The 144179-nt window shown below is 40.1% G+C and overlaps 1 protein-coding gene across 3 annotated transcripts; it reads left to right on the top strand.

The window, feature by feature from the left end:
- Window positions 1-28540: 28540 nt before the first annotated feature.
- Window positions 28541-100993, top strand: LPGAT1 (lysophosphatidylglycerol acyltransferase 1). 3 transcript variants are annotated; one of them, XM_063114283.1, is made up of 9 exons: window positions 28541-28675; window positions 28918-29059; window positions 29925-30189; window positions 55771-55889; window positions 59590-59685; window positions 62892-63165; window positions 66355-66481; window positions 94378-94484; window positions 96247-100993. In XM_063114283.1, exons 2-9 carry the CDS (start codon window positions 28994-28996, stop codon window positions 96396-96398), a joined length of 1206 nt encoding a protein of 401 aa, XP_062970353.1. In that variant the 5' UTR covers window positions 28541-28675; window positions 28918-28993; the 3' UTR covers window positions 96399-100993. The 3 variants fall into 3 exon arrangements, with proteins under 3 accessions (XP_062970353.1, XP_062970355.1, XP_062970354.1); XM_063114285.1 differs by lacking the exon at window positions 28918-29059 and having other exon boundaries at window positions 29929-30189; XM_063114284.1 differs by lacking the exon at window positions 28918-29059.
- Window positions 100994-144179: the final 43186 nt, after the last annotated feature.

Genomic DNA, 144179 nt, shown 5'->3' with positions numbered 1-144179 from the left:
TTATGTTAATGTCACTATGAGGCCCTTATCATTCTGTTTTTGCTTGGCTTGTCTGTGATGTCCTCACACATACTATTTCCTTGTTGATGTCTCCACACACCCTTTTTTTCCTTTTGAAACAGCTATGTGTATTAGTCCGTTTCTGTTGCTTATAACAAAATACTTGGGACTGGGTAAATTTATAAAGAAAATGAAATTTATTGCTTACAGTTTCTGAGGCTGGGAAGTCTAAAGTCCATCCAGTGATGGTCACAGCTACCCAGGGATTTCCCACCCTCTTAACAGTCACAGTGGGGGCTAAGTTTCTAATACATGAGACTTGGGGGACACAATTCAAGCTTCACAATTCAAGTTTCAGTGAGTTTTGGAGGAACATAATTCAATCAGGTATACTATGCTTTTGAAATTCTACTTGGAAGAATTCCATTGGATTCTTTTCTTTTTTTTTTTTTTTTTTTGTCATTTTTTCGTGACGGGCACTCAGCCAGTGAGTGCACCAGTCATTCTTATATAGGATCCGAACCCGCGGCGGGAGCGTTGCTGCGCTCCCAGCGCAGCACTCTACCAAGTGCGCCACGGGCTCGGCCCTGGATTCTTTTCTTCTGATCCTCATTAGTCAACTTTGATTACTTTTCATTTTCCGTAAATTCTCTAGGTCCTCTCTCTTTGCTGTTATTATTTTAATTTAGGACACTCAATGCACAGCCCATTATTCAGACCTGGAATATTCTGTGACTTAGAAATTCTTTGTTCAATAATAATCATGCCCTTAATTATAATCAGGATACTCCATTCATGTCTGTAGTTGTTTTCTCCAACCTTCCACTTGCCTGCCCCAAGCCCTTCATTACCATGAGTGAGAATCCACTATTATTTTCCCATTACTTAGCAGTACCTTTTCCTAGGTAAGTAGATGGCCGCCTATCACCCATGGCTCTCCTCCTACTTTTTCTCTATTTGTTGTTGCCTAAGAGTCCTTAAAGTCTGTTTTATTTCTGCTTGTTCTCTTCTTTGCAGTTTCCACTTCTTTTAATTTAGTGAGATTTAAGAAAAGCCATTTAAATGTTTGTGTCATTTATTAAACTCCAGCTTCCAAAATAAAGAACATGCTGGGTGACTTGGCTAGCAGAAAGATTTATGTAGACAATATTATATATAATGATTATGTTCTTATAAGCTATAGATTGTTTTTGTAAATAAACTTTTACTTTAAACATTCTACTGGAGTTGACTATTTCTCACAGTAAATCCCTTAGTAAGCAGATACTTACCCACCAGTTTATGTTTGAACATAAAAATATGAGAGTGTTGATATTGTGTCAGAATCATAATTCATTTGGGATTCTGTATCCAGGAAGGATTTACAAAGATCACAGCTATCAGACCCATTTAAAAGATGAAAGAGACCCAAAAACTTCTAGCTTTTTTGGTTCCTTGATCATAATTAAAAAAAATAATAATACATGAAAAATATATAAACTTCTGGGTAACCCGATGAATTAAACACATTTGTTTGTCTCTGTTCTCTTCCAAAATCTCACTAAAATGTGTGTGTCTGTGTGCATGTGTGTGTGTGAAAGACAGAGAGAGACTGAGAAACAGATGCAGAGACAGAGAGAGAGAGCAAGAAAGGATAAATATGCAAGGGAAAAGAGAATAGGTGAAGAGACCACAGCAAATGAGAGATGTCAACATTTTGGAAGATGGAAAGTAGATAGGAAATGATAACTGACTTAGTAGAGAGGAGAAACCAGAAATGCTAGAGTCTTCTGGGAGGTGACAAGAAGCAGCAAGCCAGTACCCATGCAGAAACCTAGAAAGAAATTAGAGGTAGCTGATTGGGGTGGAATTGAAAACCAAAGGATCAAAAGAAAGCTTGTATAAATAAGAGTTAGATCCCCCTGAGATTGCCCACTATCCCGACCCAGGCACAAGTGGACCCTTCTCCCATCCCAGTGGAAGACTACATGGAGGTTTATTCTCTGGAGAGGCTGAACCAGAGAGGTTTTGAACTTGGGATCCTTGATATGGCTCAGGTCAGGGACTGAAGCACCTTACTACAAGCAGAGGAATTAAGTGGAAGTCTACATACGGAAGAATGGGACTGCAATCACTCTTTCATGCTCAGTTTCCTGTATGCCAGCAGCCATTCCCACTAGGCAGGAGATTAGAGGATTCTTCCCCTGGGAGACTGACTGTACTCTCCAAAAATCTACAAATTCTGATATTTGCAGGTTTCACCTCAAATCAGCTAAATCTTTGCCCAACAATCCTACAGACAAATCAGTCATCAATTACTTTTCTCTGCATACACACAAAGACACCTAGAGCTTCAATTAACTGTATAGTGCCTCACTCTTATATATGCATGGATGGCCAATGGTCACAAAAAAAAAAATTGGGGGAAAGCTTTCAAAATGAAAGTAACAGAAAAGAGGAACTTGGGGGAAAGGATACAATTCAGGAAGCACAAGGAAAGAAAAAATGTATATATAGTTTGTCTATTTTGTTTTTCCCTCAGAAAGATAAAAAGACACCCATAAAATAAGAAGAAGGTACTTAATATAAAAGACCATTAAAAGAACAAATATTCTAGGGCCAGCCCATGGCTCACTCGGGAGAGTGTGGTGCTGATAACACCAAGGCCACGGGTTCGGATCCCTATATAGGGATGGCCAATTAGCTCACTTGGGAGAGCGTCCCCTTACTGGTCATCTTTAAAAAAAAAAAAAAAATGTCAATGTTATAAAAAGCAAAGATAGGCTGAGGCACTGTTCCAGACTGAAGGAGACGAAAGGGATGTCACTCTAATATACTACATGATCCTGGATTGGATCCTGTATGGGACAAAAGTTGCTATAAAAGTCATTATTGAGACAATTGAAAAGATTGGAACATTTATCGTACATTAGATAAAAGTATTTTATCAATGTGAAATTTCCTCAATTTAATAACTGAACAGTGGTATGTAGAGGGAATATTCTTATTCTTAGGAAGTACACACTGAAGTTTTGGGTTTTTTTTCATTTTGTTTTGTTTTTGATGGCTGGCTAGAACCAAACCATTGACCTTGGTGTTACAAGGCACACACTGAAGTTTTAATAGGTATGGAGACATGATATGCAACCTTCTTTCAAATAATTTTTTAAAATTTATATAAAGAGATAGAGAAAAAGATTGATTAAGCAAATGCACCAAGATATTAAAAACTGATGAATCTTGGTAAAGCATATATGAAAGTTCTTTGTGCTACTTTTGCAACTTTTCTGTAAATTTGAAATTATATCAAAATTAAAAGTTAATTTTAAAAAGTGGCCACGGATCACCTGAATAAGAATACTGGAGTACAGTATTTCCTAAAGACGCAGTTCATGGGACCTGCCACTAACTACTGAATCAGAAATTGTGAGGGTAGAGCCTGGGAATTTTCACTTAAAAAAAAAAAATCATTCTTGGTGATTTTTATGCATACTAAAGTTTGAAAACCACTGGTGTGGACTTCAAAGAAAAATAAGTTACAATATTTTCATTGGCTAATGCATTTTCATAGCTTAATTAACTAAATGCCTTAAAGAATACTACTACTAGTAGTTAAAATGTATTACATGCTTATCATGTGGGAGGCACATTGTATATATTTTATTCAGTTCTCTCTTTATTCAATAATTTATATGAATTACTATACTTATACTCCTACAGATTAAGAAATGGGGGTATAGAGAGGTTACAGAGATTGCCAAGGTCACATAGCTATTAAGGGATGGAGCCAGGATTTGAACCCAAGGACAATTTGACTCCAGGGCCACACTCTGGCCACTATGCTAGCGAGCCTACCTAGGAAACCACATATTACGATTACTGGCTTTGGCTATCATAAACCTGACCTGTTGTTTATTTCTTATAAAATCAGCCTTTAATTGTACATTAAGGAAAGAAGCAGTGGTGTAGCTAACGTAGTTTTATGATAAAGCATGGAATTGCCATTTCTAATCTTCCTTCCTGGTGACAAAGCCTTTGCTCGGTGACTAAGATATGGCTACAACATGTTTTTTCCTCCTGAGCACTACTATGATTTTCCTATCACAGATCCTTAGGTTCTCTTCAGCCTGCAGGTACCATGCTGGGCAAAGTCTGGGTATACCTTAACCAAACAAAGATCCACCGTTAGCACGGGACAGTTTCCTTAATGAGGGAGAATGTCATAACAGTTTTAAACTAGGCGAGGAATCATCTCTGATGAAACCAAGGAACTAAACTAAAATGAAATAAAATAAAAAGAGATAGGCATTGCCTAAAGGTATGACTTAACCAATACTGCCACCCCTCTGAGACCCAGTCCTCTGTAGAGGAAACAGCCAGTCCACAAAAGAAAGACTGAAGAAATAGCTCACTGGACCCTCAACAGTATCCATGTGAAGTGAGTTAAGCAGGCATTAATCTCACCGCTAATACGGACAAAGCTGGACTGGAAACCAGCCTTCCAATTCCAGAGAGAGGTCAAGGCTCTTTCCATGCTGCCTCTGGAATGAAAGACATCAATATAGACAGTTATGTACTTATGCAGATTGCTGAGTGAGACCCTTGAGGTAAAAAGTGAAAATGTGTGTTTTCAGCTGTATCTAGTTGAAATGCAATGTCTAAAGAATTAGTGACAATTTTTGTTGAGAGATTCATCTTTTTCAATGACAAAAATGAAAAGCTTTCTGCAAAAAACACATGACTATTTTGAAAGAATTGAAGAACCACCCCCAGCTCACCTCAACCACAGTGCAGTTGTTATAGCCTTCCTTAAGAACTTTCAGGTTGCAGGGGACATACTCTTATATATAGAAAATCCTAAATAATTCACTTAAAGAAAAACTATTAGAACTAATAAATGAGTTCAGTAAAGTTGCAGGATACAATATTAATATACAAAAATCAATTATATTTCTATATACTTGCTATGAAAAATCTGAAAATGAACTCAGGAAACCAATTCGATACAATATTAATATACAAAAATCAATTATATTTCTATATACTTGCTATGAAAAATCTGAAAATGAACTCAGGAAACCAATTCGATTTACAATAGCATCAAGAAGAATAAAATACTTAGGAATAAATTCAATAAAACTGTAAAAGCTCTACTCTGAAAACAACAAAATATTGTTGAAAGAAATTAAAGAAGACCTAAATAAATGAAAAGCCTTAATATTGATAAGATGGCAATAATTCCCAGGGCACTACAGATACAACATAATCATTATCATAATCTCATCTGGCTCTTTGCAGACATCAACAAGCTAATCCTAAAATTCACATGGAAATCAAGGGACCCAGTACAGCCAAAACAATCTTGACAGAGAAGAAGAAAGTCAGCTAACCAGTTAGCTCAGTTGTTTAGAGCCTTGTGTCATAACACCAAGGTCAAGAGTTCAGATGCCAACACTGGCCAGCTGCCAAAGGAAAAAAAAAAAAAAAAAAAAGACAGTATGGTACTGGCATAAGTAAAGACATACAGATCAATGGATGGAATTGAGAGTCCAGAATAAACTTTCACATTTATGGTCAACTGATTCCAACAAGTGTGCTAAGACCATTCAATGGAGAAATAATAGTCTTTTTAACAAGTGGTGCTAGGAAAACTGGATAACCATATGCAAAAGAATAAAGTTGGATCCCTACCCTGTACCACATATAAAAATTAACTAAAATTGTAGGACTAAAACTCAAACTCTTAGAAGAGAACATAGGTATAAATTCTTGTGATCTTGGATTAAACAATAGTTTCTTAGATATGATACCAAAAGCACAACCAACAAGAGTAAAAAAAATAGATAAATTGGACATAATCAAAATTAGAAGTTTTTAGGAGCTGGCTGGTTAGCTCAGTTGATTAGAGCACCACCTTGTAACACCACGGTCAAGGGTTCAGATCCCCGCACCAGCCGGCCACCATAAGAAAAAGAAAAGAAAAGAAAGAAATTAGAAGTTTTTGTACTTCATCATCAAGAAAGTGAAAAGAAAACCTGCAGAATGGGACAAAATATGTGCTATATATATATTTATATATATATATATATCTGATAAAGAACTTGAATCTAGAATATATCACATTACAAACTCAATAATAAACAAGAGCCCAATTAAAAACAGACAAAGCATCCAAATATTTTTCCAAAGAAAGTATACAAATGGCCAGTAGGCACATGAAGAGATACTCAACATCATTAACTATTAGAGAAATGCACATCAAAACCACAATGTACCACTTCACACCCACTAGGATGGCTATAATCAAAAAGAGAGAAAATAACAAGTGTTGGCAAAATGTGGAGAAGTTGGAACCCTCATATGTTGCTGGTGTGTATGTAAAATGGTATAGCTATTTTGGAAAACAGTCTGGCAGTTCCTCAAAAGGTTAAACACAGAGTTACCATATAACCCAGCAATACCACTCAAAAGTATATATACCCAAGAGAACTGAAAGCATATGTCTACACAAAAACTTGTCCATGAATGTTCATAGCAGCATTATTCTAATAGCCAAAAAGTGGAAATAACCCAAATGTCCACCGACTAATGAATTGATAAATAGAGAACATGGTGTATCCAGACAATAGGATATTATTTGGCAATAAAAAGAAATGAAGTTCCAATATATTCTACAACATGGATGAACCTTGAAAACTTTACGCTAAGTGCAAAAAGACAAACACAAAAGGCCACATATTGTGTGATTCCATTTATATGAAATGTCTAGAACAGGCAAATTCATAGAGACAGGAAATAGAATAGCAGTTTCCTAGGGCTAGGGAATTTGGGGGGAAATGGGGAATGACCACTAATGGATATGGGGTTTCTTGTTGAATTGATGAAAATGCTCTAAAATTGATTGGTGATAGTTGCACAACTCTGTGAATATACTGAAAACCACTGCATTGTGTACTTTTTTTTTTTTTGGTGGCTAGTGGGTATGGGGATCCAAACCCTTGACTTTGCATTGTATACTCTCAACAGGTAAATTGTGTGGTCTGTGAATTATATCTCAATAAAGCTGATATATACAGATATATGCTATATATAATACCATATATTTGTATATGTTTATATGTAAGACTGTATTAGTCTGTTTGTGTTGCCATAACAGAAATACCTGAGACTGGGTAATTTATAAAGAACAGAGGTTTATTTGGCTTACAATTCTGGGACAGCTGCATCTGGTGTGGGCCTCAGGCTGCTTCTACTCATGGCAGAAAGTGGCAGGCAGCCGGCAGGTACAAGCAGATCACATAGCAAGAGGAAGCAGGAGAGAAAGAGAGGAGGTGCCAGGGTCTTTTTTAAACAACCAGCTCTCACAGGAACTAATAGAGCGAGAACTACTCGCTACTCCCCCAGGGAGAGCATTAATCCATTCATGAGGGATCTGCCCCCATTACTCAAACAGCTTCCAGCACTGCCACATTGGGGATCAGATTTCCACGAGGTTTTTTTTTTTTTTTTTTTTTTTTTTTTGTCTTTTTTGTGACCAGTAAGGGGATTGCAACCCTTGGCTTGGTGTCAACCGCACCGCACCCAGCCAGTGAGCGCACCGGCCATCCATATATAGGATCCGAACCTGCGGCGGGAGCGTCGCCGCGCTCCCAGCGCTGCACTCTCCTGAGTGCACCACGGGGTTGGCCCTCCACCTGAGTTTTGGTGGGGACAACACATCCAAACTCTATCATTCTGCCCCTAGTCCCCCAAAACTCATGTCATTCTCACATGCAAAATACAATCATTCCGTCCCAACAGTCCCAAAAGTCTTAGCTTGTTCCAGCACCAACTTAAAAGCCCAAGGTCCAAAGTCTCATCTGAGACCAAAAGCAAAAGTCCTTCCAGCTGTGAACCTATAAAAATAAAAAACTAATTTATCTATTTCCAAGATACAACGGTGGAACAGATATTGGGTGTACAATCCCATTCCAAAAGGGAGGAATAGGCCAAAAGAAAGGAGAAACAGGCCCCAAACAGGTTCAAAACCCAGCAGGGCAGACATGTCTTAAAGCTCCAAAATAATCTTGAGTCCAACTTCTGCATCCTGGGCACAATGGGGGCATCTAGGCCCCCAAAGCCTCAGGCAGCCTCACTCCCACAGCTCTGCCAGGCACAGCCCAGTGGGCTGCACTGGTGCCTATGACTTTTCCAGGCTGATGTTGTATGTTGCCAGTGGCCCTACAGTTCTGGGTCCTGGCGGCAGCCCCACTGCCTTGGCTCTACTAGATATTTCCCTGGTGGGGTGTCTCTGTGGGGTCTCCAACCCCACTTTTCTGCTTGGCATTGCTTTAGTAGATGGCCTCTGTGGTGGCTCCGCCCCTGCAGCAGGTCTCTGCCTGGGCCCCCAGGCTTTTCCATACATCCTCTGAAATCTGGGTGGAGGCTGCCATGCCTCCACTGTTCTCATGTTCTGCCAGCCTGCAGACAACATCACCTGGACTCCACCAAGGTTTCAGGTTTCTACTCTCCAGAGCTGCTGCATGAACCACACTTGGGGACACTTGAGGCAGGGCTGCTCCAGCCAGAGCAGCTGGGATGCTGGGAGCTGGTTCCCGAGGGCAGCTGTGCCCCAGTTCTGTCCAGGATGACTCAGTCCTTCTAGGCCACAGAGTCTGTGATGGGAGGGGTGCCCTTCCAGACTTCTGAAATGTCTTCAGGGCCTTTCTCTCACTGTCCTGGTTATTAGCATCTGGCTGCCTCATTGCCAAACTAATGTCTTTAGCAACCAATTTATCGGCTTCACCCTTGTGTTTTTCTCCTGCTCTCTGCTTCTCTACCACATGGCCAGGCTGCAAATTTTCCAAATCTTTATGCTCTGCTTCCCTTTAAAATTCTGGCTTTACATCATGCCTTTGCTTCCATAACTCAGAGTAAGCTGTTAAAAGTAAACATGCAGCTTCTTTAGTGCTTTGCTGCTTAGAAATTTCTTCTGCCAAACATTCTGGTTCACAACTCTTAAGTCCCACCTTCCACAAAGTCCAAGGGCATGGACACAATGCAGCCAAGTTCCTTGCTATGGTGTAGCAGGGGTGATCTTTTGTCCAATTCCCAATAAGTTCCTCATTTCTATCTGAGACCTCATCATCCACAGGGTCTTTACTGTCCATGATTCTATCAACAATCTGATCACAACGATTTAACCATTTAACTCTAAAACGTTCCAAACATTCTCTCATCTTTTTGTCCTCTTCTGAGTCCTCCAAACTCCTCCAACCTTTGCCATTTACCCAGTTTCAAAGCTGCTCCCATATTTTCAGGTATCTGTATAGTGACACCCCACTCCTCAGTACCAATTTCCTGTGTTAGTCCATTTTTGTTGCTTATAATAAAATACATGGAACTAGGTGATTTATAAAGAAAAATGAAATTTATTGTTTACAGTTTCTGAGGCTGGGAAGTCCAAAGTCCATCTGGTGGTGGCGACAGTGACCCAGGGGTCTCACATTACAAGATGATGGAAGCAGAGAGAGCAGAGAGAGAGGGAAAAAGACAGACTCTCCTCTTCTTTTAAAGCTCTCAGAACCATTCCCCTGACCACCATTTTTAATCCACTCATGGTCCTACAACCCAATCACCTCCTCAAGGCTCCACCTTACAATTACTGTAATAGGATTTGCCACCCTCTTTACAGTCACAGTGGGGGCTAAGTTCTTAATACATAAAACTTGGGGGACAACCTAAGCTTCAGGGAGTTTTGGGGGTGACAAAATTCAACACTACAATGACCAGATATATTTATTTATATTACCATATATTTATTTATATATATAACTATATACATAAACAAACACACATGCACATACACACATATATAAAGAACCTTAAGGTCTGTATCTTTTCCTCTCAATTGCTCAATACTCGCTCTTCACTGCTTAGAAGTTTGATGGTTTTTAAACAGTAACACAAACGGAGGAAATTCCTAATAACTCTTTTGCTCAATATGTGTTTTTTTTTATTGAGGTAAAACATGTATAACATAAGGATTGCCACTACAGGCATTTTTAAACAAATAATTGTGTGGAATTAATTATATTCACAGTGCTGTGTGAAGCTTAATGTGTTTTAAGAAACATGAATTAAAACTTCTCTAGTCAATCAAAAGCATGTAAAGATGCTGCAGATAGCTTTTCATGTGGGGGCAGGCAGACGAGTCCTTCTGTTGAGACTGAAGGGAGAGAATTTAGATGGAAGTTTAAAGTAAAGAGGACATTGTATTTGAAATGAGACAAATGGGATGGGAATCTGACTGGGGAGCTATAAAAGGATTTCCAAGTGAGTCAGAGGGCCTGGTTGAGTTTGGAAACTATATTATACTGTGTCACTGTTCTGTACAGAGCTGTGTGATTTTTTTCAGCTGAGCCCAATAGCCCCAGTATGGGTATGACAAAAAATGGATTCAAGGCCCATCCCTGGTTTTGCGGGGCAGGTGTAATACAAAGACGAGAGGAAGGGCAAGCTGAGGGGAATAGTGAGAGCTATTAAAACTACAAGTGAAGTAAGAGAAGCCCAGAGGAGAGGGGGGAGTGGGAGAAAAGAGAAGCAGGGCGGGGCAGTTTTAAAGTACTGGGAGTGAGAGCTGGAAGAATAGGAGGCTGGAATAATGGAGTTTAAGATTTCATAATCCGAGCAGCTCTGGGCGGTAACAAAGTATAAGGCAAATCTGGGAATGAGTTGCTCCTGGGTGGGTGCTACATAATCCCTAAATCTGTTTCCTTGGAGCTCCTAGTTGTTGGGGCAGCCCTTTAGCTTTTTTTGACTAAATTAATTGTCCTCAGGGAGGGAGGCAGGATTTATTGCTACTTTTAAATGGTGGAGAAAAATATGTCTGCCCCTGCCACATACACATTTGACCCTCAAGTCATCTAAACTTACGCTGGTCACAGTCATAAGATTTTCAAGAATTATTTCATTAACATTATTTTTGGTGTAGTTTATAATGAAATCAATGAATTCAAGTTAAAATCATTAAGTGCTGCAGAGTCTAATTGGTATCTTTTAAAGTAAAACAATATTTTTAAGATATACTAATTATTATTTTGCAAAGAAAACATGTATGCACTTTATTGATGTAAAAAAACGCTAATAGAGGTGTTCCTATAGGCTTATTAGAGACTTTAGATTGAATATAAATGGAGAAAAACAAAGCAGGAAAGGTGTTTAAATGCGAATTTTGATTCTATGATATCAAGCTTTTTACATCATTGCTTGCTTGGCTCACAAGCCCGATCTCCTATTTATAAAGCCACCAATTAATTTTATGGTGCAAAAAAAGAGTGCTACAATTAAAAAGTTATGAATACTATTAGCTATACTTACTAAAGACATGGAACATCTTGCAAAGAATGTTAAAATTATCACAAAATCACAATGACAATCATAAGTAAACATCATTTCTTTAACTATGTTCGGCACATGAGTTTAGAAAGATGACAGAAGTAAATGATTATTTGGAAGTACTGCCATAAACAAGTCTCATACCAATAAAACCTAGATAAGTAGCTCATGGACACTATTGGAACACTTTCTAGTAGGAAGAAAACCATTTTAGAGCATATTCAGGTGAAAGATTTTTTGGCTTCATTTATAACTAATCTCTTTGGGGTTAGGTTTGGTTGTTAGGCTATAAAGAAGATTGTTATCTTTGTGGCATACATTGATCTGAAGTGGTTTAAATGGCCCTCATCTAAAGGCAGCTAGTTAAAGAGCCATAATTTTTTTTTTACAGACTTTTATTCTCGAAACTAAGGCCTAGACCAGATAGTTGATACTTTGGTGTATTAGTCTGTTTTTGTTGCTTATCACAAAATACATGGAACTGGGTATTTTATAAAGAAAACAAAATTTATTGCTTACAGTTTCAGAGGCTGAGAAGTCCAAAGTCCAGGGAGCACATCTGGTGAGCATTTTCTTTGGTAGTGGCTTTACAGCAATGCAGGGATCTCACATGGAAGAAAATGGTGGAGCAGAGAGAGCAGAGAGAGAGAGAGCAGAAAGAGAGAGAAAGACTCTCCTCCCTTCTTTTAAAGTCCTCAGAACCACACCCCTGACCACCATTTTTAATCCATTCACTACTGCACTGTCTTAAAATCTAATTGCCTCTTCAAGGCTCCACCTTTCAATTACCATCATAGTACTTCTCATCCTCTTTACACTCACAGTGAGAGCCAAGTTTCTAATACATAAAACTTGGGGAACACAATTCAACCTCCCCTGAGTTTTGGGTGGACATTATTCAATCCACTACATCTGGCGAAGGCTGTATCCTCTTGGATCTACCCTAGTGTTTCAGTGCTGAAAATAATAGAGTAGTCCTATGCGGGATTTGAATCCGGATTTCACTTTTACACTTGAGTTAGTCTGTGTGGTCTTGGAATTAGCATTTCCAACCCTCACTATGTCCCACCAATTTTACCTCCTTTCAAATTTCTTTCAAATCCATCCTCTTCTTCTCAACACCATTGTCACCCCACTAGTCCAAGCTACAATCCGCTCTTGCCTGGATACTCCAGTAATCAACTAATGGTCTTATTAATTGCACTCCTATGTTCTTATAGTTAGTTTTCTACACACTAGCCAGAGTATGATCTTTAGAGAAAAAATTACATCATATAATTACTAAGGTGACCATCCCCTTGGTTTGCCTGAGACTGTCCCATTTTTACCACTGAGAGTCCCACATCCCTCAGTCCGAGGCAAACTGGGTTGTTTGGCTGCCCTAGGATTCTGCTCAAAGCCCGTCAGCAGCTCCCAATCATCCTTGGAATAAAACCCTTCATGGTGGTCTGTGAGGCCCCGCGGGGCGTGCCTCTGGCCTACCTCCCAGCTCCTCTCAGACCAGGCTCCCCTTGGGTACACCACTCTGGGTGCACTCACTGTATCTCAATTTCAAGAACTCACCATGAGGGCTTTGCCCTTCATCTCCCTGCAGAGAACGTACTTTCTGTCTCTCTTAGTTAACTCAGGTTCATCCTTCATATCCCAGCTTAATCCTCCTCATTGCGTTCGTTCTTTCTGATATAAGCTCTCAGAACATTTTGTTCCTTTCCTTCAGGGCATTCACCATAGTTCGTCATTATATAATTACTCTTTAGTAGTTTACTATCTGACTCCTGCACCGGGCTGCAAATTTTATGACTGTAAAAACTGCGTGTGTTTTTGTTTATCACTGTGGATTTAACACTTAGCATGTGCCTGGCACTTAAAGGGTCTCAATAAATATCTATTTCAGTTCCACTGCTAATGCCGTAGGCCAGACTTCATATTTTTGAAGCATTTCCCTGTTTCTAGTCTATCCACCTTCCAAACTATGATGTCCACACTGGCAAGCTAATCTTCTAGATGGGGATGTCCTCTCAATTTCCACAGCCATCACTGTAGTAATGGATTGAATTGTGTTCTCCCAAAACTCACTGAAGCTTAATTGTGTCCCCTAAGCCTTACGTATTAGAACTTTAGCCCCTCTGTGACTGTTAAGAGAGTGAGAAATCCTATCATGGTAATTGAAAGGTGGAGCTTTAAAGAGGTGATTGGATTGCAGGACCATGCAGTAGTGAATGGATTAAAATTGGTGGTCAGTGGCGTGGTTCTGAGAGCTTTAAAAGAAGAGGAGAGTCTTTCTCTCTCTCTCTGCTCTCTCTGCTTCCACCATCTTGCAATGTGAGACCCCTGGGTCACTGTTGCCACCACCAGATGGACTTTGGACTCCTCAGCCTCAGAAACTGTAAGCAATAAATTTTGTTTTTCTTTATAAATTACCCAGTTTCAGGTATTTTGTTATAAGCAACAAAAATGGACTAATACAACTGTTCAATATTGTTCTGCTGATACTCCCCTGCATGTAATTAGAAAGGGTACTTTTTATACTGTGCACCAGCACTGTGATAGATGCTTATATATGTATATATTTAATATAATCTGCTCCTTGCAACTACCCTCGAGCTCCCCATTTTACATGTGAGGAGACAAGGGATTACGTAACTAATCTATTAGGGTCATAGGGCTTGTAAGAGATGAACCAGTATGGTACCTGATTCATAAGCCCTTGCATTTTTACTTTTAATAACATTTTATTAGTTAGAATTGCATAACAGAAAAGTCCAAAGTACAGTGGTAGTGGCTTAAACGAGGTAATTACACCTCTCTCAGGGTCTCTCTCATGTTAAAGAGACCCAGAGGAAAGCAGTCTAGGGTTGGATGGCCTGACCACCAGGGGCCCAGACGTGTGTTGCCATTGACTCACCCTAGCTTGTGACTTCCACCCACAGGTCCAAAAAGGCTACCTGAGCTCCAGTTATCCTCATCTGTATTTAGTTAACAGGAAAGAGGAAGATGTAAAGAAGGATGTGCTCCTATCCTTTAAAGATACTTTAGAGAAGTCACAGCTGACACTTCCGTTTATATCTCATTGGCCAGAATATAGTCATATAATCACACCTCACTGCAAAGGAGGCTGGGAAATGTAGTCTACGTTTTTGTTGACTATGGTCCGAACTTTAAAAAAGTCCTCTTTCAAGGAAAAAAGAAAGAATGGATATCAGGGAAAATAATCAGCATCTACTACATCTACACATGCTATCGCAAGTTCTACTTCTGACTTTCAAAATTATCTACAACTTAGTCTCATCCTATGTAACTTTCTAGTTTTCTTTCTACCCCTTGCTCACTTTAAATCTTTGCCACAATGGGGTCATTCACCTCTCTATCTCCCAAACAAATTAAGCTCATTTTCAGCTTTATTCTCCTTTCTCCCTCTCCTTCTTGGGAAGGCTTCCTGTCAGCCTACATACATCCCACCCACAAACACTGACTTGTTCACCCTTGTCCTCTGGGCAGGCTCCTCTGCTTCCTCCTTTATTGAACTTCCAAACACCAAATGCCCACATAGCATAGTGACCTTTCATTGTCCTCTAAAAGTCTCCTCTATATTTGCTTCTTTCCCCCAAATAGATGGGGAAAGCAAATTTTGGGGTACACAGCAAACTCCTTGCAAATATTGCTGATTAATACATAAGTAAATAAGCCTTATTTATCTACTGTAACACATACCTAGACCTCTGGTTTATTCAGGATTTTGTCAATGTAAGTTAGTTTACACAATGGGACTTCTACAGTTCCTCTCCCATGAAAATATACTTACCTAACAAAGATTTATTGAGTACGTGTTAAAACCCCCATGAAAGAAGACTTGCTCCAGGTTATCTACTTACAGCTCTCCCTTGGTTTCAATTTCTGAACTGATGCAAGGTGGCATGGCTTTCATTACAATAGAGTCTCAGCCAACAGGCTTAGTCCCCCAATGATAAAATACCTTAAACACACAGTTGGAATAGGAGCAGAGTGAAAAGTTCTGCTCAAATCCCTTATAATTTAAGCTGATAAGAGCCATGGAAAGAGCCAAGCTACACTGCGGAAGGCTTGGATAAGAGGGAGAAATTTACCCCAGGTAAGGACAAAGAACATACTTTAGAGGAAACATTGAACATTGGTAACCTCTGATGTATCAGGTCATCAGGGAGAAGTATAGCAGAACAAAAGGGGGGAGGCAGGGAAGCTAGACCTCTGTTACCTTGTTAAGGGACTGCACAGGGACTCAGGAGTCAGGAGACCACATAGGGTCACCAATGATATGCCAGGACTGAGGGGTTTCCTGGGGTGAGGGACTTTCAGTACTAAAACTGTGACAGCCCTGGGTAAACCAGGATGAGCTGGTCATCTTCGGACGATACCAGCTCAATTTCTGATCCACTCTGTGCTGAACAAGCCATATAATTTCTCCACACCTTATTTCCCCCATTCATAAGTGAAATTATCCTGTGTTCCTTTTCTACAGGGGAGTTCCTCTCCCTTGTCAAACATAAATTCCACCATCCCAACACCAGAGCAAAGATGTTCCAATGATTTGGGGTGGGGGAATTTGTCGAAAAACCCAGAAACATAGGGTGCTTGTGAGATAAAAGGTTCCAGAAAAAATTGAGAGCTTGTTGTCAATGCTAGGACTTTGGAGTTATGAAAGAATCCTTGAGATGTGAGATTTAAAGGACTTTGGAGTTATGAAAGAATCCTTGAGATGTGAGACTCAATGGGTCTTCTGGGGATGGAGATGAGGGTAGAGGAAAGAGATTCGAACCTAGTTCAAAGCAGCTAGTCAGGGTACAGTTTCCAGAAAGAAGTCAGTTCTGGGAAGTTCTGTGGACAGAGTCCAGGAACATTGCCAAGCTGAAATTCAGGTGACTGTGAGGAGAGCATTTTAGCCTAGAAACTAAAGGGAACTCAGTACCTTGAGAAGACCTAGCTTTCCCAGCAGGCTAGAGAGGCTGAAGAAAGTAGTTTTGCACCAGTTGGCTCAGTTGGTTAAAGCATGGTGCTAACACCAAGGTCCAGGGTCCAATCCCTGTACCAGCCAGCTGCCAAAAAAAAAAAAAAAAAAAGAATGCTATGACCATATTATCTAGGATAGATTGGAAGTAGGTGATGGCTGGAGAATGGAAGAAAGAAGATTTTTAATAATAAAAGGAGTAATATTATTTTGTGCAGTTAGTGACACAGCTGAGGTACATCTAGCCAGTGAATATTACTAAAACAATCATTTTTAAAAGATTGAAATAAATTTTAAAATGAAGTATTAGCAACACTATATCTTCTGGCCATGGTTTGAATAATGATAAGGTCACCGTTCAAGGTACTCTATTGTTAACTTTAAAAAAATGAAATTAGTCTGAATAAATTAAACAAACATGGCATTCAAAAATTTACTTTCTACCACATATAAAGCAGTAAATTAGGTGCTGGGAAAACAATAATGAAAATAATAAGCAATATAGAACCCCCAATCTCAATAGAGAACCTGAAATATAAAACATCCAGGCTCATTACCATGTAGCGAGCACTGTAACAGAAGCATATACCTGGAGGAAGATGAAATGAATTCTGAAATGTGGGTAGGAGTGGGGACGTGGGTCCTTTATTGTTGTTGTTTTTATTGTAATAAAAGGTATGGATCCTTCGATATCTTAGTTGGACCACAAGGGATGAATATGATCAAATAGACACAGAGAAGGGAAAAGCATGAGCTTGTGTGTGTGAAATTGTACAATATACCCTTTCCAGGCAGTAAGTACCCTCATGTAGCTACTGTTAAATAAAAATTATAGGAGGCCACTGTTTTGCATTAAGTTCCTGCACTAGGCCCCAACAGACCAGACTAAAAACCAAAATGGAGTCACCCCTGCTAAGTTCCACCTCACTTAGGCTGTGGTCTGACCTTCCTAGAAGTCAGAAGAAAGAGACAGCCAATTTCCCAAACAACCCTGGAACACAAAGATCAGAGGTTCGTATCTCCATACCAGCCAGCTGCCACAAAACAAAACAATTTCCTAAACAGGCCAATTTAAATCTTCAATAAATATGATAATGAAGTTCCCTCGGCTTTAATCCTTACACAAAAGAGATAACTTGATGTTAACTAATCAGTTATTTTCTTGTTGTTCTGTATCCCTGTCCCCACCTTACAAGGAAAGTAACTCTGAAATGACCAATCCACTTTTTGTTCTTTTTCTTTGGCCTTTTTCTGTCTATAAAACCAACCTCTTGTCCAGCCCATGGCTCACTCGGGAGAGTGTGGTGTTGATAACACCAAGGCCACGGGTTCGGATCCTATATAAGGATGGCTGGTTCGCTCACTGGCTGAGCATGGTGCTGACAACATCAAGCCAAGGGTTGAGATCCCCTTACCGGTTATCTTTTTAAAGAAAAACAAAAAACCAACCTCCTCTGCTTGGCTCATTAGAATGGTTACTCTAGTTTATGGACTGACATGTGTTGCGCGATTCTAGAATTGCAATAAAGCAGTTGAGATCTTTAACTAAATTTGTTGTAATTTTGTTCTTTGACACTAGTATAATGGGCGGCAAGGGGCATGGGTGGAGCAGGAAGGAGTGATAGAGATGAGGCTGGAAAAGAGTAGCATCCACTGAAATTTCCTTTCTCTCTTGGTGAAGTAGCTTTTCTATCAGTCACTGCTGGAAAGGTACAAGAGTTTGCGGTCCAGGGCACAGGCTCTGAAGCCAGATGGCTGGGAATTGAGTCCCAGCTCCTCCACTTGCTAGCTAAGTGACCCGGGGCAAATTGCTTAGGGTCCCCATTTGTAAAATGTGGGTTGCAAATATTGTCTTTATTAAGTCATCGCGAAGATTAAATGAATTAATGGATGTAAGGCACTTGAGAACACAGCCTGGAATGTGAAAAGTGACCAGCAATTGCCAGCAATTATTATTGTTATTATTTAAACATAATCTGCAACAACATGTCATTATTTTGGTCCTTAGCTCAGGAAAATATAATTTTAAATCCAAACTTGCAGCTTAGCCCTGTCTCTCTTGCTCAAGTCATTCCCCATGTGACACCCTGCAGTGCTGTGAAGAGTCACCACACACCAAGAACAAGAAGGCCCTCATCAGATGTGTTCCCCAGACTTCGGACTTCACAGCCTCTGAAACTAATGATCATTCCATGAATTGGAACCAGAAAAATGACTTGATCATTGTCTAAATTGTTGTACAATTTAGATCAGTCCAACTCTGTCTCTTTGAGAGATGTGCAGGAATATGGAAATGATCATGTTATACAACATCTTGTCTATAATGCCACTGACAGTGACAAGATTTGACATGGGGCTGGAAGAAACTATGTTTTAATTCTTATTCTGGGGACGGGGAGACATCCAGTGGGGGAGGCAGAAGCTCCGCGGAGACCACATGCCCTGCGGGGCCGCCATCATACGATCCAGCAGATAGGCTTCATCCCCACCACCTGGCTCCATTCCCAGCCCGGCCCAGTGTGCACAGAGTGGGGAGATGTCCAGCAGGGGAGGCGGAGGCTCCGCAGAAAACACACACCCTGTGGGGCCACCACTGTGCGATTCAGCAGGTAGGCTTCACCACAGGCACGCAGCTCCATTCCCAGCCCGGTCGGTGTGCACGGAGCAGGGTGATGTCCAGCAGGGGAGGCGAGAACTCCAAGGGGACCACACTGCTGCCACGGGATCCAGCAGCCTGGCCCAGTGCATACAGAGCAGAGAGATGTCCAGCAGGGGAGGCGGAAGCTCCATAGAGACCACACACCCTTTGGGGGGGGCCACTGCCACACGATCCAGCAGCAGGTAGGCATCACTGCTGCCACCTGGCTCCATCCCAAGCCTGGCCCAACGTGCACGGAGCAGGGAGACATCCAGCAGGGGAAGGGGAAGCTCTGCAGAGACCACACGCTTTGCAGTGCCACCGCGCATCCAAGCAGCCTGGCCCAGTGTGCACGGAATAGGGAGACGTCCAGTAGGGGAGGTGGAAACTCAGCAGAGACCACACACACTGCAGTACCACCCCATGACCCAGCAGCCCAGCTGAGTCCAAGCTGACCAGAGAGGTGGCTCCCAGAGAGGCCCAAGACCCAAGGCAACCACACATGCAAGGCACTAGTGGCCAACTGAGCAGTCACTGAGGTAGCCATACCAAATTGGCAACCCCAGCAACATCTTAGTCAGACAATAGTGTCAAACCTGTGGACTGTGAAACCCCCTGCCACAATGAATAAACATCAAAGAAAAGATACCAGAAATACAAAAAATCAAGAAAGTACACCATCAAAGGATAATAACTCTCAAGCTCTAGATCCTATGGAACAAGAAGCCCTTGAAATGACTGACAAGGAATTTCGAATGATAATTCTAAGGAAACTGAATGAGATACAAGAAAACTCAGCTAGACAACATGATGAAATGAGGCAAAGTATACAGGACCTGAAAGAAGAAATGTACAAGGAAATCAATGCCCTGAAAAAAAATGTAGCAGAACTTGCCAAACTGAAGAAGTTACTCAGCAAAATAAAAAACACAATGGAGAGTTTAACCAGCAGGCTTGCAGAAATTGAAGAGAGAACCTCTGAACTTGAAGATGGGCTGTTTGAAATAACACAGGCAGACAAAAAAAAAAAAAAAAAAAAAAAAAAAAAAAAGAAAAGAAAAGAAAGAAAGAAAAAAGAAAAAAAAATCAAAGGCATTGAAGAAAATCTGAGAGAGATATCAGACAACCTTAAGCGTTCAAATATCCAAGTCATCAGTATTCCAGAAGGGGAGGAAAAAGGAGATTGCATTGAAAACATATTCAACAAAATAGTGGCAGAAAACTTCCCAGGTATAGGAAAAATCACAGATCTTCAGATCCAGGAAGCTCAAAGATCTCCAAACATATTCAACCCAAAAAGGTCTTCTCCAAGACATGTTATAGTCAAATTGGCAAAACTCAAAGACAAAGAGAGAATCTTAAAAGCTGCAAGAGAGAAGCGTCAAATCACATATAAAGGAGTCCCAATCAGGCTAACATCAGACTTTTCATCACAAACCCTAAAAGCCAGAAAGGAATGGGATGATATATTAAAAATACTAAAAGACAGAGATTGCCAGCCAAGAATACTCTACCCTGCAAGACTATCCTTCTGAAATGAAGGGCAAATAGTGAAGGGCAATGTTGGAGCAGCCAGAGTTATTAAAAAACTCTATTAGACCTAAAGAAGGAAATAGATACTAATACCATAATAGCAGGGGACCTGAACACCCCACTGTCAATATTGGACAGATCATATAGGCAAAGAATCAGCAGAGAAACACAAGATCTAAACAATACACTAGACCAATTGGACTTGACAGATATCTACAGAGCATTCCGTCCAACAACCTCAGAATATTCATTCTTCTCATCAGCACATGCATCATTCTCTAGGATAGATCACGTATTAGGTCACAAATCAAGTCTCAACAAATTCAAAAAAATTGGAATTATCCCACGTATTTACTCAGACCACAATGGATTAAAATTAGAAATCGATAACAAACGAAATTCTGGAAACTATACAAACACATGGAAATTAAACAGCATTCTACTTAACGACATATGGGTCCAAGAAGAAATCAAGCAGGAAATCAAAAAATTTATTGAAACTAATGAAAATAATGATACATCATACCAAAACCTGTGGGATACTACAAAAGCAGTAGTAAGGGGGAAAATTATTGCATTAAATGCTCACTTCAGAAGAATGGAAAGATGGCAAGTGAACAACCTAACACTTCACCTTAAAGAAATAGAAAAACAAGAACAATCCAAACCTAAAGTTAGCAGATGGAAAGAAATCATTAATATCAGAGCAGAACTGAATGAAATTGAAACCCCCAAAACAATACAAAAGATCAATCAATCAAAAAGTTGGCTTTTTGAAAAGATAAATAAAATTGACAAACCATTAGCATGGCTAACAAGAAAAGAAGAGAGAAGATTCAAATAATAAAAATTAGAAATGAAAAAGGTGATATTACAACTGATTCATCTGAAATACAAGGAATCATTTGAGCCTACTATAAACAACTATACGCCAACAAATTTGAAAATCTGGAGGAAATGGATAAATTTCTGGACACACACAAGCTCCCAAAACTTAGCCATGAAGATGTAGAAAATCTGAACAGACCAATAACAATAAAGGAGATTGAAGCTGTTATCAGAAGGCTCCCAACAAAGAAAAGCCCAGGACCAGATGGATTCACAGCAGAATTTTACCAAACATTCAAAGAGAAATTGACACCGATTCTTTACAAACTATTCCAAAAGATTGAAACAGACGCAAATCTCCCAAACTCATTCTATGAAGCAAACATCATCCTGATACCAAAACCAGGTAAAGATATAACCAAAAAATAAAACTACAGGCCGATATCCTTGATGAATATAGATGCAAAAACCCTCACTAAAATACTAGCAAACAGAATACCGCAACACATACGTAAAATTATTCACCACGATCAAGTGGGATTCATCCCAGGGATGCAAGGTTTGTTCAACATGCGCAAATCAATAAATGTGATACACCATATTAATAAAATCAAACACAAGGACCATATGATCATCTCTATAGATGCTGAAAAAGCATTTGATAAAATTCAACATTCATTCATGACAAAGACCCTCTATAAGTTAGGTATAGATGGAAAGTATCTCAACATAATCAGAGCTGTATATGATAAACCCACTGCCAATATCATCCTGAATGGGAAAAGCTGAAAGCTTTTCCTTTTAGAACAGGAACTAGACAAGGATGCCCACTCTCACCACTCCTATTCAACATAGTGTTGGAAGTACTAGCCAGAGCAATCAGAGAAGAGAAGGAAATAAAGGGCATCCAGATTGGAAAAGATGAAGTCAAACTCTCTGTTTGCAGATGACATGATCCTATATATCGAACAGCCTAAAACCTCTACAAAAAAACTCTTGGAGTTGATAAATGATCTCAGCACAGTAGCAGGATACAAAAATCAACACACAAAAATCAGTAGCATTTCTATTCTCCAGTAGTGAACATTCAGAAATAGAACTCAAGAAAGCTTGCCCATTTACAATAGCCACCAAAAAAATAAAATACTTAGGAATTGAGTTAACCAAGGAGGTCAAAAATCTCTATAATGAGAACTACAAACCACTGCTGAGAGAAATTAGAGAGGATACAAGAAGATGGAAAGATATCCCATGCTCTTGGATTGGAAGAATCAACATAGTGAAAATGTCCATACTACCCAAAGTGATATATTAATTCAATGCAATCCCCATCAAAATTCCAAAGACATTTTTCTCAGAAATGGAAAGAACTATCCAGACATTTATATGGAATAACAAAAGACCATGCATAGCCAAAGCAACGCTGAGAAAAAAAAATAAAGCTGGAGGCATAATACTACCTGACTTTAAACTATACTACAAAGCTGTAATAACCAAAACAGTATGGTACTAGCATAAAAACAGATACACTGATCAATGGAATAGAATAGAGAATCCAGAAATCAACCCACACACCTACAACCATCTGATCTTTGACAAAGGCACCAAGCCTATACACTGTAGAAGAGACTGCCTCTTCTGCAAATGGTGCTGGGAGAACTGGATATCAATATGCAGGAGAATGAAACTAGACCCCTCCCTCTCACCATACACTAAAGTCAACTCAAAATGGATTAAACACCCTGAAACAATAAAACTTCTTAAAGAAAACATAGGAGAAACACTTCAGGAAGTAGGACTGGACACAGACTTCATGAATTTGAACCCCAAAGCATGGGCAACCAAAGGAAAAATAAACAGATGGGATTATATCAAACCAAAGAGCTTCTTCGCAGCAAAAGAAACAATTAGCAGAGTTAAAAGACAACCAACAGAGTGGGAGAAAATATTTGCAAAATATACATCTGACAAAGGATTAATATCCAGAATATACAAGGAACTCAAACAACTTTACAAGAAAAAAACAAGCAACCCAATTAAAAAATGGGCAGAAGAGCTAAGTAGGCATTTCTCTAAGGAAGATATACAAATGGCCAACAGACATATGAAAAAATGTTCAACATCATTCAGCATTCGGGAAATGCAAATCAAAACCACACTGAGATACCATCTAACCCCAGTTAGGATGGCTAAAATCCAGAAGACTCTGAACGATAAATGCTGGCGAGGTTGCAGAGAAAAAGGAACTCTCATACATTGTTGGTGGGACTGCAAAATGGTGCAGCCTCTTTGGAAAACGGTATGGAGGTTCCTCAAACAACTGCAGATAGATCTACCATATGACCCAGCTATTCCACTGCTGGGAATATACCCAGAGGAATGGAAATCATCATGTTGAAGGGATACCTGTTCCCCAATGTTCATCGCAGCACTGTTTACAATAGTCAAAAGTTGGAACCAGCCCAAATGTCCATCATCAGAGGAGTGGATACGGAAAATGTGGTATATCTACACATTGGAATACAACTCTGCTATAAAAAAGAATGAAATACTGCCATTCCCAGCATCATGGACGGACTTAGAGAGAATTATATTAAGTGAAACAAGTCAGGCACAGAAAGAGAAATACCACATGTTCTCACTTATTGGTGGGAGCTAAAAATAAATAAATAAATTCACACACACACACACACAAACTGGGGGGGGGAGAGACATAACAACTATAATTCCTTGAAGTTGATACGACAAGCGAACAGAAAGGACATTGTTGGGGGGGAGGAGGAGATGGAGGAGGGAGGGAGGTTTCGGTAATTGGCCACAATAATCAACCACATTGTATATCAACAAAATAAAATAAAATAAAATAAAAAAATCCAAACTTGCCTTATCTGTAGGTGTACTGTATGATTTTATAGGTTCTGTGAGTGCAGGAACTTGCTGAAATATCCTTCTTCCAAACATCTTGCAACTATACTCATCCACTACAGTACCTGAGAATCTATCAGCAGAAATGCATTAAGGCTTTGGAGGTTTTAGAAGTTCCTTTATAAAAAGTTAATACTTTAGGAAGAGCGAACACTGCTTCATCTGTAAGGCTCTCAGCATGGATTAGTTTACCACACTAGACAGGAGAGATAGGGCTGAGCCAAGGAAATGCAAAGTTGGACTGGTGAGGAGGAAGGTTCTAGCTTAGAGCATTTTCTGCTGAGGGGTGGTGGTGGCGGGGGCAAGGGGGCATTGGAGGGGAGAGAAGGTCTTACCTGGAGTCTTCAGGGCCCTTTGGAAACTAGGGATAATTTTAGTTTTAGGAGGAGAAGGGAAATTAGCTGAACAGGAGAGGGGCACAGAGGAGACAGAATTTTTTACTTCACAATATCATTTAGGGCAACCCTCTTACTGAAGAGTTGCTAAAATGGCTTAAAGAAGATTGCAGTCAAGTCTTGATGATTTGATCCACCTTGTCTAAAAAATGCTAAGGTTATAAGCCTTAGTACATTTTATATAAAACGATTACTGATACTAATATAGGAGAAAACATTCTCCTACAGTTACAGCTGACAGTCAGAATGCATGACTGTCTTGGACTACTGATTTCTAGCTTGCAACTGTTTCCTAGTGATGTGGGGACCTGTGCCAAGTCATTACACATCTACAAAAGTGCTGGTAGGGTTTTCCCTTAGAGAGGAAATAGTTCATTGGAACATTAGTGCACCGGCATGGGCAGGTGAAATGTTTTTATAATTGCCACTAGGAAAAAGAGAGGGCCCATGGGGATTCTTCTGCTCAGGGGAACCCCTCCCTAGTTATAAACTAATTTGTTGCATGTATGTGGACCAGACGGGTGGAATTAAACCTTCTAAGGTGTAGTGCTTAGATTATTTCCAAATGTCTGGAGACTATAGCTAATGTAGGAAGTCCTATTTCTCTTTCAAAAGGACCATCTTCTATGGTTCAACTGTGGGCTTTTGAAACAGAAACTAAAACGCCTGTGACTATAGGGTGGGGTCTATTTGTTTCTCTTTTTTCCCTATTGGGGTGTACATGAAGGCTCTGAAGTTCTGAACTTCATGTTTGTGTTTTGGTAAGATGGCTCTAAGGTTGCAGGATAGAGAACTGGAAGGTAATTAGTCATTGAAGAAGATCCTTGCTTTCTACAAATGGATTCACCCTAAAGAACTGGCCATCTCAACCTTGCCTTTACAGATAGCATTTATACATCTCTCTACCTTTGTTACAGTAAAAATAGACTACAGAAAAATCTCAAGGGCTTGCCTAAATGGTTGAAAGGTGGCAGGACAAAAAAGTTGCAGTATAGGCAAGAGGAAGGTATTATACGTAAGGAGAAAGAATACAAAATGTATAACTAAAATAAACTTTGAAATACAAGAAATAAATATAAGCACGATCTGAAATTGTCCCCTGAAGAATTCAGCCCAAACACAGTTTCTTATCTATTATAGGTGCTGAATTATCTTAAAACTAAATGTGCTGCTGTGGTCAGAAAGTTAAGAAGATAACCCCCCATCCTACATCCTTGGCATAAAACCAGGACATATCTATACCAGGAACAAAATGTGTTGTACTGTTTGCTGAGCTTCACGAAAAGGTCTAATGAGGTTGTAGTTAGTCAACAGGAGAATAACTAAAATGATCAAGATTAGGGCCTCCTTTCCAGGAGGTGCTACTGAAATGGTAGAATTCTGCAGTATAAAAAGTAGATTGATTTTATGGCTGAATTGCATACCCCCAAAATTCATATGTTGAAGGCCTAACCCCCAGTACCTTAGAATGTGACTGTTTTTGGACAGAGAACCTTTAAAGAGGTAATTAAGTTAAAATGGGGTCATTAGGCTAGACCCTCATCCAATCTGACTGGTGTCCTCATAAGAAGAGATTACAACAGAGCGAGAGAATGGAAGAGAGACCAAACACATGCATGTATAGAGAGACGACCATGTGAATACCCAGTGAGAAGGTGGTCACATGCAAGCCAAGGAGACAAGCTTCAGAAGAAACCAAACCTGCCGACAACTTGATCTCTGACTTAGGCTTCCAGAGCTGTGAGAAAATAAGTTTCTGTTGTTTAAGCCACCGAGTCTGTGGTATTTTGTTATGGCAGCCAAAAACAGATATGATCAAATGGCTTAAAATTGTAAAGGGTCTAGAAAAGGATGTGATCATTTCAGGATGCCTCTATGTCCGGGTTTCTTAAAGGAAAATCTGCATACTACATGTGTCTGACTCACCTATAGTACTTCTAAAAAAACAGGTTCCCAGGCCCACTGGACCTAGAGTATTAAAATATTCTGGTATGAGGCCTAAGAATCTGTCCTTTTGGTAGCCACCCCAAGTAATGTTTTTGCACAGCAAGGCTTGAGACACTGTGAAGTTCTGCCCCACCTCTGGCTCTTTTCTGGGCCTGGCTGGTTGATACTAATTACATCTCATTAAGTTCTGGTGTATCTGGTGCTCTGTAGATGTTCCGTTATCAGGAACCAGGTGTAAGTCCCATTGTGGGCTATCTCCCTCCAGATGTCAGCCAATGTTTACCCAAGTATGTGGGAAAAGTGAATGGGTTGGACACACTCTTTAGGGGAATTGATTGGATTCTCGAAAGAAATATGTGCCTCACCTCTTTTACTTACTTAAGAACACAACAATAGGGCTCGCTAGTTTGCACACTTGGGAGAGCATGGTACTTGGTAACACCAAGGTCACAGGTTCGGATCCCCATGCCAGCCAGCTGCCCCCTGAAAAAATATATATATAATGGCATATTTTGAACAATAATCTGCAGTACAGTTATTTTGCTAATGAATTTATTTAAAGATCCTGTTACTTTGGCACCTAAATTAACAAGAAATAGAATGGGCCTATCTAACTTTTCTATCAATATACACCAGTTGAGCTTATATGGAAAGTTTCCTAATATCGTTGTGCCTTTTTATGCTCTTTACAGTTAAAATATACTATTAGTGAAATAGATAAATAACATATATAAATAAAAACAAGCTAATAGTAAATGGAAAGAAATCTAATAAATACTTCAGACAGGTTCTGGGCTTCTATTTATTTCCTCATCACCAATGGGAATAGAAAATATTTTCACATGGCAAAAGGTGAAATTTCTTTTCTTTACCAAAAGTGGACCGAAGAGGAACTGGTCAGAGAGAGAGAAAAAAAAGTTGAGTCCAAAGCAAACACGGTGATGAACATTTTCAAATTAGGCAGAATAGGTAGCATTCTGACTCAAATAGGCCGTTCCCTAGGGACATGTAAAAACTGCCCTATCCCCCATTTATAAATGTGATTAAGGGACAGGTTTAATAGGTTGAGTTCTTAAAAACTGAGATTTAGGCAGGTCATTTGAAAATGTTCGAGTGGGCAAGTCATTGGGCTATTTCTCTATTTTCCTTCGCGTGGTCCAGCCTTTGAACCGGAATGCAGCTACTGTGTCCTAGGAGTGACCAGGCCTATCTAGGAGTTCCTATGGCCACCGTTTTTTTGAGCAGTTATTCAATGCCAGGCACTTGGTGACGTGTTTTTCCCTCCTTGACTAACCAAATTTCAGGCTCTCAGTGTAGACCATCGTTCCCATCGGATTCTTGGCGGGTGGGGATGGGAAATCGGAATTGTCATTAGTGTTTCAGGTGCTTTCCAGAAACAAGAATTCTGGCTCTTTGAAGAACTGATTTAAAACTCTAGACATTAAAACTCTGGAGAGGTTCAGAAGGAAAAGCTCTGAGCGCAATTGGGTTTCATTAGTCATGAAAAAGGACATTCGGTCTTCGAGGAGACAGTTTTCCAGTTGGGGCAGAGAAGAGAGTCCTAACAATGAAGAGCGGCCCTTCTGGCTGAAAGGGGCTCTCCGTTTGGAGCAGCGCACTCCCCGCGTGCTGTCAGGGTGGGTGTTCTTTCCTAGACCTCTCCGAGCGGCCCTTCTCCGCGGTTCTGGGCTCAGCGGGGCCGGCCTAGCGGCCCGGCTGCCCCGAGGGCCCTGACCCGCGGGCGAGCGGGGTCGGGGTCGGGGTCGGGATCGGGGGAGGGGGAGTGGGTCTGGCGGCCGCCGCGCTGTCATTAGAGGGCGCTCTGGGGGCGGCTCCGCCGTAGTCCCGACTCCCGCCTCTTTCTCTCCCCGCCCCTCCCCGCCAGCCCGGGCGAACGCGGCCGGGCCCTGGGGAGCGAGTCTCCGCGCCGCCGGGGACCGGGCGCGGGCCGCGCTGCAGCGCGAGCGGGGCCGGACCCCGCCGCCGCCTCTTCCCGCCGGCCCCGCCGCCGGCCATGCATTCTTCCGGCTCCTCAAGCTCCCGCAGCCCAGGCCGGGGCCCGGCCAGTCCGAGGTAACCCCCGCCTCGGCGGGCGCAGGCGCCGGCAGAGCCGGGCCCGGGGAGGCGTTGGGGGCGGGGAAGGGGTGTCGTCGTCGCGTGGCCCGGAGAGGAGGCGGCGGAGGCGGCGGCCTGAGGGATGAGGGCGCGGTAGGCCCTGGGGAGGAGGCGGGGGCGCGGGGCATCCGCCCGCCTCCCCGGGACCCGCCCGGGTGACAGGTCCGGCCTCTGAGTCTCCGCCGTCTCTCTGTCCGCAGGCAGCCGCGAGGGGAGTAGGGCGCCCGCGCGCCTGCTCGCGCCGCGCCGGGGGCCGCCTGGGCCGCCGCCGCTTCCATGACCGCCACCCCTGGGCGGGGGTCGCCCGCCCCCGCGCTCCGCCGCCGCCCGCCGCCCGCCGAGGTGAGCCCGGAGCGCGGGCCGCGCCGGCCGCCCCAGCCGCCCCAGCCGCCCCGACCCCTTCCACATGTGGGAAACCACCGCCCGAGCCTGCGTCCCCTTCCTGCCTGCCTGCCTCTTTCATCAGCCCTCGCTTCCCTGCTCTCGGGCCGGACCGCTCATTCTCTCCATCCCTGGCCCCTTTCCTTCACCTCCTTCTGGCTTCTGCTCCCCTCCCCCTCCCCCCGTCCTTCCTCTTTTCGTCTCGTGACCCCCTCCCCCCACTTTCTTCCTCTCACCTTTCATGCTCTTTTCTAGGCCCCTCTCCTTTTTTCCCTAAAGAACGCAAAACCCCTATTGCCGCAAAGAGAATTTTTGAGCATAACTCTTTTCGCTAATGCGAGAGACCTTTTAAAGAAATGAATCAGTGTGCAGGAATAGCGGTGGTGAGACCCTGGTGCTCAGTGTCTGGGAAGTCTGACCGAGAGGTCCCTGTTCTGTCGTTTCACTCGGGTCGTCACTTTGGAGATACTGAGGGTTTCTGAAGCAAGTGGGTCTATGTTTCGCCCTTCAAGTCCAAATAGACGACCGCAGTGAGACGCGGTGCGGGGACGGCCACAGATCAGTGAGTGGGAATTGTATTATCATTTGCTAAATATATTGTGACATACCCCATGCCTCCGTGAACAGCTCCCCTGACCTTGTGCGGCTCTTCCTCCCTCGCTCTCTGTCCCCGTCTGAAATTCCCCTGAGACATCACCGAAGTACTACACGCGAAAAGCTTAGACCCCCGCTTTTATTTTTGTGCTGGAGGCGATTTCTATGCTGGTGACTATTTAGATGTGTTTAATCCATTTTCCTTCCTAAATGCATTTATCTTTCACCCCAGAAAGACAGGACGGACTCCAATGTGAGGATGGCTGTTACTTTGGAAGACGCTCGGTGGCTGGGCTGGATCTTGGTGAAAGCACTGATGAGGTTCGCCTTCATGGTCGCAAACAACCTGGTTGCTGTTCCATCCTACATCTGCTATGTAATCATACTTCAGCCCCTTCGAGTGCTGGACAGTAAGCGGTTCTGGCATATTGAAGGAATCATGTATAAGTGGCTTTTAGCAATGGTGGCTTCCTGGGGATGGTATGCTGGATATACAGGTAAGAGAGCACTTTTGTTTGGTGCGTATGAAAGAATTTGTAATGTTTTGCTTAAGTCGGGAGCCATGATTAAATATATATTACAGTTTGAATTGAAGATGCTTTTATGCTTTAACTATTAAAAAAATAAACAGAAAACAGTTCTGTTGGGTTCTCTTCAGAGCCTTAATTAGGAAGCATGATGTTTTCACAAGTATAATTTAATAATTATTTATTGTTAAGTTCCTTAAGTAATATATTTTTAATGTGATTGACATTTATTTTTTAAAACTGGTTTGCAAAAGCTCTTGTAGAGGAATAGGAGTGCGTAATATAGGACTTGAGGGCTTATAAAGTGAAGATGTAAGATATTTAGCCCATAAATATTGGGAATTTAGAGAAACGACAGGGCCATATTGTGCTAAGTTAGTTTAATAAGTTTTTTCATTTAATGTGATGTTGTACTGTGTTACATTTTAAGCCAAGCAAAAAATGACTTTTTTTCTGTTATATGTTTCTTTTGCTTACTAGAATCTACATTTTATCTCATAAATCTGAGCATAGTTAAGCTAATTTATCTTCTGAGTGTTTTTAAATAGATCTCTATTTCTGCTTTTAAATTGCATTTGGGGAAGCAGGAGTAACACTATTCTGAAGTGTGCTTCTGTAGAACTAAATGAGAAGTAGTGCTTATTTTCTGTTTACAAACCTTATGTGCTTTGAGAACTTGTGTCTCTGCTGCAAAAATTCTGTATCGTTCATTATCATTATTTGATCCCAACTCCCCTATCCCACCCCACCCCAAGAATTAGGGTACTGGAAAAAGCATTGAGGTCTCTAGCACTTGTCAGACTTGGGGGCTTTTCTCACAGAAATTTATAACTGGTAGGCCAGCTCCTTAGAGATCCTGCTGCAGATGCTGTGGTTAATAAGAGTCTGTAGTTCATAGCATGAGAGAGTGAGGATGGTACGCTCAGGGTCCAGCAGTGTGGCTGCTCTTCATTTAAAATTCCCTGTCTCCCTCTCTCCTGCCCAGGCTGCATGGGCAAATTTTATTCATGTACGGGAGAAAAGGACTGACGGTACACTGCTTTTATGGAGTCTGACGGACTCTTGCTATGTCTGAGTGCTCTCAGTTGTCCCAGATGAAGCCTTTCTCATTCCAGCCATGCCAGTTCTTATTCTGCAAGAGCTGAAGCCCCTGGGATAGTGTATGCATGGCTTTTTTGTCTTGTGTCTTGTTGAGATTCCAGTGCTTTTTGGATCCAGTAGGTGATCTTCTAGTACTTTTTTAGGACCTGGTGGTAGCAGTAGCAGTGGTAGAGAAAAAGTGAGGTTCTAGTCTATGGTGCTGAATTCTTACCTGAATTGCACTGCTGTCTTAGAACTGCTTTGCCTGGTATAGTTTGAGTGTTCCCAAATATGCTGTGGGGTACTAGTGACTTTATTTTTTGTACAGTGTACTTAAGTTTGCTTTTTTTTTTTTTTAATTCTTTTGACAGCTGGCTGGTATGGGGATAGGAACCCTTCACCTTGGTGTTACAAGGCTGCACGCTAACCAACTGAGCTAACTGGCTGGCCCAGTTTGCTTGTACTAAATGAGCTAATAGTATTTTTAGAAACAGGTTTTAGAAGTTTATTCTACTTAAACACAATGAAATTACTGAAATGTTTGCACTTGTGTGGGGGGCATATTTATATGTGTGTTAGCATGATGGGAAGGTGAAAAAAATTAATTTGGCATTGACCTTGAGATTATAAGGAGTGCAGTGGTGCTGCTTGAAATTAAAGTTAGTTATCTTATGACCATAGCATGGCTGCAATGTATTTTTAAGCATATTTTCTTTTGATATTTCTTCCTTGCTGACTACAGAATTGTATAGTTTCTTTTGCCACCTGCTTGGAAAGTGGTCTTGGCATCATCTGCTTATTTTAGTCTCTCTGAAGCATCTGCTCTTCTCAGGCTCCTGCATTTTGACAATTTGATCAGTTTGTCTCATTTAAATATAGAATATTTTAGTGTGTATATTTTAAATGGTTTTCCTATAGGTAAAATACTTGAGTGTAGATGGTCTGGTTATATAGTCGATTGATCATAACAGAAACACAGCCAAACAAATGTAGGAATGAATTTTGTTGAAAGCCACAACTGGGCACACCTAAGTAGGGGTTGATGAGCAGGTGTACCCATAAAAGAATCTCAAGGGTTATTATACTAGCCTTCCTTTGGATTATGTATTTCATTTCTTCCCTTTGTGTGAAGAGGAAGGTGGCTTAAGATTTTTGTTCTTTCCCTATGCCTGAGTTTCACAGATGGAAAATTAAACGTTGCCAAAGGAATTCTGCTTAGTAGATATAGTATGTTCATGTTTTAGAATAAAAATTGCCAAAACTTCGTTGAAAAACCACTTATGAGGAAATATTAAATATTAATTAGGAAGATGAAAGTTGAATATTGGTATAGAATATAATTTTTTGAAATTATTACATTTGGTGTATGAGTCAATTACTCAGCTGTGCTGCTGAGGACTTATGTTGATTGTTTAACCTACACTGCTCCATATGATAGCCATTAGCTGCATATGACTATTTAAATTTAAATTAATTAGAATGAAACAAAATTTAAGATTTAGTTTCTCATATTTCAGTGCTTAGTGCTGGGTGTCTAGTGGCCACAGTATTGGACAGGACAGATACAGAACTCTTCCATTATCACAAAAAGTTCTATTGGACAGAGGTGGTAGACAGTATAGCTTTCTCTCTTTCTGAGAAAAATTGCATTTTATCTCTCTATATAAACAATCTTTCTCTAGTTCTGAACATTTCTTTTGGGGGAGACAGGAAGATTTATTAAAGTTTTATGAAATTGTCTCTAAATTTGAGGCAAACATCACAAAAATAAGTCCTTTAAACTCAGACATGCTTCTTGGATATGGAGAATGGTGGGGCCAGTAAGCCCAGGACCTTGAATGAATGAACATTCTTGTACTTGGCTTGCGTTCTCGGAGCTGGAAAGCTACCTGTGGACACAGAAGATGGAAAGGAGATTTTCTGATCTTTCTGATTTTACATCTTTTTATTTTTAATGGGTGGTTTTTTGTTTTTTTTTTTTTTTTCATTTTTATTGTGACTTGATGTCTTGTCAGGGGAACACATTTCTTGAAAGAACTCTGAAGACATTGGGGTTTGTTCAGGCCCTAGCTTGATTCTAGGTAGTGATTGTTGTTGTCACATTTCCTTCTATACTGCCTTCACCCTAATATTTCAAGGGCAAACCAAAAGAATGCTAGCTTAACTAATGATCCACTTCTGCATGCTTTATTTGGAACTGGCATAAATCAGTACTACCCACCCTACCAATTTTAGAGAAGATGGGCAAATTCCAGAGAGAGATTTTGTACCAAAATAGTTTAAATAGTTTATTTTGATTTCATTTACTTATTTTTAACAAAGTCATTGTCATCCAAACACATTCAGTTAAACTCTCTATATATGAAATATGTAGTTTAAAGATATTTATTGTAAGTGGAAGCTCCAGAATTTGTATATAGAGTGAGTATCTTATGTGCAGGAGTCTGGCTGGAAGGGAGCTGGGGTGCCAGGGGACTTCCTGCCAAGCTGTTTTTGCTTAGTAAATGCTATTTTCCTTGAATTGGATATTTACTTTGGGAGGCTTTAGGGAAAGCTAATGGAGATTAGGTTAAGCTTCCTGCCACTCTCCAAGTGACACCTGCCATGGCTGTATGTTAGTCTTTGTGGTTGTTTGATTATTTGATGGTTTCCTACTTTTTCCATTGGGATACAAAATCATTGTATGAGAAAAGTCAATTTTTAGGAATTATATCTGACCTTGAAATTCTAGAGAAAGTTTTTAAAAAGTATTTTTCAACCTTTGAGTCATAAAACCAATTTAATGAGTCAAGTTGAATATTTTTAAAAAGTAAAATAAAGTAGAATTAGGTAGAAATGATCAGAGATGTGTGTGTCTATATTGAGTGGTGCTACAGAATGTATTTTTTACTGTGAATGCAAGCAACATTTGAAGACACTGTTCCAGTGTAGAGAACACTGCAATTTAGGAGAACTCTGGGAATCAGTGGTTTTGATGTAGCTTTAACTTTAACAACTCTACTCAGTGGTGGGGGTGATTCTTACCTGCTAGATGCCCACCAGGTCTTCTTTATAACCCTTCAGCCTAATTTGTTACCTGATGCTCGCAGAGTGCTATGCTTAATAGTGTCTATTTCTTGAATGATCCCTTCTTTTTTTCCTGGTGCCAACTGAGGTTCCTTAGCTGCCTGTCTTCCTGAAAGGTCTGATATTAAGGTCATTGCAATCTATGAAATATAAACTCTGAACCAGATCATGTTTGTAGTATATATATATAGTCTCCTACAATACTACATTTGTTAATTTAACACAACTTTATCGAGCTTCTATTCTGTGGGAACAGGTGCCCTGGAGGTGCTGAGATGCACAAGACATCATCGCTGGCTTTACAGAGCTCACAGCAGTCTTGGTGGGAAGACAGTGCACCAACAATGAAAATACACAGATGTGCTGTGGGATGAAAGAGGAGGGGCTCTGATCTAGCATCAGTGGTGGGTGGTGACAGGGAGGGAATAGGAAACATAGGGAAGGAGAGGCTTCAAATTCCTTTTTTTTTTAATTAGAGAAATATTTCTCTGTGGGTATCTCGTCTAATTCTATCATCAGTAATTATAATAGATTTAAAAGACAAATAATATGCCAGTTTGAAATTTGTATTTTTGTGATGATATTGGCTAACATTTATTGAAATACAGGCCAAGTAGTGTTCTAAGTGCTTTGGTTATTTAATTCTCACAACAATTTTGTCAGTTTGGTACTATTATCACCCACCATCCTTACGTTATTAGTGTTGAAATTTAAACAGAGGTTTCACAGTTACTTCCCCTTAAGCATTAACTGAATTGATGTTGCCACATCAGTTTTTGTATTTAAAGAGTCAGTATTGACCTTTAATGTTCCTAGAGTGTTTCTTAATTTTTACTACCCGTATAGGCCCTGTTGTTTTTGAGGCATGAAATCTCTTTCTGAAAATACAACTCTTTAACATCTGAAAGTGGCGAGGTTAAAAAATAGTTGTTTCAATGAACGTATTTGTAGTATATTGGAAATTTCATGAAATCGCACTTTCTTAAGTCTCTACCCATATGGAGAACAATTCCACTGAAATTTTAGTTTTTAAGAAGTTGAGGGTAGATTGTCATCAGTGTGAGGAGTTACTGCATGATGATAGGGTGATGACTGCTCTTGGCATAAATCTGGGAGAAGAGTATTCAGTATAATGTTTTGATTTTTATATGGAAAATATACCATTAAAGGTAAGTAATACTAAATGATTTAAACTCTGCAATGTGGCAAATTTGATATCTGGTCTTATTTCAAAGATAGTTTATAATTGAATAATTTATTTTAGATAGTTATTTTGAAATATATATATATTTATGCATGCACACACACCCCATGTACTATTACAAAAGCACACAAGGCAGTATTGATACAGTTTGTACGGGTTAAGTCCTCAGGTTTTGGAGTCTGAGAGAGCTGGTAAAACAATCCCTGCTTTATTTTTGTTTATTTTTGCCTGGTATATCTTTGCCTATCCTTTTGTTTTTATACTTTAAAAATTACTTTTATTTAGATGTGTCTCCAGTATATAGCGTGGAGTTAGGTTTTGCTTTATTTTAGTCAATTAGAAAGTCTATTTTCTTTTAATATGAGTGGAATCCATTTACATTTATTCATATGTCAGATATGTTTTGTCTTGGCTCTGTCACTGTATTTTATTTTGTGTTATATATAAGTTTTTCACTGTGTAGTCTGCTTTTCTTTGCTTTTCTGTTCTGATATTTAGGAAGGTTTGTATTTTTGTCTTATTAGTTACACTGTATAATATTCTTAGTTTTGTATTGATAGTAACTATTAGTTCTTTTATGTGAACAAAGGTAAAACTCTTTTTAATTCTTCTCTCTTCTCCTTTCTCTTCTGTATCATCCAATTTTAGTCAGTGGTATTTATTCACAATAGTGTGTATACTTGTGCTATTATGTATGCTTAGATAGATGCTCCTCCACTTACAATGGGGTCACGTCCGGATCATTATTGTGTCAAAAATGCAATTAATACACCTAACCTACCAAATATCATAGCTTAGCCTAGCCTACCTTAAACATGTTCAGAACACTTACATTATCCTACAGTTGAGCAAAATCATATAACACAAAGCCTGTTTCATAATAAAATATGAATATCTTACGTAATTTATTGAATACTGTACTGAAAGTGAAAAACAGAATGGTTGTACACGTACTTGAAGTACGATTTCTACTGAATGCGTATCACTTTAGCACCATTGTAAAGTTGAAAAATCCCAAGTTGAGTCATTGTAATTTGGGGTCCATAGGTACTTCCCACTAGTTGATTTGTTATCTTTAAGGCTATCCATTGACTCCTAGCTCTTACACCAACATAATCAGTAAGCTTACTATACTTCCCCTTTGCTTTCTCTTCTCCCAGTTTATGTTATTTGCATTTATACAGTGCTATGGCCTAAAATATTTATGTTCTGTTTTGCTACTATTATCTCTATTTGTTTATTTGTTGATTCTCAGTTAAATACATGTAATGTTCACCCAAGTACTTTTTCAGAGTTTTTCCTAGCCATCCTTTGGCTGGCTGAAGTTTATCCTCTAGTAGTTTCTCAATAAGAACTCATGGGAAACATATGAGGATATTATTTTGACACCATTTTCAGAACTTCTCTTTTGTTGCTTTATACTTGAAGGACAGCTTAGCAGGTTATAAGATTGTTGGCTCATACTTTGTTTCCTTGAGTAACTTCCAGTTGTTGTACAAATGTCTTCTGGCATTAAATGTTACTGTGGAGATGTATGAAGCCAGCTTCAATTTTTTCCCATTATTAATGACTTTTTTTTTTTTAACCTATTTGCCCAGAATATTCTCTCTTTATCTCTGATATCTAGTAAGTTTACTAGGATATGTTGGTGTTGACTGTTTAGCTCAAATTTTCTTGGTATATGTGTGCCCTTTTAATATGTGGATTCAAATATATTTTTATTTTGGGAAAATTTTATTTGATTATATCTTTTAATACTTATTTTGTTTCATTGTTTTGGTTTTCTTTTTTGGAGACCATGGTTATATGTATGTTGAATCTCCCATATGTCTTTTATATTTATTATTTTTGCTTTAATCCTTTTAGATACTTTTTTATTTGTTTCTGTCTTTAATGTCTCTTATTGTATTTTCTGCAACTCTCTTCTTTCTTCTCCTTTCAGTTCCTTCCTTATTTCTGTTATGGTCTCTGTTATGGTTTTATTTACTCTTCTCTTTCTTTGTTAAGTCCTGTCAGCTCATGCTTCTATTCTTGTTATCTAGACATTTCTCCTTTGCATTCTTGTATTTCTGCTTTATGGTCTTGTTCATAGAGGTGGTGGCTTCATTCATTTTCTTAAATTCATGCAAGAATATGTAGTTAAAATTTTTATCTTCTCCATTATAGTATTTTTTCTGGTAAGTGTTCTTTGACAGTTGGTACATTATGCTGGTTATTTCTACCCTTATTCCTATAATATCTCTCAGTTAACGCCAATGCCAGTTACCTTTTTATTCCTTGTGGTTTATTGAATTGGATTTTCCTCAGTCTATTATTTGTAGGAGGTTTGGCTGGGGCCAGTGTAGATTTCCAGATTTCTGCATCAGAGATGGTCTCTCTGTACTGCCATAAGTCTTTTGCCTCTCCAAACCAGACTGAGTCTAAGAGGCCTTTTGCTACCAATTCTGTACTTTGCATTCCTTCCTTTGCAGCTGTGACTGGAGGGACACACCTCCAGCATGCCAATGTAAATTCCTTTCCTCAAGGAAGTGTATTGTTGCTGTTGCTTTCTGAGATCTGCTGCTGCTGGGCCCTCCTCATCACATGCCACACCGTCTGTCTGTCTCTGTCTCTGCTCTCCACCCCAGCATAGATTCTGTGTAGCTTGTGAGATATCAGCCCTGTTCTCAGGTACTCTGGCGTTCTTATATTTTTGTTTTTCTCCTAGGTTTTCTGAAAAAAGAGTTTTGTGTCACTTTTTTCTCCTTGTTGCTATGTGTATTTTCCAGGAAGATTCATGTCTATAATACTATCATGTTCATACCAGGAATTGCAACATGAGATTTTTGTTAACTGTGTAATTATAATTCAAATAGCTCTGTCACCGTTTTATTGTACTCTAGTTGATTGTTATAAAATGGAGACCAATTTTACCACCAAATTAATTTTCTTTGAGGTCAGTCTAAAAGCAAGAAGTAGCCTCCAAAACGTATTTTCTCCCCTCCCAGTGGTCCCCAAACTGTTGATTCTTGGACTACTTAACAATGGTATATAGTTAAGACATCCACTCTATTTCCACTTGGCTATAGTAAGAAAATGTCATTAAAATGAATGGAAGAAGTGAGTTACTTTTGATACTTTCAGTAAGGAATATGAATGAAATGTGACATTAATATTATTCTCTAGGGTCTGGTCTGTGGATAACCTTAAAAACCTTAAGAATTACCAGCACCCCCACAAACTTTGATAAATATCATTATAAACTTTTTTTTGTGTGTTTAGCATTCCTAAAGTGGGATTTACTGTGTACTTATCCTTTATTTAAGATTTTCTTTTCAGAGTTTGCAAACTAGTGACACCTGATATTTTTTATTTGGCCTTATCACTATGTAAACTTTTTTTTTTTTTTTTTTTTTTTTTTTGTCGTTTTTTCGTGACCGGCACTCAGCCAGTGAGTACACCGGTCAGTCCTATATAGGATCCGAACCCGCGGCGGGAGCGTTGCCGCGCTGCCAGCGCAGCACTCTACCAAGTGCGCCACGGGCTCGGCCCTATGTAAACTTTTTTTAGAAGTTAGTTACCAACATTTCAAAATTAGGAAGATTTCACAAAATATGAAGAAAAATTCCATATTTTCAGCTACTCTTGAGAAATTAGAAATCTGTCCATGCTGATTCTCATTCCTGTGTGGCAGTGATTTGCTGGAGCTGGGTGATGGCTACCTCCTTTTGATGGGGCCTGTGGTCTTCATTTCACCCAAGATCCCTCTTCTTCCTTATCTTACTTTGGGCTCACTTTGCTCATTTCCATTACCTGCTTGGACCCCAGAGACTTGAGTGATGTTCATTTAAAAAAATTCAAATTACAATTACTAGTCTGTTTCTGTTAGGCATTTGACAGTTGTTTTGCATTTACATGCTTTAGTAGCACCTAAAACTAATGAACTCTACCATTAAAAACTGAAAGTTTGTTAGTGATCTCAATTGCTGATTTCATGAAGCAGAGGCATTCAAGGGGAACTGAAAAATGAAGTGCCATTAAGAAGAGCTGTGGTTACAAGGTTTTTCAGGATTCATGTACCATATTACTAATGTGGTGAAATGTTTCCTGCTGTTTGTTCACTCAGTTGAATATCTTATTTCTTCTTATGCATATAATCATGTGAAATCTAGATTGTTAAAAATTAGTTATTTCTCACTGCTTTTTCATATTTTAAAATATGAAAAACAAAACAAACCTGGTTGATTTCTGTTTCTTATTTTAAATTATAGTATAGATAGCTAAAAAACAGTGTTACAAAAAGAATAAGGTTACACTTTTTCTTAAGGTTTAGTAGATCTGATCAAATTTTGTTAGCAAAACACTTTTTCCAAGCTTTTTAAAAATTCATTAAACATTAAGGAAACATATGAATCATGTATATAATACACATTTTGCTTTTGTTGTTAGTTAGATGTTAGAATTATTTGACACACTAAGTGAAAAAAAATTTGTACGTTAAAGTACATCAAGATGTTTCTTAATCATCAGAAGACAAAACTACGTTTGACATAGCTTTAGTGTTAAGCATGTATCTATCTATCTATCTAATCTATCTATCTATATCTTTAAATTGGGTATAATTCACATACCATAAAATTTACCATTTTAAACAGTGCAGTGTAGTGGTTCTTGGTATATTCACACTGTCGTGCATCTGTGACCACTATCTGATGACAGAACATTTCATCACCCTCAGAAGAAACCCCAGACCCATTAGCAGTCACTCCCTATTCTCTCCTCCTCTCACCGCCTGGCAACCATTAATCTATTTTCTGTCTCTATGGATTTGCCTAATTCTGGACCCTTCACATAACCGGAATGATACAATATATAATCTTTTGTGTTGTCTTCTTTCACTTATCATAATGTTTTTAGCATTCATCCGTTTTATGACATGTGTCAGTGTGCTTCATTCCTTTACATGGCTGGGTAATATTCCGTTATATGGATAGACCACATTTTGTTTATACATTCATAAGTTGATGAACATTTGGGTTGTTTCTAATTTTTGGTTATTATGAATAATGCTGCTGTGTTATGAACATTCATGTGCAAGTTTTTGTGTGGACATATGTTTTCAGTTCTCTTGGACCTAGGAGTCATATTGCTTGGTCATATGGTAATTCTGTATTTAACTTTTGAGGAACTGCCAAACTGTTTTCCATAGCAGCTGCACTATTTTACATTCTCACCAGCAATGTAGGAGAGTTCCAGTTTTTCCACATCCTGAGGTATACTTGTTATTTTCTGTTTTTTGTTGTTGGCTAGTTTTTGTTTTTTTAATTTCTAGCCATTCTAGTGGTGTGAAGTGGTATCTCAGGGTTTTGATTAGCACTTCCCTAATGACTGATGATCTTTTCATGTGTTTATTGGCCTTATGTGTATCTTCTTTGGGGAAATATCTATTCAAGTCCTTTGCCCATTTTTTAATTGGTTCATTTTTTATTGTTGAGTAAGAGTTTTTTCTATATACTGGTACTAGGCCCTATCTGTTTTTCACTGGTTGTGCTTTAAGTGTCATGTCTAAGAAACCAGTGCTAATCCAAGGTCATAAAGATTTATACCTATGTTTTCTGTTAAGAGTCTAGCTTTTATATTTAGGTCTTTGATCTATTTTGAGTTAATTTTTCTATATGGTATGAGGTAAGGATCCAAACTTTATTCTTTTACATGTGGATATCTAGTTGTCCTACCATCATTTGCTGAAAAGACAATTCTTTCTTATATGGAGTCATCTTGGCACCCTTTTTAAAAATCAGTTGACCATAGAGGTATGGATATATTTCTGGACTGTCAGTTCTGTTCCATTAATCTACATGTCTCTCCTTATGCCAGTACCACACTTTCATGATTATTGTAGTTTTGTAATAAGTTTTGAGTTTTAAGTATATTTTGTTGTATTTTAATTCTTTAAAAATTCACAATCCTTTTTGTTATGTATTATGGCTTGAATAATGAGGCTAGTTTACTACTCAGAAATTCTTTTTTTTTTTTAAAAAAGATGACTGGTAAGGGGATCTTAACCCTTGACTTGGTGTTGTCTGCACCACGCTCTCCACAGTGAGCAACCGGCCATCCCTATATGGGATCCGAACCCGTGGCCTTGGTGTTATCAGCACCACACTCTCCCGAGTGAGCCATGGGCTGGCCCCCTACTACTCAGAAATTCTAATGTAAAACCATTTTGGATTTAAACGTGTTTACTGAGTTAGAACAGTGTTTTTTAAGAATTAACATGCATAGTTGATTTTTTTTTTTTTTTAAAGAGGACCGGTAAGGAGATCTTAACCCTTGACTGGTGTTGTCAGCACCATGCTCACCCAGTGAGCTAATCGGCCATCCCTATATGGGATCCAAACCCATGGCCTTGGTGTTATCAGCACCACAATCTCCCGAGTGAGCCATGGGCCAGCTCCTTATACATAGTTGATTTTAATGACTACTTCCTATCTCCATGTTGAGGAAATGTTTACTAGTTGTCCTGTTTACTCTCTGAAAAAAACATAATATCATTTATAGAAGTATCTTATTATGTGGTTGATCAATCAGATGTTTATTGACTGCTTGCTACCAGTTTGCAAAGTTATTGATTTATAAAATACTGGGTTAGAGAGTGTGATTTATTTATTTATTTATGACCAGTAAGGGCATCACAACCCTTGGCTTGGTGTCGCCCACACCGCGCTCAGCCAGTGAGCGCACCGGCCATCCCTACATAGGATCCGAACCCGCGGCCTCAGCACTCCTGCTGCGCTCCCAGCTCCGCACTCTCCTGAGTGAGCCACAGGGTCGACCCTAGAGAGTGTGGTTTAGATTAACTTCTACTGAAAGGATTTTTGGCATAGTTTTGTTTTGTTTTTGGCAGCTGGCTGGTAATGGAGATTGAATCTTGGACCTTGGTGTTATGGTATAGTTTTTATTTGGATGGATGGTTTGGGGAATAGTTGAGTTTGATGTGAACTGTCTGTTCAAAATGCACCTGTGAAGTTTTCTGAAAAACAAAGAACAAATATGTACATTTTCCCCTAATGTGATGGTTTCATTTTTTAAAGTTAATTGAGGTCTTTGCAGAGAAGAAAGTTAACTAGAAGCTAGGTTTATTTTGTAAAATAAAGTATAGATTACATGGATAAGGAACAGGGGTGCCATTTGGAATAATCATTGTATCCTGTTTTGTATGGGTGGGACAGCATTGGTTTTTGTATAAACTTTTTAAAGCTTAAATAATCACTTGTAGCTGTTTTTAAGCCTCAGATACTTGTATACAGATGTATTTTCAACGAGTAATAGATATTGCTAAATAAGTATGATATTAGACATAGCATAATATATTAGAAAAAAACACTGAGTTTTGAGTTAATGTGAGTTCGGATTCTGCCACACCAACTTGCTATTTGTTTCACCTTGAGATAGCTGCATAATTTCTCTGAGCCTTAGCTTCAACATCTGTGAAAATGAAGGTTATGATATTTATCTCCTGTGAAGCTTGAATGAAAAGTGAATAGTATGGTGTTAGGTACTCGATAAATGATAACTTTGGTTATTTTTATTATAGTAATGCGTAGGAAAACAACTGTGTTAATCTTTTGGGGAAAGGCATGTCTAGATAAATAAAAACTAACTTATGGGATAGTTTTAGAAATATATTTGAGGATACTCAAACTTAACTAATAGTATAGCTTAGTAGTTCTTATTTTAATCAATAAATAAAAATAATTTAAGCGATAGTCCAAAATATTAGCTACTTAAATTGTATGTTTATAAATTTTGAAACGTATCAAAGCAATTTACATTTAACTGTTTTCTAATTAATAAGGTCACCTATTATAATACAAAATATTTGAAGGCCTACTCTATGTCAGACGTTGTGCTGGTGGCTGGGAGTGCAGTGGCAAACAAAACAGCCTAGCTTCTGTTCTTGAGGAGCTTACATTGTAGAGTGGGAGGCAGATAACAGAAATCATGTAATAACCGTGTAATCACAAATGTGGAAAGTGCTATGAAGAACAAGTTTAGGGGCTATGGGAGGATGCAACAGAGGACTTGATCTGGAGACTGGTGGTGTCAGGGAGCAAAGCCCTCCTTGAGAAAGTGACATTCAGACTGCGACCTGGGGAATAAGTAGGATTTGGCCAGGTGAAGCTAGGAGGAGGGACAGTATGTGTACAAATTTTACATTTTTGAGGAGCAAAGGCATGCCAGGATCACTGAAGCATGGAGTGAGAGGGGAGAGGAACAGGGCTGGCTGGGGAAGCTGGTGAGGCCAGATCCTTTGAGGCCTTGTAGTACACGTTAAAGATTTTGAAATTTATCTTAAGAGGAAACTGTTGAAGGATTTTAAATAAGGGAATGATGAAATCAGGCTCTTATTTGTAATTCTTTACTGTGCCTGCTCTGTGGAAATGGATTCAAGGGAAGTGAGAGTATGTTTGGCGGGGAGACCCCCTGGAAGATTCTCCTCTTATCCAGATGAAGGTGGTGGTTGGTCTAGGGGTGATGGTAGTGGAGATAGAAATAAGTGAACTAGTTGGAGAGTTTTCTTCAAGGGAACAATGTTAGGACTTGCTAAGGGATTGGACATGGAGGATGCTGTAGAGAGACAGGTGATGGGGATGCCCCTGAGGTTTCTGGTGTGAGCTGCTGGGCAGGTGGGGAAGACCAGAGAAGGAGCAATGTTGAGAGGAAAGATTTTAAAAATTTAGTCTAGGATAGCGGAGCTGTGGAATAGACATGAATGTGTAGTTTGGAACTCAGAATGGAAACTTGAGCTGGAAAGAGAAATTGGGAAATTATCCATAGTATTTAGAGCCGTGGGGATGGATGAGATCTAGGGAGGTTGTAAGTAGTGAGTGAGAAGAGGCCCAGAACGACCCCTGAGGGAGGAAATGCCAACTTTTGGAGGTTGCAGACAGGAGGATGGCTCGGACTTAGGAGGAGCAGCTAGAAAGTAGTAGAAGGAATGCCTGCCTTAAGAGTGTGGGTTCACAGAACTCAGCAGTGTTTGAAGGCAGGGGCCTGCTGAATTCTGCTAAGTTTAGGTTTTGTCAGAGTGTTACCAAAACCCCAAAGGTCCATTTGCTCCCCGCTCAGTAACCAATCTTTGAGAGACAGGTGTTGGTGTAAGGAAAGGTGGCCTTTAATCAGGAAGCTGGCAGCATGGAGAAATGGTGGACTCATGTCTCAAAGACCATCTCCACTTTTCCCAGACATTCCAAAGGGTTTTATAGGGACAGGTGGTAGGGGGCTGATCCATGGTGATCTAAGCCAGTGACGTGCAGGCATAATCATAAAATTGCAGATAAACGTCAAAGAACTTCTCGGGTGGGAGCTGATTCATGGTGACCATCCTCATGAAGTCAAGTCACGGATTCAGTTCCTGTTAACCTCAAAAAGATCTAGTTAGTAAGCTAGTAAAGAATGGCCACCTGGGTTAATAATTTCTTCTATAATTCTGTGTACAGTGTGAGCAAAAGTCATTATATTCTAGCAATCATGTCATCAAGAATCATTGTATTCTAATGCCCAGCTGCAAGCTATGTGGTTCAGGTTAGAAGAGTAAGAAAAAAAATTTTTTTTTAATTTAGAAGTTTAACAAAATGGAGTCACTTCTGTTCAGCCTGTTACAAGAAGAGAGCTAATACATCTTTTATTGCATTTGGCAGGAGCAGCTTCATTGAGGTGGTAGAGGTGGAAACTAGTTTGGAATGGGTTGGAGATCGGTAATGAAAGGAAAGGGATAAAATGGAAACAAGGATGTATGACTTTCCAGAAGTTTGTCTGTGTACGAATAAAGGGTGATAGCTGCAAAAAGGATACCGGTCAAGGGAAGCTTTATATTTTATTTTTATTTTTAACATGGAAAATTCTAGCTCCTGACCCACTTAGGGTTGTACCTGATGAAACTAGGGTCATTTACTTACACAGCTAGTGTATTTAGGAAAGTAATCTTGGTGAGGATTCAGTGAGAGAATGCATGTCAGCACTCCATACATGGAAAGCACTTAAATGTTGGCTCTGGTGGCAGAGACAGGCAGAGAGGTCCAGCCTTACTAAATAAGTCCCATTCCAGACTTATTTAGTAAGGCTGCTTTCCCACAGCCCTTCTGCATTTTCTCATTTGCTTTCTTCCTCTCCCTAAAACCTGTTCTTCCATTTCTTTCAAAGTTTCTGCCTGCCTGTGTAACCCTGGGACACCCTTCCCCACTGCTCCAGTTTCCACTGTTTCATTCTTTCTGACCCTCTGTGGCATCTGCTCTGTAACTGTGGTTCCTTACCGTTGGGTGGAGTCTTCCTGCAGTGCTTCAGAGTTATCTCAGGGGGTCAGGAATCTGTACGCATATTAAGTACTATCTGTGAATGAATAAATAATCTGTCTGGTAAATATGTGCTAATGTTTTCTAAATATACATAGCTGCCATTTTGATAAGAAATCCTTTAGCAGCATTATGGACTTTATAGTTGCTTTTTGTTATGGATATTTTCACTCATTGCTTAAAGAACTATATTATACAGAGGTCGGCCACATTTTTTGATGTTAAAAAAGGTTAGGAATCACTGTTCTACAACATCCAACATTCAGAATTCTGCTTCATGTTCTTCACTATTATTTTACCTTTGCTGTACTGTCTCTTTAACTCACTTACAAATTGCTTGAGGGCAGAGGTTGTGGTTCTTTCTTCTTCCTTATACCTTACAGTAGAGATTATTGGTAAACCACAGCCCTTGGGCAAAATCCAGTTTACTGCCTGTTTTCCCTCCAGCTAAGGATTTACAGATGGTTATTTGCAATATGATGCAAAAACACTAACTTTAAACCCCAATTAAGCAAAATGTTCTCTCTCCCAAGAAAGAATTTTATTCTTCTCCTTAGCAGATGTGTATTACAAAAAGTTGTATTCAATTATTATTTTTATATTTTGAATTTTGTCAATAAAAATCATGTAGAAATTTGTTAGAAAACTTATTTGTTATGTAAGTACGTACATAATATCCTCAATTTTGCCTCTTGACCTGCATATCCTAAAATCTTTACCATCTGATCCTTCATGGAAAATTTGCCAACCTGTGCTTTATAGTAGTAGTTCCCAAATTTGTCTGACATCTGGATTATCTGAAGAGCTGTAAGTACGTACGTAATTCCTCTACCCCGGAGATTCTGATGCAGTATGTCAGGGGTGGAGCCTGGGAACCCATATTTTTCACTAGCTGTTGAGTTGTTTAGGAATTGCTGCCTTTTCATGCATTCGTAGAGCTGAATCCTGAGAGGTAATGAAGAGAATATTGAATTATGTATCAGAGGATAGCTGTTTATTTTAAGAAAATCATAATACTTTTCAGGGCAGAAACCTCATAGTTCTTTGCTTTGTGTACTTGTTTGTCTAGCACTTTACTGTAATTGATAGCCAGTACCCAGTATTAGAAAATTAATCTGTAGGACTTACATGTAATGAATTAGTGTAGAGCCATTAACAGTCATGTTGTGGAAGAATATTTAATGACAGCCAATTTCACATGATATATTAAATTTCAAAGAGTATTGTATCAGTCTAGAATAAAACAGTACATTTAGAATCATTCCTTTTTGATTTAAGAAATTGTTTTTATACACATAGAAAAATGACTGGAAGATATACTACAAAATTTTAATAGTGTTTTCTTATCCTTGTGTAGCGGAATTTTGGGCGATTTTCTTCTTTGTGTTTTTTGGTATTGTTTTGAGTTACTACAGTAGAAGTATATTAGTTTAATATTTAGAAAGCCAGATCATTTTAGAAAAGATTAGAGCTCACCCTATTTTTAAATAGTATTTTTAATATAATTTTCTAGTTTGTATCTGAATTTTATTGTAATTTTGGTTTTATCAGTATTCAGAGTTTTTCTTTATTATGAATATATAAATCTATTCATAGCCGAGCCATTTTTAAACTGTTTACTTTTACTTTCCTGCACAGAGTTTTCCTAGATTTAATAATTTTGGTTTTTTCTTTGCTTGCTTTTCTATGAAACAATCACTAATTCAACCCCAAATTCCTTGTCAGTTTTAGATCTCCCCTCAAGTCATTCAGATGCTACTGTATCAATTTCATCTTTTTGGAAAATCTTTCTGGGAAACCTCTAACTTGCTCTAATTCAGACTGGTTATCTACTAAGCCTGTTGTACAGTTGACATCCTGATTATCTCTCTTCCCTATCATCCTGCAAATTCTATTTGCCTGTCTCCTGGGTTGCATTCAGAATTTCTTGTGTCATGTGTCTTTTTCTTTCTTGGCTTATTTCCTCACTTTATTGAAGCACATCATCCAGTATCTCTCTGACAGCAAGAGGTTAGTTTTTTAAAATGTTGCACACTCAAATATTTTGCTATCCTCATACCTGATTGATAGTTTGGCTGGGTGGAGAATTCTAGGTTGGAAATAGTTTTTCTTCAGGATTTTGAAGATAAAACTCCATGATCTTTCTAGCTTTCTATACCAATAGAGGAGTTCACAGTCAGTCTGATTCTTTATCCTTTGTATGTGTCCTCTTTTTCCTTTCTGACAATTTGTAGGCTCTTCTCTGACTCATTCTGAAATTTCATGAGGATGTATGCCTTGGTGTGGGTCTGTTTTCATCCACTATGCTGGTTACTAGATGTCCTATGTCAGTCTAGAAATCCATGTCCTCAGATGTCCTTTAATTATTTCTTTGATTTCTTTTTCTCTGTTCTTTTTTCTAGAACTCCTGTTATTTGAATGTTGCACTTTGTGGAATGGTTCTCTAATGTTCAAATCTTTTTTCTCTCCTGTTTTTCATCTTGACTACTGTTTGGAAGATTTTCCCCACTTTTCCTATCAATCCTTCTATTGAGACTTACTTTTGCAATCATATTAATTTCCAACAGGTTCTTTTTATGTATACATAAAGCACATTGTTTTCATCTCATGGTTGTCACCTCGGCATCATCTCACCTCTTACCTCAATATGTATGTTAATGCTGGTTTCTTTTGAAGTTTTCTTTTTCGTGTGTTGTCTCTGCTTCCCCCAGGTCCTTTATCTTTGTTTGCTTTGCTCTCTATCTTTCACGTAGGGGCTTTTTGCAGGTATCTGGCAATATATAACTATGTAGGGGAGGAAGAACTTTTATTCTGCCCTCTAAGGTTTTGTTGCTGTTGCCTGTTAATTAGGCCAACAAATGACGATTGGCAGGAGAAAAGCATACACGTTTTATTTGATGTTAGTATTTTCACGTGGCATGGGGACGTCATAGAAAAGAATTGAAAATTCCAAGTAAGCAGTTAGACTCAGGATCTTATATATCATTTTAAAAAAGGATAATAAATCGTGGAGAAGTGACTAGAAAGATGAAGGAAAGGGGTTTGGGCTTCTAGGGGTGGCAAATTGTGGGAAAGTGACTAGGAAGTATATGTAGGAGAAGCTAATGGAAGAAAAGGGTCATTTTAGTAAGATTGTGCAGACTCATCTCTGTGTCAGCTCCTTATTTCTGGTGATAAGAATGTTCTCTTCTTCTTGGTACCAAGAGGGCACCTTTCTCATGAGAAATTTATGCCTTGCTTTTAGGCAGAAAGGGGGAAGACTGAGAGCCCTTCTTGTATCTGCTGTTTCTTAATTGTCTTCAGTTCGAAATAATGGATATGCAGAGGTACATACTTTGCGACAGCATGTTCTGATCCCCTTCAACTCTCTGTTCTTGTTTTAAGAGTAAGGGACTAAAAAGTTGATTGACAGCCATGCAAGTGGTTGAGGCTTGTCGACACTGAGCCTCATTGTAGGGTGATCTGCTTGGAACATTTCACTGGGGAAGCCCAGATGTCAGTATTTTTAGGTCTTTCCTCTTGAGTTCATCAGATTTCCTAGAGAAGCCTCTTCCAATTTCTGCTGCTATATCATGGGAGCTGAATTAGTAAAGGGTGGGGATCAGAGTGAAGGATCTTTGTTTCCAATAAGCATGTGTTTACTTAGTATTCGTGTTGTTAGGATGTTTCTCACTCTTTAACCTCATCGTGATTTTACCACAAGCTAATATTGACCTAATTCATATAGAACCCTTTCACTGAGTGGTTCTCAAATGGGATAGAAGTGGAGGCAGGATGTGTTTAGAGTTGCCTTTTGGGTTGTAACAGAGACTGTTGGCTAGGGATACTAAAAGTTTTGCAGTGCTAATGGCTGTAGGAGGGAGAATTGCTTCACCCAAAATGCCATTAGCTCTCCTTTTGAAACAGTGCAAGTTTAACTTAAAGCAAATCTTGATACCAGTTAAAGTTACTTCTTTGACTTTCCTGCTCTTTCTTAATTCATGTTTGCCAGTGGTGATTCTGATTTTAATGGTATTTGAAATAGTAATTCTGAAGATTTCTTTTGAGTAGGTGGACAGAGTGGAAGCAAGAAGACTAATCAGGTGATCACTGCAGAAGTCCGGATGAGAATTATTGGTGGCTTGGACCAGAGTGGTAGTAGTAAAGAAGGAGACACAGAGGATGCAGGATATGTTTTGGATGTAGAGTCCACAGGACTTAGAGATGGATTGAAGTGGAGGATTAAGGAAAGGGATGAATCAAAGGTGGTCTTACATTTTGTCTTGAGCAGAGTGGATGAATAGCAGTTTTCTTTGCTAAGGTGGAAAAGACTAGGGAAAAGAGTCAATTCCATATTGAGCATATTTTATAATTTTTTTTCAGTTTTCACTGTCATATTTATTGTAAAGTGAAACAGCTGCAGGCACAAATGACTTCAGCTATACAGAATTCTAAATTGTGTTATTCATGATTTCAGGGCTGACTGGTTCTCTTTGTTGAAAATCAACTTTACATGAGGACGCTAAAACATCTGGGCCCAACAACAATGATAATTTTTTCTTAGGGACCCATTGCCTTTTTAGACTTGGTTATTATTCAACTGCCATTCAAAAAACCCTTGATTCTTTGGCTGCACCTCTCTCTACCCCCTCTTTATTGCTGCCATCCACTAACCTTATTTGTTGCGGATGTTGAGACTCGGCTTGTCTACCCCACTCCCTGGCATAATTATGGATAACTTTAGGGGCTGCATGGGCAATTTATTCAAGGTCCTGTCCTTGAGTTCTTTGATCTGTACCATGCCAGCAGTGACAGCATGATACAGTGGTTTTGAATCCCAGTTACTCTACTTCCTAACTGTGTAACTTTGCAAATAATGCTTAACCTTTTGTGTCTCATTTTCCTCATTTGTAAATTGGAGATAATAGTATCTGTACATTTGGGTTTTTGTGAAGATTTAATAAGGAAATAATGTAAAGTATTTTCTATGCCTAATTACTAATGCCTGGCACATAATAAATATTCCATAAGTGCTAGCTATTAAGATTATTATTATTTACTTATATATCTATTTAATAATATATGCTACTATTGTTATTTTAGTTAAACAATCCCTCCAAAAGCTCATATCCTCAAACTTTAACCTCTTAAATTTTAAGTGCCAAAAAAGGGACACTGAGCACAATTTCCTAGTGTGTTCAATGTACTTGCTTTAAAATAATAAAATAAAACTTATCTGCACTTCAGTTACCCAGGGGGCTTTTCAAACTGCCCTGGCTTTCCTTCTGGAAGTTTGAACAGAATGTTGTGGAGATGGGGTGGCATCAAGTATCTCCGTTGTAATTGCCCTCACTCCTTCCCTTCCCTTCTAGTTAATCACCCCTTTGCTTTGCTTCCTTCTCTCCCCAGGCTCACCTCCACTACTTGGCACCTTGGACCGCTTTCTCATGGCCACCCTTAATTAACATCCTCTCGTTCTTTCTTGCCCCATTTGCTCTGCTAACTCCTAACTTTGGATAAATCCAATCCAGTCTGCCTCTATCTGGGCTGCTGAAAGCCACAGTTCCTGAGCTATGTGAGTTTCATTCATGGGTTATTTTGGCTCTTTAATCTTTACTGTTCATGTTAGAATACCTGACCTTACATGACACAGTAGGCATATGGCACTTTTAGTTAATAGTGATTCCAAAAGTGACTTCACTGTCATGTAATCCGATTACCTGGGATTTATATGGTACTATCTATCAATTATATCTCCTTTATTTTCACAACATTTTTCGGTGGTTTAATGATATTAATGTTTCATAAATGAGAAAACTAAGACACAGAATGGTAAAATAGTTTGCGAGATCAGCTTGCAGGAATAATTCTTTTTGAACATTGAAAGGCAAGTTATTATGGTTATATATTAAGCCACCTTTTTTTCCCTACATTAATTCTGTTTTGTGGGTCAGTAAAATGGCTTTAGCATCACTATTTTTAAGGAGTTTGTAATTGGTTGTTGTTGTTTTCATTTTCTTTTTGAGATTTGAGCTGTCTTGATCAATTCTAATCTATAACTTTTGGGAGAGGTGTATTGATACATATGTGAGCGTGTGTGCGTGCATGTGCGTGTGTGTGTGTGTGTGTGTGTGTGTGTGTGTGTGTGTGTGTGTGTGTGTGTGTAGCGGGTTATAATCCTTAGCTTTGGTTTTTATTTTTATTTTTTTGGCAGCTGGCTGGTATGGGAATCCGAACCCTTGACCTTGATGTTTCAAGACTGCACTATAACCAACTGAGCTAACTGGCCAGCCCTTAGCTTTGGTTTTTAATAAGAGTTTTAAAAATTCATTATAACTACAGAAGTTTCCTTCCAGTTTTTATTCTGTCGTCTTCATTCCCTTTGGAAATAGTGGACCTGACCCAATTCTTTTTTGAGAATTCATTTCACAGAACACTGTGTTAGAATATTTTTGTTCTTCTAATCAAGTGCAATGTAAGAACTGGCAGGTGTCCATGGTTTCTGTTCTTTAACGTGCAAACAATCCTGCTTCTTGGTTAAAATATTAGCTTTATTATTATGTTTATTGGTCCTGTGATAGCAGAGTTTGATCTGAGGAACTTAGTTACTTCATACATAAGATAAATTGCTCTTCCTCTACAAACATTTTTTATCTTTTGTTAGTCATTTAAGTTTCCAACAGCGATCCTTGAAGTATGTTCTAAAAGAATATCATAAATATTGGAAATTAAATTTGTTGTAGAATAAAATTTGGATTATTAGAAAATTCAACATGACTTTATTGCTACATCCGGATTTCTTGATAAAAAATTGATGCAGCCACCACCTCTTTGATTTAGGATGCTGTGCAAGTCTTGATAAGTTGACCTCTAGTCTGAAAATAAGTTTTGTTGAGAGATAAAACATATATTGGATCAACTCTTAATGATTATACTTTGAAAGTATTTATTTTTATGTATTTTTTAAAGTTTTTATTTTTAAAATTTCTTTTTATACTTCTTAAGTATTTAGAAAGGAAAATTGAGAACCACTTACAATATGTAATGTTAGATGTCTATTAAAATGTTCTTTCCCATTACATAGGCCTATGTATCTAGTATTTTACATTCATGTAGCAGAGATTGCATTAAAGGAATTCTTGGTTATGAAACATCTATTTATACTTGTGTAGATATGGAGCTACAAAACTTTCCATATTACCTCTTAATAGCCCAATAATTGTTTTTCTCAAGAGTTTAAACTGTTATTCACTTTAGAATAATACTTGAAATGTTCTTGTGTATTTTATATCCATAATATATAACCATTCCTGATTCTGATTTATTGGATGAAGAATGAATTAATAAAAGTAATAGTATGTGTGTATATGTATGTGTGTGTGTATCTTCCTCAAAGGATTGTCAACAGGGGCATGATATGGGAAGTTTTCATTAATAAATATATTCTCCATCCTTTTTTAAAATGCAGTTAGTGGTATCCTTCATGCTGTTCTACACTTTGCTGTTATTACATAATGCTATGATTGTGTAATATTCCATTACATAGATAAATCAATTTATTTTTAATTGTGATAAAATACACATAACATGAAATTTGCCATCTTAACCATTTTAAGTGTATGGTTTAGTATTGTTAAGTATACTCACATTGTTGTGCAACCAATCTCTAAAACTTTTTCATCTTGCAAAACTGAAGCTCTAGCCGGTTAGCTCACTTGGTTAGTGAGTGGTGCTAACACTGAGGTCACAGGATCAGAATCCCCAGACTGCTGGGTGCCAAAAAAAAACCCCAAAACACAACACATACAAAACTGAAGCTCTGTACCTATTAAACGATAATTTCCCTTCCAATAGCCCCTGGCAACCGCCATTTTATTTTCTGTTTCTATGAATTTTGAGCTAGTCTTTCTTTTTAGTTTTCATCCTTGCTCTTGCACACAATGCTGCAATAAATAGCCTTGCTCATGTGTCATTTTGCCCATAAATGAGTACATCTGTAGGATGAGTTCTTAGAAGTAGAATTTGCTGGGTAAAAAGGTTTGTGCATTTCTTAAATTTGAAATATAGTGCCAAAATGACTTCCAGAAAGACTGTAGCAATTTATACTACTCCCAGCAATGTACCAGCTGTTTAAATATGTTTCAATAAAGTTAGCTTGTCAGCTGAACTGAACCAGGAACTTGGGACAGGAAAGGCCACTCTGAAGAAAAATTGGTGCTGCTACATTTTGCAAGAGGCTGGGCTCTCCTATAGTGTTCTGCTTCTATTCCTTAAGGAGCATTTGATATCATCCTTTAATGTAGCTTCCATGTCGTATTCATTTTAAATTTTTTTAAATACATTTTTCACAGACATTGTAAGCTATTTGAATATTAGTAATAATTTCTGCTAGTTTAATTGGAATACCTCACTTTGCAAGTAGATACCACAACTTAATATGTGTTTGGCTCGGCTGAAAATTTCCTTAATAGAAAATTTTAATATCCTTAAAATGAGTGGATAGATGCCTTGCTTAAGAAGATTTTAATAGAAAGAAAAAATCAGCAAAACCCTTTTCTCAAATGAGCTCTTATGAAGAGATCCACTGTATTATGAGGAGCTCCACTATATTGGGGTGACAGTGGGGGGTGAGCAGGGAAGAGGGAGGCTGGGAGAGGTTAAGCAGTTGGGCTCCAGTTCTCCCCATCCCTATTTCATCCAGAACTGTTACTCACAGTGGCTCAAAGTTTTTCTTTATAGCAGTAGATGAAAAGAGGATAGGGTAAAAGTGAATACTAATGTATAATTAGCCTCTTGTAGTTCATGTTAGGCATTTGAGGAACCCTAGAAGCTTCTTTGTAGAATCCTGATGTTTGAAAACTGATGCTTGATTTTATTTTTTCTGTGAAGTAAATGTGCTATAAAATGAAGCATAACCACGTAGAAATACCGCTATTTTCCTTAGAGTGTGCATATAGGGTTTGTTGTCATTACTTTTCATCTGGAGATTTTAAATAAATTTAGCATCTTTATTAGTTTTCTTATTTTAAAGTGAAAATACTTACTTTTTTATTTTTTATTTATTTATTTTTTTAAAAAGATGACGGGTAAGGGGATCTTAACCCTTGACTTGGTGTTGTCAGCACCACGCTCTTCAAGTGAGCAAACCAGCCATCCCCATATAGGGATCCGAACCCGTGGCCTTGGTGTTATCAGCACCGCACTCTCCCGAGTGAGCCGCGGGCCAGCCCAATACTTACTTTTTTAAATGTTTGAATATTTTCTTATAAAGTAGAATTTGGAGGGTTCTAGGAACCACCTCACCAAAAGATGATCAGTATTAATAGTTTGGAATTCATTCCCCCAGACTTTTTTCAGGACATTAAATAACATGTAAATTTTATTCCTTCTTTAAAAAAAAAATGAGATCGTGTTTTATATATATTGTTTTGAGATTTGCTTTGTTTAGTTGTTAACATGTCTTCTTTGGGTTAGTGTACAGAGGTACCCTCCCTTCTTTTAATGGATTTATACTCTTAAGTTACATCTTAATTTTCTTGTCCATTCTCCTGTTGGCAAACATTTAAATTGTAATAAGCATCCTTTATGCATATGTCTTTCCCATTTGGACAAATGTTTCTGTAGGATAAAGTGTAGGAACTAGAACTTCTATTTCAAAGGACCATTTTTGTTTTAATGGATATTTTGGGGCTCTATATAAAATATATCAGTGTTCTGATTTTTATAGGAAATAAACTTAGTTTTAAATGTTCAGAAGTTTTAGCTAGGTGACTTTTCATCATTGATGTATACCATCTTTTTTTTTTTACCATTTTTTTTTCTAATATAAGGTTTCTAGTAATGTAAACATCTTTAAAATGACAGCTTTGAAACTTTTTATTCTCACAGTGATGGAATGGGGGGAAGATATTAAAGCAATTTCAGAAGATGAAGCAATGATGTTGGTGAATCATCAGGCAACAGGAGATGTGTGCACTCTAATGATGTGCCTCCAGGACAAAGGAACGGTGAGCGCTCGAAGGCCACAGGCGGGCACCTGGAAGGGGAAGGCGAGAAAGGGTCAAGTGTCTTACTGTAGTAGGAACATAGACTTAGACTTAAATATGTATACTTTTCCTGAGAATTTAGAAAATATTAAAAAGAAGTAATATATCATTCTAAGTCATTCCAGGAGAGAAATTTAGAGACTTAAAAAAAATAACCGGGATAATGTGAATTATGTCTGAATAAAACTGTTTTAAAAAATAATAACTGGAATGAAAGCAAAGTTACTATAGTTCAAATTGAAGGCCGTCTTGAGGTGAAGTGACGGATTGCCAGTTTGAGCAATACAATCACAAAATTCAGTATTGCTTAATACAGAAGAGTAAAATTTCTCTGAATTAGGTGATCTTGGGGATCTTTGGCCAGAAGAAAATAAAGTTAGTGTTATTCTGTGTTTTATTTACAAAGTAAATTGAAACTTGTTTTATCCGGTGTTACTAAGGCTGTGTTTGAACTGTTGATTTTACGTTGCTTATATTGATAACTAAAATATATTTACAAAGTGGGTGGATTTAAAAAATAAATTTGGTCTTTAGCATTAGAAGAATTATCAGCTTACAAGATAAAGAGGTTATACTTATAGAAAACTAAGTAAATGGAAAGTGTCTAAAATTAATGGAGTTATTGTTTGGCCTAATAGTAAATAAATAAATCAATAGATGTTCAGTAAGTGCTTAACAGTCATGATCACTGACCATAAGAGGTGAACACCATCCTTCTCATCAAGGAGCTAACAGTCCAGTGGCAGGTGGAAGGAGGGTATCATAAGCAATACTGAATTGCAAAGTGAGAGGTCTGCAGTGGAGGGTGAACTTGCCACGTACCTGATGGATATAGAAAACTTTGTGTAAGGGAGAAGACATAAACTTGGCTTTGAAGGATGAGTAGAATTTTGGCAGGTAGAGTTGTGAAACAAAGGCCTTCTTCCTTAGTGAAACAATCTTGGCAAAAAAATCGAGGCAAGAATAAGCCTGGTGTGTTTAGGTCCTAGAGATTTTGACTCACTAGGTCAGGGTAGGGTCAGAAAATGTAGTGAGATAAAAGGAAAGTATTTTCGATTATTGCAGAATCTATTGTTTTTCTTGTTTATCTGAAAAGCAGAGGCATAATCTGGCTGGAATGTGGAATAAATTCAATTCTTTCTTGTATTCAAAATCTGTAATAGTTAAGCAAAAGAATATCACTGTTTATATATTTGAAGGGCTGGCTGGTTAGCTCATTTGGTTAGAGTGCAGCCTTATGACACTAAGGTAAAAGGTTCAGATTCCTATATATATTTGTACTTATAATAATATTTATTGCTTGTCCATACACACATACACACACAAGTATGTATATATATTTGTACTTATAATAATATTTATTGCTTGTCCCCTAAACTCATGATGTTAAAATTTTGTAAAAACTAATTTATTGGCTTTCTATAAAAGAGAATCCCCAGTTGGCTAATATTTTTATTCTTACTGATATAATAATAACATTTGTAGTGATTATTCTGAGGGCCTACAATGTCCTTAAGTAGTTTTTTAATCTCAAAGAATGATTAAAATGGTCAGTATAAATATGCTGTATTCTAACTGTATAAATATGCTGTATTTGAACTGTATTCTAACTCCAGTTTGGCAGAGATCATAACTGTATTAACCAGAATATTACATAATGTGAAATTTACCAGTCATGTGGACAAAAGAAAGGTTGGTTAGTTTGCTTTTGCAAAAAGATTTGACTTAGATTTGATTTCTGTCCCAAGTGACTTTGTTTTTATTTTCCAATTAGTTAATTCTGAGCATTTTTATAGTGCTCTGGTATTACCAAATAATTTGAAATCTAAAAGAATTTTTGTCTTCTTTCATAAAGGAGTAATTGAGAAAGATAAATAATCTCCACTTCCTGCCTAATAAGTACAAGGCAGTATTGATTTATATTTACCAGTAGGAATGTTTACTTGACATACTTTATATTCAAGGGTACGTTCAAAGAAGGAAGGCTATTGCTAAATTGTGGGACAGTTAAAAAAATATTACACTAATGGTGATGTGATTGTAACATAGCTTTTTGAATGCAGGAGACTTGTTGGAGTGCCCATCAGTGTTTCGCAGTGGGGGTACTGTTGGCATTTTGGTAGGACCACACTGTTGTTTGGAGCTGTCCTGGGCATTGCCAGATGTTTGCCTACCTGACTGTTACCCACTAAATGCTAGTAGCACTCCCTAGTCTTTGCGACAACCAAAATTGTCCTTCTGGATTTCCATTCTCATCCTATGGAGAACCATTGACCTTATTATAATTTCAAAAGGACATAAAGAGTGGAGTCATTTATTTAAGTCTTCTCAAGATGATGTTTTGATATGTAGAAAATCTGTGCTTCTAAATAAAGAATAATTGATGTGGACTAATTTTGTTTCTTAGAAATAACTAACAAAGTTCTGAGCAACAGACCTATCAAACATTGACAGAGTTGACTCAGGCAGCTAGCTGTGTTGGCTGATCTTTTTTTTTTTTTTTGAGGAATACAAGGATACTTCAAAAAGTTCATGGAAAAATAGAATTAAAAGATAATATGAATCTTTCTGTGAACTTTTTGAAGTATCCCTGTATGAAACAAAAGATTAATTGCATTTTCCAAATGTGCTGGTACCTTTTTAATAAGTATCTGTGAAGTGAGTGAAGAGTATTGCCTTTTTATGGTAATTTATGATAAAACTAAGAATTTTCATTTCTGTCAAAGAACTTTCTTAAATGTTTAATAAACATTTATTGACTTATAACATTTCTCCCAAAATAAGTTAGGACAAATCTTAGAAGATAGCTTGTCTGTCCTACTAAATTTATTCATTTTAGGTGACTCTTATAACTGAAGAGGTAAATCCAACATAAATTAAAACTTAAAAGCTAGTTACTTTAGTGTTGGTGTCTTCTTTTTTTTTTGGCAGCTGGCCAGTACGGGGATACGAACCCATGACCTTGGTGTTATAAGGCTGTGCTCTAACTAGTGTTGGTATTTTAAACCTAGATCAACACATTACAGCTATACTTTATAATGTGTATAAAGCTTAAATGCTTTATAGGTTGGATTCACTTGATTTTTTGTTTGTTTCTTGAGGCAGTTTCCAACAAATTCCATTTAATTCAAATCTCAATTTATTTAAACAAAGCAGCCATCGTTGCAAAGCAAAACAAGATTGAAAATGAGATGCTGGTGGTTAAATGTTTTATTTGAGGTATTAACTTTTTATATTTTATCATTAAGGTACACTCATTTTATAAAGCTCTAGTGCTTATTAATTAAATGTATATCCCTCATTTGATAACTTTAACTGTTTTATTGTATTGTTTCAAAATAATTTTTTACAAGTTAATTTTACAAGAACTACCAGAGACTTTGTTTAGGGTACAACAGATGTGAAATCATTAAGTGCAGACTTAAGTTAATTCATCTTCACTGTGACTTAGGATTCCAAGACTTGGAATCAAGACCTGTAATTTTTCATGTAGACTCTATTAGTAACTGTGTGTATTTGTATAAATAGCATTAGGTTTAAGATATTTAGGTTAATTAAGAGTATGCTTGGGTGATTATATTTAAAATTTGGAGACTTGGCTAGACTATAGTTAGTTTTCTTCTATCCGTCATTTAATTATTTCTTGCTTTTAAATATTTAGGTTGTTGCTCAAATGATGTGGTTGATGGATCATATCTTTAAGTATACAAACTTTGGAATTGTTTCTCTAATTCACGGAGACTTCTTTATAAGACAGGTAAGTAATGAGCATTTTTTTTCCACAGTGAAAGCCTTTTCAGACTGATTCTTGATTATAAAAAGAGGTGTAACAAAACAAATTATAATAGATAGGGCCATTTCTGGTGTCTCAGGGAGCTCTTCTTCTGAATCTTCGTTCCCTAAACATTCATTTCAATTTGAATTTGAGTATGCATAAGTATTAAAATGCTTATAATGCAAATATCCTAATCTCTACTCTCCTCCCGTCTAGAGGGTACAGTGCAGTTTAGTAAACATTTATCAAGCACCTGCCACATTCCCTGCTCTTCAACTTCTTAGCTATGCGAATTAGTCAACTTACTTAAATGCTCAAAGTTTCTTTGTTTTTCAGATGAATAATAGTACCCCCCTCAGTTGGTCGTTGTAAGGATTAAATGAAGCACTGCATGTAAAGCACTCAGAACAGCACCTGCTACCTTCATCATCATTTCTATCATGATTACACTATCATTACCTATAGCATCACTGTTATTTTTATTTACAAGGCACTGTTATATATGATATAGAAGGTATCTAAATTTACCAGTAGGGAGATTATTAAATAAATAATAATATAATAATAGGAAATGTTGGGAATTCATAGTAGGAAAAGTGAACACATCAGATATCTGTGAATCCAGAAAAACTTTAGAGGAGAAGATTATTATTTGGCATAAATTTTGAGAATGGGTGTGTATTTGATGGAGAAAGGTGAATTGGGAAGGGTCCCAAGCATTAGGAATAGTTGAGTGTAAGAAAAAGAATCATAGCTTCTTATCACGTTATTGCTACATTATAGTATTTCCCTTATATGCTGCTCATATCACATGCTTTATTTTCTCCAAAGTGGATAACTGAAATATGATATGTAAGAGTTTTTATGTGTGGTAATACCACACTTACCTGGTGTTTATATATTGAGCAAATTTAACCTGGATTGTGCAGTGCCTTACATGTAATGAGTACTGAATGAATAACTGGTGAGTCTAATTAAGCCTCTTCTAAGAAACACAAATTCAGAAATAACGAGGAAGCGAGTAGGAAAACTTCTAAGTTCTATGAAAATACGTGTCATAAAATACATATACTTTACTCCAGACAATTTTATGTACAGAGTGTACTTTTTTCACATGCAGTGCAGTTATCGTGTTTCTTCTGAGCAGAGACAAATAGAAGCACAGACTGGATCCTCAGGAAGAAGTGGCAGTGGGAATTGGCCACAAGGTCAAGATAAAATAAGCAGTGATCAGAACAACCTAACAAAGAAACTAGCCTAGTATCTCAGAGAAGACAGCAGAACCAGCAGCTGGAAAGCTTAGCAGTCCTGGGGAATCCAGTGGAAAAACTAACTCAGCCCCTTATATCATTTCCAGTCTGAAGAAATTATTGAATTTATAGGGTAGTATAACAATTGACCCTAATGATAATCTTCAGGCATCAAGAAGAGGCTAAATTATACTAAATTATTAGTGTACTTGGAGGGTATAAAAGTCAAAAATTATGTGTTCCAAAATGTTTTCCTTGTTATTACAGTATAAAGTTTTGTATACTTAAAGACTATATCTCAAAGTGTCTAGGATATTTGAAAATTTATTTCTAAAGAGCAACATTTCCCCCCAATAGATTAGATAAAAATCTATAGCATGGAGGGAGAGAAGAGAAAAGGTATTAATGTAAAAAAAAAAATAAAAAAGTCTCTTGGGACTTTGCTACTAGACCATTTTGATAAGATTTTTGAAGAATAGTAAAAATATTTTACGTGTAGTCTTAGGAACTTAATAGCTATCTTAATCATAATCAATTTAATTTAGTAAACTAGCTAAGAAAATGTCTTACTTGTTCTGCACTTGGGATAGACTTAGCCTACAGACAGAAAGCATACTAATTATTTTGAGGATCTTCTGTAATTGTAATTGCTGGAAAATTATTAGCAAATTGATCACACTGAAAGGCAGAACCTTTGTGATATTTAGTTGTGTAGGTTTGGGGCCTTCCTCCAAATTTTTCTGGATTCTTTTTATTTTTTTATTTTTTATTTTTTATTATTTATTTATTTATTTATTTATTTATTTTTTAAAAGATGACCGATAAGGGGATCTTAACCCTTGACTTGGTGTTGTCAACACCACGCTCACCCAGTGAGCTAACCGGCCATCCCTATATAGGATCCGAACCGGTGGCCCTGGTGTTATCAGCACCGCACTCTCCCGAGTGAGCCACAGGCCGGCCCTGGATTCTTCTTTTTAAGTCATCCTCTTTCCTCTCTTTCCCTCACAACTAAGATCTAGTCCATGAGAATGTCCTGTTAGCTTTATTTTCAAATTCTTTTCTGAAAGTACCCACTTCTCATCAGTACACTATAATCGAATCTCATTAAACTCCCTTGTGTAGACTGCTGCAAAAGTGTCTTAATTATCTCCTGCAGTCTTTTTGTCACAGGAACCAGCAGATTTTTTAAAAATACAAATAAGATTATGACACTTCCTTGTCCAAAACTGTACACTGATTTCCCACCCAAAACTACTTACTATGCACAAGGCCCTTCTTAGTTGGTCTCCGCCTCCTGCTGCACTTTCATCTCCTACCACAATATCCTCGTTCATCACACTTCAGCCACGCTGGCCTTGATGCTGTTCTTTGAACTTGCCAAGCTCATCCCCACCTCAGGGCCTTTGGCCTTTCCTCCTCGTAGCCTGGAGTGTTCTGCCTGTCATCTTCACATGGCTTATTCCCTTACGTTATCAGCTCTTTGCTCAAATGTGATCTCAGATCAGCTTTCCCTGAACTTCTCGACCCTTTCTATCCTCTTACTCTTTCTTTCATAACACAAATCACCAATTGAATTTACACTCCATGTCTAGTATCTTACCAAACTAGAGTAAAGCTCCACAAGGTCTCTTATTTACTCCTCTGTCTCTAGTGTCTAGGACAATGCTTGGCAAATAGTAGGGCCTCAGTAAGTATTCACTGAATTGAGGAATGACTGAATTTTCACAGCAGTCAGAGCAATTTGCTTTTCCTTCAGGAGGAAAGATTAAAAGTGCTAATAACTTCTCTCTTACCATTGTGGTCAAAAAGGGAAATAAGTTGGGGGTAAATCACTATTCTGTTCTAAGATTGGATTCTAATGTAGAAGTTGTTATTTAATTTTATGGCATTTTAATTTCAGATTACCTGTACTTATTATATGTATGTACCTTCTAGGGAAAATCTTATCGTGACCAACAGCTGCTTCTTCTCAAGAAGCACCTAGAAAATAATTACAGGAGCAGAAATCGAAAATGGATTGTTTTGTTTCCAGAAGGGGGCTTCCTCAGGAAGAGGCGAGAAACAAGTCAGACATTTGCCAAGAAAAATAACTTGCCATTTCTTACACACGTCACTCTGCCAAGGTTTGGGGCAACAAAAATTATTTTGAGTACACTTGTAGCACGACAGGAAAATGGAAATCCAGCAGGAGGAGATGCTAAAGAATTAGGTATGATGGTTTTTAGCATTTTTTTACCTTGTTAGAATTAAAGGATTTTCTGGAGTTCTAGAAGATGGTAATTGTTTTTTTTTTTTATATTTATAATTTTTATCAAATAGAAATAATAATCAGGGAGAAGATGAAGCTATAATTCTTTAATGTTTCTATTTATAAAAGTAGTCCATGCTTACAATAATTTATTCAAATAATATAGAAATGCATAAAGTCAAAGGTGTCTTTCCCCTGTCCTACCTATCCTTACTCTGGACCTTTCTCGCTGCTGCAGTAAACATTTCTGTAAATATTTTTACATATTTGTCAAACTATTTCTGTAGTATAGATTCCTAGAAGTGGACTTGCTAGATTAGAAGATATAGATATAGAAACGATTTATTTGAAAAACTAATCATAGATATGCAAAAACAAATAGTGATACAGGAAGTTTTTGTTTATCTTTAATACAAGAATTAATTTAATGTATTTGCCAGCATTTATTAAGAACCTTAAACTGTTAGTAAATGTCTGCATTATTCCACTGCAAATAATATTAAAAGGAAATAATCTGAAGCATAAAGCAGTTTATCACAGCAATATTTATAATAGCAAAAAATTGAAATAGCCAGAGGGAGAATGATTAAGTAATTATGAAATATCTATAAAATGAAATACAACACAGCCATTACAAATGATGTTTATGGAGAGATTCTATTGGATTGGACAAATGCTTATACTGTAATGTTAATAGGGCGGGGGGGACTCACAACTCTAATGAAAGCAGTGTGAGCTCAGGTCTGTAAACAATAAGGTAGTAGGAAATGAGTGAAAGGAAGGATACCAAAATTTGGCAGTGATTGCTTCTCTGAATTGTAACATTATGGATGATTTTTCCCTATTTCTTAATACTTTTCTGAATTTTACATTTTTTAATAATGAGTATGTATTACTTTTATGGCCAGGAAAAAGGAAACCACACTAAAAGATGCAGTTATCTTGGAGATAGCCTGGTAAATCATGACATTTTGCAGGAGGTATTTGTGCCAACCGCATGAAGACTTTTGAACAAGTTTTAAGATACTACTGTGAAAGTTTGATTATATATTAAAAGATTGAAAGATACTCACTAGATCTGTTTCCTTAGTAGTATTTGTCTAGTTCTTTTAACATTCTTTAGATAAAATATAAATTGAAATGATTGGCCCTTGGCCCTCAGAAATAGGTGTTTTTAAATGGCAGTGAGGGCTAGACATAGAAATAGTACCGTGAGATTGCACCAAATTTTCCTTTCGTTTGTTTTTTCCAAGCAGCTGCTTGGCAGTCGGCTCTCTTAATCTTTCACCATCTATTAAAAAGACAAATTGAAAGAGTCTTTTAATAGAAAAGGAAAGTTCAGAATAGCTTCACCGCTGAAGAGATACTGTGGCAATGTCAGCCAAGCCAAAACTTGAAGGCCAAGGTCTTCCAAACAAGATTAGTTGCCCTAATAAAGACTGATACTTTAAAATAGTTCCACCTAGTCAATACCGTGTGGTGTTCTAGATCTCAACGGTAGGGGCAATTGTCTGATTGCATAATATTGAAGAAAAATAGTTCTTTGTTTTGCAGAAAACAATTTGTTTATAACCAGAACAAAGTAGTTTATTATTTATCATACCTTGGTTAAAATATTTTAGCTGTTTAGGAAAAATCATAAATATACCCCAAAAACTAGTTTTACCTGTATTTTACTATTTTCTTTTCTATGTTTTGGTATTTTGCATTTTCTTTAGTGTTCACATTCACTAGTGTTTATTCCATGTGAACACAAACCATGCCGTTGTGTCTGTTTTTATATGTGAGCCATACATATATATCAAATTAAGTTCTCCTGATTAGCTTTAAAAGGTTCGTATTTCTTTTGTTTGTTTATTGTATCATTTAACAGATGTTAAACTGAACTCTGGTGACTTTTTTCCCATTGTTTTATTATAAAAAGTTGAAACAATTTTACAGTGGATATCCATGAGCTGACCAACTAGATTCTGTTATTGGCATTTTACTATTTTGGCTTTTTCACATCTCTCTCCATCCTTCTATCCATCCATTAGTTCATCCTGGTTTCTTTTTTTTAATGCCTCTCAAAATAAGCTGCAGACATCAGTATACTTTATCCCTAAACGTTTCAGGATGTACATCACTGGTATCTTGTTAAAATGTGTTTCTTTACATAAACTCTGATCCTTTAGCAATATGTTATTTAAAAATTAATTTTTAATATCACTTGTTTTACAGGTACTTTTCCCCTTTCAGAATGTTGTTCTAAAGTCTTTAGAGAATTTAAAGCCAGTTTTAAATTATTTGACATACAAAAGTAATGTATCATTGATTCCTAATGCATATTTGGACTTACACGTCAAAATGAGTTTTTTTAGGGATGTCTTAGATACCTCAAACAAAGAATAGAGCATTACACTTTAAACTCTGGCTATCAGCATTCTCTGTGAGGATTCCCTGCTCAATTCTTGTCCAACTTTGGACTCCATGCTGGGAGCAAAAACAGTGTGCAAAGGACCAACCTAAGCAGAACTTCCCCATACCCTCTCCACAGCAGTAGTTACCTGTTGTACCTTCCAGGGAGCAGGAAGGTTTATTGCTTTATTTGTCCATAACTCTTGCTAAAATTGGGAGTTATTTTGCTTTGGTTTAAACAGAGCAGCAACTAACAATAATGTGTGCCCCCGAAAATGCTTAATTTTATTGCCATGTATCAATATTTATTAATGTCTCCCAAGTAGCACAAATCTTGGTGTTTGTGTTATGTTGTTACATTTAGTGAATAGTTTTGTTTTGAAGTCTGTTTTTTATTTTCATGATGTGATACTTTAGCTTCTAACCTTTTCATGGGTGAGTTTTTCATAAGAGTGGTAAAATGTAAATTAGACTTTGATAGTACATAACTATATTGAATACTTGAATGGTGCATGACCAGTAAATAATAGAGCTGTTACATGTTAATTTGTTTTGAGGTTCATACATTTTGTCATATAACAGGAAATGCTTAATTTCACCCTAAGTGCATTATAGAACAGTAGCACAAAAGTGCATCCTGTTTTCTTAAAGTAAAGGCTTATCTGTACTGCTCTTGTAGTCTATACTATGTTATTTGCTGCAGATAATATAAAAATTGATCTAATTTTAAGTTTTTTCCCCCTTTATTCTCAGACAGCAAATCAAAAGGCCTCCAGTGGATAATAGATACAACTATAGCTTATCCCAAAGCTGAACCTATAGATATTCAAACCTGGATCCTTGGATATAGGAAACCAACAGTCACACATGTACATTACAGGTAAGAATTCTATGTTAGTACTCAGTACATATCCAACAATACTACCTCAGGACAGTGTCAATGTTTTAATATTTAATTTTGAATTAGACAGTAGAAATAGTTGGCTCAAAGATCATTCTCTTTTTTTATTTATTTAAAACAAAATTTTAAAAAATTGTAGCATAGTTGTTTATACATGTCTGTGGTGTACAGAGTTGAATATCAGTACCTGTGTGCAGTATGTGATGTTCAAATCAGATAATTAGTATATTCAGCAATATACAATGTAATCGTTCTTTGTGGCCCTTTACAAATTCGTCTCTTACCGACCCTCCTTTCACACCGCTGGTGACCTCAGTTCTGTTTGCTCCTCAAAGGTCATTCTTATGCCGAATTTTTAATATAAAAATATCATTTGAAGTAGTTATTTTCACTGAGCAATAAAGATCTCTATAAATGACATTCTAGAGGCACTATGAGTATTTGATTGTCTGACACGCTTGAGTAAAAGTAACTTAAAGGATATAAATATACACTCACTCGGGTTAAGTAGATATGTATTGATAGAAGTGGAATTTTTTTTTAAATCGTTAATCCATAGATTTTCTGAATGATTAAATTGATAATTTAGATGTGATTTATGCTTTTAAATTTTTAATATTTTAATATGCTATGTTCTTTGCTTAAACAACAGCAAAAACATATATTGAATATCTATTGTGTTAGCTTCTTGAAATTTTTTTTTTAACTTCTCAATATATATTGTAGTTGATTTGTGTTCTTGTGTCCCTTTACCCATTCCTCTTTTTCCCCTCTCTTTCTTCCCTTCCCCACTGCCACTATATCATATCTGTTCACTTATCTTAAGTTCAAGGAATTGTGATTGTTGTGTCTTCTTCCTCTCGCTTTGTTTGTTTGTATATTTATTTTTAGCTCCCACAAATAAGTGAGAACGTGGTATTGTTCTTTCTGTGCCTGACTTGTTTCACTCAATATAATTTTCTCTAAGTCCATTCATGTTGTTGGGAATGGTAGTATTTCATTCTTTTTTTATAGCAGAGTAGAATTCCATTGTGTAGATATCAGTTTCCTTATCCACTCATCTGATGATGGACATTTGGGCTGGTTCCAACTTTTGGCTATTGTAAATAGTGCTGCAGTAAACATGGGAGTACAGGTATCCCTTCAACATGATGATTTCCATTCCTCTGGGTATATTCCCAGCAGTGGAATAGCTGGGTCATATGGTAGATCTATCTGTAATTGTTTGAGGAGCCTCCATATCATTTTCCATAAAGGCTGCACCATTTTGCAGTCCCACCAACAGTGTATGAGAGTTCCTTTTTCTCCACAACCTCACCAGCATTTATCATTCTCGGTCTTTTGGATATTAGCCATCCTAACTGGAGTGAGTTGGTATCTCAGTGTGGTTTTGATTAGCATTTCCCAAATGCTGAGTGATGTTGAGCATTTTCTCATGTATCTGTTGGCCATTCATATCTCTTCCTTTGAGAAATGCCTGTTCAGCTCCTTTGCCCATTTTTTAATTGGGTTATTTGTTTTTTGCTGTAAAGTTGTTTGAGTTCCTTGTATATTCTGGACATTAATCCTTTGTCAGATGTGTATTTTGCAAATATTTTCTCCCACTCTGTTGTTTGTCTTTTCACTCTGTTAATTGTTTCTTTTGCTGTGCAGAAGCATTTTAGTTTGATATAATCCCATTTGTTTATTTTTCCTTTGGTTGCCTGTGCTTTTGGGGTCATATTCATGAAGTCTGTACCCACTCCTACTTCCTGCAGTATTTTCCCTATGTCTTCTTTAAGGAGTTTTATTGTTTCAGGATGTGTATGTAATTATTTAATCCATTTTGAGTTGATTTTGGTATATGGTGAGAGGTATGGGTCTAGTTTCATTCTCCTACATATGAATATCCATTTTTCCCAGCATCATTTGCTGAAGAGGCAGTCTCTTCCCCAGTGTGTAGACTTGGTGCTTTTGTCAAAGATCAGATGGCTGTAGGTGTATGGGTTGATTTCTGAATTCTCTATTCTATTCCATTGATAGTGTGTGTCTGTTTTTATGTCAGTACCATGCTGTTTTGGTTATTATAGCCTTTTGTAATATAGTTTATGCCTCCAGCTTTATTTTTTTGCTCAGGATTGCTTTGGCTGTGCGTGGTCTTCCTGTTGTTCCATGTAAATGTCTAGATAGTTTTTCCCCATTTCTGAGAAAAGTGTCATTGGAATTTTGACGAAAATTGCATTAAATCTGTAGATCATTTTGGGTAATATGGACATTTTCACAATGTTAATTCTTCCAGTCAAAGAGCATGGGATATCTTTCCATCTTATGTCCTCTTTAATTTCTCTCAACAGCGGTTTGTAGTTCTCTTTGTAGAGATTTCTCACATCCTTGGTTAACTTTATTCCTAGGTATTTTATTTTTTTGGTGGCTATTGTAAATGGACTAGCTTTCTTGATTTCTGTTTCTGCATGTTCACTGTTGGAGTATAGATACGATACTGATTTTTGTGTGTTGATTTTGTATCCTGCAACTTTGCTGAAATCATTTATCAACTCTAAGAGGTTTTTTGTAGAGGCTTGTGGCTGTTCAATATATAGGATCATATCACCCACAAACAGGGACAGCTTGACTTCATCTTTTCCAATCTGGATGCCCTTCGTTTTCTTCTCTTCTCTGATTGCTTTGGCTAATACTTCCAAAACTGTGTTGAATAGGAGTGGTGAGAGTGGGCATCCTTGTCTAGTTCCTGTTCTTAAGGAAAAAGCTTTCAGCTTTTCCCATTCAGGATGATATTGGCAGTGGGTTTATCATATATGGCTTTAATTGTGTTGAGATACTTTCCATCTATATCTAACTTGTAGAGAGTCTTTATCATGAAGGAATGTTGAATTTTGTCAAATGCTTTTGCAGCGTCTGTAGAGATGATCATATGATTTTTGTCTTTGCTTTTATTGATGTGGTGTATCACATTTATTGATTTGCATATGTTGAACCAACCTTGTATCCCTGGGATCAATCCCACTTGATCATAGTGTATAATTTTGTGTATGTGTTGCTGTATTCTGTTAGCTAGTATTTTATTGAGGATTTTTGCTTCTATATTCATCAAGGATATTGGCCTGTAGTTTTCTGTTTTTGAAGTATCTTTGTCTGGTTTTGGTATCAGGGTAATGTTTGCCTCATAGAATGAGTTTGAGAGAATGGCCTGTTTCAGTCTTTTGGAATAGTTTGAAGAGAATTGTTATCAATTCCTCTTTGAAGTTTTGGTAGAACTCTGTAGTGAACCAGGACCAGATGGCCGGTCCTGGTCTTTTCTTTGTTGGGAGCCTTCTGATAACAGCTTCAATCTCTTTTATTGTTATTGTTCTGTTCAGGTTTTCTGTATCTTCTTGGTTCAGTTTTGGTAGTTTGTATGTGTCCAGAAATTTATCCATTTCCTCCAGATTTTCAAATTTGTTAGCATATAGTTGTTTATAGTAGTCTCTAATGATTCCTTGTATTTCTGATGTATCAGTTGTAATATTACCTTTTTTCATTTCTAATTTTTGTTATTTGGGTCTGCTCTCTTCTTAGTTAGCCTTGCTAAAGGTTTGTCAATTTTATTTATCTTTTCAAAAAGCCAACTTTTTGTTTCATTGAACTTTTGTATCATTTTTGGGTTTCTATTTCATTTAGTTCTGCTCTGATCTTAATTATTTCTTTCCATCTACTAACTTTGGGTTTGGATTGTTCTTGTTTTTCAGGTTCTTTAAGGTGAAGTGTTAGGTTGTTTATTTGCCATCTTTCCATTCTTCTGAAGTAAACATTTAATGCTATAAATTTCCCCCTTAGTACTGCTTTTGCAATATCCCACAGGTTTTGATATGATGTGTCATTATTTTCATTAGTTTCAAGAAATTTTTTAATTTCCTGTTTAATTTCCTCTTGGACCTATATGTCATTAAGTAGAATGTTGTTTCCAGAGTTTTGTTTGTTACTGATTTCTAATTTTAATCCATTGTGATCTGAAAAAATAAATGGAATAATTCCAATATCTTTGAATTTGTTGAGTCTTGCTTTGTGACCTAATGTGGTCTATCCTGGAGAATGTTCCATGTGCTAATGAGAAGAAGAATATTCTGAGGTTGTTGGATGGAATGTTCTGTAGATATCTGCCAAGTCCAATTGGTTTAAAGTGTTGTTTAGATCTTGTGTTTCTCTATTTATTTTTTGCCTAGATATCTGTCCAATGTTAAGAGTGGGGTGTTCAGGTCCCCCACTATTATGGTGTTAGTGTCTATCTCATTCTTTAGATCTAATAGTGTTTGCTTTATAAGTCCAGTTGCTCCAACATTGCGTATATATTTATGATTGTTATATCTTCTTAATGGATAGATCCTTTATCATTATATAGTGGCCTTCTTTATCTCTTTTTATGGTTTTTGGTTTAAAGTCTATTTTATTTGATGTAAGAATAGCTACTCCAGCTCGTTTTTCATTTCTATTTGCATGGTATATCTTTTTCTATCCTTTCACTCTTAGTCTATGTGTGTCTTTACAGGTGAGGTGAGTCTCTTGAAGGCAGCATATAGTTGGGTCCATCTTTTTAATCCAGTCAGTCTATGTCTTTTGAGTGTAGATTTTTTTAAGAGTTTCTATAAATGTATATAGGTATTTAGATCAAAGCATAGTGCTGATAAGCCCTGTATGGATTTGATCACTTTATAGGCCATTTAGCTTTACTCTATTTCCTTGTCAAAGATATCACCCCATGGCAGCTGACTTACAAATATAAGGAATTGGTCCCAAGCTTCCTTGCCACAAAGCCCTCAATTCAAGAGGAAAACTACTTAAAGTTTATATCCCTTGATAGTAAGATAGGTGGTGTATGTTCATGTGTGTAAACGATCAGAGTTTTACAAATATAAGAACAGAGTTGAAAGAATTTGAAACTTAAATTTTAAGATATAAAATTAAACGTTATAGTTGGGGGTTTTGATGTGTGAGGGATGATGATAAAATTACAATTGATTCTAATATATGATTTAAATTGCTGAATTATGAAGTTTATGTATAAGGTAAGAATGTAATTCTTGATGACTGTTTTGCCTCCCTTCCATACGTTGTCCATTTTACTTTACTGAGCATTTACTATGAACAAGGTGATGTGCTAGGCCCTGGAAAAATTTCTCTAGAAACAGTTTTATTTTTATATGTATGAAAAGTTCATTGTGTTAGGTTAGGAGCGATTAAATTATGATATAGAATCATACTCCAAAATATTAATTAAAGTACAAATTATGCTTGACTATTTATTTATACATACATACACACCCTAGGAGTCTTGGGACAGGTGAAGATATGCTTTCTTTTTCTTCCCAGGAATTTAACATAGATCATTGTCTAACCAATGTTAGGGAAGGAGAAGGACCTGTGTTCAGGTTGGAAAGAGAGGGCAAATGAAAGGGACAGGAGAGCCCAGAGGTATCCTGGTGTCAGGATAGTACTGAGATTTTGCAAGAAGCTTGTGAGAAGGAATGTGGGCCATGTCCTTAGCAGCTCCCAGGAGTGGTCTCTGTCAACTGTAGATGGACTCCTCATGTGCTGTTCTAAGCCATCAGGATACTATAGGAGATAAGGAAAGAAAGACGGTTTTAGTTCAAACCCTCCCTTTGTTTGGTTATATTTTTAAAAATTTAAACAAGGATAAGATGTTTCCAATTAGAGTAAATGTTTTAAAATGCAGCATTAGAAATCATATGTATACATACAGACACACACATGTCAATAATATAATTGGGGTTAGATCCCTTTCTCTATTAATGTGAGGAAGTTGGTGAGAAAAACTGGATAGCGTTGACTGCTTAAAGTGGAGAATGGGTGCCCAAAACGATAGGGCAAGTTTGCCTGGAACTATAAAGTTCACTGAAAAACAGTCATTTTGCTTAGTGTTGACTTACTTATCTTCACCGACAGGCAGATTTTTAAAACTATTCATGTATTTTTTCCCCTACAAATAAGAATAATTTCTTTTTTTAAAAAAAAAAAAGATGACCCGTAAGGGGATCTCAACCCTTGGCTTGGTGTTGTCAGCACCACTCTCAGCCAGTGAGCGAACCAGCCATCGCTATATAGGATCCGAACCCGTGGCCTTGGTGTTATCAGCACCACACTCTCCCGAGTGAGCCACGGGCTGGCCTCAAATAAGAATAATTTCCCCAGAACATTACTATTAAGAATTAAGCCATATGGTACAAACCAATTTTGCTTCACATGACATAGAAAGGATTTGTTTTCTTCCTTTTTTTTTGAACTCTTGGCCTTCGTGTTACATGGCTGTGCTCTGTGACCAACTGAACCAACCGGCCAGCCCCTAGGATTTGTTTTCTTCTAGAACCCCAGCTGACTTTTTTCTTTAAATAAAGTAGCTCTCATTCTTAGAGAATTTAATTGAAGTGATTACTTAGCGATTATGGTACAGCTGGGCAAGTTAGTACTTTTGCTAGTTTTTTCAGTATAATCTTGGGGAGTATGACATATGAGAGTCAGAAAATAATTATTCTATTCTGTTCAGCTTTTATTAGATACCACTTAGAATATTTAATGTATTTTAATTTCTCCAATTTAAAAGAAATGATGCAGGTAGTAGAAGTCTATCAAAAGAGCTAATATATATAAATCCTAGAGCACTATTATACTTAAAAGGCAGTCATTTTAGATCAAATCAAAGCAAATTTGGAGATGGTAGTAATTAAATGAAGCACAATTGTTAGAGAAACTCCAAGTTCAAAGTACAAGCAAGTTAAGAAGTTTTAACAATTCATAAGTACTAAATCTACAATAAGTTTCTGTGTATCTTCTCCTGTGTAGTACACCTTGGTGCCCGCTGAAAGCCACAAAATGTGCCTCTGGGTGGCTAGGGTATTGTATCATGCTGTAACATTTGTTACTATAAGAATTCCCTTGGGAAATAATAAAATTGGCATAATTTATTTAACATTAATCAGTGATTAGACCATTCTTTATTTCCATAATACATTTCTTTTCTCTTGTAAATTATAGTCAAATCTACCAAATAAGTTCTACTGTGTTCTGTACCTCATTGGAACAAGTATATGTGACAGGTATACAGAGATCTCTGAGCAGAAATGGCATTTTCCCTATGAGTGACTCCCTTCGTACAGTGTTAATAAGAATAAGTTCTTTAAAAATTTTTTGCTATTTATTTAAATAGGAAAAGAATATCTAGATTACCAGAATGTGCAGCAGTATGTTTTTCGAGATTCTAAATTTCTATGCTCCCATTTAGGAAAAAAGCGTAAGAATAGTAGCTTATTTTAAGTGCTCTGAAATAAACTCTTTTTTTCTTCCAATAATAGTTTTCTACATTAATTCACTTCTTACATCTTCGGCTTATATCGATTTTTAGGATTTCTGGAAGAGATGAACCCTAAATGTACATGTGATTTTTAAAATACCACATAAGGACCTAAAATACCACATAGATAAAGTAAGCATTTGTGGCATAATTATATAATAGACCCTATCTTACAAATAGGTAGTGCTATTGTCTACCAAAAGTTGCACTTTTAGAGCAGGTGTTTAGAGCTTATTCCTTAGAAAACTTGTGGCAAATGGTGATTAAGTGCCCAGGCCACTTTGCTAATTAAACCCAATACAAGTATAGCTCCTCAGGCAGCCCATCCTGGGACTTTGGTGGCCAGAAGTTGCCCCAGTTTCAGTGAATGCATTGTTGTGAGCACCAAATGATATACTGGTAAAAAGTGTTTTAAAAACTACAAAGCACCTTACAAATATAAAATACCGTCATTAAGATATAAAATATGTATGGATTATTGATAAGTCCAGTATTTGTAAATCAGCATTTCCCATGTATTGGATCTCAACCATTTGTTACTTTAAGAGAAAAGATGTTTTTCCTTATTCATTCCTTCCCAATATTATATATTTGTTTAACTAGGGAAAATTTTTCATTAGTATGCCTTCAACTACATTATTGATCTTTTTCAAAAGTAAAACTTGTTTTAAAGGTGGAACTAAGACTCAGCTATGAGAAACATTTGAGAGTAAAGAACTTTTTCCTCCCCCTTTCCCCTTTTTATTTTTGTCAAACTGGAAGACAGCTTATTACTATTAAGTAAATAGTGAGTGCCATGTGCTGCTGTTAAGTGGTTAATAGAAAAATTGGACATGATTATATTTTAATTACAGGGATAGAGTGTTAATTGGGATAAAAGCAAAAGTAACCCCTGACCTTAGTATAAATGTCTGCTTCACTCTAGACTAAGACAGTAAGTTAGAGCAGATGATCTTCTTGTGTAGAAGTAGCTTATATTTTCATGTTTAAAATCTTGAGAAAAGATATAACCATAAATATAGTGTATAGATAGATTACTAAAAGCAGAGGTGTTGCTTTCATGTTTAATTTGGTTAGAACTTTGGTTACTTTGGGGAAGGCATTTAATTAGGGACTTTAGGCAAGACTTATTTTCAACTGGAGTGGGGGAATTAATTCAGAAAAGGAATATTTAATTTATTTTAAGACACATATGCTCAGTAGCAAGACTGGACAAATAACACTTTGACGTGTTTGCTTCAGGTTTTTTTTAATTAACAAAAGAAATGATAGAACATTTCAAGGTAGTCAGATTTGCAAAAGTCAAAGATAGTGCACATAACCTATGATCTAGCAATTCCATTGCTAGATGCATACTCTACATTAGTTTGTATTATTAAAATTACATCTTCGTAGAGATAATGATTGTCAAAGAGATGAGGGGAAAATTTTATAAGAAAAATTACGAACACTTAAAAGCACAGTATAATATTTAGTAATTTTATGCCTAAACCTATACATATTTATGATTAATATATCATTTTGGTTTTCCCTTCAGCTTTTATCCTTACCCCCTAAAACAACAAAACAAAAACCCACAAATATTTATAAGGTTTTAGGGACTATAATTTCAGAAATAGTTATTCCCTTCAAAACTTTTTATTACAGAAAATTTGAGGCCTCATCATACCCATCACACCCCTTCAACAATTATCAACTTATGGTGAAGTTGTTTCCACTATGTTATTTTCCAGACTCCATTGGATTATTTTGAAACAAGTCTCAGACATTATATCATTTCATTTATGTACTCTCTAAAATGTAAGATTGTAAAAGACCTGAATACATGGAAAAAGATACTGTGTTTGTAGAGGGCAAGGTTCAAAATTATAAAGATGACAGTTCATTCAACTTAATCTATAAATTTAATGTAATTCCAGTTAGAATCCAGGATGGTTTTTCAGGAAACTTGACAAAATGGTTTTAAAATTTACTTGAGGGCCAGCCCCGTGGCTCACTTGGGAGAGTGCGGCACTGCTAGCGCTGAGGTCGCGGGTTCGGATCCTATATAGGGATGGCCGGTGCACTCAGGGGCTGAGCATGGTGCAGACCACACCGTGCCAAGGGTTGCGATCCCCTTACCAGTCAAGAAAAGAAAAAAATTTACTTGAGAGAGTAAAGATAAATGAATAAGAGTTTTAAAGATGAAAAAAACAGGAATTCTTTCTACCAGATGTCACAGCTTAGTTTAATTAAGACAATATAGTGTAGGAGCAGGGCCAGATCAATGGAAAGATTAGAAAATCCAGATCTAGATTTATTTGAGAATTCATGTATGATTGAGTAGGTATCACATATCAATGGAGAAAGGACCAACTATTCAAAAAGTGGTATTAGGACCATTGATTTACAATGTGGGAGAAAACAGAATTAGAATTATATCCCATACAATATACCAAAAAAAAATTCCAGATGAATTTTATCTCAGCATCAATAATGAGACTCTAAAGTATTTGAAGAAAATATAGGAGACTCTTAAGGTTCTCACAGTAGGGTAGCCCTTACAAAAATCAGAAGTCATAAATCATGAAGGAAAAGATAAATTTGACTGAATCAAAAGTAAAAACCGGGTATGCAAAAGACACCATAAACAAAGTTAAAGTGTTTGAAATGCACGTAACAGGAATTAATATTGAGTAGGTATGTAAATAATTTCTACAGATCAATAATAATTTTTAAAACTCAATAGAAAAATGGGCAAAAGACATAAAAATCATTCATAGAAATAAAAATATTTAAATAGATCAGGGAAATGCAAAATAGGGCAAAAAACTATTTTTTACTCATCAATATCAAGTATTGGTAAGATTGTAGGGAAATTAACACACAAATTGGTGCAGCCAATTTGAAGAGCAATTTGGCATTATCTCAAATCCTCTTCATATAACAGTTCTATTAAGGACTTCATATCCTAGACCAAGACAGGGGTATCACTTCAGAATTTTTTGTAAGAGTAAAAAGTAATAACCAAAATGTCCATCAGTGGAGGAATGGCTAAATAAAATGTTCTGTATTTTTCAAAGGACTATATTAAACAGATTTTTATATCTGACAGCTTGACTTCTTCTGTATGTCTAATAATCATCTCTAAAACTGAACTGTGGATATCCTACAAATATATACTCCTCTGTATCTTTCCCCATCTCGTTACTGATAGCAACTTCCATCCTTCCAGTTGCTCAGATCGAAAACCTTGGAATGATCCTCAGCTCCTCTCTCACATCTCACAGCCACTCAGTCAGGAAATCCTTTTGGTTCTAAATTCAAATATATATCTTGGATCTGATCACTTTTTTCACCTGGACCTAGCCACCATCACCTCTACCTTGTTCCAGATAACACATGACCTCTTAATGTATTACCGTCTTTTTACCTTTGTCCCTCTAGCATCTATTTCCAACATAGTGTCCAGAGTGATCCTTTTAAAATCTGAGTCAGATAATGTTAGTCTTAGGTTCAGAATCCCATCATAGCTTTGCATCTAAAAACACAGAACCCTTACAATGGCATCTAAGTCCCTGTTTGATCTGTTCCTTCTCTCTGACTTCATCACCTGCTACTTCTCCTTATTCAAATACTCCCCTTTGGCTCTACTGACTTTCTTGTTGTCTTTGGACATGCCAAACATGTTCCTACCACAGGGCCTTTGTACTGGCTGTTTCATCCTCCACAGAATCTTTCCTTGGAGATCTGTGTGACTGATTTTCTCACTTCCTTCAAGTCTACTCAGATGTCACCTTTTCACCCTATTTAAAATTACAGTTGTTCCCCCCAGCCCAGTCTGCAAAACTGGTAGATTTGGGATGATTTTCTAATTGTATTTCTTATATTTGAGAGTTGTAAAAGTGATATCCAAAGCCCACCCCATAGAGATAAAGTAATGTCACTTCTTAGATACCAGAATTAAGTTCTGAAAACTGCACAATAAGATAGAAATCATAAACCATATTTCATAAATTAAGATGCATATTTTTTCACATATTAACATCTCTGAAATTGGGAGGCACCTTAAAATCAATCTAATAAAGAATTGGTTAGAATTTAATTGGATATTTAGCAGGCAGCACTTTAAAAAAAAGCCTAAAAGGTAATTACTGTTCTCCCTCAGCCCTTAAAGGCAGGCAGTACAGCCACCACCTTATAGTTGACATGCAGCTGTTGACAGTGGTTGCCTCTGGGGAGGGACTCTCACTTCTCATTGTACTATTTGAGTGTTTTTTTAACAATGTGCATGAATTCTTCAATTAAAAAAATTAACTGAAAAAAGAAATTGCCTGTACAATTTATAATTTGGGTTTAATAATTATTTCACTAATTGCAACAAAAGCATTTTCATCTAGTAGTTATAAAAATTTAATAAGCTCACATTTAGAATGTGATGCATTTACTAGATACTAAGTAGATTTTCCCTTTTATTCATTTTTTAAATTCTATATTTATTTATTTACTTTTGATGGCTGGCTGATATGGGGATCCAAACCCTTGACCTTGGCATTACACTGGAGCTAACAGGCCAGCCTGATTTCTAAACAGCTGAGTTAACAGGGCCAGCCCAATTTTTCTCTTTTAAATCAAGGATATTGAAATATTCAAATTACACAGATAGTCTAGATTTTCATATTGTAGTGTTTTATCCATAGTTTAAAACTTTAAGAGGTTTAAATTTATATAATAATACTTTTTTAAGTAAAAGTTAAATTAGAATAAAATTAATATAGTGAAAATCAGTTATTCAACATATTGGGGACCAGGGTTTAGGTTAATTTTTCTCAATAACTGTGAGGAACTCTACACATCTAAGTGATTCACACTTAGGTACTAATAATACATGTTGAGGAGTTTACCACCCTCAGCCCCCAAATTAGTCATCTGGTAATGATAAGATTGCCTTTAAGGATTCTTGAGCTAAAAGTGGCATCTTGCTTTTCATAGCTTTGGCTGTTTCAAGGAGCAGGGCTCACGGGAAAGGGGCTCAATTATCTCTGACTGTGAAGGGAAGCTGTGGCCTAGGTACTGAGTGTTTGCCGTCTTTCCATCCACGCAAACCTCAGAGTCACTCAGTGATCTACCAGTATGACCCTATGTTTGCTACTTGTAGAGTCTTTGGAAGTGTCTGCCTCGGTTTATCCCCTGTATTTTAAGTAGCTAAAAGTTTATATCTGAGTCTCTGAATTTTATTTTTAGATAACTGAATGGTTTTTTTAAAAAACCTTTCTAGTGGTTCCCGGGGGAAGCTATAAATATTACATTTTAGTATGTCGGGGATTAGGACTGAGCAGCTTACCTCAGGATAATGGCTCAAAGTAAAACTTCTGGGGATTGAATGCTGGGAGATATTCCGACATGTTCAATTTAACAGTATCTGTTCTTGTCCATAAATTTATCTTTGATAACAAGTAGTTTCTGGACGTCTGAGTTATTTTTGTCATATTAACCCTGGTAATGTCAGTTAACTATGCCAAAGGTATTGATGGCTGTCTAGATGGCACCTCACAAAGTTTTATGCTGGGGATTATTAGCAATTTAATTCAGTTCCGCAAACCTCAGTTCCCACTAAGGACCAGGCACTTATTTATACATTGGGTGTGCAAAGATCAGTATAGCACAGTCAGATACAGGAAACAGACACCTAAAAAAATAAACAGAACACAAAGTAATAAGTATAATCATAGACATAGTTACAAAGGACAGAGTGGACACCAAGAAGGAATTTTTGACTGTCTAGGAGAGGAGGAGGAGGAAGCTGAGGAGAAAAAGACAATGGTGTAAGACAGCCCAGTCCTTATCTTCCATAGTAGGAAGTTAATGAATAAATTTTAAATGTGTATGTTACTTTGTTAAAAATTTAAAATATGTGTATGTTACTTTGTTAAAAAATTAAAATATCGCCTTTTTCATTTCTAATTTTTGTTATTTGAGTCTTCTCTCTTCTTTTTTTTGTTAGCCATGCTAATGGTTTGTCAATTTTATTTATCTTTTCAAAAAACCAACTTTTTGATTCGTTGATCTTTTGAATTGTTTTTTGATTTTCAATTTCATTCAGTTCTGCTCTGATCTTAATGATTTCTTTCCGTCTGCTAACTTTAGGTTTGGATTGTTCTTGTTTTGCTAGTTCTTTAAGGTGAAGTGTTAGCTTGTTCACTTGCCATCTTTCCATTCTTCTGAAGTGAGCATTTAATGCAATAAATTTCCCCCTCAATACTGCTTTTGCAGTATCCTACAGGTTTTGGTATGATGTATCATTGTTTTCATTAGTTTCAATAAATTTTTTGATTTCCTGCTTGATTCATCCCAGGGATGCAAGGTTGGTTCAACATATGCAAATCAATAAATGTGATACACCATATTAATAAACTCAAACACAAGGACCATATGATCATCTCTATAGATGCTGAAAAGGCATTTGATAAAGTTCAGCACTCATTCATGACAAAGACCCTCTATAAGTTAGGTATAGAGAGAAAGTATCTCAACATAATTAAAGCCATATATGCCAGACCCACTGCCAATATCATCCTGGATGGGGAAAAGCTTGAAAGCTTTTCCTTTAAGAACAGGAACTAGACAAGGATGCCCACTCTCACCACTCCTTTTCAACATAGTGTTGGAAGTACTAGCCAGAGCAATCAGAGAAGAGAAGGAAATAAAGGGCATCCAGATTGGAAAAGATGAAGTCAAACTGTCCCTGTTTGCAGATGACATGATCCTATATATCGAACAGCCTAAAACCTCTACAAAAGAACTGTTGGAATTGATAAATGATTTCAGCACAGTAGCAGGATACAAAATCAACACACAAAAATCAGTAGCATTTCTTTTCTCCAATAGTGAATATGCAGAATGAGAAATCAAGAAAGCCTGCCGATTTACAATAGACACCAAAAAAATAAAATACTTAGGAATTGAGTTAACCAAGGAGGTGAAAAATCTCTATAATGAGAACTACAAACCACTGCTGAGAGAAATTAGAGAGGATACAAGAAGATGGAAAGATATCCCATGCTCTTGGATTGGAAGAATCAACATAGTGAAAATGTCCATACTACCCAAAGTGATATACAAATTCAGTGCAATCCCCATCAAAATTCCAATGACATTTTTCTCAGAAATGGAAAAGACTATCCAGACATTTATATGGAACAATAAAAGACCACGCATAGCCAAAGCAATGCTCAGCAAAAAAAATAAAGCTGGAGGCATAACACTGCCTGACTTTAAGCTATACTACAAAGCTATAATAACCAAAACAGTGTGGTACTGGCATAAAAACAGACACACTGACCAATGGAATAGAATAGAGAATCCAGAAATCAACCCACACACTTACTGCCATCTGATCTTTGACAAAGGCACCAAGCCTATTCACTGGGGAAGGGACTGCCTCTTCAGCAAATGGTGCTGGCATAACTGGATATCCATATGCAGGAGAATGAAACTAGATCCATACCTCTCACCGTATACTAAAATCAACTCAAAATGGATTAAGGATTTAAATATACACCCTGAAACAATAAAACTTCTTAAAGAAAACATAGGAGAAACACTTCAGGAAATAGGACTGGACACAGACTTCATGAATACGACCCCAAAAGCACGGGCAACCAAAGGAAAAATAAACAGATGGGATTATATCAAATTAAAAAGCTTCTGCACAGCAAAAGAAACAATTAACAGAGTTAAAAGACAACCAACAGAGTGGGAGAAAATATTTGCAAAATATACATCTACAAAGGATTAATATCCAGAATATATAAGGAACTCAAACAACTTTACAAGAAAAAAACAAGCAACCCAATTAAAAAATGGGCAAAAGAGCTAAGTAGGCATTTCTCTAAGGAAGATATACAAATGGCCAACAGACATATGAAAAAATGCTCAACATCACTCAGCATCCGGGAAATGCAAATCAAAACCACACTGAGATACCAACTCACTCCAGTTAGGATGGCTAATATCCAAAAGACTGAGAATGATAAATGCTGGTGAGGTTGCGGAGAAAAAGGAACTTTCATCCATTGTTGGTGGGACTGCAAAATGGTGCAGCCTCTTTGGAAAACGGTATGGAGGTTCCTCAAACAATTGCAGATAGATCTACCATACGACCCAGCTATCCCACTGTTGGGAATATACCCAGAGGAATGGAAATCATCAAGTCGAAGGTATACCTGTTCCCCAATGTTCATCCTCAAACAATTGCAGATAGATCTACCATACGACCCAGCTATCCCACTGTTGGGAATATACCCAGAGGAATGGAAATCATCAAGTCGAAGGTATACCTGTTCCCCAATGTTCATCGCAGCACTCTTTACAATAGCCAAGAGTTGGAACCAGCCCAAATGTCCATCATCAGATGAGTGGATACGGAAAATGTGGTACATCTACACAATGGAATACTACTCAGCTATAAAAACGAATGAAATACTGCCATTTGCAACAACATGGATGGACCTCGAGAGAATTATATTGAGTGAAACAAGTCAGGCACAGAAAGAGAAATACCACATGTTCTCACTTATTGGTGGGAGCTAAAAATTAATATATAAATTCACACACACACAAAACCGGGGGGGGGGGAGAAGATATAACAACCACAATTACTTGAAGTTGATACGACAAGCAAACAGAAAGGACATTGTTGGGGGGGAGGGGGGAGGGAGAAGGGAGGGAGGTTTTGGTGATGGGGAGCAATAATCAGCCACAATGTATACCGACAAAATAAAATTTAATAAATAAAATAAAATAAAATAAAATAATAAAATAAATTAAATAAATAAATTAAATTAAATTAAATTAAAAATAAAAATAAAAATAAAAATAAAAATAAAAATAAAAATAAATAAAATAAAAGTCACAGTCTGGTACCAAGTTGCTGGACTTAAGGTGGTTTCCAGACTCAGAACACACAGACTGAAGAGGAGGTTAAGTTTCCAGGAGGAGGGAAATTGCAATACGGTAGAAAATGCATTCAGTAACAATTTTTCCACTCCTTTCAAAAAAAAAAAATTAAAAAAAAATTTTTTTAATTCTACTTACTCTTTTAGACCAAACTCAAGTGATACCTTTTTTATACATTCTGTACCATAAGTAATCATGCACATTCCTTCATTTAAACTCACCCAATAGTTCTTTAAACTCTTTATACAACATTTATTATATTCTGGTTGTTTACTTTTCTTATCCGTCTGCTAGATTGTTAGCTTTTTGAAAGCAGGAGCTGTTTATCTCAGAATCTCTTTTAGTGCTGGTTCTTTACATGTAGTTGACATCATTGAATTGAGAGTTTAGCTATGTTGTTTGTTGGCTCACATTTAGAACTCTTAGTGGCATAAAAATTCAGATGTTCTAACTCATATGGGGTGCCAGCTGCTAAGCATTATTTACATCTTTTTTAAACTTATAAATTCATCTAGTGATCTTAAATTTGATTCTGTGAGTTTTGGTCAAATACTCTGTATTTAAAAGCACATTCTGGGGCCGGCCCGTGGCTCACTCGGGAGAGTGCGGTGCTGATAACACCAAGGCCCCGGGTTCGGATCCCATATACGGATGGCCGGTTCGCTCACTGGCTGAGCGTGGTGCTGCCAACACCAAGTCAAGGGTTAAGATCCCCTTACTGGTCATCTTTTAAAAAAAAAAAAAAAAAAAAAAAAAAAAAGCACATTCTGAATTACTGATAGTAAGAATTTTTGTTTCTCAAAAATTAGGAGCTACTTTCTCATTTGGATTGTTATTAGTATTATAAAGGTTTATTTCTGATATGTATGTATGTATTTATTTAAATCCCTTAAGAACTCCTTTTATTTCGTTCCAAGAGGACTGGTATTCAGTACATTTGATCCTTTGCCATATTAAGGGATTAGTCATTTTAGTACTTTAATCCCATGTTGACCAAACTATCAGAGTAGTAGATTGCTCTTGAGGGAGCATTTGGTCTGCCCTCCTAGCTTTCTCTTAAAGTAAGAGTATGTCTGAGCTATTCTAGGCAGATGGTAAGGGTAGGTTCTCTATCAAAATGCAGCCCCACCCCCATGCTCATGCCCATTTAAAGTGATAGATACTTCACCACCCATACCACGTTCTTTCAAGAGTTCAATTGGTAGATGTAAACTTCCTCTGTTTAATTCAGCCTTCTTTTTAATGTCAATTTTCTCCTTACAGAGATATATTAAATACTATTTTAGGATCTTCTTTAGCCCTATGGCTCTTATTAAGTTATCCTTGGATTGATTAGGCCTGACTTTATATTAACAGAAACTAAATTAATCTTGAACAATAAAATACATATGGCAAGTAATATCTGATGTGATTTAACAAGTTTTTAATCTCTCTTACAAAGGTACTTATTTTGTGCTTATGGCCTTAGACCAGAGAAAACTTTATGGAGGATTTATTTGTACTAGACCTTAAAATATGATGGATAGAATCTAGATAGGTAGAGATGAAAAAGGTAAATGGGTGGGCATTTTCTGCAGTAGTAGCTGTATGAACACACAACGATGGAAGTATAGTACGAGTGTAGGAAACAGTAAGTAGGCTGTAATATAACATGCATAAAGGGAAGCTGTGGGAAATAAGGTTGGAAAGTTGATTTCAAATTTTGGTACACTTTAAAAGTCAAGCCAAATATTTGTATCTCTAAGTAACTGAAAGCCCAATTCAAACAGAGGTAGACTGTAACAATAAAGGAATTTATTGGCTCACATAACTAGACATCCAAAATAGGTCAGGTTCTATGATGGGCTCAATCTATTGACTAAAGCTCAGTTCCTCTCATCTCTGCTCTCCTCTTTGTGTTGGTTTCATCCTCAGCCAGTAGTCAAGTGGCACAGAAATTCAAGACCTTCTACTTCCATGAAAGATAAAGACAGGGGGAAAAATAGATTTTATTTTTCTGGTAATCTCTCTTAAACTTTTCCATAAAGCCCCTGTAGAACTTTCATTATCATCTCATTGTCCCTAACTGGTTATAAGCCCATTCCTACACCCCAATGACTAACAGAATGCTATATGATAACAGGCTCTGACATGAGTTCTTAATGGGAAGAGTGCCAGCACTACCACGGCTGAGTGATAACAGACTTGCAGACATTTGCTTTGGGTGGGTTTATTTCTTTTTTTTTTTACACCCCTCTGACCCTTCTTTCTTTTTTTTTTTTTTAAAGCTAGAGAATCCTTTCCCTTGGTAAGAGGATTCCTAAAAGTTCTTGTATGCATAAAACCTTTTAAAAAATTAATTAATTATTATATTATTATTATTTTTACATTCTAATATGTTGTTGCAGAGCAGTTGGGGGAGGGGGAGAGGGGAAAAGAGAGAGCGATAGGGTGGGAGGCAGAGGAAGGGGGGCATGGTTGAGGCCCATAGCACCCCCCTCATTCGGGCAGGGGAGCCCAGGGGGTTTCTAGCAGCAGCTCAGTCATGGCTTGGCTGGATGGCTTTGGGGGGCGGGGGGCGTGGCTGAGGCCCAAGGCCCTCCATCACCCTGGCTTGGGAGTCCAGGGCACTTCCGGTGGCAGCCTGGAGGTGTGCGCTGGTCTGGATATGGATATCAAGGGGCGTGTCTGAGTCTGAGGCCCTTGGTCCCCCACCACCTGGCTCCACTGGGCTGAATGTAGATGTCAGGGGTTCATAGCTGATGCCCTTGGCCCCCCACCACCCCAGCTCAGGAGCCTGGGGCACTTCCAGCAGTGGCTCAGAGGTCTTCACTGGGCTGGTTGTGGGCGTGGGGGCGGGGGAGAGGGAAGCACTCAGCATTCCCCCACCCCAGCTTGGGAGCCCGAGGGGCTTCTGGTCCTTCTAGGTTTTATGGGTGTTTTTTGGTGGTGTTAGATCTTTACTGGTTAATATCAGAACTTTGTCTCTGATATGTAGGTTTCTTTGTTTTTTCTTTCACTTCTGTATTGGATTATTCTCTGTTCCCACCACTTAAACTCTGCACTGGAACTAATTTGTTGTCCTTTGCTTACTTTTAAAATAGGGCAACTTCCTGTAGGGACCAGCACTTGAGCCCTGCAGTTGAGCTAAATTGCTGCTTTGCTGCTGATTCTCTGGAGAAGGCTTTTTGTGCAGCTCAGGTTTTAATTGTTGACCTTGTAAGCCGTTCCGGGTCTTGTGAGATCTGGTACACCTGGGTTGCATGGAAACTCTGGTCTGGGCCTATGTCTTTTCAGCAAACTGCACCCCCTGCAGTTCTGTATTCCTGACCAGTCTGCGCTGAGTCGGCCTGTGCTGATTGGAAGGCAGATCTGCTGTCCATGCTATGACCCAATGTTCCCCTGGTGGGCCCATCTCCACAACCCCTCTACCCCTGCACTCCAAACACTTACCGTGGAATGGACCATGTGCTAGTCCCTTGCAGTGACCCAGCAGCCTCTAAGAGTCTTCTTTTTTCAGTTTTGTGGCCCCTCACTCCTGGTTGGGTCCATGGGAACCCTGTTAGTGGTCTTGCTCCCCTGCATCCTCCAAGCAACTTCATACCAAGGGCACAGCTGCGGCTTTTGCCAGCTCTTGCTCCGTGTGCTCACCAGGGCCAGGCTTGAAGCAGCGAGCGCTCGAAATGGTGGAAGCGATCCCTTCTTTCTCTCATTATGGCTTCTCCTGCCTTCATGAACTCCATAGGTCTCTCCTCCTCTTCCCCTGAGCTCTAGCACAACCAGCTTGACAGTTTGTTGCTTTTTAATAGTTGTAAATTGGTTGATTGTGGGAGAGGGTGATGGTGGGGACCATCTATTCTGCCATCTTGATCAGAAGTCCCGTAAACCTTTTATACTAAATATTGAGTGTCAACAATACAGAAATAGTATATTTTTAGGGGTCAAAAATTAATGTAGATGTTCATTTGCTGCTAAGTGTGGTAGAGGTGAATAGTTTAAAAAGTGCAACTTATACTGCAAAACTGTGTTAAGACAGTATTGAAGTATCTAAAAGTAAAAACTCACTGATTTTGTAGTACTGTTCACTTAAAAAATAAAATATTATTTTAAAATTTAAAATTTTAATTTTAAGACATCCCTCTAGTTTCAGGATGAAGTTAATTGAACTTCTTAACATCTAAATATTGAAGGACTTTTATGTTGGAACAAAGAGAAAGAAACAATTAAATTTCTTTTGTAGCTCTGAGCACCTCCCTTGTGCCCAGAACCGTGCTGGCTGAGATTGTGGTGCTTTATTCTGCTTGGAGGCTGCCCCATACATACACAGTTCAGGTGTCATCCAGAGATTTGGGTAGGGTTTATACTTAGAATTTGTGGCTCCCACTCTGTGCTTACTCTTTTCTTCATTTCCCACTTTACAGCTGACGTGGTCACCCTAATCTCTTTCCTCTGATTCTTCAGCTAGTAATAAGGCATATATATTTCTGTGTAAGAAACTTGTACATGTTTCTTTATAAGTTTTAGCATCCCTGCATGGCACTAACTGGGAACTGTTCTCAGGTGAAAAGCTGTAAAAAATGAGAAACTCACCCAGTCTGCTCCTGTCTTCCAAGTGCTGACTCTGGTCCAATATCTGCCTGCTTTTAGCTGCTCTCCAGTGCCATCCACTAATTACTTTGTATGTTTTGTCCAGAATTTATAATTGTTACCTGTGAACTACTTTGCCATTACAAGAAGCAGAACTCTTCTCATTTTATTTTAATGGATATTAAAAATCACAGAGAGAGTTACAGCTAAATCTCAAATTTTAAGAGGTGAGAGATAGGTTTTGCTCTTAATTACACCCCTGTTCACTTTTATGGCTTTTTACTTTTGAGTTGAAATGCATGGCACCAAATGTTTATAAACATAGGCGTCAAAATCACATGGCAGTACTTAATTGTAAGATGTTTATCTTTATGATTCAAAAAGTTTTTATTAAAATTAATGTTGAAATGAAAACACAGATATTTATATTGTTAAAGAGAACTCATGGATGGATCCCTAAGAATATGTCCCCAAACTGGCATAGGCCACTTGAGAAACACCACTAGCCATCCTCTACACCTAAATGAGAGCCTTCTGACTTTGTTATTTTCCAATTTAAGAATCTTTTCATGTTTATAATAACACAAGATGAAAAACTGTCCATCAATAAGGAGTAAGAGGAACTTAATGTTTACCATGTATTAAGAGATTACAAGGAAAATTAGAGAATATTTTTAACAGAATAATAATGAAAATATGATCTATCAAAACTTGTGGGATACAGCTTAATCTGCACAGATTTATAGCCTTAAAATGCTTATATTAAAAAAGAAATCTAAAAAGCAGTGATCTAAATATTTATCTCAAGAAGTTAGAAAAAGAAAATCAAATTAAATCCAAAGATAGTAGAAAGCAGGAAGAAAAAAAGAGAGAGAACTTATTGAGATAGAAAACACATAATAGAAAGAATAACACTAACAAAAAATTGAGTTGTTTTGAAAATACATAAAATTGATCAACTCTTGGCAAGACTAATCAAGAAAAAAGAAAGCCAGTATGAGGAACGAGAAAGGGGATATCACTACAGATCCTACAGTTATTAAAAAGATAATAAAAGAGCATTAAGTAAGGGGGCAGGGAAAAAATGCTTACAGAGCATAGAAAAAAAGGGATACTTCCTAGCTTGTTTTATGAGGCAGCATAACGTTGATACTAAAACCTGAACTAAGGCTATCATAAGAATGGAAAATTTACAGGCAAGCCTCTTACACGATTGTAGATGCAAGACTAAACCCAGTGATGTTTAAAACATACATGACATTGTGTAGTGAGAGCATACAAGAGGTCCTCAAAAAGTTCATAGAAAGGTTTATATTGTCTTTTACTTCCATTGTTCCACAAACTTTTTGAAGTACTCTCATACATTCCAGGAATGAAAGTTTGGTTTAAAATTCAGAATTAATCAATATAATTCATCACATTAACAGAACAAAGGAAGAAATTATATAAGCATTTCAACAGATGGAAAAAAATTTTGTAAAATGCAATTCTCACAATAAAAAAGGAAACACTCTTAGCAAACTGGGAATAGAAGGGAATTTCTTTAATCTGATTAGTGGTATCTACAAAAAAATCTACAGCAAATAATCTTAATTATGAACTATTGAATGTTTCCCCCTGAAAGATTAAGAATGAGAGACAAGTATGCTTGTTATCACTGCTTCTATTCAACGTTGTACTAGAGGTCCTAACCAGGGCGATATGGCAAGGAAAGGAAGTGAAAAAAGGAAGCATAGGAAAGGTAAAAGCAAAATTGTTATTTGCTTTAATTCATCTTCCCATGTGCAAATTAAGATTATAAGGCTCCTTGGTGGGTACAGACATTCACTCATTAACTGACTTAAACTGAGCTAACCCTTGCATGTAAATAGCTGTTTCATATAGCCAGATACCTAAAGAGACATCTTAGAGAAGGAAAGAAGTTAGGAAAAGGCAGTTCATGAAACTGACTTTGTTTTTTAATCATCTCCCTTTCAAATCCACTTAGAGTTGTGGCTTGATGGTTACTTGAGACAGAGGGAGTTTGGCCTGTTGCAGCCAAGGAGCCAAGATATAGCAGGGTGAGGAGATGTGAGCTTAGCATGTATGGTGAATGCAGAACATTTATCCATAGAAACACATTTGCCTGGTGGCTGAATTCTGTGCGGTTTCACATACGCTGCAGGTGCAGCAGCCTGTTGAAGCAGCCTTAGGATCTTGTGTATCATATATAACTTTTATTCCCATAGGAATTTGCATTCTTAGTTAAAATGGGAGGAGGAGAAAGAAGAGAAAATAAAATTTTTGGAACATGATTTCTAACATGAGCGTTTCTTATAGTTCAAAGGATGAAAGTTATCTGAAGAAACAGACAAACCTGTTTAAATAGCCCAGTGACTCCTCGTTTGAAATTTTATCTCCTTGCCTTTGTTCTTCTGATTATAGCAATATTGATATTAAAAGAGTCTTTAGAATCTCTTTCAGGACTTCATTTTTTAACACTTGGTAGCGACTACTTATCCTTTTAGTTTTATATGACTGGGTTTAGGCTGGCTTCATTGTTGCTTTTGTGGTATAGGAAGAAAGTATACATGTGAGAATACTGTATGTGTAAAGTATCTTACTGTATGAAAACAGCCATGGAATTCCAAACCCTGATAACAACTGCAGATCCAGTTTAGTCACTACAACTGTTGCTGAATCTGAAGAAACGGAAGCATAATAATGCTTGCCTTGAGTGATCTGGCATCAGTGACCGCCACACCAGTACTGACATTGTATGGAGCTTACCATAGCCAAGTACTATTGTAAGCACTTTACATCTATAACAACTTTGTAAGGTAAATAATATTATTAGCCCCATTTTACAGATGAGAGAACTAAGTCATACAGAGGTTAAACAGTTTTTCCCAAGGTCACATAACTGGCAAGTAGAAGAGCCAGGATTCAACCCCAGGCAGTCTGCTTGAGAGCCTGTGCTCTTAATCACTATGCCACATGTATTTGTTCATTTATGTTGCTTATAACAGAATGCCTGAAACTGGGTGATTTATAAAGAAAAACTAAATTTCTTGCTTACATTTTCTGAGGCTGTGAAGTCCAAAGTCCATCTGGTGGTGGCAGCAGTGACCCAGGAGTCTCACATTGCAAGAAGGTGGAAGCAGAGAGAGCAGAACAGACTCTCCTCTTCTTTTAAAGCCTCAGAACCACACCCCTGACCACCATTTTTAATCCATTCACTACTGCACAGTCCTACAGTCTAATCACCTCTTCAACACTCCACCTTTCAATTACCATAATAGGATTTCCTACCCTCTTAACAGTCACAGTGGGGGCTAAGTTTCTAATACGTAAAACATGGGGGATACAATTCAAACTTCAGGGGGTGTGGGGGAGACATAATTCAATCCACTACACCACACTACCTTCTGGGATGATTTTCATTGTGCCTAAAAAGCAAAGAGTTTCCAAGTGTCAAAAAAAAAAAAAAAAAAAAAAAGACCAAACCACTGTTAAGAACGAGAGTGTTATTTCCTGTGTAAATAAAACTGTATTTTGGTTACCTTTCATCCTTTCAAATTTTTGAAAGCAAAATTTTAATCTAAGTTGTGTGAGTTCTTGAAAGTGATTTTTAATGTATGTTTTATACCACACTCCTTTTTTCTTTACTCTCTTCTTTTTTCTGTCCACCAATACTTAAATTTGGCTGTTAAAATACCCCTAATCTGGTTTATAAATGTTTAAATAACAAGAGAAAGGGATGTGATTATAACATGATTCATAAGTAATGGTCCTGATTTTTTTTCAAGTTGTGAGCAAATGACCATGCTACATGAGCAATTACGAAAAGCCTTTGAAGGAATCTAAGTATAGGCATTCTTGTCATTTTTTAATCCTTTGAGTATATTATAAAAGTTTAGTGTTTTTATGATGATATCCATCATTATGATTTTAAAATATTTTCTAAGTAACTGACATGCATTTTGTCTAAACCTGAAATAGCAATATAGGCCCCTTTGAAGAATGGCAAGTGGTAGACCCTGGCCAAAGACAGAAAATCATCTCAGACCTCTCAGAAATAATAGCACAACTTTCAAAAGTGGTGATGGATTGAGCTCATGTCTACTTTCATGCCCTCCAAAAATCCTAGTAAATAGCAGTAAGTGGGTTTTTAAAGGTGTAAACCCACAAGGATGAGGAAAGACAATGGCAGTGAAACTTGGGAAGTTGGAAAACAGGTAGATCAGTAAATAGTGTAACAGAACCCGAAGACTGCTGTAGGAAAGCCAAGAATCAACGTATACAATAGAACTTCCAAAAAGCTGGCAGCATCAGCACCTATGGAAATAAGGTTGGAAGTGTTGCTAAACTTGGGAAGACTGGTTGAAATACGTTTAAGAAGAACTCAGGTCCCCCAAGTCCTGTCCTACATCCCACTGCTGGGTGATTTTCTTTCCCTACCCTGGCAGAGATACTAGAGGTTTGCTCTGGGAAATAGAGGCTCTCTGGACTGAGGAACAGCAGGTATGCTGAGGCAGAGGGCCCACAGTGAAGTGACATCAGCATGCTGAGTGCCCAGATTCCCAGCCCTCTTATCTCCCTAGCTACCAGAAAGCTAGCAATCAGGCCTTCACTCTCTAGGAGCAAATTAGAGGATCTTTCTTTGGGGAAGTGGGCGAGTTCAAGAGGAAGGACCAATTTAAATGGGCCAGCCAGGTAATCCTCAGTGAGGCTCACAGTCAGCAGACTCCACTCCCATGCCAAGAGCTTTCAGTCAGCTGTTTGGTCCCACGTCTGTAAATGGGAGCAAACAACGAAGCACTACCAGATAACTGGTAACCTAACCAGCCTGCACTCTGGTATACAAACACAAGAAGGTGACTTGGAGGAAGAGAGACTATATAGGGAATGGACCACTTCCAAAAATCCTAATAGTACCTGGGAGTTCCTTAACCCTTTTCTCTCTTTTTGTGAGTGTCTAAAATTTTCCATTGTAATTTGAAAAACTTCCCATAAAGGTAAGATATCACAACAATAAAATGATAATAGCACCCTGTAAAAAAGGTTTTTCTGTTTTGTTTTGTTTTGGCGGCTGGCAGGTTCAGGGATCCAGAGTTATAAGGCTGTGCTCTAACAACTGACCTAACCGGCCAGCCCATACTATAAAAAAGGAACACTCAATAAAAGAACTCTTAGAAATTAAAAATACGGTAAAATAAATAAGAACTCAGTAGAAGGTTTAGAAGTTAAATAAGAAGTCGCCTAGAAAGGAGCATAAGAAGAGATGGAAGAAAATGATTTCTGACCCTGAATGCTTTATCTAGCCAACCAAGTTTAAGTACAAAGACATTGGCAGACATGCAAGAGGAAGGTAGGAGGTGTGAAAAACATTGTATCCATTTTAGGAGTGCAGGGAATCACCAGGATAATAGCGAAGGGACTTCACAGAATAAAAACTCCAGGCAACAAGTCCAGGGTCTGGGTGGAATTTCTTCAGAAAGGTGGAGTTGAAGGAATACCTGATGCAAGGGAATGCCTTGGGAGAAGACCTGGGCCACAGGTCAGTCTGGCCCACTGCTTGTTTTTTAAGTAAAATTTCCTTTGAACACAGCTATGCACATTTATTTATACAATGGTACTTCAAAAAGTTCATGGAAAATAGAATTAAAAGATAATATGAATCTTTTCACAAACTTTCTGAGGTACCCTCTTACATTGTCTCTGGCTGCTTTCACAGCACAAAACAGAATTGAGCAGTTACAACAGAGGCCATATAGCTTGCAAAGCCTAGAGTGTTTTCTGTCCTACCCTTTAAGGAAAAGTTTACAGACCTGATTTAGAGAATTGATTCTAGACAATTGGCTGAGAGCCTGGGGTTGGATTAGTAATAAGTACATAGAAAGTTAAGCAAATGAAAAACAATATAATCACTCAATCCTGGGAAAATAAAAATTGGGCAAGAATGGAAAAGTAGCCATGATTTGCTACATGGCTTTGCTATGAATATATTTTTACATGATTATACTAATATAAATGCTTAATATTGAGCTAATTGAAATTACTGTACAAGTGCATTGGGAAGATGGAAAGGATGTGCATGTGTGGTGAGAATAGTAATAGGAAAGAGCTTAATCCTCACCTAAAACTGAAGGAGAGACGTGGTGGTAAATACCGAAGTAATCAGCTAAAAGAGGTGAAAATCGATTCCTCAGGGGAGGGAGAAATGAAGGGGAGGGGGACAAACGCTATTTTTCCTACAAAGAAACGTGCAGACTTTTTAAACTATACACCTTTATACCTTTGAAGAAAAAAAAATAAAGACCCCCCCCACCCCCCCCACAGAAATTGGAAAACAAAAGAGATTCTCTTTCAAGGTTGGCAAATACATAGTACTCATGCTGCCCCTTTCTCCTGTCACTTCCCTGGATGTCACTCATTGTCACAATCTTATTTCCTGTTGTCAGGACGTTGTCTTGGAATCTTTAGAGTAGTGTTGCACCAGCCACTCTGCTCAGTAAAAGTTGTCTCTTTATGAAATCAGTATCTCATATAATTAGTGAAAAGCCACCAATTTGGGCAAATTCTGTCTGGTTCTCAGACATTCCCACCAAAAGGACATTGCTAAGATGAATTATTTAGTCTAGCATTTAACTGAATGACTAAATGTGTCCTGATTTAGCTTCGTTTTTAAAACGTCATCTGTTTTAAATACTGTTTCTACTTATACCCACAGACATGGGAAGACATAGTTATTCTCAGTTATTCATAGATATAGGATAACTTAAAAATATGTTTTTAGCATCTAGCACTGGACCTAACACATATTAGGTTAGTAAATGTTTGAGTGAATGCATAGATGAGCTCTGCTGTGTAATCTACAACAATTTTTAAAAACCAAGATGCCTTGAGAAGCTGAAGAAACAACCCTTGCAAAAGCAAAAGGTGATTCCATAATTTTATTCAGCTTTTCATCACCAAGGTTAAGCTGTGGTTCTGAATGATTTTGACTTCTGAATTAAAGTAGTTTTTGCCCTTTTTTCCTAACTCTTAATAGGATCTTTCCAGTTAAAGATGTACCTCTGGAGACTGATGACCTTACCAATTGGCTCTATCAGCGGTTTATTGAAAAAGAGGACCTCTTATCTCATTTTTATGAAACAGGTACATAGTATCTTCTATTATATACGTTTCTGAAGTTATCGATAATTTTAAAGGTATACTTTAAAAGAAATAACCATTTTTCGATTCTAAGATATCTGAAAGGAATCAAAGTATTTCTATATATTTAAGAATTTAAGTTTGGAATTTTTGTAAAGATGAAATGTTAAATTTAAATTTACTTAGGCTGTTACTTCGTCTGCCTGTGTGCAAGGATCATATGATGAGTATAATGTCACACAAATGGATCTAAATCATAGGAACAGAATCGGAGGATGACTACAATCGTACATATGCAGTCGTGTGGGGTGTTTTTTGAAGTAGCAAATAACATTCTTGTTTTGCATTGCATGTGATTGTTTAATATCATATTGCAGTTATCTGTGCTCAGTTTTAACTGCATTTTTACATTCCTATTCTTTTCTTTACATGTAGGGGATAAAGTTCACTTTTTAAGTTCTCATGGATGCAATCTTAGACTTTTCTCCTTGGGAAAAAACAAGAGTCTATTTACGCTAAGGTGTCTTCTATTCTTAATATTCTCTATGTTCCATGAAAACTGCAAGGCAGTGAGAAAGGGGAGGAAGGGTGAGGGAGGAAGAAAGGAAGTTAGGAAAGAAATTGACGCTGGTAGAATGCCAAGCACTGCCAAAGTGCTGTCACAAATTGCTATGTTGTAGGCCTGTTTTCAGCACCTACAATAGGGGGAAAAGATGAACAGAAAGTTGTCCTGGATCTGAGGATGGCCATGGGGTTTTAGATTAACAGAAGGTTGAGAAGGCATGAGATGATAAGAGGCCAGCAAGGTGTCTCAACCTCAGTCTCTTGCCTTATGGTATTTGCCCTAAATTGTAGCAACAATAATGGAAACCTCTTTTTAAGACAGCTATCTCCATATTAGACCTTGAAACTTGAATGTGCACTCTATAATAATCACTTGTGAGAAGTAAATCCCCTCATGAGTCAGCTTACCCTGGGGGATTATCAGCAAGGACAAAGACTATTTGAAATGCTGAAAAGTGTTATGGAGATGACCTTAGGTAATGTTGCTCTGCAATGGTCTAGCTTTCCTTTCCAGAAAAAAATTTAAAGATGTGTTTCCTTTGTATTTCTTCTTTTTATTAAGATATATTTTATGAAACATATTGCCTTTTGATAATAATGTCAGTATTAGGCAATCAGTTTTTTGTAGCAAAAAAACACTTAATTTGTAAGTAAGGGAATTAGTATGAATTACGCTATTTCAGAAATTATTAATGTCAGTTTCCTACATCCTGTGTCCTGGCTGCTGTGGAAACCTCTAGGGATCCAGTGGGAAACTAGGCAGCTAGAGTGCCTGCACTCACGCAGACTGTATTCCAGTGGGAGACAGATGTAAACAAGTCTGCGGAAAGAAAGAAAGAGATCAAGACCGTCTGGACTGGGGAAAGTGCCAGGAAGGAAATAAACTTGGAGGTGAGAGAGAGCAACTAGGATCAGGGAGCGGCTGTTTTTTCTGATATGGGAAGGATGCAGATGAGCCAGCCGTTTACTGAGGTGGAGGAGAAGCATCCCAGGCAGAGGCTCAGAGGCAGGAAAAGGCTAGGCGGTGTGGAAACTGTGCTTCAAATGAGACCGCTCTCTAAGATCAACAGAAGGCTCGGGAAATGCTTTAAAATAAAACAAAACAAAGCACCACAACTCTAGTTAAAATAACATTCACCTTTTATCCCAGGAGACCTACCACTACAGTAAAACAAATTAATATTTCCCTCTTGTCTTTTAGGAGCTTTTCCACCTCTAAAGGGCCAGAAGGAAGCTGTTTCCCGGGAAATGACCCTCAGCAACATGTGGATATTTCTCATACAGTCTTTTGCGTTTTTGTCAGGCTATATGTGGTACAACATCATTCGGTATTTTTACCATTGCCTGTTTTAGGAATTGACTTTGGACTTGTCAAAGTCACCACCATAGGAGTTCAGACTTTCATAAGTGTGAAATATTTTACATGTGCAAATCAGAATATATAAAAAAAGAAGCAAAGGAACTTCAATGGATGGATTAATATTTATCCCCCTTTGGGATATTTTAAAATTCTACTACAATGAGGATCAGTAATATACCTGCTAATATATTTTAAGAACTTTTCATGTTTTAAAAAGATACACTCTACCCCATATATAAGCAAACATCACATTTGGAGAAGGGGAAATTATAAAATCATCCTAGAAGACTATCCGAGAGAAATTCTGTTGCCACCAGATATACAGTAATTGATCATTTAGTTCCAGCTCAGAGAGCTGTACTCGTCCTCTTAGCTAGTAGTGTATGTTAGGGCAGTTCTCTAGAGCACCGCCACTCCCACCACCTCATGCTGCGTTCCTAGTAACCTGGAGGGGAGCTGCTTGGCACCTTCTGAGCTGTTTCCCTGTCATTTGCAGTAACAAACTCCAGTCCTCAACAATTAACTGAGGTACAGTGTTGGCATTCTCTGTGGGGGAAAAGCAGTGTTCGCCAAACCCGTTCTGGTACGAGAATGTGTCCTTTACAAAGGCTAGCTCAGCCCAGCACCTTGTTTACATGCTGCAGTGCTTTCCCTTGTATGAGTGCGGGGTCACCTAATTTCTCTTTTTGTGTAGAAGGCATATCATAGACTGATAATTGTATTTTATAAAATGCACTTTTATCAGATGCAAATATAGCAAAGTAATATAGCCTGAAAACCAGTGTAAGCAGAATCAGTGAGTCGGATTCTTGAGAGGCTGTCTTGTCTCTGCGTGTTTTTTGTCTGCTGATGTTCTCCAGTGCCACCCTGCATCAGGCACCACCCTGACAGGATGCTTCTATTTGTAGCTTAGAGGCTTTTTTTTTTTTCTTTTACATTTTGACATTAGCACTAAATGCATTTGGGGATGGTTGAAAGAAATTAATGTAAAGCATTTAAATGATCAATTTAAGGGGAAATAGGCTAGTTTATTAGAAAAATAAGGGCTGGTGGCTTATAGTGACAAGTTCTCACATGGTATTCCCAGAACCTGTGCAGATGGTAGCCTGTAGTAATATCAAGGTGCCGCCCCTCTCAGGATGAATGTAACCAGGAGAGAGACCAGCACAGAAGGCTTCCCAGTCTCTTCCAATTGCTTTTGAAGAGTATAAAGTCAAGTTTCTGTTTTTAGAAAACCTTTTTTATTTGTCACTATGTTCATGTGATTTACCTCACAGGGGAATTGAACTCTTCTTGAAAATTGCTGGTAGTGCATCAGTGTTGAGATAGAGTATGTTTTTTGGTTTAGGATTGTAAGACTGTTAAGATCCTAGCAAGTCAGTGGTAGTTTTCTGTGATATGAGCATTGTAGGTTCCCCTGTTGTCACTAATCACACAAATAACAATTCTGAGAAGTAGGCTATAAAACAAACATAAATGCTTATGTTTTCTGTTTTTTTATTTAAAAACCAAAAAACTGAAAGGATGTGAATTTTCCCGCAATTATGTGGGAAAGGTAAAGCAACACCAAATACAAGCCCACAGCAGCTTCATCTTCAGGATAACTCAGTGCGTATGTGAAAGAGAACTGAAATACCTCATTGAATATTACACTACTGGTAAAATGCAGAAGACAGTATTAATGCATTTCATTTGGTAATCATTGTTATAAAATGCAATTTTCTTGAAACCTGAGCATTTCACTATGTGTTCTACAGTGACAAGTGAACAAGTGAAAAAACCAATCTCAATTTAGAGATATGGATGTTAGGAAACCAGGTAGCAGCTTAACGATACTTATATTTGAGGCCTACTAAATCACAAGATGAAATTGTTCATTTGAGAGGTTAGTCAGACATCTGAGGGAGAATTTGCTCACTGTCAAGCATAACATGCACAGTCCTAGCTAATAGACCTTTTCCTCATTGCTTAAGTGAGCTACCAGGTAGGGTGACCAGTTCTCCTATCCAAAAAAAATGCACACATGTATCCATAAATGTGACTTAGGGCCACTTTTGCCATTACTCCAAAGGAACATGATATTGTTAAGTATACTCTGCACATATTAAGCAAACCATCCCGTAAGATGCTTTACTTTTCAAGCACAGTGTCATTTCCACAGCCTCTAAGGTGACAAATAGCAATAGATATGAGAGTTAATTTTTGAAAATAGATTTGTGAGTTGTAAATAGATGTGTATTTGGTCTGCCCTATCCCTCTTTGATTCTTTATCAACATGCTGTCTCTCTTCTGTTTGAAAATAAGTTTGTTTGAGAGCATTCATAATGCTTTCCTTATCAGTAACTGTGAGTTCTGCTTGCACTAGGGAATGTAAAAAAGAGAATCAGTGTTCTTAAATGGCAATCTGGGGAGAAAGCAATGTGCCACTGTACAGAACTGAATAAAAATTCCTAATTTGTACTTTCTTTGTGAAGTGAGATGAAAGGAGGTTTAAAGAGTATACATTTTGTTAAGGGAAAAGAAAATAAAACTGTGCCAGTTTTATACAAGTAGCTTGTAGAATCTCAGCACTCCTTGGCTTGGCTGGACTGCTTAAATTCCCACAGCAGCCTGGGTTGAGAACTCATTCTGGAATCCTGGTGGGAGCATCTGCTTGGCCACAGGAAGGTCCAGTGACTACTAGAGTGACCAAGGCAGTTCATTCTTAACTAAAGAAACAATTACTGGTATTGAAATATGCATATATTGTTGGGGAACCTATAAGCAATGGAAGGTAAAGAAAAACTACAGAATGGAAAATGATGTTTTGGGTGAGCAAACAAATTAGTTGAGAATATAAATAGTAGATTTTTTAAAAAGGTAGCCGTGAGTTCAGATCTGTCATATTATTAAATAGTTTTTGATATTACAACCAATCCTTAATTTTCCACAGTAGAGGAACTAGGAATTGCTAGATAATTAACTACTGTATAGTTAATCCAGTCAATAAGTCATAGGTAGGCCAAAAAAATAATTTTATTTAGAAATTTGAATTTTTATTCTCATCAAACTTTTTTTTCTTCTAGCAATGCTTACTAATTAAAAAATGATTTGAGTTGTTTGTTAATTTCTTTTGCCTATGTATTTATGACTGTGTTAATGAATAGTGAAATTGATATGGACAGACAACTATCAGGAAGAGGAAATACAAAAGCCTGAATAATCAAGAGTTGGTGGTATTGAAATTGTTCTCAAGCCTTTTTATGAAAATGAAATCTTAAATCACCAAATGTAAACCTCAGAACACTGCTCTAGGGTTGCTGTCATTTGGACTGGTGTTAAGAGCGCCTTTTCGTTCTTTGCTTGTATTGCTCACTTCTTGTGGATTTGTCTTGGTAATGTTTTTTGACAATCACTCCCTAAAGACTCTTCTGAACTAATTGGACCTGGTTATAGTCGTAGAAAATAGTCTTTAATCGTTGGTAGTCTTCTTGGATTCTTTTTATATTTAAAAAGAATGTTTTATTTGCACTGCTGAATAGGAGGAGTTAATTATTTTTTTTGTTCTTTTTTTTGAAGTCATTACACAGGACTTCACTCCAGAGTTATCATTATGAGCATGTCTGGCTGTGGTCCACAAAGAATGGATAAAAATGGTTTGCTGTATTTTTTGCCCTGCAGTGCTGTGAGCCTTACATCTGTTAACATGAAAGGCAAAGTCAAGAGCAGCACTGAGCAGCAGGTTTACTTGTTCATTTTATGCGTTGTAGAGACTAATATGTTTGGGACCAAAACCACCTGGAAATCTCTAGCTCCCAAAAGGACTGGGTGTTTTCTGGAGTAGTCATTGGTTGGTGCTTTATTGTAATCATTTTGCACCAATCCCCAACAATTAGGAACTAGACCCTGGGAATCAGCTGAGGGTGCTGAACAGTTGGGGGAGGGTGACTGTAGCCATATGGAAGATAAAATATGGATTTTTCTGCAAAATTTCCACCTGAGGATTTTAACATTTAATATTTTTTTAAAACAGTTTAAATAGCAAAAATTTTTAAGCGTATTCTAGTTGCAGAGTATGCACACATATCTTGAATGGCTTTATTTTTATTGTGTAAAACTGTTGAACACAAATGACTGTGATGCGCAAATTCTTTCCATGTGAAGAGTCTATGCATTTTACAGTAGCTTATTTTGATTGGGTAATGAAACAGTTATACATTCAACTGCCATTATTTTTATTAAGTGCTTTCATTTTCTTTACAGTTATTACAAAGTTGTATTTATTTTATACAGACGGATTTTCATTTTCCTGCTGCTGTAATGTTTATTACTTCAGCTTGTTGACCTTTCTTTCTATGTGTGTTTGCATGTTGTAATGTGTGATAAGAATGAATGTAAAGGCTGTGGCAACTGTAATTAATTTCTGTAAAGGGCTGGTCACGTGTGGATCTGGTCTATGAACACATTTGGGATGATTTTAGTAATCAGATCACCTTTTCAGAGATGTAGATGTGAATGCCAAAAGAAGCATTTTCTCAACAAAAATTAATAGCTGGTTCTATTTTTTTTTTAACTTAGAAAAAAATAAAGTTGATTTTTTTCAAGTAAAGTGCCCTTAATTCTTAGTAGTGGTGGCAGGGGGTAGGGGGTGTTTGTGTTTTACAGGAGCTATGTGGGCATTAACATCTGTAGGCATGAACTTAGAGCACACGTGGCAGTTGGATGCTGAGGACAAACTGAAAAACCAAATGAAAAACATCAGACCTCCTCCTTTGGTTTTAAACTATTTCCCCCTCCTCTCCTCCCCATCCAGTGGTGTGCTGGTAAATGTTTGACAGTCCATTCTCCTCGGAAAAAATTATGTATACAAGTATACATAAGCTTCTTATAAATTTTGCTGATAACAAGGATGTATAATACAATTAACAAATAATAACATATAATATTGTATTGTAAACTCCATATAGCCAATTGAATCTCACAGAATACTTAATTGCTTTTTGCTGAACTCTTACAGCCAACCTATGATTACATTTCAACCATGATTTGAAAAAAGGTATTACATCCTAATCCACTCACTCATTTCCCAGTAAATTTATTGTCATTCAATCTGATACATGATCTACTGTTAAACAGTTTCTTACCCTGGTACAAATTATACTCATTAAGCTAAAACTACTTTTAGCTTCAGCACTAGTTATAAGTTTATGTAATTTAATTTTAATAATCACTTTTAACTGCTTGCAGTATTCTAAAATTTAATGATTGGCTCTTGGGAGCCAGTAGGAGCTGTCTCCAGCACACCACTGCCCTGTCCTATTTTTGTTGTTGTTGTTTTTAACTATTGAATAAACTTCTCATAGTTAATCTCACTGGTCTCAGGAAATTCCTATGACTGACCCTGGCAGGGGCCTTAAAGGGTGGGAAAAGCATTAACATCAGTCCTGCAGAGCGAGATTTTGATTTTTGAAGAATATGATAAAAGCAGACTTTTCCTGAAGTACACGGGAAGCTTGCATATTTCTAAAGTTGGTTTTATGCTTTCATTGTTCAAAGCTAGTTAAAAAGGTATAGGCATCTCTCAGGTTTTGATTTAAGCATTTAAAACATCGATTTGTTTGTTTAAAACATAGATTGTTTGATTCCTCTGAAAAATTTAAATGTATTTAAATATCTCGCACAATCTACCAAATGAGTTAAATAGTTATTGTTCAGTCTACCTCTTCTTTTTCTATCTGGATTTAGGGAAGACAGAGAACAGATTGGGACAGAGGCCTGAAAGCAGATTTGAAGCACTCAGAGATCTATTGCTGACCAGCCCTATTCCTCATGACTTTGGGGGGAGGGGGGAGGGAGAAAGCCATTGTTTTTAATTCCCACTTAATATGAACACATTTGTTTTTAAAATGTTTCATCCTGCTGAAATAATGTATTTTTTAAAGGAAAAAAAAATCTTTTTTTGGCTCTTAAGAAGTAAGCTGTATGAGCAGGTGTGACCATATCATAACATGCTGATATGATAGAAATCAATAAATTTTTACCTCTCAGGATTCGGGTAACCTTGTTCTTAACTCTTACAGGCTTGAGAAACATAATCTAAGTTTTAACTGTTCAGATCACATAGACACACAGATAGAACATGGGGGGAGGGTTGGCTAACCACTGGAAATGAGACAGGCTCCTTTCATAATCAAAAACCTACTCTTAACCAGGTATGTATAATTAAACCCATTTTACAAAAGAAGAAATTGGAACAATGTTTTCTGCTACTACACATGGAGCATATCACAGAGCTCATTCCTGAGTTTCCCCCTGGGAAGATTTTGTTGCCTCTCCTTGTAGGTGTGAGGCTCACTCCAGATAGAGATGGTCAGGTTCTCTTGGTGATGGGGAGCAATAATCAGCTACAATGTATATCGACAAAATAAAATTTAAAAAAAAAAAAAAAGAGATGGTCAGGTTCTCACTATTTCCTTACCTGAGGCAGGAGAACACTCAGCCATCCTCCTGAGTATAGCAGCTATCTTAGTGGTGTCACTGAGAAAACAGGGGGCTGGGATTCCCCTAAAATATCAATTACTGCATCTCCGTCCCTTTATTTCATTTTTGATGCAAAAACTCCCTGAGAAGGGTCTTATCTTCAGTTGACACTGTATCAGGACCAGCTGATGGACAGTTGAGGGAAAAGAAAATAGGTACCTAGAAGTACAGAGATCAGAAAAGCTTGGAATGAGTGCTAGGAAGAGGAGCCCAGGAGTGTTGTAAGAGAAAGGAAGGCCAAAGGCTGCTGTCTACAAACAGGTGCACATACCCCTGATACACGAAGACTCCCTAAGGAGTATTCAAACAAACAGTAGTCCTAAGGAGATCAACTTCCATGTGGACTCTGTCCTAAGAGTGCCATCCCCGAGGATTCACCTGTAGAGATCCCACCTCCCACTTAACTGCCTACTTTATAGAAAAAAAAGGCATACCTCTCAGTCATTAAGCATCTCTCCCCAGGATGCCAAACAAAGTGACAATTCAAAATATTGGTGACACAGTAGCCTCTTGTAATCAAAGCATCTATAAGCTCACAATAGAGCTTTTTGTCTTTCCCTGATTTACACACATTCTAGTGAGGACAAAGGATGGCATTAGAAATGGGGCGTTTGGACTTGTATTGGATGTACTGAATTCTGATAGGTTTAGTGTGGGACAATGAGAGCAATAGTAGCTCAGGGCTTCCCAAAGCACAAAAATGGGAGCTACCAAGACTTCTTAGGGCTTAGGACTGCACAGCGCCACGTTTGCTGCTGTGTTTGTTTGGTTAAAGTGAGTCGGGGCGAGCAGATTCAATGTGGGTGTCTACAGAAGGATGTGAGTACCAGGAGGCGTGGTTCATTGGGCACCATCTTTGAAGGTCAGCTAGCACAGTCAGCTGTTTAATTAAAGAACACTGGATGACTTCAGAAGAGTTTTCACACTTTAGCAAGTTTGCCTGTAATTTCCATTAGTTGGAAAATTTTTTCTTTTCAAATACTTTAAGAGGATTAGCTCTAGATCCATCACTCATATAAATCACATTAATCACATGAACACTTAGCTAAAAGAGTAAAGGTTTCATCTGGCAGTCATCTTTATACTGTTTTTAACACTGATTGATGCATGACTCATTTGGCCATTAGAATTTCAGAGCTAGTAGGAACCTCAGAAATCACCTTATTTGGGGATGGCAGACTTCATTTGGGTACAATTTTGATCCAATATTTGGTAGCATTATATGGCTACTCAATAGAATTGTGAGGACTAGAACCAGCTCTCTTGAATTCCATTCAAATGCTTTCCTGAAAACAACAGATTGTCTTTGGGTTTCTGTTTTTAGTAAATAAGAATTTAAAAGATTAAATAAACTTGTCAAAGAGTGATAGATCTAAAAGCTTCTATAGTTACTTTTCCTCAATTTTAAAGTAAACATAATAGTCCCAAAACCCTGGAAGATAAATTTTTAATAAACGTTCCCCTCAGCTGCTGCAGAGATACAATTAACCACTTTTAAAAAGTCTGAAATCCATGATTTTTATCTTTTTGGATATGGAAGTGAAATGCGTTTTGTTTTTGATTTTGTCTTGTACGAAAATAGAGAATGCCTTCATTTCAGATTGAAGGGGATAGAGATTTCAATCTCATAATAGTTCCTTTTACTTCTGAATTCCAGGTATGAATTGGGCAGTGGGTGATAAATCAATTCCAGGTCATGTTTGCCTCTAGTGCCCAAATATCCCCCTGTCATGGCCAAGGGAAATCTTCCCCTGCAGCCCCCTGAAGGTTCTCTGAAAAAATCAACTAATACACAGATTAATATGAAAAAAGACACAACAAGTTGTATTATTTAATGTGATGGGTATGGGGGATCAGTGCACGAGGGAATCACAAGAGAGTAATTTCTTAGTAGGGTATGGAGCTTATATACTCCTCTTCATAGAGGAGGTGGGGGATGGAGGAGTGAATGATTTTTAGGGGGAACAGTGGGTTTGGAGAACACACAATAATAGCCTAGGACGAAGTCTGCTGGGCCTGCAGAGAAGACAATGAGTGGTAAATGATTCTCTTCAAAATACTGAATGGGACCAAAATAGAAGACAATGGTCTGTGACAAAAGTTTGTCCCGGTGTGTTGACAAACTCCAGTTTTCCTTCCTGTGATATGAGTTAAGTTAATGAAAACTCAGGGAGAGGACCAGAGGTCATTGTCGTCTTTGGCAAATCCAGACTTTAGGCAGGTGAGGAAACAGCTTCATCCTGTGCTTGGAGAGTGGCAGAGGACTGAGACAGGAGAGGTGGGGAAGGTCAGAGAGACCTTCAGGCTGCTTCTTTATTCCAGCATGTCAAAGCACCAAATTTGGGGGTAACAGCTCCATTTCAAGGTCTTGTCCAAGTAGGAGCCAAGAAGAGCAGCAGAACCGGGACTTGGCGCATGAGCTTGAATCACAACTCTGCCCTTTGGTCAGTTTCTTATCCTCTCAACCTCACTCTCCTCATGTGTTAAATGGGAAACTTTCAGGGAGTTCTTTTCAGTATTAAATTAGATAATGTATGTGAAACACATGGGACATGAGCACAATGTTCTGAATGCTCAGTAAGGAAGCTGTTTTTAATCCCACCTCAACTAGGTTTAACAGAGGATATAAATTATCTCCATACTGAGCTGTGGCTAAACTCCAAATGGCCTGTTAAACACCCATAAAAATTGTATCATTGTCACATAGGCTGTAAGTGCCACCAGCCTGTTTTCCAGAGCCCTGGATCCTTTGCGTTTCTAAGGTAGACACATACAATCAGTATAGACAAGCTGTTGACCCCACACAGTCAGACTATATTATCTAATATATCTAAGGCTCCAGACAGCAGCAAGAAAAAGCTTTGAGGTCAGACAGCCAATTAGGAAGGTGAAGAGACCAGGGCATGAAGAGGAAATAGAATCTGCTAGACAGAAGACATTACCTAGTCTTAATAGGGACCTATTTTTGCTTCTGAGACATGATGTCACTTGTGGTGAAGACCTTGAACTAATTATCAAAAGGGAGGGAAATATAATTTTCAGTATTTGGAAGCTAGCCACCAGCCCATGGTTCCTTATGTATAATTCACACAATTCTAAATATAAAACTGCAATGAAAACATCCAAAGCTTCAGGAAGTTGAAAGTAATTCTAAAAACTTTTTCCTTTCTAGTTGCAGAAGATTCAGAAGTTTATATCTTGAGAATTGACATTTTTTTCTTCCAGTGGTGAGTTCCGGCTGCTCAGTTCTTAAGAATTTGGGTACCAGCTCATGAAATGCTGTGTGGCCAGTCGCCATCTGCTTGACAACTACTGCACTTCACTCTGAGAAGGGTATGGTGTGCTGGAGAAAGCATCACACTGAGTCAAGAGTCAGGCTGAAGTCCACGTTTTGCTACAAATCTGCCTTATGAGCAGACTTACCCCCTGGCCTAGTTCTTTAGTTAATAAGGGCTTGAACTAGATAACCCCTTGGGAAACTTGATTTTGGTAATATTGGACTTTGAGATCTAGATGAAGGAAGTAAATCATTGGATTGTTTTGCATAAAAAATACCATCTAGCTCTCTCTGCTCTGCCATTCTGCCATGTGAAACCCCTGCATTACTGTCACTAGATATGTTCTCTGGACTTTGGACTTTCCAGCCTCCAAAGCTAGGACAAGCAGATATAGGGCCCCACCGGGGTCCTGAGGTACGGAGCCAGGGGAAGCCAAACTCAGCTGCAAAGAGGCATGCTGCTGCCAGGTAAAGAGCACACCAAAAACACCATTTCCATGCAGGTAGCCCACCATAGCGACTGCAATTGCCATAGTTGCTGCCACCATGCTGATGGCACACCAGACACTCAACTGCATTGACACAAGGAGTCACCAGTAGAGACCAAATAAGAAAAAAAAAAAAAAAAGAGGAGGTCCTCTCTCTCCACAAAGCACACTCCAGAGTAACGGAAGAAGCATCTGTTATACGATAATAGTGGGGACCTGAACACACTTCTCACAGTACTGTACAGATCATCTAGGCAACAAACCAACAGAGAAACAGTTCATCTATCAGGAGAGAACAAATCTATGGTTATTAGATGGGGGAAGGGAAGAGAGATGCGGAGAGATTGGATAAGGGGCATAAAGAATAAGTATGATTTGTAATGTATGTACTAATCAAAAATTTTAAAAAAGAATTTTAAAATGTCTAATTTTTAACTCTTAAAAAACTAAGGAATAGATTACCTTTAATCCCACTACCCAGAGTGGGGTTTTGATCTTCCCCTGTGCTCTGTACATGTGCATGTGTGTGACCAAGGTCATGCTGTATAGGTTACCACCTTTTTGTTTCACTTAATTTGCACTTTTCCATATTAGTTTCCCATAATTCCCAATGGTTTTAATATTTTTTTAAAATAGACATTCACCATTCCACTATTGATGGAGTTTGCAGTTTTTACTTACAGTGAATATATCCTGTGTATATCTTTGAGTAACTGGTTCTTTTCCTGATAAATGCCTACCAATGGAACTGGGTGAATGTATGAATTATGTAGTTTTAAATTTTGTGGAGAAAATGTATTTTAGCAGATAGTAATAGTCAAGGTTATTCATGTTTATATTAAACAGCTTTTTTCCTTGAACAAGCTATTTCTGTCACTCTTCTGGCCTCCAGTGCTAAAGGTGACAACTTCCAGATTTTAGATGTTCCCCATTGGATTAGAAGTGTTGAGAACAGATAAGTTCCAGTAGATGAGCAGAATTAGTATCTTGCTCTGTACCCAAACAGGCCAGATTCATTTCAGTGTTTATGTTTGCATCTGATTCCAGATATTAGTAGTTTGAAATTCTATTGCAGAGTAGCAATAACCTTCAAGTGTCAGGCATAATTCCTAAGAAAACCTCAATGACAAATTATAAAAAGCATGGTATTCCAGAAGTGACAACTGGAGGGCAATATATTGTTGAAATAATTCTGAAACAAAACTTTGGTTAGAATCCTGTATGCCATATAGTACTGTTTGGGGGCATCCGTTAGAAAGCGTTTTAAACAGTGTATTAGTCCATTTTGATTTGCTATAACAGAATTCCTGAAACTGGGTGATTTATAAAGAAAATAAAATTTATTGCTTACAGTTTCTGAGGGTGGAAAGTCCAAAATCCATCTGGTGGTGGCAACAGTGAATCAGAGGTCTCACATTGCAAGATGGTGGAGAGAGCAGAGCGAGCAAGAGAGACAAAATCTCCTCTTCTTTTAAAGCCCTCAGAACCATGCCCCTGACCACCATTTTTAATCCATTCACTACTGCACAGTCCTACAATCCAATCACCTCTTCAAGGCTCCACCTTTCAATTACCGTAATAGGATTTCCCAGCCTCTTAACAGTCACAGTGGGGGCTAAGTTTCTAATATATAAAACTTGGGGGACACAATTCAAGCTTCAGTGAGTTTTGGAGGGACATTATTCAATACTGACCCAGCTAAAAAAAAAAAGAAGAAGAATTTGGGTACCAGAAGGAAGTAGGCAGGACTGGATGGTTTGCTCACTTGGGACAGTGTGGTGCTGATAACACCAAGATCAGGGATTCGGATCCCCATATAGGCCAGCTGCCAAAAAAATTAAATAAATAAATAAAAAGAAAGAGCTGGGTCAGTAAGTGTGGGTTCCAAGCCCAGTTCTGCTGGGTGGGGGGGTGGGAATGAGGAGGTGATAAGCAAGTGATGTTTCAAACACTTATCTGGCCCTAAGAGCTTTTGGTTCCCCAGCCTGATACCCAACAAGGTGTCCAGCTCACCCTTCCCAGAACTTCTTCAGAGTAACACCAGCAGGTGAGAATTCCAGGACAGAGAGGATGCAGGGTGAAGCTGAGATTATGGAACAGGTCGCTTAGAGGAGATTTCAAAATACTTGGAAGCCATCTTCTGGTGGCAAGCTTGGCATGAACCATGACTTATGGATGCCAAGATGCCTGCTCAGGCATTATGATATTTAGAGCAGTCCTAGGCTGGCTTATAGTGAAGAAGAGCTAGCTTTGTTTTCCCAGAGGATTTGCTGGAAAAGTCAAGGGAATAAATGAGTTAATGAACATGGAATTTACAAAGCAGTTTCTCCCTGGAAGCAGAGAAATGGAATAGTTGACTACCCAAAGCCAGCCTTCAGAACCTGTCCTGCGTAAATCAGGGCGGGTAATTGGAGCTAGGTCCAAGTGATGGGGAAACCTGGGGTGTCTGGAGAAGCATTGGCTCAGACTCTGATTTGCTCTTTATTATGCCTTGAGAGAGGAAGGAGGGGGCCACAGTAGGAATAACTCTCCAGCCCCACCGGAGGCACCTGTCTAACCGCAGGAGGACGTTCTAACACAAATAGCAAAGCAGGGGTGTCCAAAGGGTTCCTCATGATACCGAGGTCCAGTGTTCAATCCCTGTATCGGCCAGCTGCCGAAACAAAATAAAAACCAGAAAAACAAAGGGGATGGTGGGACAGGAGTGGAGGGCAGTGGTGCATGTAGAACATATACAGGTACTTTTAAAAGTTCTTGGAAAAAATGGAATTGAAAGATAATATGCATCTTTCCATGAGCTTTCTGAAGACCCCTCGTAGGTAAAACCTGAAAACCACAGACAAGAAACGGATGAAAGTTTGCTATAAGCCTGGGAGGCTGGAGAGCACTAGGCCTAGCAAGCAAGTGGGGAGCAGACAAGCGCGTCCTGTTGAGGGGCTCCCACCCCACATACAGCCCCAGACACCTCATGGCACAGTGTGGGCGTCTGCCGGTGCCCACGGCGGGTCTGCATGGTGAGGCTTACGCTGCCTGGGCTTCTCCTCACATGGGCTCCAATTTTTCCCCTCAATCCTGTGCCCTGCCTGGAAGACAGCAAGCCAAGGAAAGCCCTTCCTGCCCGGCAGGTCCGGGACCTTCACTCTCAGATAGTTCCCTGCCTGCCCATCCTCTCAGGCAGCTGCTCTCTGAGTTGGAGGGTATTGATGAAGTACTTAGGATGTTCTTGATGGATATATTTCCTCTGGTGTGGGGGTTGGGCAAAAGCCACATGGTTCTGGAAGCTTCTGTTTCTTTCCTTGACAAGCACTTTTAAAAGCATGGGCTATACTCTTTCCTTCTGTGATTGATGTTGGTGACTCTAGCTCTGTTTGAGGTTGGTGTTTCTGTTTTGTTTTTAAATTTCTGTGTTTGTTTCTTTGAGCAATAGGGGAGGGAGGTCCTGTGATCCTGGTTCATTCTGCCATCTTTAAACAGAGGTCTAATACATTTAATACATTTAAAACTAACATGGAAAAAGGCTGCTTAGCTCATACCATTTTGTGACTGTTATACAAAGTGAAGCACATTTTTAAAAAAAGACATTACATTACCCATAGCCCAGGGAGGAAAATAATTTAGTGCAAGAGGTTACAAGTGATTTCTTCTCTTTTGACCAGCTGAAAGACTTCCTAGATGAGGTGAGGTCTCTCTTGCTGACAGAAGGAAGGGAAAGGCTGAGCAGGGGAGGGCTGCTTGTCTGGAGTCCTGACTATTTCTTCAATTCCCACTCCTCAGCAAACGCCTGTCTGCTGCATGGTGGAGAGGGTGGTATGGATCCAGCGAGATAACCCTTGTGAGAGGGTCTGGAGAACCTAGAACACTTCACAGGAGTGAGGGGCCGTTGCAAGTAGAATCCACGATAAAACAGGCCCTTTCTTGTCCCTGGAAGAATTCACAAAGAGTCTGGGTGAGCCTGTGCCAGGAGCGCTGAGTGGGAGGACCTGACTCTGGGTGGGGGTGGACCAGCTGACCCCTAACGCTGGTCTCCCCCTACTCTCAGCCCCCGTGAGTCCTTGTCCTCAGGACCCTGATCAAAGCTCCACTGTGCCTGTATTTTCTGCTGTGCACAGAGGAGGGAAGAAACAATGAGCTCAGCTTGGCCACAGGACAGGGTTCTTCTCATCACTGCAGAGGGTGAGCGTCAAGCCACCAGGCAGGACCAGCTACGTAGTTTGTGTGACCCAGTGTGAAAGGAAAATGCAGTCTCTGGTTCAAAATTATTAAAAATTTCAAGACAGCAACAGCAGAGCATTAAAACAAGGGCAGGTCACATGCTCATGAAGTCAGTCAACCTTGCCACCAGGACCACCAAGGAGGAAATTAGAAATGGGAAAGGGCCCCTCCTGGGGTCTTCAGTGTTTCCTCTCTGTTCCTCCTCCCGAGGTTCTGCACAGGGTGCTCTTAGAGAAGAGGCAATGAGAGTAGCAGGTTCTAGGAAGTGAAAGCTCAGCCTGCCAAGGCCTCCCAGACCCGCACCCCTGCAGGACAAGAGACAGCACTCACCGACCACCTCTCCCCCACTGGTTAAGGGCTGCTCCTGGGACCATTCATTCCCCAAACTTCTGGGCTGTCCCTGCAGTGGGTGGAAAAGGCTCCCTTGGCACCAGAGAAGCCTCAAGGCCAGAAGCAGAAAGTCTGAAGGTGTGTGCTTGAGGTGGGATGCTGCCCAAGGTGAGTGTGAGTCCCACAGAACCAGAGCTGTCCACCGTAATGGCAGCTAGAAACAGTGAGCCAAGAGACTATGGCGAGGGGCACCAGGTTTCCCCAGGGACCAGCCTCCCAATAGAATATGGTGCGGGGGCTACAAGAAGGTCTGCAGACAAAATATTTGCATTGTTCTGTGAGTTAATTTATTCCTCCCTCCCTCCCTTCCCTCATCGACTGCAGTTGTCCATTCTCTGAGCTACCCCCTCACCCCACCACCTGCCCACAGAAGCAACACCAGGTTGTGTGGGAGAGCGGGGCCATGTGGGGGATCAGGCAGCTGTTGTTCACGGAGCGTTACTGAGTGGACTGGAAAGGGAGCGAAGGGGGACACAGCTGTGTTGCCATCACAGCCACAAGTTGCCACACAACAGATGGCACAACAGAGATTAGCTGTGGCCGTGGTGAAGGGCTTCAGGGGAGGAGTCAACTCCTGGAGGCTTCCTAGAGAAGGAGCCACGCAACCCAGGGAGGGATGCAGAGTGAACCCGGCTGCGGGCAGGACGCTGGAGCCTGCAGCTCGGGGTCCACCTGGCTGCTGGCCTGAGGCCACCTCGGGCCCGCTCTGAGCCCCTTGCCAAGTCCTTCCTTCCCCCCTCAAGACCCTCTTCCTTGGCCACATTTCCTTGAAATCACTTTCTGGGCCTTATTCGCTTCCTGCATTGTTCTGAGAAACTGGTTGGCAAGTTGTCCAGCCCAGAACCCTCGGGCCTGCAAGCAGAGGGGCAAGTTTATGGTTGTTATTAGTCTGTGAGGGGAAGAATCCAGGCCTAGAAACAGGAACTTTAGGGTGTGAGCCCAGCTCAGCCTCTCTCGAGTCAGGTAGGGCACATTGCCTCAGTTTCCATGTCTGGACAGAAATCAGCCCTGCCGTGTCCACCTCCCAGAGTTGTTGTGAGCTCAAACGGAACAACCAACCCATGTGCATGGAATTTTCAAACCAGTCCAGCTCTGTGTAAACGTGACACACAGCAGCCACTGCTTGCTGCCCATGTGCCTTGCTCCTATGTGCTCCTTCTGGCACACACAGTGGACTTTGTTATTTGGAACTTCTTGGCTTGGCAGACTCCTGTTTGTCTGGAATCTAAACTGGGTGCTCAAACAGGCCAACTGAGAGTTACCTCAGGGCTGTGGGGGACTTGATCGCCAGTCAGAGCCAGAAGTTCTCCCTCCAGATCCAGCTCTTAGGAGCTCTGTGGCCTTGGACAAACTCCTTGATTTTCTAGAGCCTCTTGCTGCTCGCCTGGCACAGGGGTTGTTATGGCTGCACTGTCTGCCTCTGAGTCCTCATGAAGCTCAAGCTAGATGGGAATGGTGAGCCAGGTGGTCAAGTGCTGTGTCAACATAGGGGATTATTACTGAGGGGAAAAAAGCTTCTGACTTGATTCAATAACACACATTTCCCCATCAGGCCTAGTGTGAGCTTGGAGGTGCAGAGGAGATCCTGAAATGTTTTCTGGAACATCTGAGAGTCAGTGCACCAGGAGAAAGGCTCCCCTTCTTACCAGCCACGGGTTCATTAGTTGCTACCATTTGGTGGTGGGCGTATGAAGATCTAGCAGGTCAGAAAGAAGGAAAGTGGAATTTGAGTCCCAGACAAGGAAGAAGAAAATGGCAAGAAGTCTTTGGAGGAATGGCAGGAATCAGAAGCAAGGGGCAAGGCAGGGCCTGCACTGAAGAGCCTGTAATGAGGCAGGGTGGGACAGGTGGGCACCACTGAAGGGACTGTGGAGAAGGGTTGGGAGCAAGGAGGTATGGCAGCGACTGTTGTGGGCGCTTGGTGCTGGCAGAACCCAAATTTTGCTCATGTTTCAGAAGGGCACCCCCTGACCCATGAACCCCAGAGAAACCATGATTGGCTTAGAATCTCATTCCCCTGTGCCAGTGATTGCTAAACAGAGTGACCCAGTCCTGGCCAGGAGAATCTGAGGGATCGGCCACCAGGGGCTTCCAGGAAAGATTTTCACTCTCCTTATTAAGAAAAAAAAAAAGAGAGTTGAGCAGAAGCCTCTTCCCGCCTCCCCGTCAACAGCTCCTCCAGCGTCTCATCCACCTGACATTAAGTCCCTGAGCTGGATAATAGCGGGTTCACGTTGCTAACCAGCTCCCCACCCCACCCCCCATCCACACCTTCCAGTTTGGACTGTAGGCACGTAAGGCTGAGGTCTGGAGCCACTGCAGCCGCCTAGTGAGAGAAGTCAAGCGTGGATGGGAAAGCTTGCCCGAGCCCAGGCCGTCCAGCTGCAGAATCAACAATCTTGGAACCCCTCCAGGCTTCTTGGAGTGTGAGGCAAGGAAAGTCCTCGGGGTTTAGGCCATCTTTCATTTAAGTGTTCCATTGACAGCAGAACCAAAGATAAAGTAACAGCAATACCTGCTGTGGAAGAGAACTGCCCCTTTACAGTGTGCAAAGCACTTTTACCTACACTTCTCTTACCTGATCGTCACAATGGACAATATAGCGATCTTACCCTTTTTTATTTTATTTTTTGCTGGCCAGTGCAGGCATCCGAACCCTCAACCTTAGTGTTATCAACACCACGCTCTAACCGAGTGAGCTAACTGGCCAGCCTTAATCCTTTTTTTTTCAAACAAATGAGGAAACTGAGGCCAGAGAGGATAAATGCCCCCCCAAGTCACACAGCTAATTGGTAGTAGATCTGATACCATAAGTCAGGGCTTCTGACTCCTGGCCCAGTAGACCTTCCACACTGCTGGGAGAGACTGCAATGGAAGCTGAACAGAAGGGCGTGCAAATGCCCGCAGACGGCTCCCTACTTTCATCTCCCAGAGGAGTCTCAGGACTTGGAGGGTTGATAAAAGAGAATCATCAATGACTGGTCAGCCTTTAGGTTGGGGAACTGAGCCCAGGGTAGAACCAAGCTCTGGGGCCAGATGGCAGGGGAGTGGGGAGGTGGGCAGATGAAGGGAGCGGCGTGTTCCCACAGCACCCCGGGAAGCTCCAAGAGGGAAAGGGGGTGACGAGAAGGGACTGGCAGCTGCAGCACACAGGGATCCAGCAGGGAAGGGACGAAGGAAGAGGCGAGGACATGGTTTGTTAGGGAGGAGGCCGAGCATGGGGGGAGGCCTCCATGTTAGGGAGAAGGGCTTGGAAGGCATAAAATCAAGTTGTGAGAAGGGACAAGGAGGGCAGTGGCCCTGTGGTCTCTCTGGGAGTGGAAGTGCCCTGCGCAGGCATCCCGGTGGTCGGGAGAGAAGAGGAGCCTAGACTTCATTCTTTTGTCCTTCCTTCCTTCCTCCCTTCCTCCCTCCCCTCCCCTCCCCTCCCCTTCCCTTCCTCCCTCATTTTCTTCTTTCATCAGTATGTACCAAGTGCTTGCTCTGTGCTAGACACTGGGCCAAGTGCTGGGCAGACAGCAGGGAACAAAGCAGACAGGGTGAGCAATAGAAAACAACTAAATAAAATGTAGTCCATCATCCTTATTCACAGGTTGCATATTTGTGAATGTGCCTCCTCCCTGCGACCTATTTGTAACCCCAAATCAGTGCTCATGGCACTTCCTAAGTCATTCACAGACATGTGCAGAGAAAGGGTAATTTTGAGTCACCTGATGCACCCATTCCCAGATGAGGTCAAACCTTGTTTCAGCTCTCAGACTGAGAGCACCCCTTTCACGGTCTTTATGGTGCCATTTTTTTTTTTTTTTCATTTTTTGTGCATTTTGTCAGAGATTTTGCCATTTAAAATGTCTAGTGTTCCTAAGTGCAATGAGGCTGTGATGTGCCTTCCAGAGGAAGTACACGTGTTAGAGAAGCTTTGTTCAGGCACGAGTTCTAGTGCTACTGGCCATGAGTTCAATGCTAATGAATCAATTATATATATTAAATATGGTGCCTGTATTAGCCCATTTTTGTTGCTTATAACAAAACACATGGAATTGGGTGAGTCATAAAGAAAAATGAAATTTATTGCTTATGGTTTCTGAGGCTAGGAAGTCCAAAGTCCATCTGGTGGTGGTGACAGTGACCCAGGGGTCTCACGTTGCAAGATGGTGGAAGCCGAGAGAGCAGAGAGAGCAACAGGCAGACTCTCCTCTTCTGTTAAAGCCCTCAGAACCACACCCCTGACCACCATTTTTAACCCATTCACTACAGCATGGTCCTACAATCTAATCAACTCTTCAAGGCTCCACCTATTAATTACCATAATAGGATTTCCCACCCTCTTAATAGTCACAGTGAGGACTAAGTTTCTAATACATAAAACTTGGGGAACACAGTTCAAGCTCCAGTGAGTTCTGGGGGGACATAATTCAATCCACTACAGGGCCTTTAAACAGAAATACATGAAACAAGATTATGTATTGATTAGTTCATAAAAATGTTGTGGCCAGAGGTTCTCAGAAACCTAACCCTGTATTTCCCTGATGGTTCAGTATTCATTAATTTGGTGTTCGTGGAAACTTTATTGAACATAGCTACCATAAATAACGAGGAAGGACTGCAATTTTATTTGTGGTAAGTGCCAGGAAGAAGATCAAATAGGGGGATGGATTAGAATGTGATTATAAGAAGGCTGATGATCAAGGGACCTCTTCAAGGAGAGGACACTTGAGCTAAGACCTGGATGACAGAAAGCAGGCAGCCACGTGAGGACCTGGGCAGAGCATTGCAAGGGGTGGGCATGGTGGGGGCAGACCCAGAGCCCGTGTGGCTGGACGGTGGTGAGGGAAGCTTGATGCAAGAGGAGGAGAAAGAAGGCCCCTGAGGACCACACAAGGACTTTGGCTTTGATTCTGAGTCCCGTGGAAGCCGTGGAGGGTTTTAGGCAGAGCAATGAAACTGATTTATGGGTTTTCACAGATGCCTGGCTGCCGTGGGGGGGTGTAGATGGATCAAAGAGACCAAGATGGAAGCAGGGATCCAGTTGGGAGATGACCGTGGCATCCAGGCTTGAGACCGTGGCATCCAGGCTTGAGACGGCATAGTCTCCAACAGGGTTGTGGCACTTGAGACAGATTCAGGGTATACTCTGTAAGAAGAGTTAAACTTGATTTGCTGATGAATTGAATGTCACAGGTGAAAGAGAGAGAGGAATTAAGGTGACTTCTAGGTTTGGGGCTGAAACAACTGGTAAATTGTGGCGCCATTTGTTGAGACGGGGGTGACTGGGACAGGAAAATTGTGAACATGTTAATTTTCAAACACTTGCTAGATATCTAAGGGGACATGTCACACAAGTGATTGAATACATGAACCCGAAGCTCAGGAATGTGTTGGAGTTGGAGGAATAAACATGGAAACGGTGGGACTGGACGGTCACTGAGGGCTGGTGGGCAGTTGGGAACCTCTGCAGGATTCAGGCAGAAGTGGGTTGTGACTGGGAGAGGTTGGGCGTGAGGACAGGGTCTAGGAGGTGGGAATAGAGCTGAGAGGTAGCTGAGGGTTTCCTGTTGAGGGAATGACAAAAAGGGATCTGAAAAACTGGGAAGCTCAGGGCTTAGACACTTAGGGGGCACCCCCTGCAGCCCTGCTCGGCAGGACTCCAGCTTCCCTTAGAGGAACAGGATCTGCCACCCAGCCTGGGGTCCATCACTAACTCCTCCAGGGCATTGTTCAGGCCCACCTGACGTTAACTACCTGAGCTGGTTCACATTTCCAGCCAGCTCATTTCTCTCGTGTCAAAGACTTTTGCTTCTGGGGCTGGACATCCAGTGAGGAGACCATAGGCAGGGGCTGGCCTGAGGAAGAGTCAGATTAGAGAACATGGGGGTTTTCAGAGCCTGCTATTCCCTTAGATAAGGGGGGAGGAGATGGGAAGGAGAGGAAGGACAGGAGGGTGGCCAAGACTCTGGCAGTAGCTGTGCTGTGCCCGATAAATCAGGAAGGGATGCGTCCCACTGCCTCGAGGCAGCATGGTGAGATGGGTAAATGCACAGGTTCTGAGCCTGATCGCTTGGATTCAAATCCCAGCTCGGCCACTCAGTAACTGTCGTGCCTGTTTCTCCATCTGCAGAAGAGCACCTAGCACACCTGGAGTGCTTAGAGCAATGGCCAGCACATGAGCAAGCACTCCATAAACGTTGTCTAGAGCTGGTCCTGAGCCCATTCACTTCTGCCTCTGGGTTCAGTGAGGGCTTGCAAGCGGCAGGTCACTCCTGCACAGAGGAGAGGTCACTGCTGGGTTAAAGTTGTGGCAACTATGTAATAGGGACCGATGTGGGCCCTCTGAACTAGGCAAGATAACTCTGAATTTGATAGTGTTCTGTGTAATCACTGTGCTTCTTATGATAACATCCTTCATCCCGTGACAGTCCGTATCTTTCTCGCTTTTCATCTTTATGTATCAGTCTCCTGGGGCCGCTGTAATGAACTACCACAAACCAGGTGGTTGAAAGAAACAAAAATCTATTCTCTCACAGTTCAGGAGGCCAGAAGTCAGAAATCAAGGTGTCAACAAGGTTGAATCCTTCTGAGGGCTGTGAAGGAGAAACCGTCCCATGCCTTCTGTCCCAGTTTTCGGTGACTGCCAGCAGTCCTCGGCGTTCCTGGGCCTATAGACGCATCTCTCCAATCTCTGACTCCATCTTCACGTCTCCTTTTTCTCTGAGTCTCTCTGTGCCCTCTCTTCTTCTTATAAGGACGCCAGCCATTGGATTTAAGGCCCCCCCAAGCCCAGGATTTCATCTTAAGATCCTTAATTAAATGCATCTTCAAATACCCTATTTCCAAATAAGGTCACATTCTGAGGTTCTCCATAAAAATGAATTTGGGGGAACACTATTCTATACCTGCCCTCTGGAGCAAGAAAGACAAGTACTATTATTCCCTTTTGATAAACTCAGAAACCACGGTCTGGAGAGAAGTTAACCAGCTTTATGGTTATGTAACTAGTTGGTGAGAATAGACCCCAAATTTTTTGGAGGGGTGGCTGGCCTGCACGGGTTACTGAAGCCTTGACCTTGCCCTTACAAGGTGGCACTCTAACCGACTAAGCTAATTGGCCAGCCGATCCCAGATTTAAATTCCTCCTCCAGCACTCTTCTCCTATCCAGGAAAGTTTTATTCTCTTTACACATACACCTTGTGTGTGTGTATGTGAAAGAGAGAGACAGACAGACAGAGCAAGAGAGTTTTTGTCTTGTCTGTCCAGTTCCCATCTCTCTTTTTCTGGTAAATTGGCTTTGGCCTGTTCCTGTCATGTGGTTCCAATGGAGGCAACCATGCTCTGATAGGGTCCCCTCCCTGGCACAGAGACTCACCTGGGGCCCAACACCTGACACCGTTGATTTCACACCATTGGTCCAGAAATCGGTGAGTGACTCAAGCTGGGGAAACAGAACCTCCTCTTAGCAATTTAGACCTCAGGGCCTGGCAGTGTGAGTCTTAGTCTCATTCCAATAGCAAGGCTGGCCATGAGGAACACAGTGCCCTTCCAGAGAAAAGCAGATGCATGGTACATAAGGACAGGCCTGGGGCACTGGAGATCTTTGTTGCTGCTGTCCCCAAGGCCCTTCCCATGGCTTAGTTACTTGAGCCAACATATTTCCTCTTTTGCCTAAACAGGTTCACGCTTGTTTCCTGACTGACACAAGCAACTGCAGTAGTCTGAATTATTATCCCAGCAGAAAAGCCAATGTCAGCTCACTTTGGCAATAAGGAGGTCAGTAAAAACAATGTTAGAAATCATGTTTGGTTTTCAATTTAATGTTTGAGAATAAATTATTTAAGTAAATCAGTATGCTTGAATCAGGGGGTTGACACAAAGGTAACGATGAAGCTCTTTTTTATTCAGTATGAAAGAGCAAAGGTGACATTCAAATGGTTTCATTTTTTTAATGGCTACACCTTGTGGCAGACAGACTTGTAAGATGTTCTGCAATGACTCCTGTCTCCTGCTACTCAAACCCTTGTGTAATCCCCTTCCCTTGAGTATGAGTGAAGCTGGTGTATTGGTCCGTTTTCTGTTGCTTATAACAAACAGAATACCTGAAACTGGATAATTTATAAGAAACCAAAATTTATTTCTTACAGTTTTGGAGGCTGGGATTTCCAAGATCCAGGGGGCACATCTAGTGAGGGTCTTCTTCCTGGTGAGGACTCTATAGAGTCCAGTGGTGACACAGGGTAGCACGCAGCTAGGAGGGGGAAGAGTGCTTGTTAAGCTCACTTACTCTCCTTGTAAAGCCACAGTCCACACCCATGGTAACCCATTAAACTATTAACCCATTATTCCTTGAATGGATTAATCCATTCATGAGAGCATAGTCCTGTCGATCCAATCACCTCTTAAAGACCCCACCTTTCAGCACTGCCACATTGGGGATCAATCTTCCACGTGAGTTTTGTGGAGACAAACATTCAACGCTATCACTTGGTAACTTGCTTCTAACAAATAGAATACAGTGAAGGTGATGGAATGTCACATCTTTGATTTGGTCACAATAAATTGTAATACAGACTCTTTCTCCAGCTGGCTTTGATGAAGCAAGATGCCGTGTTGGAGAGGCCCACATGGCAAGGAACTGAGCCAGCTAGGAACTGAGACCTCTAGTCCAGCAGCCTGTGAGAAGCTAAATCCTGCCATCAACCATGTAAGGAAGCTGGGAATTGGCCCCTGTTTAACCTCTATTGCAGCCGGGTCAGAGCCCTTGAGGCAGAAGACCCAGTTAAGTATGCCCAGATTCCTGACCAGAAACTGTGAGATAATGCATGTGTGTTGTTTACTACAAAGCAATAGATAACCAATACAGCCCTAGTAAGAAAAGTCCTATTACATAAAGAGCAATTCCTTTAAAAACCAACAGAATAAGCAAATAGAAGTGAAGTCAAGGAGCTGCTCTGTGTGCTTCTCTGATGCTGGCGTTAGCTGGCTTTCTGTCCCCGGCTGGGGTACACACATCGTAGCCCATCCCTATGATTCAATCTTCAATAAACAATCCCGGGGGAGACTAGGAGCACATTTTTTACATCAAATATGTTGCGAATAATGATACTAATCATAAAGTACTGAAGTATGGAAATTGCTTGCTTTTAAAAAAGTGAAATGGTTGCTCACTTGGGAGAGAGCGTGTGCTGATAACACCAAGGTCAAGGGTTCAGATCCCCTTACCAGCCAGCTGCCAAAAAAAAAAAGGAAGAAATACATTCAAGGTTATCTCTATAGTTTACTTCTATAAGGTTTTCTGAAAAGGGGGTGGAATGTGCTAGATGCATTAGTGCTGGGCCCATGAAGGTCCTCATTCCCATGTGCTGCAAAGGGGTGATTCTGAGAATATCTTTTCTTGTTTTTTTTTTTTTTTTTGGCGGCTGGCCAGTACAGGGATCTGAACCCTTGACCTTGGTGTTACAAGGCTACGCTCTATCCAACTGGGCTAACCAGCCAGCCCCCGACAATATCTTTTCTATGGCACAATATTCAGTTTAGAGGATTCAGCTTAGAAGGTTTTTCTTAGAAAAAAGGATCTGACCGGTTAGTTCAGTTGGTTAGAGTACAGTGTATATAACACCATGGTAAAGGGTTCGGATCCCATACCAGGCAGCTGCCAGAAAAGAAAGAAAGAAAGAAAACTACTTGAAGGACCTTATATTAATCCTGTAACATGGACCATTACAAGGATATTGTGTGTGTGTTCATGCATATATTCTAAGGAGTGTTTTTATACCGCTATGTTAGTAACGCGGAGCCTCTAGGGACAAAACTCTACCAATGGCTACTATAACATGAAAAATAAAAAACTCACAACCCAGAAAAATTACGTGACCATTCACTTTTTCAAATTAAAATAGGTGACATAAAGCAGCTTCTGTACATATATGCATATGTGTACACGTGGCCGATTTCAGTTCCATATCATGCATGACTAGACAAGGTAGAGTTATAGAGAGAGGAGATAGAAGGATGGAGAAAAAGAACATGAATGTTGGAAGCTGATGAGGAAAATGCCTTTGTTTCAGGATGATTCACAGCAGATAACACCAAAGTCAGAGGTTCAAATCCCCATACATGCCAGTCACCCCCCCACCCCCCAAATAACCCACAAAAAAGCCCAGGGTGGTTCACTAAGGCCATAGAACATTTTCTTCTTTTCAGTTATGGGTGTGTTTACATTTGCCTATCTCAGTGGCAGGGAGTGGGGTTCATTTATTCATTTATCCAGTGTCTATATTGTAGGGGGTGTCATCTCTGCAGCTGGGGTATGGCATGGAAAATAGTGCTGCTGTCCCTGAGCCATCCATAGAGCATGTGTACACAGAGCACATGGTGCAGGGACAGCTGGTACACAGTCACAGTGCAGGGGGATGCCTGCCATGACAGGGATGGGTACCATGGAAGCAGAGAGAACTAGGTCTAACCCAGCCAGGGGCAGGGCACAGAAAACTCCCTGGAAGAGTGGGTGCTTTGGTTTATGTCAGGAGGGCCCACACAGTAGTCCTGGTAGGAATGGATGCAGGCCTGAACTAAGACCGTGCCACAGAATAGAAAGAAATAGCTAACTGGGGGGAGTACAGAAAGGACTTGACTGAGGGAGATGATCTCAAGGTGCCCCCAATTTCTAGTTCATGGAATTGGGGGGATGGAGGTACCATTACCTGAAATAAGGAAGAAAGAAAGAGAACAGGTCTGTGGGCAAAAGGATTGTTTTCCAAATCTAAGAATCTGATCATACAAATATCTGACATTTTTTAAAGATTATCCATAGCTTTTAGGATAATATTAAAACTCAGTTGTTTAGCACATAGGGCCCTCAGAATTCTTCTCTAGGTTGATTTCTTGCCTCTCCCTCCATTCTTGACTCAGCTATGTAAAACTACTAGTAATTCCCAGACACATTCCATGGCTGTTGCATGGTTTTGCATATGGGAGTCTCTCAATCTAGTAAGTTCTATACTGTGAACGTTTGTGGCTTTTGTTCTCAGCATCCTCTGCCTCCTGGCCCCAGAGATGGGTAGGAGATTCAGGCTGGGCCAGTCACAGTATCCCGCCCCCTAGTAACAGTGATTGGCCCAGGACTGGCCAATCAGACCCAAGCTGGGCCAATCAGAGCCCTTCTCCGGGATTTTATATATGGGTGCTGGGAGAGTTCTCTTTTTTGTCTGGGGCCAACAAACTGGGGGATATAAGCCTGGAACTACCTGTGGCCATGCCCTCCTGCCCTTGGAACATGGAGGAAACTGAAATGATTAGGAGAGGGCAGAGTGTGAGGAGAGCAGCAAACCTGAACGCCTGGTGTGGGTCCAAGGCCAACTTCACCTGGTCGTCCCAGTCATCCCAATTACATAGTTCTTTGATGTTCTTAATCTCGTTTGAATTGGGTTCTCTCATCTAAAATTGAAAGAGCCCTGTAGCCAAAATCCCAGCTTCTTCTCACTTTCTACACATCCCTCAAAACTCAGTTCTATCCCAGTTCCCCCTAAAGCCTTCCCTGACCAGTTGCTCCTCCCTTCCCAGTTCGACACTCTTCCTTGGGTTCCCACAACACCTGGACATACCTCGATTGTATCCCTTAGCAGTCATACTGGTAATGGTTGGTTTACATCTCTGTTTGCCATCAAATCATAAGCTCCTCGACCCTGATTGTATTCACTTTATAGATCAATACCTGGCACAGAGAAGGTGTTCAGTCAACTTTTGATGAATCACAGGTTCAGTGTCTGCCTGTGGAATGATCAGATGTCCAGGAGGTATTTGGGGTATGTAAGGCATGGGGGCAGGGGGCTCTGCTTCAGAGGAGCAGGTGGAGGTTGTGAGGTCGTGAGGTCCAGTGCGTTGTAAGGCGATGGTAGTGGCGTCAGTCACTTTCCAGTGGCTTAGCCAACAAGGGAAGGACAGAGGTTGAGTAGCTACTGGAGGGGCAAAAGGGGGATGTATTTTACGATTCCAGAGATCTGAGTGTGTTTACATGTTGAGGGGATGGAGCTGGTGGAGAGAGAGGGCGAAGAGGCAGGAGAGCCAGGAACATGTGCAAGAGCAGGAGATGGGTCCAGAGACAGGCAGAAGGAAAAGGACAAAGCACAGCCAGCAGGCATTGCAGCTCAGACGATGCCAGAGACAGGGTGGGCAGTGGGGCATGCATGCTAGAGTAACCTCATTCAGCACCCCCAGTGTAGTATGGTCAGGCAAAATAGAGCCTCCATCTTTTTCCTAAGGCTCCCAAAGCATTTGGTCCTTTTTCTCAATTATCCTTCCCCTCCTGGCAAGTGGAAGCCCATTGCTAAGCTTAAGCAGCCCTTCCGGGTCATTGGCCTCCAGCTAGGTCCAGGACTTCCGTGGAGCTGGCCAGGGGTTAGGGTAATCCTTGCTATTGTTCCCCTTGTTGTTATTCAACCTAGGAGATTAGGTTACCCCAGGATAATGTTCCCTGATTTTGTTCATGGCCACCTGATCCTGTAAAGGGAGGAGCGCATATATAAATTATGGAGGAAATCTCAGGTTTTCAACAATTCCCTAGTGATTTAGATATGCCAAGAAACCTGAGACGATTCAGCCCTTGGGGTGCTGTAGCTGGGACTGGGCAGGCAATCACTTCCCAGGCCTGCAGGCCTCTGAGCCTGCCAAGGACTGAAACCCAAAGCCTGGCTGCTTACCAGGTCCCCATGTGAAAAGCCCTCTGCAGCCAGGATTTCCCAAAAGATCTGTACGGGAGAGACAGCAACAGCAGATGGAAACAAAACTCAGAAACCAGGCTCATTAGGGCCCACAGCATGTGTGAAGATGAGGAGAAAGCCATGCCCGTGTCCCACCGGAGAAACCCAGGGGAGGACGGTGTCCCTTAAACAGACACTCAGCCTAATTGTGGAAGGCATGATTTCTGCCCTTGGGGAGCTCCTGGCCAGACAGGGAACACACACGCACCCCGAGATTGTAATTGATAGCAGCTGGGACAAGTTACGGGCACAGTATAGGCACTGAGCAGGTGGCCAGAACTAACCAGACCACTGTAGGGGCGTGACCTAAAGCAGAAGATTAGCATGGAAGTCGCCACCTTCCCCGAGGCCTGGCTGCTGTCTAGTGCAGCCAGAGCTGTGCAAGGAAAGGTCTGAACAGGCTTGATGCTTGCTAGGCATCCTCACAGGAGGCTGTGGTTCCTTACAGGAGGCAATGGCTGCAAGGATCTTGCGTGCCTATTGTCTTAAGTCCTAGACTACTTTCTGGAAAAGAGAACAGGGAGGTGGGGGTGGGGGGAAGTTCAATATTCAGCCTCTCCAGCTTGCTTTGACTTTGGTTATCTAGAGACTTGGGGCTCTTGCTTGCCTGCCCTTAACACCTTTTTTTTTGCAGCTGGCAGGTATGGGGATCTGAACCTGTGGACTAGGGTTTATAAGGTTGTGCTCTGACTAACTGAGCTAACCGGCCAGTCCTTTTAGCACTTATTAACATACTCAGTTGTGTTTCTTGGGCTGCAAAGACTGCTGAGCCTGTGTGTATGTTCACGTGCACCTCACAGCCGGACATCCAAGAGCACATTTGCACGTCCCCATGTGGGTGTGACCATGTGTGATAATTCCTGTGTTTGTCTAAGTTATCCCTGTGCATACAAGAGTGCATGTAATTGTGTGCACTCTGGATCCTCTTTCGCAAACACATGGAGAGTTCACTTACCAGGTCTGAGTGTCAGGCAGCAAGATGACATCAACAGCAGTCTCGACATCAAACTCAGTCTTGCCACTCCCCAGGCTTTGCCCAGAGCTGACACATGTACCCTAATGTCCAAAACTCCCCTCCTCCCTTGTCAGTCTGCCATGAGTCCCTAAAGAATTCTTGTACGCTACACACCCTCCCAGAAGCGCTGAGTGCCCGCTCCTTTGGGCTTCCGCTGGATCTCAGTTCATTCACTCCTCAAACCATCACTGAGTGTCTGCCAGGCCAGGCCCTGCGTGAAGAATCAGGGATAGAGAAATGAGTAAGACTTGGCTCCTGTCTTTGTGAAATGCACACTGTAGTCAGGGAGAAAGGCCTGGACACAACCGATCATGTTCAAGGCAGCGCCTGGTAAACTGTGGGAGTACAGAGAAAGAAGATACTAATGCCCCCTGAGGACCTGGGAAGACGGTGTTCAGGTCACATTTGGCTAGGCCATGAAGGTTGGGTAGGATTTTGACAAGTGAATGGGCAGAATAGCATTCCAAGCAGAGCCACTGTGTGATTAGAGATCTGGAAATGGAAAGTCTGTGGAGTTTCTAGTTGCAAACCCTTCCTTACAGCTCCAGGGGCGTGCCCATGACCTAGAGTGCTACGTGAAGGGTGCCCCTGAAGCTGCGCGGCACTGTGGTCCCGGCTGGCATGTTCTTATCCATCTGCACGCACAGCCTTCCTTGTGTTCCATTAAACCAGTTCCAAACAGGAGGAGATGAAGTGGGGTCCACAGAACACGGGGTGGGGGAAGCAAGCACACGTGCAGAGGGGCTGAGGAGAGTCCCATGGAAACCTGCCTGACCATGAGGACAGTTAAAATCAGAACGGGCTGTTGAGAAGGATTTCACATTCTTTCACTTAATCACTCACCCAGCAAACATCCAGCTGATGCAAACTCTGGAGCTCCCTGGGAAAAGAGAAGAGAACAGAAGAGAAGAATCTCTTATTTGTTTATGACGACTTGGGTTAGTGTTTCTTCAAAGCTAAGAATAATAAATAGTCCAGAGAGATTCTGAGATCAAATAAGAGTTTCTGGGATCAAATACATTTAGGAAACATATATAAACAAACAAACAGTTTTCTCTACTGCAATACTTAGCAGAACCCTTAAAATCTTAATATGTTCTGTGTATCTCTGTGACTGGGATATGGCCAATAATATTTCCCAGAGTTATTTAAACTATAAACTCCATATGTTTTCACAAAACTGGTGGGGTTGATTAAAATCTTCCTAGGGAAACTCGAGATTAGGGAGAGGAGTTCTGAGGAACCACTGAGATAATGGAAAACAAAGGAAGGGGGTTCGTCAACTCCTGGACCAATGGTGTGGCAAAGACAATTGTCTTCTATCTCCACCCAGGAAGACTCCCTGGAGGACATGTGGCCTCAGGAACCATTTAATGAAAGGAAGAGCCATCTGAAGGGATGGAAGCTTAATTTGTGTCACAGGGAAGCAAACATGAACATGGGGGAGAAGAGCCACTCAGAAAAATGCCATGGACTTAAGTATCTGTTGGAACTGGCTTGTATTTCATGCTTTGAGGGAAGGGTAAGGAGGAAGGATAGAGCCTAGATCTTGCCTGTTCTCAAGAGGCACCCAGCCTAATAAAGGAAGCACAGCATCCGCCTTCTGGGAGCTCCTAGCCAAGTGGAGACATACAGGAAACAATGGTTTCCCAAATCCTGGACCTCAGGTAACAAAGGACAGTGATACTTGAGAGATGAGAAACAAACAAGGTGAGACTTACAATGTCTTTTGACTGCCTTGAGAGAATTTCTAAGCTGCAGTGCAGGGAAGGGAAACTGAGGCAGGGCCCGGCAGATTTTGTAAGGAGAAACATCTGGGATTCCTAGGAGATGGAGGCAGCTATAGCATACAGATCAAAGTGCCTAAGAGGAGAGAGTCACAGAGAGAGAGAACCCTGGAGATCTGCAGGGTGTTCTCTTCAAGTATTGAGCAGACCAGCATGTGTATGTGAGGAAAGAACTATTCCAGAGGATTAGAGAGAAGAGTACCCAGAGCTCACACAGGGCTAGGACTACCTTCTAGTCCCACCAGTCAGAATGGGAAAATTTGTAATTTATGGGGCATTGAGTAGAGCAGAGTACTCAGAAGGATCTTGCTTCAGTAATAGAAAATAATTAGCTCCAGACTACATACTGATTTCATCCACCTAATAAATCTTAAAGACCTGAAGAACAAAACTGTTTCAAGTTATTTAACTGCATCCCTGAACAATATTTGTAGGAATACAGAAATACCCAACATCCAAAAAGTAAAATCTGCAATGTCTCGCATCAAACAAAAAATTACTAGGCATGCAAAGAAAATGGAAAATACAACCCATAATGAGGAGAAAAAATAATTTGTGACCTAGAACCTACAACTAGGGTAATGAACTGTCCTGGTTTGCTCAAGACTGTCCCAGTTTTAGCACTGAAAGGTGTGCATCCCAGTAAACTTCTCGGTCCCAGGAAAACTGAGACCATTGGTCACCCTACCTACAACTAATATCAGATTTAATGGTAAAAGACTAAATGCCAGGGCCAACTCGTGGCTCACTTGGAAGACTGTGGTGCTGATAACACCAAGGCCAAGGGTTCAGATCCCTATATAGGGATGGCCGGTTAGCTCACTTGGTATATGTGCTGCCGAAGCGAGCACCGGTTAGCTCACTTGGGAGAGCATGGTGCTGACAATACCAAGGAAAGGGTTGAGATCCCTTTACCGGTCATCTTTTTTTTTTTTTAAAAAAAGGACTAAATGCCTTCCCCCTAAGATCAAGTGCACATCAGATTATCCACTCTCACCACTTCTATCAACATTATACTAGAGACTCCAGCCAATGAGTAAGGCAAGAAAAAGGAATCCATATTAGAAAGGAAGAAATTAAACTGTCTTTATTCTTAGATGGTATGATCATTGATGAAGAAAATCTGATTGATTCTACAAATAAGCCACTATAACTAGTGTGAGTGTAGCAAGATTGTAAGCGACAGGTAAATATCCACAACTAAATTGTATTTCTATATGCCAGCAATGAACCATCAGAACTGAAATTAAAATAGTAGTACCCTTTTCATTAGCATCAAAAATATGAAATAGAGATAAATCTGAAAGTTTATCTGAAAATAAATCTGAAGATGTGAAAGATCTGTATACTGAAAACTATAAAACATTGCTGAGAGAAATTAAAGATATAAATAAATGGAGTGTCTTACCTTGTTTAGATTCAATATTGTTAAGATATTAATTCTCCCCAAATAAATTCAACACAATAGCCAAAAAGAAAAAAAAAAAAAAATCCCAACAGTCTCTTTGTAGAATTTGACATGCTGATTCTAAAATTTATCTGAAAATACAAAAGACCTAGAATAGCCAAAACAACTTTGAAAAAGAACAAAGTTGGGAAACTAATCCTACTTGATTTCAAGTCTTATTATAAAGCTATAAAGAGAGTGTGGTATTGGCAAAAATAGACAAATAGATTAATGGAACAGAAAAGAGAGTTCAGAAATAGACCCACACATATATGCATGTGAAGGGTTGATCTGTGGCCCCCTCAAAATATATGTTCACTGGGACCTGTAAATGTGACCTTATTTGGAAAAGGGTCTTTGCAGATGTAATTAAATTAAGGATCTCAGAATGAGATTATCCTGGATTTAGAACAGGCCCTAAATCCAATGACAAGTGTCCTTATAAGAAGAGAGGAAGACACTAAGAGACACCCAGAAAGAAGACCTCATAAAAATGGAGGCAGAGATTGGAGTGATGTTGCCCCAAGCCAAGGAATATCCCAAACCACTAGCAGCTGGAAGAGGCAAGGAAGGACCCTCCGCTAGAATCTCCAGAGAGAGGGCAACCCTGTCAGCACCTTGATTTCAGACTTTTGACCTCCAGAACTATGAGAGAATAATTTCTGTTGTTTTAAGTCACCAAGTTTTTGGTAATTTGTTATGGCAGCCCTAGGACATGAATATAATGCACAACTGATTTTTGACAAAGGTGCAAAGGCAATTTAGCAGAGAAAAAAAGTCTTTTCAATAAACGGTGCTGAATGGATAATTTATAATGAAAAGAAATTCTCTTGTCTCACGGCTCTGGAGGCTGCGAAGGCTAAGAGCATGGCACTGGCATCTGGCAAGGGCCTTCTTGCTGCATCATTCCCTGGTGGAAGGTGGAAGCGCAAGAGAACTCACAGCTTCAAGCCCTTCTACAACTGGCATTAGTCCATTTATGAGGGTGGAGCATGAATACCTCTTAGTAGGCCCACCTTTAACACTGTTGCATTAGAGATTAAGTTTCCAACACATTCTTTTTGGAGGACATATTTAGTCCATATCAGTACGCAAACAAATCAACTTTAATTCATACCTTTTACCATTTACGAAAGTTAACTCAAAATTAATCAAATCTAAATGTAAAACTAAAGCTATAAAATATCTGGAAGAACTCATAACAGAAAACACTTGTGCCCTTGTTAAGCAAAGATTTCTTAGACATGATACCAAAGCACGATCCATAAAATTTTAAAAACCGATAAATTGAACTTCTTAAAATCAAAATCTTCTATTCTTCATAACACCCCATTAAGAGAATGAAAAGATGGGTCACAGACTGCAAGGCATATATCTAATAAAGAACTTATATTTACATTATATTTTTTAAAACCCTCAAAACTAATGGTAAGGAAACAATTTAAAAATAGGCAAAAGAGGGCCGGCCCGTGGCTCACTTGGGAGAGCGTGGTGCTGACAACACCAAGTCAAGGGTTAAGATCCTCTTACCCGTCATCCTTAAAAAAAAAAAAAAAAAAAAAATAGGCAAAAGATTTGAATAGACTCTTCACTAAAGATGATAAACAATTGGCAAATAAGTACATGAAAAGATGCTCAAAATCACTAGCTGTTAGGGAAATACAAATCAAATATGATGCTACTACACCCCTATCAGAATGTCTAAAATAAAAGATGTTCAGTACCAAATGCTGGCAAGGGTATAGAGCAGCTGGCACTTTCGTACGTTGCTGGTAGAAACATAAAATAGCACAACCAGTGTGGAAAAGAGTGAGGTCATTTCTTAAATAAACATGCACCTATCACATGATCCAGCCACTCCACTCGATAGGTATTTACCCAAGAGAAATGAAAGCACGTGTTCATACAAAGACTTGTACACGGGCTGGTCGGTTAGCTCAGTTAGTTAGAATGTGGTGTTATAATGCCAAGGTCAAGGGTTTGATCCCTGTACTGGCCAGCCACCAAAAAAAAAAACCAGTATGTAATGTACCATTCCCTATATATAAAATTCTATGACGTGAAATTAATCTGTAGTGACAAAAGCAGATCAGGGATTGCCTGAGAGTAGGGAGAGCAGCGGTTGGGAGTGCAGAGGGGAGGAAACTTTTGGGAAGATGTATATGTTCATTATCATGTGGTGATAGTTTCACGGGTGTACACATATGTCAAAACTTATCAGAGTGGGCCGAGCCCGTGGCGCACCTGGTAGAGTGCTGCGCTGGGAGCGCGGCGACGCTCCCGCCGCGGGTTCGGATCCTATATAGGACTGACCAGTGCACTCATTGGCTGAGTGCCGGTCACGAAAAAACGACAAAAAAAAAAAAAAAAAAAAAAAAAACAGAGTGTACACTTTAAATATGCGCAGTTTATTGCATGTCAGTTATACCTCAATAGAGCTAGGAAACAAAAAAGATAAAAGAAAAGCTGATGTCTGCAGCATTCCCAGCTGTGCTGTGGCCCCTGCATCACGACGGAGGCAGAGAGAAGGGGTGAGGCACTGAGGGGCTTCCACCGCCCTCACTGCCAGGGGCCACGCGAGCCACCCCTACCCTCACACACACTCTGAGGACCGGAGGGAGCAACAGCAGGCCCTGCCCCTGGGACTGTCAGCCCCTTCACCATCAGGAGAGTGCCTGGGTCGGCTGGAGGGGAAATTGAGGGGGAAATGAGACCATTAGAGATCTCAGAGCAAGATCCCAATAGAGTTAGTGCAAACGTCAGAAAGCATTTGGTCCAACAGATGCTGAAAAACCCCTTGGAGTAACCTCCTTTCCTTGCTTCATTTATCTCTGCTGCCCATCTACAGCTGGATCTCTCCATAGAACGGGGGACTCTGCTCAGTTGCTGTCCCTCCCAGTCATGGAGGGGGTACCAGGAGGGGGGCAGAGTCCAGGCCTCCAGCTTCATTATGACAGGGTCCCAATTATATAGAGGTATATTTCCCAGATTTTCAAGGGTATAATTTTTTTTCCTTTTAATACAATTTCTTTGTTAAATGTGATTACATTTTATAGTTTCAGGAGAATTTTTATGAAGACATTTAAAAAACTTTTTTGCACATGTGAATGTACTTAACACTACTGAACTGTACACTTAAAAATGATTCAGATGGTATATTCCACTATGTGTATTTTACCGAAATTAAAAATAAAAGACAATTTTAAGAAGAAATTCATTTTAAAAAATTGCTGGGGGTTCTGCTTGATTGGAAGATGAGGCAATTTGCAGCCATATTCCTGGAAACCCTTTTTGAAGGTCTTGGAGACAGTTTATTCTGTTAAGAAATTTATTTATTTATTTGGCCAGCTGCCAAAATCGAACCCTGGACCTTGTTATCAGCACTACATTCTAACTAACTGAGCTAACTGGCCAGTCCTATATAAAGAAATTTTAAAATCTCTCCAGCATTCAATCTATCTGGTTTGTATCAAAAATTAGTTTAGCTCATCCTTTTACCTGGTAAAAGACTCAGAAACTCTGGCCTTCTGTGTACAAATGATCATAAATTCAGAATTATTAGAGTTTACATAATTGGAAAGCCTGGCGGTTCTCCTGGGACCTAGATGTTCAAACAAACACTGGTGAACTGCTCCATCTTGCGGGGTAGATTCCCAAGGTGCCAGAATAGACTTCCCTCCCCCAACACCACCTGCACATGTCATCCTAGCATCCCCGTCCCCTTCCTCAGATAAGAGACAACTAATAAAATCCTCTTCCTGCCCTGCTCAATGTGAAACGTGTCACAATAACAGCCAGCATGAGGGCACTTAGATGGCCAGGCACCCATGTGAATTATCACCCAGGGAATCCTCACCACACCCAGTGAGGCAGATTGTCTGATCAGTCCTATTTTACAGATGAGGAAACTGAGGCAAAAGAGGTGAGGTGAGGGTTCAGAGTTTCAGGGGGTTTTTAAAAAGTTTTTTAAAATTTGTAATTGTGGAAAAATATACACAACATAAAATGTACCGTCTTAGCTATGTTTACACGTACAGTTCAGTCGCGTTAAGTACATTCACAGTCATCCATTCAATTTCCAAACTCTTTTTATCTTCCCATACGGAAACTGTACTCAGTAAACAGCAACTACCCATTTCCTCTTCCCCCCTGCCCCTGGCAACCACTGTTCCTCTTTGTGTCTCTGTGAATTTGACCACGTTAGGGACCTGGTGGAAGTGAGACTGCTGCCCGCGCCCAGGTCCCGCTGCCTGTGCGCAGGTCCCGCTGCCCTCCGCTCAGAAACCAAACGCTCATCTGTCCCAAATGCTGGTGCGAGGCAGGAAGTTCATTATCAGGCATCTGAGGACACAGACTAGAACTGTCTCCCCGTCTCCCTGCTTTAGGGTTTCAGGGAGTTTAAAGGGGAGCTGAGGGAATGGAACGTGGGAAATGAAAAACAGGAGGGAGGGGACGTGCGAGGGGCCAGGTGCAGTCTCGGCAAGATGGTGTCTGGCTTCTGTTCCTGACCTTGCTGTTATCTCATGGTCTTGCCCGAGGGGTGGAATCAGCACAGCTTTATTGATGTCTTCTTTGGTTTCCCAGTGTCTCAATAGTACGTGCAAGTCTGCAGCTCCAGGCTGGCTGGAAAACAACTTTGCATTCATGTAAATAATGTCAGCCTGTCCCATAAACAAGGTTCAAAATATCAAATGACCCTGGGAAAAGAGGGAACTCAGAGAAATGAATGCCAAGAAGAAAAATTGTGTCCTTTTAAAAATCTTTTAGTTCCCATGTGGTTTTAGGTCTCACCATGGCTTCAGTCCTGCTCACTGCAACAGAATCACACAGTATTTGTCTTTTTGTCCCTGGCTTATTTAGCTTAATGTCCTCGAGGATCATCCATGTTGGAGCATGTGTCAGAATCTCCCGGTTTTAGTTTTGCAAGATAGAAAGAGTTCTAGAGATAGATGGTGGTGATTTGCACGAAATTGTAAATGTGGTTAATGCCACTGAACTGTACACTTAAAATGGTTATGTATTAGTCCATTTCCGTTGCTTATAACAAAATACTTGAAACTGGGTAATTTATAAAGACAATGAAATTTATCGCTTACAGTTTCTGAGGCTGGGAAGTCCAAAGTCCATCTGGTGGTGGCGACAGTGACCCAGGGGTCTCACATTGCAAGATGGTGGAAGCAGAGAGAGAGAGAGACAGACAGACAGACAGACTCTGCTCTTCTTTTAAAGCCCTCAGAACCACACCCTTGACCACCATTTTTAAGCCATTCACTACTGCACAGTCTTACAATCCAATCACCTCTTCAAGGCTCCATCTTTCTTTCCTTTTTTTTTTTTTTTAAAGATGACCGGTAAGGGGATCTTAACTCTTAACTTGGTGTTGTCAGTACCATGCTCTCCAAAGTGAAGGCTCCATCTTTCAATTACCGTAATAGGATTTCCCACCCTCTTAACAGTCAAAATGGGGGCTAAGTTTCTAACACATAAAATTTGGGGAACACAGTTCAAGCTTCAGTGAGTTTTGGGGGTGACATAAATCAATCCACTACAGGTTACAATGGTAAATTTTGTGAGTATTTTGCCACAATTTAATAACAACAGCAGCAAAAAGAGGTGAGGTGATGTGCCCAAGGGCACACAGTGAGTGGCAGACTTAAGCCCAAGTGGCAGGCTCCTCGGGGGACACTCTTGAGCACAATGCTATGAACTTACTGCCTCTCCAAACAGAAGTTGCACACATAGAGGGCTTGGAGCCCCGGGTCCTTCTATGACATCATCTGGTAACTGCGTGGCTGTAGATTCAGGTTTTAGGGGGTTGGTGCCAACAGGAACTGGGCTCACAGTGTGAGAGAACGTGAGGTCTGGCAGGATGCTGGGCACTTGGCTCAGACAGAAAAGGAAGCAGCAGCATGTGGGGACAGCGGGAGCCTGGAGGCGGCTGAGGGGCCTGGGGCTGGGCCCAGCTGGGAAGAGGGGGTTTCAGAAGCTTGGGGGTGGGGAGCCAAGAGCCATGTTTAATGAGGGGCCTGGGTGGGGCTCCCAGAGGAGTAAAGGAGCAGGGGAGAGAGCTGGCTCTCCCTAAGTAGCATCGGACCCTCTTTCTGGTGGCGGGGAATAGGGGGAGAGGGTGGCGGGGACAGGGAGAGGGATGAGAAAAAAGGGTGTTTCTGGAAGGTGAGTGGCACAATGGTCAACACAGAACATTCCACACCCATACGTTTTCCTGCATCTTAGACATGACTGTGCCCAGACTTGTGGGATAATTTCTCTCTCTAATCACACTTCATCCTCTTTTGGGATGAGGAGTAGACTCCCATTAAAAAAAAAAAAAGAAAGTGTCTTTTTCGTAAATGATTTTAGGTGGCTTTCAAGAATAGAGACATATAAGTAATAAAACAAAAATCAGGATGACTAGAGAAAATACATATCTGAAGGTAAAGTCAACGAGGATATGTAAACTTTTCCCCTCTTGTTTGACCCTGGCATATATTTTGCTGGGGTGTTAGCTCTCTCACCCCATTTTGTGAGCCCCAGTGTGGAAGCCAGGAGAGCACCCCAGGAAATAAACTGGAGCCTTTGCTCGTTGTCTGAGTAGCAGTGGGGTGGGGGCAGGGGAAGGCATCAGAGCCTGCTGCAAAGGGAAACTTCAGTCAAGAGCAGACCAGGAAGGTGCACCTGTGCACACAGACCCAGGGCCCTTTGGCCTCAGGTAAGGCCACTGCATTCCAACCTGCCCAGGGCCTCATCGCAGCAGGCCAGGGCACCGAACTGGCCTGTCTCCTCCTCTGGGACAGGATGTCCTGAAGTGTTGGCCCAGTGACTTGAATGCCTCCCAGAGAATTCTTGGAAGGAGCTGAGGAAAACCCAGTTCTGCCTCCTCTGACAAGGCTGTGCCTGGGCCCCTGTGTGGGAGGAGGTGTGTCTCTGGCCCAGCTGTACCATGTGGCCGAGTTGTAATGACATGGGAGGCCCCTCCAGCATCACTGAGTTAAAACTTCATGGCAAAGGAGGAGATCGGGGCAGGATGTGCACATTCTGGAAATTAGCTCAGTGCATGTGCAAATCTCCTGTGGCCTTTCTGACCTGTGTGGGGCAGCTGTCCCCTGTAGTGGCAGAGCTGATTCAGGCTCAGAGTTTTACTATAGCTTAGAAAAACTTCCTATTTGGGTAGACAAATAGAGGTGCTTAAGGGACAAACTAATCAAGAAGTCACACAGGCAACATGAACACTGTGACCGCCCTTGGGCTTTTTGGGGCACATGAAGCCCTGAGTGCCAGGCTCCTCCTTGGAAAATTTTATGGAGCCATCCCTTTCTCACACACCCGTGTATCACCTTGCCCTCCTGTGCTGTCTCCTTCCTGCAAGGCCAACACCCTTTTTTCTTTGGATCACACATGAAGCACTGATTTTGCACTGTCTGGTGTTGGGGTGACCGTGTGTATATATAACCTGATCATAGGCTGCAGTTCCTGGAGCAAGTTGGGGCCCCAATTCCTGACAACCTATAAGCCCTCAAGTCCAGAGGGCACAGAGCCAGGCAGCATCTCCAGCCTCACCAGTTCTGCTTGGTGGCAGAGAGCACACAGCCATCCAGGTAGCCGGCAGAAGTGAGGGCTCCAGTTACCCCGAGATCTTTTTGGCAACCTCCTAATGCTCCAGAGCTTTGAGTAGGCAGGCTGCTTTCCACAAGCATACAGGAGAACAATCATTAGGTGACATAATTACTAGCTGATGTTTATGGCACTTGTACCAGGCCCTAGGCACTTGACAGGCATCACCTAATGTAATCTTCACAGTTTTAAAAGTTAATATTAGAAGCTAGGTGTTATATTTATATCCTTATCAAAGGTAAGATTGGTAACACCAAGGTCAAGGGTTTGGAACCCCTTACTAGCTGCTAAAAAATAAAAATAAGAGTAAATAAGTACCCAAAGGAATGGAAATCATCCTGCTGAAGGGATACCTGTGTTGCTTTGCCTCCCACGGATTTGTCACCCCTTTTCCCCTGGGTGATGGAGCTGTCAAAGATTACTCAAAGCCCATCTCTTCTGAGCAGTGAGAAGCCCCAAAAAGGGGTTAATCTCCCAGAACCCTCAAGATAGAGGCATTCCTTCCATTTGGGAAATTAACCACAAATTGGGGTTCTCTTCCTGCATTTATTTTCAAGACCAGGAAGTTGCAGGAAGAGTACATAGGTGGGGTTTTTGCTAAGTACAGTTTAACAAGTTTAACAATAGGCATTCAATAATGCAATTTTCAAGAAGTTAAGTTGATCCACCAACAAAAGCTTGATCTTAGCAAACATTCTCTTCTTACAGCAATTTCCCAGTATCTTTACATATCAATCAGTAACCTGTCTGTCTTTGAGCCAGCAACCTTGCTGTGTTACAATTTTTTATCTTACAACAGAGACTATATAGCCTGGGGAAAATTTCCTGTCCTTTGCAGTGTCAATATTTGAAACTGCAAGGCTTTGGAAAACCAGGCCTTGTGAAATACATTTGCTTTATGCATACTCCACATACCTGTACTTCAATATTTATCGCAGTTTTATTTACAATAGCCAAGAGTTGCAACCAACCTAACCATCCATCGTCAGATGACTGGATAAGGAAAATGTTGTATATATACTCAATGGAATACTACTATGCCATAAAAAAGAGCGAAATTCTGCCATTCGCAGCAACATAGATGAGCTTAGAGAAAATCCTGTTAAGTGAAATAAGCCAGACACAGAAAGAGAAATACCTCATGTCCTCACTCATAAGTGGGAGCTGGAGGGTGGGGGGATGGAGGGAGGGAGGGAGAGAGAGAGAAAGAAACTGTGGTTATTAGAGGTGGGAAAAGGGAGATGAAGGGGAGTAGCGAGAAATTGGTTAAGGACCCAAAGATTGGTTACATTTTGTATACATAAGCATATTAATTATTCTGATTTGACCACCACATATGGTACACAGGTATTGATATTCAAATCTGTACCCCACAAATATGTATAATGAATTATGTTTCAATAAAAAAAACTGTCAAAAGTAAAGAAGAAAGAAGGAAAGGAAAGAGAACTAAATCTCAGTAAGTGGAAGGCTGGTTCTCAAACTGGATTGTGTTTGTCCCCCAAGCCCTCTCCCAGTGTTCTCAACTTCCAGGAGCATCAACATCCCCTGCAGGGCACGTTAAAGCCCAGCACTGGGCCTGTGCCCACATTCCTGATTCAGTAGGTCTGGATGGGTCCTGAACCTGCATTTCTCAAAAGCTTACCCGCAGTCCGGGAACCACCCCTTGAGTAGCACTGCCCTGCACTACACCTGGGACCCCAAACCTCCTGCAGAGACCCCGTGGGTCCCTCACAACACTCTGGTGTTATCACCACTTGGTCTTTATCCAGGAAATTCAGCCACTAAAAGGTGTCACGCATCCTGCCTCCTCAGCCAGTGGGCTCCTGGGTCCTCTGCCAAAAACAGGGCTGCAGAGGTGACTGACAGACACAAACTAATGTCCACATCTGTGCTCAAGATGCACAACTTCTGACGACTGGCACTTAACAGCACGATGCTCTATACATACCTGGGCAGTCCTTGTCCTCACACAGAAGCTACATACTGGGTCTGCATCAGGATTAACCAGGAGATAAGACCCCCAGTTAATTGCTCTTAGATGGTTTTCAGCATTGTTGAATTAATGTCCTTTCCTCCCACTGTAATGAAAGCTCTGTGAGGACAAGGCTCTTGTCTGGCTCATTCCTCACTGTGTGCCCAGCATCTAGACCAGTGGCTGATACACAGGATGTGAGCAAGGAAAATGTATTGGGACCAGCCAGTTAGCTGACTTGGTTAGAGAGTGGTGCTTCTAACACCAAGGCCCGGGTTTCAATTTCTGTACTGTACAGCCACCAAAAAGGGAAAAAAAGAAAATAAAAATGTATTGGATGAATGAAAAAACAGACGGACAGATGGACAAGCAAACAAATGAATAAGTGAATGAACAAATGCAGAGTCATGGACAGGCCGTGGAGTAGGAGCAAAGATGGCTTGCTGAGAGAAGCTGGATTACTAACTTGGCTGGGTAGAGAGACCAGGAGAAAGACTCTCTTTGGGAAATTCGGCTTCTCCTCCTCACTTTCTGACGGAGGCCACCTTTTCACAGGTGTGAAAGGTGTGGCCTTGTGTGTCCTGCCCACACAGTAGTCTGGACAGAGGTGTATCAGTTTGCTGGAGCTGCCATGACAATTAGCACAGACTGGGTGATTTACACAACAGGCACGTGTTGTCTCACATTTCTGGAGGCTAAGAGTCCCAGTTCAAGGTGTCAGCAGGGTTGGTTCCTTCCGAGGACTGTGAGGGAGCATCTGTCCCAGGCCTCTCTCCTGGCTTCCCCTGGTTGCTGGCAATCGTTGCCCTTCCTTGGCTTGTAGAAGCAGCACCTCGATCTCTGCCTTCATCTTCACATGGCGTTCTCCCCGTGCATGTCTCTGTGTCCAGATTTCCCGTTTTTATAAGGACACCAGTCATAGTGGGTTAGGGTCTACCAGAAGAACCTCATCTTAACTAAACACATCTGCAATGACCCTATTCCAAATAAGGTGACATTCTGAGGTCCTGGGGGCTAGAACTCCAACACGTCTTTTCTGGGGGGACACAATTCAGCCCATAATGGAAGTGTAATCAGCGGTGTGCTTCCAGGCACAATTTGCAAAGTAGATTCTTTTCCTTAGTTTCCAAAGGTATTCTGTTGATGTATTAGTTCGTTTCCGTTGCTTATAACAAAATACCTAGAACTGGGTAATTTATAAAGAAAATGAAATTTATTGCTTACAATTTCTGAGTCTGGGAAGTCCAAAGTCCAGGGAGCACATCTGGTGAGGACAGAGGGTTCAAATTACAGCAATGCAGGTGTCTCACATGGCAGGAAATGGCAGAGCAGAGAGAGAGAGACTCTCTCATAGGCTCTACCTTTAAAGCCCTCAGAACCATTCCCCTGACCCTCATTTTTAATCCATTCACTAGGCATGGTCCTACAATCCAATCACTTCTTCAAGGCCCCAGCTTTCAATTACCATTATAGGATTTCCCACCCTCAACAGTTACAGTGGGGGCTGAGCTTCCAATACCTGGAACTTTGGGGGACACAATTTAAGCTTCAGCGAGTTGGGGGGGGACACTCAGTCTACAGCAGCTGACATGACAGTAAGTCTAGCAGGACAATATGCTGGAAGCAGTGCGAAGGTTAAGACCTAGAGGTCTGCTGAGAAGGTGCTCAGAGGTACTGTTCTCCATCTGCCAGTGACCAGGCCAGGCTCCTCACCCTCAGGTGGCGTGAGAAGGGACTGTGCCCCAGGCAGTGGATTTACCGAACTCACGCAGGGATTCCCTTGCTGCTGCAGCTGCTTCCTGGACGGGTCGCTGAGAGCAGGGTTGCAAGCTCTGCAGCCCAGGTGCTGTGGGTACAGGCTACAGCTCTCCTCCCTGAGGCCACCCCAGTGGACCCTGCCTGCTGCACCCCAGGCAGGAGCAAAAGTGGCCGGAGGAAGGGCTTCTGCTCAAATTTTAGACGTCCCTTTCTGGCACTTCCTGATGTGGGTGCAAATTACAATACCCTGTGTCCCCCTCCTGGCCACCTCTGTCCTGTGTCACAGCAAGAAGGGAAGGTCATTTCTGGGGCATGTACCCTCTTGGGCCAGGCTGAGCTGCTGCAGTTCTGGTGCCTCCATCTGTCCTCATGCACTAGGTGCCCTCATTTCAACCCCCTTCCCCCACCCCATCACTTGCCTCGAAGGTTCATCGCCTATGTAGTGTTTACACCACATGACAGTGGGGGAGGAGGAACACCTCTAACTTGCTTCTATATTCTCATTTTCTTTCTTATACAGTCAGGCCAAAAAACCTCACTTTTAATGCTTTTATCAATAGCTCTTAATGAAAGTGGCAGCCAATAATGACATAAATCACTACTGAAGAGCTACTGTACATCCCAGGCACTGTTCCTAATTTAATGATCGTAGGTAGAATTCACTTTGGATTTTGGATTCATCAGAACAGGAGCTTAGCAAAGTCATGAAGACAGAGACCCGCTCCCCATACATCCTGCCTGTCCCATGTTGAGATCTGTCTACCTGTGACCCTCTGCTCACCTCTGTCTGCCCTGCAGGCTCCCTTCTACCCCCCTCTCCAGCCACCTCTCCACACCCAGCTCCTTGGCTTCTACTGTCACGTACCTGTAATGACCCCAGGTCTCTATGTATCTCCTTCCCAGATCATCTATCTGCTGCCTAGAGGGATCGCCACTCCCCGGACCTGCTCCTCCCTTCCCCTTATCTCCGGGGCCATTGTTCCAGGAACACGGGTGTCTATCTCACCTCCTCCCTCTGGTTTATTGCCCACATTTAGGTCACCAAGTCCTAGTCATTCTACCCTCTAAATGTGTCTCAATGGTGTCCTCTCCTCTCTGCGCCCACCTCTATTACCTCTGGTGGCAGAAATGCATGAGTGTGTTTTTCTAACCTACCCCAGACCTGGTTTCCTGGCTAACTCCTACTTGACCTTCAAAACCCAACCAAGTCAAGACTCACCTCCTGGGGAGCCTTCCCTGATCCCCAACGTGGGAGGCAGGTAATGCTCTTAACATGTTCCCTGAGCACGTGCACTAACCTCTAGCAAAGCTCTTAAGACACTATATGACCGTGGTTGATTTTTTTTTTCAGCCCAGTAGAGAGCAGGACTATCTCTTGGGCATCTGGGGATCCCTAGCGCCTAGAACATAGCCTGCCCACATCACAAATGGGTGGTTTTGGTTTGTTAGTCAGATTACATGGTACAGAACCAATGCTTCACCTGAGTGAGGTGTGGAGAGGAGTTCACGTGCTGACCTCATCACTAAGATGGCATCGCATGCTGGTACTAGCATGGGCTTAGAGAGCGGCCGGACTTGGGTCCAAATCTTGGCTTCACCACTCACTAGCTGTGTGCCCCTGGGCAAGTGTCTTCACCTCTCTGAGCTTCAGTTGCCAAATGTGTAAAATGAGAATAAATGGTGGGGTAGGTGGGAGTGGGGGTTGAGATAGATGATTGTCCAGCAGTTTTAGGTAAAATCTTGTGCTGATTATGCTCCAGAAGTTTTGACCAAAAAATGCACTACCGCCACCAACAAACCACAGAAAAATGAACAAAAAAACCAACCCCCCTACACGTGGTTGTCTTGGGAAGTACTGAAGCATGCTGAATCATGCCTGTTCCGTGATCTCTCCCTTAAGGTAATCAGTTGTGTGATAAAGAGGTGTCAAATACTTTGTGATGACTTAAAAGACAGTCTCAATTTTGTCCCATGTTGAGATCTGTCCGTTCTCAATGGACAAATGCTTGGTGCTTTATGAGCCGAATGCTGACACAATTAGCTCATTTTAGTTCAACGGGGAAAAGGCCAAAAATTATGCAATTCGGCAGAACTGGTACATATGATAGTTTAAGCTAATATAAAAATTGTCTTCTAAAACCAAGATAAAACAAAATGGGGATAGTGACGCTTCCTCGTGGAGTATGGAGAGGGTGGAATGAGATAAGTGTGCTTATCTCATTCCACAGTGCTGGGCACGTGAAGGACAGTGGTGGGCGAGAGTCCCCAGTGCTGGGACCATCACTGGTGCAGGCATGGCAGTGCAGGAATGTTCACATGAGTGTGTCTTGTCCACATAAAAGCACTCACAGAGTCATGGCTCGTTAAAGCTGGAGCACAATTCTGAGACCAACTGGACCAGCTCATATCACATGGAGAACAGAACTGAGGCCCAGAGAGGGAAGGGACGGCCCAAGGCCATATAGCCCCTGCTCTTTGGGGCAAGCCCGGACTAGAAGCCAGGCCCCCTGACTTCCAGCAGTGAAGTCCCCCTCTCCTCCCTGTGCAGTTCCTCCAGGCACCTCCGGCCTAGCGGGAAGAGGTGTGTGGGGTCACCGCCAGCCCCTCCGCTGAGGGCACAGTGGGACGAACTCTCATGGAACTTCAGCAGAAAAAGTCCCACAGCCACATTCTCTTCGTCTGGGCTCTTCTCAAAGTCAAGTCACAGCAGAGGGGAGGAAAACCAGAAGAGAAGAGCGTGGAAGGGCTCAGAGCAAACCACCCCCAGGTGTGAGTGAACAGGCCCCACGGCACCTCCAGAAACATCTCTATCCATGAAAAGCAGCAGTTTGCAGTGACTGTTTCAGTAATGGGGTCAACATTTCTACATCCTGACACTGCAGCCTCTAAGCCTCCTAAGCGTTTTGAGAGTTCGAGAGTCCAGTGTCTCACAATCCACACCTTACCCCACAGAAAGAGTGTGCCCGCCCACAAAGGTGAGGCCGCCTCCTTCAGTACCAGGAAGGAGGGGGCACGCCCCTCTGGCGACAGGCAGGATGGCAGAGCGAGGGTGGGCCTGAGCCGGGGCGCAGAATCCTCTACTGATGGTTCTGGTCCCTGGATGCACCTCAGAACTACCTGTGGGATTTCTCCAAATTTCAGAAGCTTGGCCCCTCACCACAGAGAAAAGTCCGGCGTAGCAGCCCTGCTCTGCACCGTGCAAACCTGCAGCCCTCCTGAATCTTCCTTGAGACTGTCACTGACACCTGCTCACAACTGGGGTGGTTTCAAATTAGTCTAATGCTTTACTGGCCTCCCAAAAGTAGGACTCCCTCGGAAGTGTGTCTCAAAAGCAGATGCTGTCCACATTGCGTTTCTCAGCAGGAAGTCCCCCATCTAGAGCAGCTGATCTCCACTTTAACATGTTTGGAATCCCCTGTGGACTGTGCTAAAGAGCAGATTCTGATTCAGGAGGGCTGTGGTGGGGCCCGAGAGTCTGCATTTCTAACAGGCTTCCAGGCTGCCCTCCAAGGACCACATGTGTGGGTCTACACCACTTACTAACAACACTGCTCTAGCTGTGACCGGGATGGAGTACTGGCAATGACAAGGCTCCATCACTAAGGTGACCAACTGTCCTGGTTTGCCTGAGGCTGAGGGGCTTCTCAGGACGGGAAATTTTCAGTGTTGAAACCTGGGACAGTCCCAGGCAAACTGGGATGGTTGGACACCCTGTGCACAGCCATGTCCCAATATAATTAGTTTAGATGAAGCCTTGAAATAGACATCTGAGAGAGGCTCGAGAATGCTTACAAAGGAACAAACAAGGCGTTATACATCAATCTAGTGTAGAAAAAGTGCTTTAGAAGCACCGAGGGAAGGTGGGTTAAACTCATGGTCGTCAAGAAGTGGGGTCTGGGTGGGATGGGAAGGAAAGGGGATCAGGGAGTGACTCAAGGCTGGGATGAGGGGAAGGGCTCCCATCCTTACACAAGCCGGCCCTGGTTAGTGCTGATTTCACGAGAAGCCATCCATCTGAGTTGTCAGAACCCACCAGACCATCAAAACCATATTCAAGTGTGTGCTGGTGTATTTGTATTAAGTCCCTGTGTCTATTTATTATAGGGCACTTTTTTTCTCCTCATGCCCACAGCAGGTAACCTGGGACTGCACGTAAATTGCCCTGGCCTCCCTGCCTAGGTGGCTTCTAGAGAATGTCACATAATGCAGTGGGCTTATGGCCTCACCTGGTGACCACAGCCCTGGTCTGCCATGTGCTGTCTGATTTGGGTAGGAAGGACTCAGTGTCTACCTGTCCATTCTTGTCCACTTCCCCTCACAGGGATGATGAGTCATGAAGGCTCTGACAGCCCCCTGGAGACACACAGAAACTTTCCAATATTTTACTGAGTCTGGGAAAGCCTGGCGGCTGCTCCGAGAAACATTTTACAATGAAGACTTGTACACAGGATTTTTTGGATTGCAGCCCTACTCTGACCTATGGGTTTGATTCCTAGACCTCAGAGTGTGTGGGTTTGGGATCCTGAGATGTGGTAACACACTGTA

Source organism: Cynocephalus volans, chromosome 11 (genome assembly GCF_027409185.1).
Source record: "Cynocephalus volans isolate mCynVol1 chromosome 11, mCynVol1.pri, whole genome shotgun sequence".
Classification (NCBI taxonomy): Eukaryota; Metazoa; Chordata; class Mammalia; order Dermoptera; family Cynocephalidae; genus Cynocephalus; species Cynocephalus volans.
Note: the sequence above shows the minus strand (reverse complement) of the source record. Positions and strands in the feature narration are given on the sequence as shown.

Excerpts from the sequence above, each read along its gene's own strand:
- LPGAT1 (XM_063114283.1), top strand. The coding sequence starts at position 28,994 with ATGACCGCCACCCCTGGGCGGGGGTCGCCCGCCCCCGCGCTCCGCCGC. Across the intron at positions 55,890-59,589 it reads GCCTCCAGGACAAAGGAACG|GTTGTTGCTCAAATGATGTG; the intron begins GTGAGCGCTCGA and ends TTAAATATTTAG. Across the intron at positions 94,485-96,246 it reads ATCTCATTTTTATGAAACAG|GAGCTTTTCCACCTCTAAAG; the intron begins GTACATAGTATC and ends CTTGTCTTTTAG.